Source organism: Mustelus asterias, chromosome 24, assembly GCF_964213995.1.
Source record: "Mustelus asterias chromosome 24, sMusAst1.hap1.1, whole genome shotgun sequence".
NCBI lineage: Eukaryota > Metazoa > Chordata > Chondrichthyes > Carcharhiniformes > Triakidae > Mustelus > Mustelus asterias.
This window is the reverse complement of record NC_135824.1, coordinates 8,138,905-8,268,401: the sequence shown is the minus strand read 5'-3', so window position 1 is coordinate 8,268,401 and position 129,497 is coordinate 8,138,905. Positions and strand designations below refer to the sequence as shown.

At 45.4% G+C, this 129,497-nt stretch overlaps 2 protein-coding genes across 4 annotated transcripts in view; one reads left to right on the top strand and one right to left on the bottom strand.

Moving 5' to 3' along the window:
- Positions 1-13,083: 13,083 nt before the first annotated feature.
- anp32a (acidic (leucine-rich) nuclear phosphoprotein 32 family, member A) lies at positions 13,084-62,494 on the top strand. Of its 2 annotated transcripts, XM_078241252.1 has the most exons (7): positions 13,085-13,273; positions 41,955-42,104; positions 44,584-44,706; positions 47,131-47,329; positions 52,632-52,771; positions 57,338-57,404; positions 61,392-62,494. In XM_078241252.1, the coding sequence occupies exons 1-7, from the start codon at positions 13,220-13,222 to the stop codon at positions 61,448-61,450; spliced, it is 792 nt and encodes a 263-aa protein (XP_078097378.1). In that variant the 5' UTR covers positions 13,085-13,219; the 3' UTR covers positions 61,451-62,494. The 2 variants fall into 2 exon arrangements, 1 of the variants encoding a protein (XP_078097378.1); XR_013500759.1 differs by lacking the exon at positions 52,632-52,771 and having other exon boundaries at positions 13,084-13,273.
- A 66,793-nt stretch (positions 62,495-129,287) lies between these two features.
- The window catches only part of coro2ba (coronin, actin binding protein, 2Ba), a 166,336-nt gene continuing 166,126 nt past the window's right edge, over positions 129,288-129,497 (bottom strand). For both annotated transcript variants that reach the window (XM_078241250.1, XM_078241249.1), the window contains one exon: positions 129,288-129,497. This exon is cut by the window's right edge and continues 1,014 nt beyond it. The gene's annotated coding sequence lies outside the window, so the exon portion shown is untranslated.

Here is a 129,497-nt window from a genome sequence, read left to right as displayed (position 1 = left end):
CCCCCCCCCCTCCCACCCCCTTCCCCCCCCCTCCCCCCCCCTCCCACCCCCTTCCCCCCCCCCTCCCACCCCCCTTCCCCCCCCCCTCCCCCCCCCCCTTCCCCCCCCTTCCCCCCCCCCTCCCCCCCTTCCCCCCCCCCTCCCCCCCTTCCCCCCCCCCTCCCTCCCCCCCTTCCCCCCCCCTCCCTCCCCCCCCCCTCCCTCCCCCCCCCTCCCCCCCCCTCCCCCCCCCTCCCCCCCCCCCTCCCCCCCCCCTCCCTCCCCCCCCCTCCCCCCCCCTCCCCCCCCCCCCCCCCTTCTTGAACCGCGTCCAACGCCAGCATCTCCACTTCTTGAACCACAGCAGTCTCTGATGTACCCATAGTGCTGTTAGGTATGGAGTTCCATGATTTTGACCCAGCGACAGTGATACAGGTTATTCATAGAAGCATAGAATCCCTACAGTGCAGGAGGAGGCCATTCGGCCCATCAAGCCTGCATCGACAACAATCCCACCCAGGCCCTATCCCCATAACCCCATGTATTTACCCTGCTTGTCCTCCTGACACTAAGGGGCAATTGAGCATTGCCAATCCACCTAACCTGCACATCTCTGGACTAGGGGAGGAAACCGGAGCACCCAGAAGAAACCCACACAGACACGGGGAGAACGTGCAAACTCCACACCGACAGTGACCTAAGCCGGGAATTGAACCCGGGTCCCTGGCATTGTGAGGCAGCAGTGCTAACCACTCTGTCACCATGCCACCGTATTGCTGAATAAGTGCTGCTTGATGGCACTGTTGATGACCCCATCCATCGCTTTACTGATGATTGAGAGTAGACTGATAGGGCAGTAATTAGTTGGGATGGATTTGTCCTGTTTCTTTTGTACAGAAGGTACCTGGGCAATGTTCCACATTGTTGGGTAGGTGTCAGTGTTGCAGTTATATTGGAACAGCTTGGCTAGGGGCGCGGCAAGTTTTGGAGCACAGATCTTCATTACTATTGCTGGAATATTGTCAGGGCCCATAGCCTTTGCAGTATCTAGTGCCTTCAGTCATTTCTTGATACCTCATGGACTGAATCGAATTGGCTGAAGACTGACATCTGTGATGCTGGATATCTTCAGAGGAAACCGAGTTGGATCATCCACTTAGCACTTCTGGCTGAAGATTGTTGTGAACTCTTCAGCCTTATCTTTTGGTAATACAATCCTTCTAATATCTCTCTCCTTTAGATTAATATTTTATTTGTTTCTCTTATTTCCTTCGTTCTGTTTCAAAGTCTGATGATTTTGTGCCTTTAAAAAGTGTAATTTGGTCATGTTTCTTGTAAAGGATTTTTGTTTAGAAATCAGTTCTATTTACCTGGTGACACTTTGTCTACAACTGGCAGCCCACATGATGGGCATGCAGAAGCATAATTCATCCTAATTTTTTGGAGTGTTCGTTTTAACCTGGGCTAATGCAGTTTTGTTATTTTAGTGTTTTTTCCCTGGGGTTTTCAGAGCCAGGTTTGATCAGGTTAGTTGATAGGAAAATCATGTGATTGGGTGGAGTTAGACGTACACAGAGAAATAGGAACCAGTTGTAGTTTTGAATCTTTACAGTGCAAGAGCTCTGTCTGTCTTTCTCTGGAACCTGCCAGAAAATAGGTCTCTTCTTCGGAAGCTCTGCTGTTTGAAGATAGATCCTTCTCTAGCGGCTGGAAGTCAAAAGACAGGTGTCTTTCTGTATCTCTGTCCAGAGGTGTTAAAATGCTTGAAGCCTAGCATCCCATGTAAGCCTGTGTGTTTTTGATAACTGATTCTGAAGAGGGGTTTATGTCTATGGGGATATTGCTTAAATTGGAACTATAGAGATAGCTAGCAATTAAAAATTATACCTTGCCATGTTTGAGTTTTGAATTGGTAAAGTTATGTTAATTATTTTGTTATATTTCAACTGTGTGGTTAAATAAAGTTTGTTTTAATAAAAGCTTCCTAGTGGGTCAATAGAACCACGCCTGGAGTGAAACACCTTGTGCATTAATGCCAAAATCAAAAAGAAAAGTTAGGGTCTACGCTAACTTCTTCATATACATAGGAGTTTCTGATCCGGTCCCTATCAAGGTACACTGGAAAGAAGAGATGCAGCCACGCAAATCACATCTACTGTCATGACAACAGGAAATTGTGATTAAGTGAGATCTACATATAACTTCACCAGCTAACTAAAGAAATATTCAACTGTTTAAAGAGGATCTGTTAAAAAAAACAAGAAAAGATACTGATCAAAGATGGCTACCACAAGTCACTTGATGCCTGGTATTGTAAGTTGACCACCATTCTGGAAAGTTTCTATATGGATGGCACTGCAGATCTGCCCTGACCTGTTGAGTGTAGTTTTATATCTGACAGTGTCAAGGTCCACTTCAAAAAGGGATTCTTGAAAGGAAACCAATAAAAATGCAAAGTCCTGAACTTAAATCAACAGTGAAGACAATGGGAGTTGCCAGGTACACCCAACAGACATCAAAACCCCCGTTCGAGGATGAAATAACTCCATGCCTTGTTGGATTCTACAATCTTGAAATGTGTCAAAACTTTCTGAGCTGAAAGATTGAAAATGTGAATATGTGTTCGACAACAATGATGGCAAGACATGTTAATTAAATTCCTTTTGTGAAATATATGGACAAGAGGTTTAAGAACTGGCTTTGCCAAGCCAGAAGGAAAGGGAAGTCATCAAAGTCATCTGAAAGAACTGTTGAAAGTAGAAGGGAGGAATTTCTCTCTCTCTCTCTCTCTCTGCAGCTAAGATTGACTAAGATGACACCATCTACCAGGTACACGGTACCTACTCTTGCAACTCGGCCAACGTTGTCTACCTGATACGCTGCAAGAAAGGATGTCCCGAGGCATGGTACATTGGGGAAACCATGCAGACGCTACGACAACGGATGAATGAACACCGCTCGACAATCACCAGGCAAGACTGTTCTCTTCCTGTGGGGGAGCACTTCAGCAGTCACGGGCATTCAGCCTTGGATCTTCAGGTAAGTGTTCTCCAAGGCGGCCTTCACGACACACGACAGCGCAGAGTCGCTGAGCAGAAACTGATAGCCAAGTTCCGCACACATGAGGACGGCCTAAACCGGGATGTTGGATTTATGTCACATTATCAGTAACCCCCACAGCTTGCCTCCTGGACTTGCAGAATTTCACTAGCTGTTCTGTCTGGAGACAATACACATCTCTTTAACCTGTGTTGAATGCTCCCTCCACCCACATTGTCTGTACATTTAAGACCTGGCTGGCTGTAGAGATTTGCATTCTAATCAGTATTCTGTAATTTGATTTCTGTGTCTGTTTGCACTGTTTGAGAACAGATATCCACTCCATCTGACGAAGGAGCAGTGCTCCGAAAGCTTATGGTATTTGCTACCAAATAAACCTGTTGGACTTTAACCTGGTGTTGTGAGACTTCTTACTGTGCTTACCCCAGTCCAACGCCGGCATCTCCACATCATGGCTAAGATTGACTCCAGCAAAGTGCAGTTAAGTTCAAGTTTATTTTTTCGTCACAAGTAGGCTTACATTCACACTGTAATGAAGTTATTGTGAAAATCTTCTAGTCGCCACACTCCGGCGTCTGTTCGGGTACACTGAGGGAGAATTTAGCATGGCCAATCCATCTAACCAGCACGTCTTTCGGACTGTGGGAGGAAACCGGAGCACCCGGAGGAAACCCACGCAGACACGGAGAGAATGTGCAAACTCCGCACAGACAGTGACTTGAGGCCGGAACTGAACCCAGGTCCCTGGTGCTGTGAGGCAGCAGTGCTAACCACTGTGCCACACTCTTTTGCCTGAACTTCAGTTCAGATGCCTGAACTTCAATGCAACTCTAAGATTTAAAAGGAAACCAGCTGACTTCAAACATCCACAACGTTCAACAATCTATGCCTCAAGGACAAGCAAAGGACTAAATCGTATATTCTTTTAACTTTTATTTGGACTCTTAACTTTTCTTACTTCTGCTATCTGTGTGTGTGTTTCATCATATCTTTGATTTTTTTTCTCAGGTTTAATACCTAATAAACTTGCTCTTTCTCTGACTCAAGGTAACCGGGTTTATTTAGCTCTTTGTTTAACAAAAACCTTCGGATTGATAAAGGAGTCTTTAATTTTTTTAAAACCTTGGTTGTGACCAACCAAGGAGGCTGGAGAAAGGGGAGCCAGTTCGCTCTCTGTCACTCAGTCACAACACTATCTATTGTGAAGCCTTGTGTAATGCATGCATTTTCTTTCCATAAATTCTACTTACTAATGTCATGATTTTGGTCATGAATTGCCATTGTAAATGCTATGTCAACATTTCCTGTTACATTTTGCAGTCAACGAATGTCACTTGAATATCTGGCTACTAGGTGCCTCTGAGGAAGGGTGTCCTTGCTATAGAGGGAGTACAGAGAAGGTTTACCAGGCTGATTCCTGGGATGACAGGCCTGTCATATGAGGAAAGACTAAATCAGTTAGTATTATCTTCATTGGAGTTTAGAAGAATGAGAGAGGATCTCATAGAAACTTACAAAATTCTAACAGGATTAGACAGGGTAGATTTCAGAAAGAATGTTCCCAATGGTGGGAGAGTCCAGAACTAGGGGTCATAGTTTGAGGATAAGGGGAATTTCACAGTAACTTCATTGCAGTGTTAATGTAAGCCTTACTTGTGACTAATAAATAAAAAGCTTAAAAAGAAACTAAACCTTTTAGGACTGGGTGAGGAGAGATTTCTTCACCCAGTGAGTGGTGAATGTGTGGAAGTCACTACAGCAGAAAGTAGATGAGGCCAAAACGTTATGCGATTTCAGGAAGAAATTAGATTTAGCTCTTGGGGCTAAAGGGATCAAGGGATCAGGATATTGAATTTGATGATCAGCCATGATCATAATGAATGGCAGAGCAGGCTTGAAGGGCTAAATGGCCTGCTCCTGCTTCCAGTTTCTATCTTTCTCAGTTTCTATTCACAGAACTTCTGAAGTCTGCCATCCAACTCTGCCATCATCCTGAATATATAAGAACACATTTTATGTTGATCAATTTGCCACGGGCATTTCACCAACTACAAAATAAATAAGATGTGCAAAATTGGAAATCCAGATTTGGCCAGTTGCATTTCTGATTAATAAATAAAACATAACTAATGGATAGCATGATTGGGTTTGTGATCTCAATACTCATATTTATGTTGTGCATGTTTAATGTTTTTTCCTTTGGTAAAATGCTAACACACAAGGTAGACGTGCAAGTTTTAAAAAATTCATTTGTGGGACGTGGGTGTTGCTGGCTGGCCAGAATTTATTGACCGTCCCTAATTGCCCTTGTTCAGAGGGCAGTTGAGATTCAACCACACGGCACTGGAGTCACGTGTAGGCCAGACCAGGGTAAGGATGACAGATTTCCTTCCCTAAAGGACATTAGTGAACCAGACGGGTTTTTCCGACAATCATAGAACATAGAACATAGAACAGTACAGCACAGAACAGGCCCTTCGGCCCACGATGTTGTGCCGAGCTTTATCTGAAACCAAGATCAAGCTATCCCACTCCCTATCATCCTGGTGTGCTCCATGTGCCTATCCAATAACCGCTTAAATGTTTCTAAAGTGTCTGACTCCACTATCACTGCAGGCAGTCCATTCCACACCCCAACCACTCTCTGCGTAAAGAACCTACCTCTGATATCCGTCCTGTATCTCCCACCACGAACCCTATAGTTATGCCCCCTTGTAATAGCTCCATCCACCCGAGGAAATAGTCTTTGAACGTTCACTCTATCTATCCCCTTCATCATTTTATACACCTCTATCAAGTCTCCCCTCAGCCGCCTCCGCTCCAGAGAGAATAGCCCTAGCTCCCTCAACCTTTCCTCATATGACCTACCCTCCAAACCAGGCAGCATCCTGGTAAATCTCCTCTGCACTCCTTCCAGCGCTTCCACATCCTTCCTATAGTGAGGTGACCAGAACTGCACACAATATTCCAAATGTGGTCTCACCAAGGTCCTGTACAGTTGCAGCATAACCCCACGGCTCTTAAACTCCAACCCCCTGTTAATAAAGGCTAACACACTACAGGCCTTCTTCACAGCTCTATCCACTTGAGTGGCAACCTTTAGAGATCTGTGGATATGGACCCCAAGATCTCTCTGTTCCTCCACAGTCTTCAGAACCCTACCTTTGACCCTGTAATCCACATTTAAATTTGTCCTACCAAAATGAATCACCTCACATTTATCAGGGTTAAACTCCATTTGCCATTTTTCAGCCCAGCTTTGCATCCTATCTATGTCTCTTTGCAGCCTACAACAGCCCTCCACCTCATCCACTACTCCACCAATCTTGGTGTCATCAGCAAATTTACTGATCCACCCTTCAGCCCCCTCCTCTAAGTCATTAATAAAAATCACAAAGAGCAGAGGACCAAGCACTGATCCCTGCGGCACACCGCTAGCAACCTGCCTCCAATCCGAAAATTTTCCATCGACCACCACCCTCTGTCTTCGGTCAGACAGCCAGTTGCCTATCCAATCGGCCAACTTTCCCTCTATCCCACACCTCCTCACTTTCATCATAAGCCGACCATGGGGGACCTTATCAAACGCCTTACTAAAATCCATGTATATGACATCAACTGCCCTACCTTCATCAACACACTTAGTTACCTCCTCAAAAAATTCTATCAAATTTGTGAGGCACGACTTGCCCTTCACGAATCCGTGCTGACTATCTCGGATTAATCCGCATCTTTCTAAATGGTCGTAAATCCCATCCCTAAGGACCCTTTCCATCAATTTACCAACCACCGAAGTAAGACTAACCGGTCTATAATTACCAGGGTCATTTCTATTCCCTTTCTTAAACAGAGGAACAACATTCGCCATTCTCCAGTCCTCTGGCACCATCCCCGTGGACAGCGAGGACCCAAAGATCAACGCCAAAGGCTCTGCAATCTCATCCCTTGCCTCCCAAAGAATCCTAGGATACATTTCATCAGGCCCAGGGGACTTATCGACCTTCAGTTTATTCAAAACTGCCAAGACATCCTCCCTCCGAACATCTATTTCCTCCAGCCTATTAGCCTGTAACACCTTCTCTTCCTCAAAAACATGGCCCCTCTCCTTGGTGAACACTGAAGAAAAGTATTCATTCATCACCTCGCCTATCTCTACTGACTCCATACACAAGTTCCCACTACTGTCCTTGACCGGCCCTAACCTCACCCTGGTCATTCTTTTATTCCTCACATAAGAGTAAAAAGCCTTGGGGTTTTCCTTGATCCGACCCGCCAAGGACTTCTCATGTCCCCTCCTAGCTCTCCTAAGCCCCTTTTTCAGCTCATTCCTTGCTAACTTGAAATGGTTTCATGGTCATCAGTAGATTCTTAATTCCAGATTTTTCTTTTATTGAATTCAAATTCCACCATCGGCCGTGGTGGGATTCGAACCCAGGTCCCCAGAACATTAACTGAGTTTCTGGATTAATAGTCTAGCAATAATCCAACTAGGCCATCGCCTCCCCGCGTTTCTGAGTATTGCAAATTCCTTACTTCCTTGGTTCTTGAATGGTTTTAGATGTTTCTTAAGTAAATATACACATCAGCGTTACATCTACCTGTATTGTGGGTCACTTTCTACTAAATTTAAAGCAAGAGGCTAAAATGATAACCACATTTGACTTGTTAGCAATCACTTCAGGACAACACTGTGCTATATGACAGCTAGGAATACCTTGCTCAGGGGAGGCAGTGGCGTAGTGGTATTTGTCATGGGATTAGTAATCCAGAGACCCAGCATAATGCTTAGTGAACTCAGGTTTGAATCCCACCATGACAGGTGGTGACATTTGAATATAAATCTGGAATTAAAGTCTACTGATAACCATTGCCGATTGTCATAAAAACCCATCTGGTTCACTAGCATCCTTTAGACAAGAAAATCTGTAGTACTTACCTGGTCTGGCCCAGATGTGACTTGAGATCCACAGCAATGTGGTTGATTCTTAAGTGCCCTCAGGGATGGATAATAAATGTTAGCCCACATCCCATGAACGAATAAAAGATTTTTCCTTAGCCAAAGAGTGATGGAACTAACGTGGCACCATAAACAGTGCAGTGGCTGAAGCTGGCTAGCTTAGTACAAACTAGAAATCAGCAGCACGGTGGCACGGTGGTTAGCACTGCTGCCTCACAGTGCCAGGGACCTGGGTTCGATTCTGACCTCAGGTCATTGTCTGTGCGGAGTTCGCACATTCTCCCTGTGTCTGCGTGGGTTTCCTCCGGGTGCTCCGGTATCCCCCCACAGTCCAAAGATGTGCGTGTTAGGTGGATTGGCCGTGCTAAATTGACCCTGAGTGTCAGGGGGACTAGCTAAGGTAGATGTATGGGGAGAGGGCCTGGGTGGGATTGTGGTTGGTGCAGACTCGATGGGCCAAGTGGCTTCCTTCTGCACTGTAGGATGCTATGACTCTATGAAACCTGATACCTTCTGTCTTGAATTTTTCAGTGTCACTTACCAAAAAAACCATCAGGAGAACTTACTAATTATGTATCATTACTATAGCAATTGATTTCTGCCTTTACAGAAATATGGATGGAATCAAGAAATGTTATTTGTAATTTATCATAGAATCTCTACAGAGCAGAAGGAGGTCATTTGGCACATTGAGCCTGCACTGACTGCAATCCCACCCAGGCCCTACCCCCGTAATCCCACATATTTATCCTGCTAATCCCCTTGGCATTAAGGGTCAATTTATCATAGCCAATCTGCTTAACCTTCACATCTTTGGAGTGTGGGAGGAAACCGGAGCACCCGGAGAAAACCCACGCAGTCACGGGGAGAATGTGCAAACTCCACACAGACAGTCACCGGAGGCCGGGATCGAGCCCGGGTCCCAGTGCTAACCACTGTGCCACCCCAATATAATCTGATAAAGAGGCATTATTTAATCATCATTCCCTGTTTCACTAGTTCTTTACTTATACTTTAGACCCCTCTACAGTTATTTGCAACACATTTGTGTCTCATGCGAAACATGTGAAAAGTGACAGAAAGAAAAATACCTACTAATCCATCCAGCCTTTGCACTTCATGCAATGTAGGTTCACCCACAGTGCTGTATGGGGAGGGAGTTTTAAGATTTTGACCTGGTGACAGTGAAGGAACGGCAATATATTTCCAAGTCAGGATGTTGTGTGGCCTGGAGGGGAACTTTCAGGTTTTGGTGTTCCGATATCTTCTGCCCTTGTTCTTCTAGGTGGTAGAGGTCACGGGGTTTGGGGACTTTTCAGCCCAGGCCATTGACATAAATGACAATCATTAGTGGGTCTACCACTGAGTTGCCCTCTCAGCACTCTCCCCCACCTCCAACCTACCTCCACCTTTTTCCGAAAGATACAAAAGTCTGAGGTTACGTACCATCCGACTCAAGAACAACTTCTTCCCTGCTGCCATCAGACTTTTGAATGGACCTATCTTATATTAAATTGATCTTTCTCTACATCCTAGCCATAACTGTAACACTGCATTCTGCACTCTCTCCTTTTCTTCTCTATGAATGGTATGTTTTGTCTGTATAGTGCGCAAGAAACAATACTTTTCACTGTGACGATGTGACAATAATAAATCAAATCAAATCCTCTTGTGATCTAATATAAAAGCAAAATACCGCAGATGCTGGAGTCTGAAACAAAAACAGATAATGCTGGAATGTAGGTCTGACAGCATCTAAAGTTTATTTATTAGTGTCACAAATCGGCTTACATTAACACTGCAACTAAGTTACTGTGAAAATCCCCTAGATCTCTGGCGCCTGTTTGGGTACACTGAGGGAGAATTTAGCATGGCCAATTCACCTAATCAGCATGTCTTTCGGACTGTGTGAGGAAACCGGAGCACCCGGAGGAAACCCACGCAGACATGGGGAGAATGTGCAGACTCTGTCGCACGCACTGGCAGTGACCCAAGCCGGGAATCGAATGCGGGTCCCTGGCGATGTGAGGCAGCAGTGCCAACCACTGTGCTGCCCTGACAGGATGGCGTGGTGGCACAGTGGTTAGCACTGCTGCCTCACAGCGCCGGGGAACTGGGTTCGATTCCCAGCTTGGGTGATTGTCTGTGTGGAGTTTGCACATTCTCCCTGTGTCTGTGTTTCCTCCGGGTGCTCCGGTTTCCTCCCACAGTCCAAAGATGTGTGGGTTAGATGGATTGGCCATGCTAAATTTTCCCTTAGTGTCAGGAGGACTAGCTGGGTAAATGTATGGGGATAGGGCCTGGGTGGGATTGTGGTCGGTGCAGACTCGATGGGTTGAATGGCCTCCTTCTGTACTGTAGGATTCTAGGATTCTATGACTCAGAACAGTGGTTGTATTCTCGTGTTCTCAAAGCTTTGAAGGAGATTACCAATTACAGAGCCAAGAAATTGGGACTTGTTTGGTTATGCCGTAAGAGTTTTACAGCGCAAGAGGCCCTTCGGCCCATCCTGTCTGTGCCAACCATCAAGCACCTGTCTATTGTAATCCCATTTTCCAGTAATTAGTCCATGGCCTTGAATGACGTGTATTAAAAACAAATCCCGTTTTTCAACTTAAATGAGCAATTCTTGACTGCTGTGTCTTTTGGGGAACCAATTTTTGTTTAGAGGTTGCATGTTAAAAATTGGTTTCCTTTATCCCTTGTTTGGAAAGCCTTACTTTTACATTTTCCTTTATTCAGCTGAGATAAATGGCGAGAAGCATTCATATTACTTGAATTTTTGAATTAGTTATGTTACCTGCGCTTCTCCAAGACGTGAAGATTTATGGCGTACAACAACCTAAAGCGTCTCTTTAACACATTAATCAATGTGCAGATTCATCCCCAACGCGGGGTGGGTGTGAGATTTCCAACATATTTTAAGCATCGTTATTTTATATATAATGTATTTAAAAAAATGTGATTTGAATTGGAATCAACCAGAAAATAAACTCCTGTGGCGCAAAATAATGCTGGGTTAATATAGTTTGCAACAAGGTGGATTTTCTACAAATCATGCAATGTTATTCTTTTGAATGTGGATTAAAATTTATACAAATGGGAAGATGTGCAGCTCTGCAAAAGGGAGCTGGTGGGAGCGGTTAATGGTTGGCTGGGATGGGGAGAGAGAGCAATACGAATGCACAGCATTGTACAGACAGGTTTAAAGAATAGCTTAAACCCCATCATTTGCGCACACGATGCACGCAGTCGCTGACAAAACAAGTCAGAGAGAGAGAAAAAAATCCTTCGGTCGAGTGGGGCCCGCCTGGTGACACACCCCAGCAGCCGAAAAAAACATACACACCGAGGTGATCCGCGCTAAAGGAATTTAAACCAAAAATTCGCTGCAACCAAAAAAAGGGGGCATTTGTTTTAGAAATAGAGGGTGGGTGGATTCGCTGCAAATTCCAGCTGCAAAGCTCGACAAGAGGACGCTGTTATTTGCAAATCCTAATGATTGCATGGGGGCGAGAAAAAAAAACCCAAATGCACGTTTGCAAAGACGGCCATGTCGCGTTGCAGCAGAGAAAAACTGTTGCGTAGTTGCTGCTTCTGCGTTTGTTGGCCGTGCCTCTCGCCGGAGCTCGGCACAGAGCGCCCGTGGGCAGTGGGTAAAAGCACTCGCTGCATTTCATCGTTTGCATCGAAAGTGGAAAGGTTTGGCGTTGCGGATTTTGCAATTTTTGATGTTTTATATATAATGTGTGTGTATCTATTGCGAGGAAGATGGCGCCCGGGCGCGCACGTGACCCCCGGGCGATGTATCTCTTTTTTTGTTACATTTGCTGTCGCCGGATTCCAAGCGGTGGCTGCGCGCCGGCACGCCCAGCCCGCTCTCTGTGATTGGCTGGCAGCCGCTGTCGATCAAAGCCGGGCGGTCACCTGGTTGGTCAATCGGGTGTCAATCAGGTCGGGGCGGCCGCCTGATTAGCCGGCGCGTGTGTCAGTCAGCCACCCGTCTCTCCCATTGGCCCATCCGCCTGTCACTCACCCCGGGTACCTGCCCCAGTGGAGTTGTTGCTAATTTTCCCCCTTTACTCTCTCTCCCTCTGTGGACTTGTTAGTTAAAAATTGCGCGTGGCGCACATTAAAATTTATAGCATTTTCATTTGCTCCTGTGCATATGTACAAAAAGTTTGCAAAAGAAAAAAAAAACGCATTTTGATCATTTTGAAATTTGCACTTTAAAAAAAACAAGTTACTTATTTCTCACAATGATTGGGACAATAAGGTAATTAAATTTTTTGCATGCTAAATGAAGAAGGACGTTGACTTGTGTGCCTCATGACATGACAATGCCCTACCATTTTGTTGTGTACAGTAAGCTACTGTTGCTTGGGTGCTTGTGCTGCTGTTATTTCGATGACTTGCATTAATGTAAAATTGATGTCGATTTGATTCGAGGGCTGAATTAGTTTTTGCCAGTTTAAAAAAATTATAAATAATAAACAACGCCAAGTGTTGGGTGTTGTATTTCTTCCCTTTTTTTAAAAAAACGGATCCAGATAAAAATGTTCAGGATTTTATTACTATGAAGCTTATTTTTTGGGGAAACAGTAGGTGTTTGCTGTCAGCTTTTCTTTAAAATGTTCATTCAATCCCGTGTGTTTCTCAATTTAATCTACAATGCAAAACTAAACTTTCACAGTGAGGAACTTATCTGGTTATAAGTTGCAACACCCCCAGTATTTATGAGCTTTACTGTTGATTTTTTAAAATTGGCCTGGGTATCGCTTTTTAAAAAATGCAAATTTAGTGGAATGAAACCCCCCCTTTTTAAAAAAAATGTTGTACCTAATATTAAAATACGCCATTTGCCACCATGTCTGTGTTCGGGGCTGCAAAGGGACCATTATTTCCAAATGCATTGAAAAATCCTTTAACTGCAACCCAACTTAACAGCTCCCAGCTCCCGCCCCGACCCCCTTCTCACTGTCTGGTTATTGGAGAGGGCTCTGAGCTGGGAGGATGGTGTTGGCGAGCCGGCTTGCCCATCAATGGAGCCTTGTCCCCGCCCTTGCCTGGAGTTAGTTATCAAGTTGGGTTGGCTGGGCGGTGTAGTGGCGTTAGCTTGTATTACAAGCAGAGATCTCTCCTCTCCCCCTGTGTGAAACAGCAATTTAGTGACCACAGTGAGCGTTTGTCTTCATACTGTATAAACCAGCCTTGGTGGCAACGATGGATATGAGGAAAAGAATTCACTTAGAGCTACGAAATAGGACGCCTTCAGATGTAAGATATATATATTTTAAAAAACTTCTGGACTTTATTTAAATCTCTTTTTTTGCTTAAGGAGGGGAAAAATAGTTGATGTGTGTTTGGTTGGTTTTGGGGGGGGGGGGGGGGTCCTGAATGTTTATAAATTGTGCAGTTCCCCATACCTGCTTTCCCAGGAATCTGGTGTAAAATATTTTCTCCCTGTTTAAGTGCCTGTAATTGTTGATTTTTTAAAAGAAATGGTATCATCAAGCTCTGTAACCTCAGTTGGATTTTAAATGCACCAAGAGTTTTTTTTGCGAGAGAGTCTCTCTGAAACTGATTGCTTAAACATTGCTGGGGCAAACTTTTAAACATTTTATTTTTAAAAGTGGAACGTTTTGAAGTTGGTAAAACGTGTGCACAGAACTTAAAAGTCATTAAAGATACGAGATATTCCAAGCGGTGATCAGGGGAGAATGGGGGAGCCATATTTGCAACTTCACAGTCATGAACGCGCCCATTCTCGAATATTTTTCTAAATTACTAAGTACTCCAATAATGAACGAGGAATTCGAGGTTAACAGGACGAAGTGACTGAGGTCAACCCCTATAGTTATTTTTTTGACCTCCTCCCAGAGGCTTTTGAAGCTTCCAATTCTTTTTAACTTTGTGTGTGGTTGGGGGGGGGGGGGGGGGGAGATAAAATCTTTTAGAATAAACCAGAGACCTTGTGGGACAAAAATAGTTGCTGTTTGACATGAATCCCTGCATTAGGCGCGCATGAGAGCCGAGTGTGGATCATTTTGGGAGAGTGTAAATATGTTTAAAATGCACTGGAGACGCAGATTTTAAGGGGGGGGGGGGCGGAAGGTTGCAGATTTCGCCCTCCTCCCGATAGATTATAAACTCGAGTAGCCTCGACTGGGACAAAACTTGTTTTTTTTTTTAAATCGCGTACTTTTAAAAGAAAATTGAGATCTTGGGTTTTTTTTTGAACTCGCTGTTTTTAAATCTCCAAAGAGAGGGGAGAGTGGGGCATTTAAATTGGCGGTCGTGTTTCGAAGTGTTACAATTTCCATGGGGATGGCTGAAATATGATTGCATTTTTTTTTTAAAGACAAAACAAGAAGAAAATAGACCGATTCCTAAAATATCTGCTGGTGGCGGAGAGCCCAGCAGGTTTTACAATAGGAGGGATGGGTGGGGGGTTGTGAGTTAGCTCAGTTGATGATTTTGTAAGGTACAGTATCACCCCCCCCCCCCAAAAAAAGGGAGAGGGGGAGGGCGGGTTTGAATTGAGCTTGCAGCTTAAGCGGTGTTTCATTTTGTTGTTGATATTGAGGAGATTTAAAGCACAGACCTTGTGTGTGTGGTTGGAGGGGGGAGAGGGAAGGGACGGAGAGAAGTGCAAGTGTTAATTTAACAAGGGAGGGGAGGGGAGGAAAAAAGGGGAAGAAAAGGAAAAATCTGCCTCGGTCCGGGCGACACACTTGCCTTTCGGAAATTTGGGGCTAACTTTGGAACTTTGTACCGCGCTGGCAGGATCTGAACCAGCAGAAGTGGGACGGGCGCCATTTTACTAAGGGCTTGGGAAATAGCAATGAAGAATATATATTTTTTAAAAGTGCCGCGGCTCTTTGAAGGGCTTTCTCTCCTTTTTTTAAATTTATGAAAAGAGGAGGAGGGGGGAAGCGGCAGTGTGCAGAGGAGCCCTGCAAAGGGGTGGGGGAGCTGGGGAAAAGGTAACAGGAAAAAGAGAGAGAGGGAAAACAACACAGGGAGGGAAAAAAAAATGCAAGGACGAAAATACAGTAAGGTTACGTCATTGGGGAAATCGAGCCTTTTTATTTCCCCACCTCCAGATGATTCTTGGGTGTTGGGAGAGAATGGGCATCAACTCTTTTGTTTTTTCACCCCAGGAGTTATTTTATTTTTAAAAAAATAATAATGGGGGTGGGGGTGGAATTGTACTGCAAAGCTCTGGTTGATTTTGAGAGCAGAGGGAGCTGGAGGTGAGGCGGGTTTTACGGGGGGAGAAATGTATTTATTGATGGCCAAATCATTGCCAGCAGCAGCCCAGGTAAAGTTGCCCCCCCCCCCCCCGTGTTGCCATTTGGCAATGTAGCGAGTGTGTGGAATGCGATGTAACAAATTCCCTGTCCCAACGTTCCAATTTGGAACTCTGCAACTTCGCAGCGGCAACATTCAGCGTTCCATCAGGAGCAGCCGGCCAAGCAAGGTCACCGCTCCTTCCTTCCCTCCCTCAACTGCTGGGGAAAGGGGGGGAAAAGTCCTCGGCTCATTCTTATCACCACCAACCGATTGTGCCTTCTCTATTCCAACCAGACATATGTGGATTCGTTCTCTGATTTTTTTAAAAAAAATACTCAATCCTCCCCACAAGATTTTTTTTTGGGTCTCTCACTGCAATGTGAATATCTCTGCAAATCAGTCCTGTTTTGCTAACCATGCCTGTCTGATGGGTTGTGCTTTTCATGTTTCGGTGGCGGTGTTTGGGGCGGGCGGTTTGAGCCCAGGGAGAAGGGGCTGAGGCTCCCAACACGTGAGGCATGATCACACAAAGGGCACTGTGCAATGTCTCCTCCTGAGTTTGTGTGGCATGTGTCTTTGGAGTTCCAAGTTTTAATCCCAGGTTACCACAGAGCAATTATCCATTAGTGCTGTAATTTAGTGGTGATGTTCTGATGCCATTGTGCCTGTCTTTTTAAAAAAGACACATTTAAATTAAGTACAGCCTTCAATTTGACACTCTGCAGGGTTGTACAACTCCACTCTTGTCTAAATTAGTGTTTGTAAACTTAGCATTTTATTGTATTGTTTCCGTTGCTGGTCTGACTTGGGTGCACTTTGCTTGTTAATGTGAGTTTTGCATTCAGTTGGTTTGTGGTGGCTTAATTGTTGGTGATTTTGTCCTGGGTCATTCAGTCTGGCCGCGGGTGGTGAGACTCGGTACAGCCACATCAGTGCGAATAACTGTCGCTGATGGATGCTGTGGGGAATGTGAAGAATCCATTTTCTAATGTTGGATTTAGGGGGCAAGCAGAAGAGAATGCTGGATTGGGGTGGCGCGGTGGTACAGTGGTTAGCACTGCTGCCTCTCAGCTCCAGGGACCTGGGTTCAATTCCTGGCTTTGGGTTACGCTGTGTGGAGTTTGCACGTTCTCCCCGTGTCTGCGTGGGTTTTCTCTGGGTGCTCTGGTTTTCTCCCACATTCCAAAGATATGCGGGTTAGGTGCATTGGCCATGCTAAATTGCCCCTCAGTGTCCCGGATGTGTAGACTAGAGGGATTAGTGGGGTAAATATGTGGGGTTACAGGGATTGGTCCTGGGGTGGGATTGTTGTTGGTGCAGACTCGATGGGCCGAATGGCCACCTCCCGCATTGTAGAGTTTCTATGATTTCCGTGGCACGCCCAGCCAATCCGTCAACATCTCGAGAGAAAAGACAAGTTTCAGGAGGTTTTGCTGTGGGTGTAAGAGTTGAAAGGCGAGTGAACTTGCCAATGACTGGAATGGTGGAAGTAACTCCAATCGATGGTGATCAAATATACCGCTCCATATTGATTTGGAAATTGTTTTGCTTTTGGCACCCTTGCCTTTGACCACGGATTTTTAAAAAACAAGATTAATCATAGAATCCCTACAGTGCAGGAGGCCATTCAGCCCATCGAGCCTGTACCAACAACAATCTCACCCAGGCCCTATCCCCTGTAACCCTAGCTCCCCCCCCCGACACTAAGAGCAATTTAGCATGGCCAATCCACTTAACCTGCACATGTCTGGATTGTGGGAGGAAACCCACACACACTGGGAGAACGTGCAAACTCCACACAGTGGCAATGTAAGTTTTTATTAATTTTGAGTGCACTGTACTCAGCAAGTTTGCTATAAGCAGTTAAAGGGTTAAAACTTTATCTCTCTCTACTTTTTGCCCAATGGGTGGAGTTTTTAACTTCTTGAGGGAAATGGGCATCAGTGGGGTTGATGATGAGTTTCTGAGCTGTGGGACAACACTCGATGGTGTGTTCAGACTCGGAGACCTGACAGATAATCGTCTATGCCATCCAAGCATTATTTACACATTTTGCTTCCAGCTGAGTGTTTTGTTGACAATGAGGCTCGGTGGCTTGGTTGCAATATTGGACCTGAAATGACCCAGGTGTTGCTATATTCAGTGCATGGCAGGCTGAGTTCTTAGACAGGTATGTGGGTAGGTTCTCATAGAATCCCTACAGTACAGAAGAGTCTGCACCGACTCTGTATTTTACCCACCCAGGTCCTCTCCCCGGCCCTATCCCTGTAATCCCACCATGGCAAATCCCATCTAACTTTTAAGTTTAGTGTCACAAGTAGGCTTACATTAACATTGCAATGAAGTTACTGTGAAAATCCCCTAGTCATCACACTCCGCCGGTGTCTGTTCAGATAGACTGAGGGAGAATTTAGCAGGGCCAATCCACCTAATGTGCCCATTTTTGCAGTGTGGGAGGAAACTGGATTACTTGGAGGAAACCCATGCAGACATGGGAGAATGCGCGAACCCGAACAGGCACTGGAGTGTGGCGACTAGGGGATTGTCACGGTAACTCCATTGTAGTGTCAATGTAAGCCTACTTGTGACACTAAACTCAAAGTTAGATGAGATTAGACATGGTAAATGTGTGGGATTACATAAAGGGCTGGGGAGAGGACCTGGGTGGGTAAGGTACAGAGTTGGTGCAGACTAGGTGGGCCAAATGGCCTCTTCTGCACTGTAGCGATTCTGAGAACCTACCCACATGCCTGTCCTAAGAAATCAATCTGCAATGCATTGAATGTAGCAACACCTGGGTCACCCAAGGCTGGAATTACAAATTTTAATTCTTGCAAAAGCTTTTGGGAATATTTCTGTTTGGGATTGCGGGGGTGGGGTGGGGGGGGGTGTATCAAGCCATTGGGCCCATTGAAGCTTGCCCCTCAGCACAGCCCCTTAAACCATGGCTGTTTGTCTTCATTGCACTGTCTAATAGACCATTTGTATGTAATATATTCATTGGTTATAGTCTGCCCAGTGTATTGTGTGTGGTGTTGACTTGCGCTGCGTGATTGTTTGCGTCTGGATGTTTAGACTGGTGTAAAATAAAACTTGGCGCGATTGGGTCTGGTAGAATTTTGAGATGTGCGCATCGTGACTGGTTCCCTAGATGAAGGATTTGTCTATACACGCACCGTCCCACTTGGAGCAGTGCAGGGGGGTGACGATACTGATAACAGTGCACTTCTGATGGGGTTTTTCTTTAGCCCAGCTGGGCAGTAAAGTAGTTGGATGTTTTAGCTGAAGAGGTCATGTTGTATTGTAGTCTGTTCAGAGTAGGAAACATGACTGGACTGCAATCTGTGTATTAATGAAATGAGGTAATGTAGCAGAATATTTGGATGGTTTGACAATGCTGGGGAATGGGACATTTTCCACTTTGGGCACCAGTTGTTAACATCCATTGCAATCAGGTTTGGCACGTGAGACTGACTACAAGTAAAACTTTCTTCACTTTCTCAACCATCTGCCCTAAACCCCAACTCCAAGACTGCTCCCGATACACCAGTGCGTCATTGCCAGTTTCCACACCACACTGCAGATTTAATGATTTGTGTGTGTCTGGGCAAGTGTTGGAGGACACACCGTAGTATAGAATTTACAGCCATTCGGCCCATCTCTATGTTGATTTTGCTTTTGCACAGACCGCCTGCCATCTCACTTCACCTAACCCCGTTGGCAAAGGGTCATCTGGACTCGAAACGTCAGCTTTTTTTTTTTCTCCCCTTACAGATGCTGCCAGACCTGCTGAGATTTTCCAGCAATTTTCTCCTTTTGCTTCCCGTTGGCACTTCCTTCTGCTCATTTCTCCCTCAGCCACCGGGTGTCTGGCATTTCCTTAAGCTCATTAATGCGATTCATTGCAATGACTCAGTTTGGTAGCAAGTGATGTATGCGACGCTGTGTGAAATCAAATTTTGGCAACACTGCTCGGAAGTGGGCTGTGTCACTGTGTTAAAGGTGCTATGTGCAGGTGCAAGTTGTTGTTGTAATGTGAGCCCGATGACCTTAATTTGAACTCCCATCAGCGCATAGGGACAGTGTGTTCTTGAATTCATAAGTTACCTGTTTTTTGATTTGGTGGCAAAGACCATTCTGCTGGCCTGCAAACTGACGTTGTCGTCGACAACATGGTTCTGATGCTAAACCACTCAGAATTGTTCAATAATTTACATTTTTAAAACAAAATCAAAGGATAACGTCATAATTGTGAAACAGCTTCTATGCTTGTGTTCCGCCAGGAATGCAGCATTGTCAGTTTCCAGAACCTGTTGTCAGCATTGCACAACAACAACAACTTGCATTTACATAGCGATTTTAATATCAAAGCAACATCCCAAGGTGTCTCATGGGAATGTTTTCATAATGAGATATAATGCTGCAAAAGGAAATATTAGGTCAGATTGGAGGCGGCTTCGTCAGAGTGGTAGGTTTTAAGGAGTGTCTTCAAGGAGGAAAGTGAAGTCGAGAGGTTTAAGGAGGGAAGCGTAGAATCCCTACAGTACAGCAGGAGGCCATTCGGCCCATCGAGCCTGCAACGATAACAATCCCACCCAGGCCCTATCCTCAACCCTGATAGTCCCCCTGACACTAAGTGGCAATTTAGCGTGGCCAAATATTCAACACTCCTGCCCCCCACCTCTCTCTGGGGAAAAAGTTCCAAAATCTCGAGACGCTTTTGAGAGAGAGAAATTTCTTCCTCCTCGTCTTCGAACCCGCACATCTTTGGAGTCTGGGAGGAAACCAGAGCACCTGGCGGAAACCCACGCAGACATGGGGGGAAATGTGCAAACTCCACATAGACAGTGACCCAAGCTGGGAATTGAACCGGGGTCTCTGGCGCTGTGAGGCAGCAGCGCGAACCACTGCCACCCAGAATTCCAGAGCTTGGGGCCCGGACAGCTGAAGGTACAGCCAGCAATGGTGGAGCAGTTCAAATAAGAGGACGCCCAAGGGATAGGCCTTGAAATGAGTGCAGAGGAGGGTTGTGGGGGGGGGTGGAGGAGATTAGAAATGGAGGAGGGGAGGACATGGGGAGACTTGAAAACAAGGATGTTACTGTTAATTCAAGACATTGCTTGTGTGGGTGATAATGTAGGTCAGTGAGCACAGCGGCAGGGGGAGCGGGGAATGAGCAATCTTCATGTCAGGCATAGCATGGTGAAGATGAGAAATAGTGCTGCCTATAGTCTTGTAACATTAGCACGATGTTTCATTTTTACCGCAGACTGGGTTAGTAATAAGCAAGTTTGAAAATTTTCATTGACTCACCGAGATCTCAAAAGGAACATTGGAATTTGCAGGTCTTCACTGAGTCTTGAGCACTGTCTTTGCGTATAGACATATAAGTAAAGAGTAGGACATTTGGTCCCGTGAGCCCGCTCTGCCAGTCATTTAATATCATAGCTGATCTGATTGTGGCCTCAACTCCATGTTCCATCTACCTCAGTAGCCGTTGACTCCCTTGTTAGTCAAGAATCTATCTCTGCCTTTAGAAACATTCAACGACCCTGGCCCCGCGCCTCTCCGGGAAAGAGTTCCGAAGACTCGAGACCCTTTTGAGAGAAAAAGTTTCTTCCTCTTCATCTTAAATGGGAGACCCTTTTATTGGGAATTGAAATACTTTTTTATTATTCATTCGTGGGACATGGGCATCGCTGGGTTGGCCAGCATTTATTGTCCATCCCTAGTTGCATGAGGGCAGTTGAGAGTCAACCACATTGCTGTGGCTCTGGAGTCACATGTAGACTAGACCAGACCAGGTAAGGATGGCAGACTTCCTTCCCTGAAGGACATTAGTGAAGGAGATGGGTCTTTCCGACAATCGACAATGGTTTCATGGTCATCAGTAGATTCTTAATTCCAGATATTTTTTATTGAATTCAAATTTCATCATCTGCTGTGGCCGGATTCGAACCCAGGTCTCCAGAACATGAGCTGAGTTTCTGGATTAATGATCCAGCAATGATATCGCTAGGTCATAGCTTCCCCTGTTTCCCTCCCATGCTGAACAATGTACAGTTCGTCAGAAGGTAGTGAAGAGAGAATTTTATTGTAGGCTTATTGTATGGACTCTTGGTTTTCTTGACGACCCTTGGGTAGAAACTGGTTGTAATCTCCCGACTTTATAGTTGAATTGCCCTTCAATTAATTAATTGATTTATGTCCTGAATCTGCTCTTGTTCAGAGTCATTCACTTGTGGCCAGACTGTTAGCTTGTATGTTTATTGGCAACTCGCACATAATGGGGTATGATTCCTTGCAACATTATGCTGGGCATAGTGGAATTTTGACCTGGGTATGTTTCTGTTTGGAACCTGATCAAATAATCCAGGGATTACAATGATAACTGTACTGTGGAAATGTGATGAGGTGAAGCTTGGGATATTGGCTTCACTGTCTGTGATCAATAGAATCCCTACAGTGCAGAAGGAGGCCATTTGGCCCATCAAGTCTGCACTGATCACAATCCCAACCATTTACCCTGCTAATCTCCACACACACTAGGGGCCAATCAACTTAACCCACACAACTTTGGACAGTGGGAGGAAACCGGAACACCCAGAGGAAACCCACGAAGACACTGGGAGAGTGACCTGAGGCCAGAATTGGACCCGGGTTCCTCGAGCTGTGAGGCAGCAGTGCTAACCACTGGGCCACCGTGCCGCCCTCCACTTGATTTTTAAATTCTGGTCCTTGTTTTCAGATCCCTCCATGACCTCGCTTTTCCCCATCTCTAATCTCATCCAACACCACAACCCTCCCATATCTGTGATCCTCTCTCATTCTGATCCTGTCCACATTCTCCACAATTGCTGCCTGTGCCAACAGTTGTCTAGGCCCTAAACTCTGGAATACCCTTCCCACACCCTTCCATCTCTCTTTCTGTACCTCTTTCCTCCTCTTAAGACATGGCTTGAAACCTAGCTCTCTGGCTGAGCTTCGGTCATTGACCTGATAGGCCCTTATGTGGTCGGTGCCATACTTTGTTTTATAATGCTCCTGTGAAGTGCCTTGGGACATTTCATTCTTTTTGCAAGTGCTATACAAATGCAAATAGTTGTTAGAAAGAAATTGTGAACAGTTGCCTCATGAAATCATAGAAACCCTACAGTGCAGAAGGAGGCCATTCGGCCCATCGAGTCTGCACCGACCACAATCCCACCCAGGCCCTACCCCCACATATTTACCCACTAATCCCTCTAACCTACGCATCCCAGGACTCTAAGGGGCAATTTTTTTAACCTGGCCAATCAACCTAACCCGCACATCTTTGGACTGTGGGAGGAAACCGGAGCACCCGGAGGAAACCCACGCAGACACGAGGAGAATGTGCAAACTCCACACAGACAGTGACCCGAGCCGGGAATCGAACCCGGGACCCTGGAGCTGTGAAGCAGCAGTGCTAACCACTGCGCTACCGTGCCGCCCTTAGTTAGTACTCGGGCAATAGATGGCAAGTGCAAGATGGGTTGAATGGCCTTCGGTGTTTTCTACCAATCTGGGGTGAAGATTGTCTTGCATGGTTAAGAATGTGGAAATAGGTGCGTGGGCTTTTTGGTATTTGCTTTGATGCCTTGATTTAAAAAAAAATGCAGAATTAATCCAAAAACAAATCTTAAGAATTAACTTGAGGCTCCGGTATCAGGACTGCAAGACACTTGCTCAAGGGAGGTTTTGCTCCTGATCATTTTAGCTTGTTGCAGTTTGAGGAGGATTTGTTAAGTGATTTTCAGTTGTACTGTCATGTATGAAAAAGTCGAGAGGTGGATTTTTCCACATTTGTGCCTGAGGAGTGGGGATGAAAGACTTGTTCATACAGTTGAAGGCATGATTATGATCTTCAGGTTTAACCAAGTAGATTTAAGTGGAGAATGTAAGTTTTGGGCTGAATGTAGATTCTCTAATTTTTAATGGGTTTTTTTAAAGCAGTTTAAGAAGGACTTTTAGAACCGAGGTGAGGAGGAATTTCTTCAGCCAGAGGGGTGGTGAATCTGTGGAATTCATTGACACACAAGGCTGTGGAGGCCAGGTCATTGAGTGTACTTAAGACAGAGATAGGTTCTTGATTGGTAAAGGAATCAAAGGTTATGGGGAAAAGGTGGGAGGATGGGGTTGAGAAACCTATCAGCGATGATTGAATGGTGGAGCAGACTCCATGGGCCGAATGGCCTAATTCTGCTCCTATATTTTATGGTCTTGTGGACTTGGGGTGGTTGAGAGTGGCGTTTATTGCTACGTTTTACTTTTCACATCCAGGGAGATTCTGGAGTTACTTTCTCTCCTCCTCCCCCCGTGACTATAATGGGCCTTCTTGCAGAGTAGAATGGACTGTTTTCAGTTGACTTTCTATGGACATGGGCTCGGCTTTGAGAGTGTTGCAAAGGTGTAGGGGCAAATGTTCAGGCTCCGCCACATTACTGGGATAGAATAATAGAACATCTTCCTGTAGTTTGAATCTAATTGAAGCTGAAATGCTGAGAAGTGATGCTCCTCCCAATACCAACGCAACGAGTTTAGACTCGTCATTCGTATATTTTTATTTAACTTTGTTTTTTGCCGAGCAGGGCAGCCCAGTTGACTACTGACCAAACCCAAGGTTGCAGATAAAATCTAAAAATGTTCAAAGCAGTGGAAATTTTTATTATTCATTTCATGGGCCATGGGCGTCGCTGGCTGGCCAGCATTTATTGATCTGTCGTGACGGCCTCAACCGGGATCTTGGATTCATGTCACACTATCTGTAACCCCCACGACTTGCCTGGGCTTGCAAAATCTCACTAACTGTCCTGGCTGGAGACAATACACATCTCTTTAACCTGTGCTTAACTCTCTCTCCACTCACATTGTCTGTACCTTTAAGACTTGATTACCTGTAAAGACTCGCATTCCAGCCATTATTTTGTAAATTGAGTTTGTGTCTTTATATGCCCTGTTTGTGAACACAAGTCCTCACTCGCCTGATGCAGGAGCAGCGCTCTGAAAGCTAGTGGCTTTTGCTACCAAATAAACCTGTTGGACTTTAACCTGGTGTTGTGAGACTTCTTACAGCATTTATTGCCCATTCCTAATTGCCCGAGGACAGTTGAGAGTCAACCACATTGCTGTGGCTCTGGAGTCGCATGTTGGCCAGATGAGATAAGGACGGCAGATTTCCTTCCCTAAAGGATATTGGTGAACCCAGATGAGTTTTTCCGACAATAGTTTCATCAGTAGATTCTTAATTTTTAAAATTGAATTCAAATTCCACCAACTGTCGTGGCGGGATTTGAACCCGGGTTCCCGGAACATTAGCTGAGTTTCTGGATTAATAGTCTGGTGATAATACTACTAGGCCATCGCCTCCCCGACAAAATATTAGTAAGTGAGCTGGACTTGCCATGGATGTGACAAATTGCCATTCGCTGTCACGGTAGATAATTGGCATTCAGGATAATGAATAGAAAACCCATTGTTTTAATGGCTGTTGATATTGGGTGTAGGTCAGAGAAGGTAGTTTAAATGGTTCATGTTCTGCTTCAAGAACAGCATGCAATTATATTGGACCTTTTAACCCAATAAAATATCCCAGGGCATGTCACAGGAGTGCTATCAAGCAGAAAGTTGACACTGAGATCCACAAACACAATGGTGATGGGTGGATAGGATGTTCCTGTGTGTTTAAGATTGGGTAGAATGTCAAGTGAGAAAAATGCTTTGCATTTTTTGCGGAGCAGGGATGTTGCTTTGGCCTTTTGCTGGGACCTTTGTGTTCCAGGTGTCGCCATCTATCCACTAATTGGTAGTTGAGTTTAAAAAACCCCCGTTGCATGGGGATTTGACAGAGTGCTCTGCATGGAGCCAGGGTTTCAATCTGGATCAAATGGATCTGTTGAAAATCTCAGGAGGCTAAGGAAATTTGGCATGTCCACTGCGACTGACTCCAATTTTTACAGATGCACCATAGAAAGTATCCTTTCCAGATGTATCACAACTTGGTATGGCTCCTGCTCCGACCAAGACCGCAAGAAACTACAAAGGGTCGTGAACATAGCCCAGTCCATCACGCAAACCAGCCTCCCATCCATTGACTCCGTCTACACTTCCCGCTGCCTTGGCAAAGCAGCCAGCATAATCAAGGACCCCATGCACCCCGGACATTCTCTCTTCCACCTTCTGTCGGGAAAAAGATACAACAGTCTGAGGTCATGTACCAACTGACTTGAACAACTTCCTCCCTGCTGCCATCAGACTTTTGAATGGACTTGCCATATATTAATCTTTCTCTGCACTCTAGCTGTGACTGTAACACTACGTTCTGAACCCTCTCCTTCTACCCTAGACTCTATGAATGGTATGTTTTGTCTGTATAGCGTGCAAGAATCAATACTTTTCACTGTATCCTGATATATGTGACAATAATAAATCAAATCAAATTCAAGAGTCCTTTTTCTAAATATTTGGGGAGTCTTGGACATGTGCCACAGCCCAGGGACATAGCAGGAAGTTGGGTTGGGGAGTCTGAAATTACATGGCAGATGTTTAAGGTGAGAAGGGAGAGATACAAAAGGGTCCAGAGGGGCAATTGTTTCACGGACAGGGTGGTGAGTGTCTGGATCAAGCTGCCAGAGGTGGTAGTAGAGGCGGGTACAATTTTGTCTTTTAAAAAGCATTTAGACGGTTACATGGGTAAGATGGGTATAGAGGGATATGGGCAAAACGCAGGCAATTGAGACTAGCTTAGTGGCTAAAACGAAAAGGGCGGCATGGACAGGTTGGACCGAAGGGCCTGTTTCCATGCTGTCAACCTCAATGGCTCTATTGTAGAGAACCTGGTGAGAAAATGGCCTCTGGAATATTTGGCTTCAATAAAGCTGGTGTTCTGATCATTTATTTACTATGCTGAACTCCACAAGTCTTCACCCCTACGTTGCTGCCTCCTCCCTGGTCGGAAGGCTTCAGGCAGGGATCTTGTTCTCCGAATGTAAAGTTGCCAAACACTGCACTGTTTTATTTCACTCGTGATTCAAAATGATTTAGGATTTCACTTCTTTGATACGTTCCATGTGTAGTTGTCGGAACAGGGAGTTCTGGAGATTGTGGAAGAAGTGGTGCTTGTGGCTTGGAGCTAATGAACAGCTTCCTGCATCACCGTATTGGAAATACAGGCTTTGCAAAACTGTAGTCTGACAAAACCATGAAAATATGAACATTTTAGACCATAAGACATAGGAGCAGAATTAGGCCACTCGGCCCATCGAGTCTGCTCCACCATTCAATCATGGCTGATATTTTCCTCATCCCCCTTCTCCTGCTTTTTTCCCCATAACCCCTGATCCCCTTATTAATCAAGAACATATCTATCTCGGTCTTAAAGACATTCAATGACCTGGCCTCCACAGCCTTCTGCGGCCACTCTGTGGCTGAAGAAATTCCTCCTCATCTCTGTTTTAAAGGATTGTCCCTTTAGTCTGAGGTTGTACCCACTGGTTCTAGCTTTTTCCTACTAGTGGACACATTCTCTCCACGTCCACTCTATCCAGGCCTCGCAATATCCTGTAAGTTTCAATAAGATCCCCCCTCATCCTTCTACACTCCCAACGAGTACAGACCCAGAGTCCTCAAGCGCTCTTCATACGACAAGCTCTTCGTTCCAGGGATCATTCTTGTGAACCTCCTCTGGACTCTTTCCAAAGCCAGCGCATCCTTGCTTAGATACTGGGACCCAAAACTGCTCACAGTACTCCAAATGGGGTCTGACCAGAGCCTTATACAGCCTCAGAAGTTTTCCCAGTCGCTCAATCATTTTGAATATGAAACCGATTCCTCCGTCAGTCAAATTCAAGGAACTGAATTAAAATCTGCAACCTGTAAATGTGGCAGAAAAGATTGAACGCCACATTTGGGTATTGGCTTGGAGATTTTAAAAGTTTCACCCAAGCGTGGACTGTTGTCAATTTGTTTTGTAAAGTCATTTGTTTATCCGGTCTGCGCTGACTAGTGCAGTCTTGGAACCAGTAGAATTGCTTTTGTAGTTAACTGTTGAATTCTCTGTACACTCCCCTCTATTCAAATACATTGCATTGGCAGATAAATTAATCCAGGCCATCAAGGTTTTTTCTCATGCTAATGTTTTGTGCCTCTTGAGTTTTTTAGTGGCTTTTTTGACAACTGAACCTTGGTCGATTAGCTCAGGTGGCTTATCAGGTCCGAAACTCGGTCCTCCCAGCAAATTACACGGAATTTAGCAGAAATAGGCCATTTGTCCCAACTGGTCTGTGCTAGTGTTAGAGCCTCCTCCAAACCCTATCCTGTGTCAACACATGCAGTGAAATCTTTATTATCTTGCATGCACAGCGACTGGGTGGTGCTGGTTAATGGAGAGTTATTTACTGATGGAATATAGCATTATTGTTGTAGCGTGCACTAATCTGCAAGTACTCTGGAAATAACATTATTCTTTTCACTTTTAATCTTCAGTACATTAAAACATATTATGCAGTATACAGGTACGGGTCCCAAAAACTTGGTAATTTCTTCGATTGGTAACCTTAACATTCATAATAGGGGAGCATCAAGTGTTTGACTCGACCAGAGGGAGTGTTTGACTCACAGAATCATAGAATTAACAGTGCAGAAGGAGGCCATTTGGCCCATTGAATCTGCACCGACCACAATCCCGCCCTATCCCCATAACCACATGCGTTTACACTAGCTAATCCCCCGATACTAAGGAACAGTTTAACATGCCCAATCCACCGAACCTGCACATCTTTGGGCTGTGGGAGGAAACCGGAGCACCTGGAGGAAACTCGCGCAGACACGGAGAGAATGTGCAAACTCCACACAGACAGTGACCCAAGCCAGGAATTGAACCTGGCGCTGTGAGGCAGCAGTGCTAACCACTGTGCCACCACGCCGCCCTCGGCAGAGAGTTGGATAACACACGGCTTACTGTGCGGCGAAGCAGGTAGATCCTAAACTTGCTTCCTGGGTTGGCTGGCTTTGCCAGGGATTAGCTCTGGGTTTGGGAGGAGGAAACCATGCTGACCACGGTCTCTGGTGTGAAAGTGTTTGTGTGTAGGTGATCGGTGTTGAGACAGGATTGCTGCGGTCTTTGACGCAGTGCTTGAGCAGCTGTGGTATCCACACTAGCTTTCAAGATCTCCCAGCGAGTGAAGCAGTGCTTCCTTGAGTGAGGCAGGAGGGTGCTTGGCATCATCCCCTGCGGGGGAAGAATTCGAGAAGCTGAATGAAATGCCCGGTGTTTTTGATTTGAGGGTTGTTGGGGTTTTTGTTTCAGACTGGAAGCACGATTTCGTTGATCAATCAAGTACGGTTCATGTGTGAACTTCTATTGTCCTTTCTCATGTTAGATTTTTGGTGCCCATATTGAACACTTCAATGATGTGTGGAAACTGGTGATTACATTGTTCATAATTTTACAGTACAATTCACAGCAGTGATGTGGTGTAGAATTGTTAACACACTTTTTCCAAACTTGAATCCCAGCCTTTCATGCTCTGGAAGGGTTCCTATCTGGGAGGTTTGCAGTGTGGGTTTGTAGACCTGAAAGGATGGCTCCAAAAACAGGAAATGCTGGAAAATCTGACAGCATCTGTGGAGAGAGAATAGAGCCAACGGTTTGAGTCCGGTTCATCCTGACTTGACATTGGCTCTATCCCAGGTGGCACAGTGGTTAGCACTGCTGCCTCACAGCGCAGGGACCCGGGTTCACTTCTGGCCTTGGGTCACTGTGTGTGTGGTGTGTGTAGTCTGCACGTTCTCCCTGTGTCTGCGTGGGTTCCCTCCGGGTGCTCTGGTTTCCTCCCACAGTCCAAAGATCATAGAATCCCTACAGTGCAGAAGGAGGCCATTTGGCCCATCGAGCCTGCACCGACAACAATCCCATCCAGGCCCTATTCCCGTAACCCCACATATTTGCCTAACTATTCCCCTGACACTTGGGTCAACTTAGGATGGCCAATCCAACTAACCCACACATCTTCGGACTGTGGGAGGAAACCGGAGCACCCGGAGGCTGGAATTGAATCTGAGTCCCTGGTGCTGTGAGGCAGCAGTGCTCACCACTGTATCACCGTGCAGATGTGCGGGTTAGGTTGATTGATGATGCTAAATTGACTCTAGTGTCAAGGAGATTAGCAGGCTAAATATGTGGGGTTATGGGAATGGGGCCTGGGTGGGATTGTGGTCAATGCAGACTCAATGGGCTGAATGGCCTCCTCCTGCACTGTAGGGATTCTGAGATGCTATCAGATCTGCTGAGATTTTCCAGTGTTTTCTGTTTTCGTTTCAGATTCCAGCATCTGCGGTATTTTGCTTTGATAAAAGGATGGGTTTGTGGGAAGGGGAAAGGTGATTGGTTTAAGGTTAGTGGTAGCCTCTTGAGTTCAATGGTTATGAGCACACAATCGGGTTTGGCATTGCCGGTGCTGCACTGTCAGAATATACAATGTGAAAGAGTCTCCTTTCCTGTCTCGGTCCCACCATACTGTCTGGAGAAGAGGTGGGTAGTTCCACCCAGTCTTGATCAATATCGATCCCTCAACCAACACCTAAAAATAGGTTACTGGGTCATTGCTGTTTGTGGGAGCTTGCTGTGCACCAAATGGCTGCTGCCATTCCTCCATTACAACAGTGACTAATCTCTGAAGTACTTCATTGGCTGTAAAAGCACTTTGGGGAGCCCTGAGGTAGTGAAAGTTAGTAAGAGTTTTAACAACAGGTTAAAGTCCAACAGGTTTATTTGGTAGCAAATGCCATTAGCTTTCGGAGCGCTGCTCCTTCGTCAGGTGAGATATCCACTCCATCTGACAAAGGAGCAGCGCTCCGAAAGCTAATGGCATTTGCTACCAAATAAACCTGTTGGACTTTAACCTGGTGTTGTTAAAACTCTTGCTGTGTTTACCCCAGTCCAACGCCGGCATCTCCACACGTAGTGAAAGGTTGCAAAGGTTTTCATTTTCCTCTCCGTTTGAGTAGGAGACTAAAGCTCACTCCTGAAGGAAGATGGGGAACTTTATCCCGCACCTGGTCAAAGATGTGATTGCCGTGGGAGTGCTCAATTTGTGAAGAACTGCAGTGAAGTCAAGTGTTCCCAATGACAGTCTGTCAACCTGGAAAGCAATTCCAGGCTTGAGAGTACTTGAGCCATCTGTAAATTCCAGTTGCTGTGATCTGGAGCGGGTTCCCGAGGGTTTTGGATCCCACTGAACACAGACGTAATGGAATTTTCCACTGCCTGCAGGATTCCACGCAAAGACATTGTCTCGCCGCCTTCTAGAAGATTTAGGTCAATGGCTCCAAACTTGCAGTTTCAGTTGATAATTCTGTACACTGGCCACAAGATTTGCTGGTGTGGAAAATTCACTTTGGGACTGTGGTAGGACAGAAAGAGCTTTTATTGCGCTGAATATTTTAGTACATGGAGCCTTGGAGGCCACGTGTCAGCACGAATCAATACTTGCTCTTTATTTGTGCGTCTTATGCTCATACTGAACAGATAGATAGTGGTGTTCTTTATATTTGTGTTTAGGAGTAAAGATAAGGTGTCTTGCTGCAGTTCTACAGGGCCTTGGTGAGGCCACACCTCGAGTATTGTGCGCAGTTTTGGTCTCCTAGTCTGAGGAAGGACATTCTTGTTATTGAGGGAGTCCAGCGAAGGTTCACCAGACTGATTCCTGGAATGGCAGGACTGACATATGAAGAGAGACTGGATCGACTGGGCTTGTACTCACTGGAATTTAGAAGAATGAGAAGGGATCTCAAAGAAACATATAAAATCCTGATGGGACTGGACAGGCTAGATGAGTGAAGAATGTTCCCGATGTTGGGGAAATGCATAACTAGGGGTCCGAGTCTAAGAATAAGGGGTAAGCCATTCAGGACTAAGATGAGGAAGAACTTCACTCGGTGAGTTGTGAACCTGTGGAATTCTCTACCACAGAAAGCTGTTGGGGCCAGTTCATTAGATATGTTCAAGAGGGAGCTGAACGTGGTCCTTGTGGCTCAAGGGATCAAGGGGTATGGAGAGAAAGCGGGAGTGAGATACTGAAAGTGCATGATCAGCCGTGATCATATAGAATGGTGGTGCAGGCTCGAAGGGCTGAATGGCCTCCTCCTGTACCTATTTTCTATGTTTCTAATTAGGATTTATCCACCAATGAGCTATCTGAACAGCCCTTTTCAAATTCCCAGGCCTGACTAATAAGAAAAATGAGATGCAAATGATCAAACAATAGGCCATGTGAGGTGGTATCAGAAGGGCTAGGTATTAAGGAGCCTCTTTTTTTTAACTCTATCCTTAAAGTTACAAAGCCAGTGCTCCGGACAAACCCAAACCCATTCCTTGTTTGCTCCAAATTCAAAATCCAACTGAATCCAATTCAGATCCCCGCAAGAGAGGCAAACAAGATAAGACACCTTGGGCTTGATCTGACGCTTGATCTTAGCCAAAAGGTTGAGAAGCCTCCTTAAGGGAGAGAGAGTTAGAGGTTTATGGAGGGAGTTGTGGAATTCAGGACCCAGGTAGGGACTGAGCCGTTAGCGGTGGAATGGTTCAAATCATCAGCGATGCGTAGAGGCCAAAAATTGAGGAATATAAAAGTTTTGGTTGTAGAGCCCAGAAAGGTGCAGAGGTTAAATACATAATGAGAAATTTTAAAATTGAGAGGCTATCAGACCCTGTCGCCACTTAGGCTGGGTTCTAACTCCTCATCCTCTATATCTGACCTGAAAGTGGATGATTTGAGATACCGGCTCATAAAAATGATAAAAGTTGTGCTAACATTTCTCCTGGATCTGCATTAAAATCGGGCAGAAATTATACAAGATTTGTTTGAAGAGGGCCACCCCAATGGTGCAGTTTGCAACATGAAGTCATGTCAACCTCGGGATAGATGAGGCTGGAATGAAGGTGTTGCATTAGTTACTGCTTCTGCACTAGAACTCAAGGGTTGGGAGGCGGGGCATTGAATGAGGCTTGGCTTGTGATGCCATCCACAGTTGAATACCCATCCAGCTCTCTCAGAATACTCTGAAGATAATTAGTAACTAGTGGTGTGGCCCTGGGCTATTAGGAACCCTGCAAGAATGTACCATGATAAGGATAGAATCCCTACAGTGCAGAAGGAGGCCATTAGGCCCATCGAGTCTGCAGCGACCACAATCCCACCCAGGTCCTATTCCCATAACCCCACATATTTACCTTGCTAATCCCCTGACACTAGGGTCAATCTGCCGTGGCCTATCAACTTGACCTGCACATCCTTGGACTGTGGGAGGAAACCCACGCAGACACGGGGAGAATGTGCAAGCTGCACACAGACGGTGACCCGAGGCCGGAATTGAACCTGGGCCCCTGGCACTGTGAGGTAGCAATGCTAACTACTATGCCACCGTGCTGCCCCAATGTCTGCAAGAGGTGGGTGGGGAGAGAGAATCTGGCAAAGATTGTGGTGCAAAAGCTTGGGGACAAAACCCAGTGCGACCTCAGGCGGATTGCGGATCGAGAATGGTGTAGACACTGTCCTTTGCCTCTTCTGCTGGCTGATACTAATGTTCACTGTCCTACTGATGATCTGAGCCAAAGCTACGATCGGCTATGTGGGTGACAAATTCTGCAAGGTATTGAACTCCCAGAAACAAGTGGTTATCCTGCTCGGGAGAAAATACCTGTGTACACCAACTTGAAATTATTAACAACAGAGTCAGTGATATATAGCATGGAAACCTCCCTGATGGTTTTGTGCAACTCCCTGAATTTGTGTGAATTGTTCCGGCTTTCTCCTTTCCAAAGGTGATGGTGGTTCTTGCTGAAGCCTGGTTCTGTGGGAATCATAGAATCCCTACGGTGCAGAAGACGGTCATTTGACTCATCGAGTCTGCACCGACCACAATCCCTCCCAGGCCATATCCCCATAACCCCACGTATTTACCCTTCTAATCCCCTGACACCAGGGTCAATTTAGCATAGCCAATCCACCTAACCCGCACATCTTTGGACTGTGAGAAGAAACCGGAGCACCCGGAGGAAACCCACGCAGACACGGGGAGAACGTGTAAACTCCACACAGACAGTCACCCGGGTCCCTGGCGCTGTGAGGCAGCAATGCCACCGTTCCCGGCTTTCTCCTTTCCAAAGGTGATGGTGGTTCTTGCTGAGATCTGGTTCTGTGACCTTCCCTTCCGATGGAAGGGAAACTTGTAAAGTCTGCTTTGTATCGACATCTCTTTCACTGTAGCCTCTTTCCGATAGACCGTTCCTTGAGGGAAACCGGCCAATTTTCCCAAAACTGGCTGTCGAGGCAAGTGCCTCAATTACAAAGGGGTGTTTGTGTGCATTGCTGATCATTTCATGTATTTCATCACACATTGGACTGTGACATGTTTCTATGTACAGATTGCAAATAGGAATGATTAAACAGCTACATTACACCCCTTGACTTTAATATGAACCTTTAGCTGTTGAACAATTTTATAACGGGTGTTTTGAATATTGGTTATATTATGCCAGGTAAATATCTAATTCATTTCATGTCCTGTTGAGTTTTTTTCTCTCTCTATTCCTACACCTAGTGGAGCGCAATGCAGACTTTGCGAGGTTCTTCCTGGTCACTAATCTGTTGCCAGGGGCTTATGGCATGAGGGGTGCTACTCCGCATGAAATGAGGCTGACTAGGAGTCTCTTCCACTCTCTCTGCCAGCCGTTGGCGTGTTTGGAAGGATTTTCAGGTTGACAATCAACCTGTTTGATTGTGTTATGAACGCAGTTTCCTTGGCCATCCAAGTCCTGGGGTGGGACCTGAACTTGGAGGTTCTGACTCAGAGGCAGGGATGCTTGCCCACTGCGTCACGAGACCTCCTCACTGTTCTGTGTGAGGAGGTCTTGTGGTGCAGAGGTTAGCACCCCTGCCTCTGAGTCAGAACCTCCAAGTTCAGGTCCCACCCCAGGACTTGATGGCCAAGGAAAGTGCGTTCATAACACAGTCAAACAGGTTGACTCTTGACCTATTTATAGCCTTTAGCAACCAACAATTTGGTGCCCCTTATGCCCATGTTTAGCCCCTTTGACTGTTCACCATGGCTAATCCGCCTAGTTTACACATTTAAAAAAATTTCTTTATCAATTAGTCACACAAGTAAGGCTTACATTAACACTGCATTGAAGTTACTGTGAAATTCCCCTAGTCGCCAAGTCTGGCGCCTGTTCGGGTCAATGTACCTAACCATTTGGACACCAAGGGGCAATTTAGCATGGCCAGTTCACCTAATGTCTGCATGTCTGGAGTGTAGGAGGAAATCGGAGCACCCGGAGGAAACCCACACACAAACTGGGAGAACGTGCAAACTCCACACACACACTGACCCAAGGCCGGAATCAAACCTGGGTCCCTGGTGCTGTGAGGCGGCAGTGCTAACCACTGTACCACCGTGCCGTCCTCTAAGCACAAACTGGGGGTGTGGTCTTTTTTTTTGCTTCAAGTGATCTGCCGGGGGAGGGAGTGGAAGCAGATGCGATAGTGACTTTTAAGGGGCGTTTTGCCAAATACATAAATAGGATGGGAATAAAGGGAAATGGTCCTCGGAAGGGGAGGGGGTTTTAGTCAGACGGTGCAGGCTTGGAGGGCCGAAGGGCCTGTTCCTGTGTTGTAATGTTCTTTGGTTAATGGCAGTGTGTTCCATCTGCAGCGTCGAATTCTGTTGCTGCTGATCCAGTCGGAATAGTAGGAATTTTTAACCAGGGTGGGGTGATGGCAATTGGAGGATTGTTGGCAGTTTAACCTTGGTCAGATCATGGCTTTCAGTCTGGTGAAAAAAGACTGTTTGAAGGACTTGCATTGAGGAGGATCTCTGGGATCAACCTGAGTAAAACATCTGCTGTAAGGCATGCAGCACAATGCACGGGAGGTGGACTTCTGGCTGAGTGTGTTTTTATTTTAAAAAGCTAAGCCACGCCACAGCTCAGCAGGCTGCCCTGTGCGATAGTTCCACAATCCTTCAACATTAACTAGATCTGTTCAGGATCAACTAGTGTTACTCTGGGTTTAAATCCTACTCTGTGGCCTGTTCACACATTTGTCTCTTTGCACTCTGGTGTTGGTTTTGAAGCATGATTGAGTTGGGGTTATTGGGAAAGCGGGGATGAGAAGGTAACTTCAGCTGTGATTCTAAAGGCAGGAGGTGCCTTTGCAGTTTGGGGATTCTTGTTGTGGCCCTAAGGCTCCATAATTAGTTCATTCCTATGTAACCTTGAGCTTCGAGCATTGCTTGTAAGCTGCAGTGTGAGTGAAGTGAAGTATACCAAATATGTTTTTGTTCATTCCATTCCAAGCAATTACATTTGACGTTACAGCTCTCACGCAAGGCAGCTTGCTGAATGTTGAGTAGAATGGGTCTATGTTCCCTGGAGTTGAGGAGAATGATATGTGGCCTTGTTGGAAGGTGTAGAATTTTGAAGCTGCTGTAGCTGAAGAGCCTAGAGTCAGGGATCATAGGCTCAGGCTAATGGGCTGACCCCGGCCTTAGGATTGAAGAAATTTCTTCACCGAGAGTCGTGAATCTTTGTCGTGGTTGCGCAGTTTTTGGGAATGTTCAAAACCCGAGGTTGGGATTGCTTCTGGAAAGGGATTTTGAGGATCAGGTGGGAAGGAGCAGTTTATGGAGAAGCTCAGCTTATTGAATGATGGAGCGGTCTGAGGAAGTGTTTGCTGTGTTCTTATCCTCTAAAGGCAGGAATGCCAAGGGCACGTTCATTTTATAATACATTCAGGAGGAGTTCCATGGTCCCTGAGTTCAAGGTTGCTACTTCATAACTTTCCATAAAATTGACTGGTGCTTGTGTCAACGTGTTCTCTCTCGATCACCACTTCCCACATCATATTCTGCTGGATTGTCCTCGAGGAAAGATAACATTTTAGTTTTGCTCCTTTACCAGTATTTGTGCCTCAATTGGTTCGTGTGTATTTCTGACCTGAAATCCAGCTGTTTGATTTTAGACTTGAGATAATCTTCAGGGCTGGCTTGCCCTGGTATCTGGCTTCAGGATCTTTGGCATTTTGTTTTGAACCTCAATCGCTATCATGATTGTCCAGTATTGTATGATTTCTAGTTCTTCGAGGCTTTTATAAAACACAACTTCCAGGTATCAGCCGGACCTCTGGATAGCACTGTCTCCTCGGGAGTCGGAAGATTGCGGGGTCAAGTTCCACTAACATCTGGCACTCCAGTGCAGTACAGAAGAAGTGCCTCACTGTTGAAGGTGCTGTCTTTTTGGATGAGCTTTTAAGCCAAGGTCCAGTTTTGCCCCCTCGGATAGATGTGCAAGGTCCCAGGGCACTATTCCATGGAGCAAAGAGTTATTTCTGCTGTCCTAGCCAATCCTTGAGCAGCATCAATTATACTCTCCGATTATCTGATCATTATCACCTTGCTGCCTTTGGGGGAAGCTTGCAAATTGGCAGCTGTTTTCTACACTAAATTTCTGGCTGTAAAATGCTTTGAGCCATGGAGAGATGATGAGTAGTTTTCTTTTCCTCGATCGTTTCAGGACCATTTCTATTGAGCTTGTCCTATTACAAAGAGTTCTCGAGCTCCACTTTATTTTCCTAGGAGGGTATGGCTTCAACTACCAAATCCAAAAGAGAATTGTGTAAGAGAATTGGGAAAAGGATTGTCCAGATAATAGCTACCAGTGCTGGTTACAAAGTTGGGGATTTTGCCGATAATGTCTCAAGAATTCAGTAATAAAAGTGATTCCTGCTCCTATTTGTAGAATACTCACGTGCGCTCATATTGAAACATCCAAATATGCTGACTTGATGCCCAAGTGCCTGTTATACAGCAAAGCGCCAAAACTATGGTCAAGGAACTGCCTTGTCGATATTCAGCCAAAAAAAGATCTTTTTGGAGAGTATGTTAAATGTTTCCTGTCTTATGATGTCCTCAGTGTTTGGTACACTCCTGGTAGGAACTTTCTACATCCCTTTATTGATATTAATGCCAGCCTCATCGAATGGCCCAGTGAGATTGGACCTTTTTGCTGGTTTTGGGTTTGGCTACCTTGGACAGCAATTTGTGTTTAGCTCCTTAACAGGTTAGAGAACTAGGATCAGTTCATTTCATCTGGTTCACTAATGTCCTTTAGGGAAGGAAATCTGCCGTCCTTACCTGGTCTGGTCTACATGTGACTCCAGAGCCACAGCAATGTGGTTGACTCTCAACTGCCTTTGGGCAACTAGGGACGGGCAATAAATGCTGGCCCAGCCAGTGACACCCATGTCCCACAAATTAATTTAAAAAGAATTCTTTGCATGAGCTCGGTTGCCTTTCCCAAGTATCCCCTCAATGCAATTTGTGACTGAATCCCATGTGATGTTCCACTACCAAACCCATTGGGGAACCGCCCAGTAAAAGAGCCTTTGTTTACAGAAGACAGCCAAGAATTGGAATGATTACAGCAAACGCCATTTTACTTGAGGAAATTTGGCAAAGGTAAAAATTCTTCAGCTTACCGGAATTAAGAAATAAGTTATTTGTACTGTTTTAAGCTTTTCCTCTGAATTGTGGCCATCCGTGCAGGTCCCACCCAGAGATCTCCCAAGGGAAGTTTGGCAGCGTTTCTCCAGGTCCCGATAGAACTAAGTTGGATTCTAGAGCAATAAATGCTGGCCATGCCAGTATATCCCAAGACCAAAGAAAAGACAACACATCATGTCAGTGTCTCTTCAACTATGCAACCTTGACTATTGATCCTTGGCCTGACATTTTGAAATACTGTAGTTTCAGGAGTATATTTGTTGATGAATTGCACTTTGGAGTACTGTACTTCAAATGGAAATAAAACAGTTCAGATGTTCTGGACATTTGCCTTTTTTTGTGAGGTTCAGATCTCGCTGTTCAGGGAGGGCACCTACCTTTGCCTTTATTCTTCCATGGGATGTGGGTGTTGTTGGCTGGGCCAGCAATTGTTGTCCATCTCTAATTGCCCGTGAACTGAGTGGTTTGTCAGAGGGCAATTAAGAGTCAACCACATTGCTGTGGGGTCACATGTAGGCCAGACCAGGTAAGGATGGCAGATTTTCTTCCCTATAGGGGAGCCAGGTGGATTTTCACAATCAATGATAGTTTCATGGCACCATTATTGAGCGTGACTTTCAATTCCAGGTTTATTTATTGAATTTAAGTTCCATGGTGGGATTTGAATCAGTGTCCCCAGAGCTTTAGGTTAGGCATCTGAATTACTAGTCCAGTGACATTACCACTATGCCATTTATCCATCGATAGGGAAGACTTTCACTAGGTGCCCTCCCTGAACAGCGAGATCTGAACCTCACAAAAAAAGGCAAATGTCCAGAACATCTGAACTGTTTTATTTCCATTTGAAGTACAGTACTCCAAAGTGCAATTCATCAACAAATATACTCCTGAAACTACAGTATTTCAAAATGTCAGGCTAAGGATCAATAGTCAAGGTTGCATAGTTGAAGAGACACTGACATGATGTGTTGTCTTTTCTTTGGTTTTGGGATATACTGGCATGGCCAGCATTTATTGCTCTAGAATCCAACTTAGTTCTATCGGCACGGTAGCACAGTGGTTAGCACTGCTGCTTCACAGCTCCAGGGTCCTGGGTTCGATTCCCGGCTCGGGTCACTGTCTGTGTGGAGTTTGCACATTCTCCTCGTGTCTGCGTGGGTTTCCTCCGGGTGCTCCGGTTTCCTCCCACAGTCCAAAGATGTGCGGGTTAGGTTGATTGGCCAGGTTAAAAATTGTCCCTGAGATGCGTAGGTTAGTGGGATTAGCAGGTAAAATATGTGGGGGTAGGGCCTGGGTGGGATTGCGGTCGGTGCAGACTCGATGGGCCGAATGGCCTCCTTCTGCACTGTAAGGTTTCTATGATTCTATGATCTTGTAGAGCCCTTGTGGTGTGGAGAGAGGCCATTCGGCCAACCTTGTGTTGGCTTCTCTAATTGCAGTGCTTGCTCCTCTTTCTTGTCACTAACACTTAGAATCGTAGAACTCCTACAGCGCAGAAGGCCATTCAGCCCATCGAGCCTGCACCAACAACAATCCCACCCAGACTCTACCCCCGTAACCCCATGCATTTACCCTGCTGATCCTCCCATCCTGGGGACACTCATCCTGCAATTTAGCATAGCCAATCAACCTAACCCACACAACTTTGGAGTTTCTGCAATGAATAAGGTGCGCGCACATGGAAGACCCATGGGCTAAGACGAGAGTCACCTGGCTTTGTATATAGCACAGGAACAAGTTTCTAGGAGGGAGAGTTTTATATTGAATATAATCAAAGAGTTGATGCTAAATGGGATCTGCATCAGAAATTGGCACAGTTTCTCTCCCCTCCCTCCCTGACTCAACACTTTTAGAAGCTGAAGGAAGTTTTTTTGAAGGAAGAATTGTCTTGTGGACCTTCTTGATGCTGAGTATTCCAGCCCCCAGGTGGGATCTGGTGAGAGGATTTGAGATCCGGAGCTCCGAGGTGTGATACCACAACTGAGGGCCTGTCGGAAGGACCAATCTGATATCTTCGTGGCTTTCAGGCCCATTGAATGTGAAGAGCTTTTTACAAAAATCTTTGCAACCAGTTAGACCCTGATATTGCAGCAATCCTATTTTAATCGGGATACGGGGAATCAGTGATATCCCTTTCCCTTGATTGACTAGAGTTCATCGAAGATTGGTTCAACTTATTTCATTAGTGGCACTGTTAGCTACCATCCACCACGTTTGAAGGGCAAATAATGCTTCAAGTTTCTGTGTGTATAAATTTACAAGTCCTGCTTTCTCTGCGGTGGTTTCTTCTTCCGTTGAGGGAAGTTAGCAAATTGTTACCGAATGCATTTCTGGGCAGGAGCAACCAACTTCTACAGATGCACCACAGAAAGCATTCTTTCTGGTTATATCGCAGCTTGGTGTGGCTCCTGCTCTGCCTAAGACCGTAAGAAACTACAAACAGTCGTGAATGCAACCCAATCCATCACTCAGACCAGCCTCCCATCCGTCAACTCTATCAACACTTCCCGCTGCCTCAGAAAAGCAGCCAGCATAATTAAGGACCCCACGCACCCCAGACATTCTCTCTTCCACTTTCTTCCGTCAGGAAAAAGATACAAAAGTCTGAGGTCACATACCAACCGACTCAAGAACAGCTTCTTCCCTGCTGCTGTCAGACTTTTGAATGGACTTACCTTGCATTAAGTTGATCTTTCTCTACACCCTAGCTATGACTGTAACACTACATTCTGCACTCTTCTTTCCTTTTCTATGAACAGTATGCTTTGTATAGCGTGCAAGAAACAATATTTTTCACTATATACTAATATAGTAATACATGTGACAATTCAAATCTGTATGCAGCTTGGTCTGTATGGAATCCCTAAAGTGCAGAAAGAGACCATTTGGCCCATTGAGTCTGCACTCAGTCTCGTGGATAGGACCCGCTGAACTCTATTGTAGGACAGCTACCCGTGCCAGCTTGCTGCTGTTCTCTACATGCATGCAGGCTGTTCAAAGGCAGAGTATTGACTACTCAACTAGCATGTACATGCAAAACTCCTCTAACGTAATTAGACATGGTAGTCACTTGATGTTACAGGGTATTGCTGAGAAAATACATCTTGTCGAAGCTTTTCATCTTGCACTGGTTCTGTGATCAGGCAGCACTCGCTGAACTGTCTCGAATTGTGGTAACCAAGTTAAGATTATCATTTGGGGTTCACCGGGTGCCTCTTGCTTAAAAACTACATGTATTGATCTACAAGGACCAGACCTCGGAAGGCAAAAGGAACATGCCCAGGCATTGTGCCTTTCCCGTGATTTTAAACAGAAGATTCTGTGGGGGACAACTAAAAAATGTAAGGATTGGGAAAGGAAATTCAGCTAATTGAAGTAGTTATTTTTCTGTACTGTGACTTGACCCTGCTATATTTAGGCTGGTGTCACTAGTACAATACTGTAACTCAAATTCCAATTCTCTTCCTGCACCTAGTGGTGCACCAAGGCAGACTTGGTTTGTAATTCTCAGAACCAGCCTGTCGTTGGAGGTTTATAGCTTGAGGGGCAGCCCCTCCACATCAAACACGGCTGACCAGGAGTCTCTGCCACTCTTGCAGCCTTTGGAAGGATTTGCAGGTTGACACTCAACCTGTTCGACCGTTACGAACACGCCCTTCCTTGGCCATCGAGTCCTGGGGTGGGACTCGATCCCGGAGCTTTTGGCTCAGATGCAGGGACAGTAACCCACTGCGCCACAAGACCTCCCCTGTAACTCAAAGCCAGTTTCAAACTAGTCTCTTCCTCCCCTCCATAGTTAGCTGTTGGTTGAACAAATCATTTTAAAATGATTACTGGAATATCCAAGAACATTAGGCCCTAGAGTGCCAGGCCAAGCAAAGGCCAGCTAAAGCATCTCAAACTCTGACTTGCTAGCGTGTGTTTGAGGAGGCAAAAGACCAGTTTCCACCCCCCCCGCATGTTTGAAAACGGCTGCCTTGTACTGAGGCCTCCTGTGCTGTGTTATGTGAGCATCAGTGAACGATCCAAAAACCTGTTCTCCCAGAGTATTTGTGTTGAGTTTGTTTTGCATCTGTCTTTCTAGGTGAAAGAACTCGTTCTCGACAACTGTCGCTCAAATGAAGGCAAAATCGAGGGCCTCTCAGATGAGTTTGAAGAATTGGAATTCCTTAGCACGATCAACGTAGGCTTATTGTCAGTCGCGAACCTACCAAAGTTAAGCAAGCTAAAGAAGGTAAGTGTAAGCTTGCTGGCTGCTTTTGACGGCATCGCCAGGTGAAGTAGCTGCTTGATTCTGGGGTGAAATAATGTCGGGGGAATTTGACTGAAATCTGAGGCAAGAGCTGACCATTTGACTTGTCAGTGCGCCCGACACGTACACAGGAAGCTTCTTGGGCAGTTGCCCAGTGCATATCCCTGTATTTGGGGTGGCACAGTGGTTAGCACTGCTGCCTCATAGTGCCAGGGAACCAGGTTCGATTCCTGGCTTGGGTCACTGTCTGTGTGGAGTCTGCACATTCTTCCCGTGTCTGCGTGGGTTTCCTCCGGGTGCTCCGGTTTCCTCCCAAACTCCAAAGATGTGTGCGGGTTAGGTTGATTGGCCACGCTAAATTGCCCCTTAGTGTCCTGGGATGCGTAGGTTAGAGTGATTAGCAGGGTAAATATGTGAAGTTACGGGGAAAGGGCCTGGGTGGGATTGTTGTCGGTGCAGGCTCGATGGGCCGAATGACCTCTTTCTGCACTGTAGGGATTCTATGATGTGGTTGATGCTGAGAGATTGTTTTTCCTTGTGGGAGAGTTTAGGACCAGAGGGCATAATCTCAAGAGTAAGGGGTTGCCCATTTAAGACGAGGTGAGGAGGAATCCCTTCTGAGGGTAGTGAATCTGGAATTGTTTATCACAGAGGTTTGTAGAAGTTTGGTCGTTAAGTATGTTAAAGGCTGTGAGCGACTGATTTTTTTTTAATCAGTAAGGGAATCGAGGGTGGTGGGGATAAGACGGGAAAGAAGTTGAAAATTATCAGAGCATTCATGATCCCATTGAATGGTGAAGCAGACTTGATGGGCCGAATGGTGGTCATCTTCTGTTCCTACGTCTTGTGTACAGATTTGTTGATGAAGGTAGCACTTGTTTATTTGACATTTTAACAATGCTGGTTCTTCACTTAATTTTGAGCTCTGCTTTCTCTCACTGTAAGGCTAAAAGGCATCTGGCATTCCAAGGATGATATTGGATTGAGTCTAATGGTCACAGAACCTCAATAATTGTGTTTGTAACTTCTTTATAACAGCTTCTATCTGTTGGTGTAACGTTCCACCACACCCCCCACCCCCTCCAAATGTTTTCCTAATTATCTTGTATCGAAGAAGAACTTGCCAAGTTGTTCTATCTGATTTCTTTCCTGTTCGTGACTGATGGCATAAACTTGATAATCTTCCTCGAGCGCTCTTAGTGTGGAACTTGTCTCCAGTGGTGATGGATTAAAACTTTGGTATTTACTCCAGAAAAGCTTGGCAGAGAAATACCTGATCTCCTGCGGCGATCCCAGTTTGTCAGAGAGGAGGGGGGTCGGTTGGGTGGGGGTCCATGTTTGAATATAAATGCGTTTGAGGCAGTTCAGAGAAGGTTCACGACTGATTCCTGGGGTGGAGGTGTTACCTTGCAGGGAAAGGTAGGACAGGCTGGGCCTGTGTCCAAGGAAGCTGAGAAGATTGAGCAGTGATCTTATTGAAGCGTATAAGATACTGAGGGGACTTGACAAGGTGACTTTCCCCTTGGTGGAGAGACTAGAACCAGGGCACACAGTTTAAAAATAAGTGATTTCCCTTTTGAGACAGAGGTCAGAAGGAGTATTTTCTCTGAGGGTTGTGAATCTTTCCTGGAGAGTAACGGAAGTAGGTTCATTGAATATTTTTAAGGCAGAGGTAGATGGATTCTTGACTAATGAGGGAGTCGAAGCTTATTGGGAATAGGTAGCATATGGAGTTAAGGCCACAATGAGAGTAGCAATCTTACTGAATATAGGTGCAGGTTTGAGGGGCCGAATGGCCTACTCCTCATTCATATGTTTGGATACATACACACGGACTGTAAATGGAATGGGTTTGATGTACTGTCGCTTTTCTTACGGTAGCCATGATGTGGAGATACCGGCGTTGGACTGGGGTAAGCACAATAAGAAGTCTCACAACACCAGGTTCAAGTCGAACAGGTTTATTTGGCAGCACTAGCTTTCGGAGCCTCAAGCTCCTTCTTCAAGCGCACTCACCTGAAGAAGGAGCTGGAGGCTCCGAAAGCTAGTGTGGCCAAATAAACCTGTTGGACTTGAACCTGGTTGTTGTGAGACTTGTTACTGTGCTTTTCTTCCTCCCGGGGGTCAGCACGGTGGCAGTGGTTAGCACTGCTATCTCGCAGCGCTAGGGGTCTGGGTTCGATTCCCAGCCTGGGTCACTGTCTGTGTGGAGTCTGCATGTTCTCCCCATGTCTGCGTGGGTTTGCTCCGGTTTCCTCCCACAGTCTGAAAGACGTGCTGGTTAGGTGCATTGACCCGTGACGACTAGGGGAATTTCACAGTAACTTCATTGCAGTGTTAATGTAAGCCTCACTTGTGACTAATAAATAAACTTTTTTTAAAAAAAGGTTATTTAAAAACCATACTGATTTCTAGTTCACATCCATGCTAACGCTGTAATGCTTAATGTATTTACATACAGCTCGAACTAAGTGATAACAGAATCTCAGGGGGACTAGAAGTGTTGGCAGAAAAATGTCCGAACCTCACGCATCTCAACCTCAGCGGCAACAAAATCAAAGACCTCAGCACAATAGAACCTCTGGTGAGTCCCTTGTGCGCGAAGTCTCGAGTCATGGTTAACCTCTGAAATGATAAAACTATAAATAATGGTGTGCAGAAGAATCTTAAACCCTCACGCTTCGATAAATTTCCGCTTCCATCATCTGCTAAATTCTGGATATTTCTCTCTGATTTATCATTTACCTGGTGGGATTTTTTATTTTAAACTATATTGATTTTGTAGAAAAAAGCAATAGTTCAAAACTGTTAAGACTGTTTAATGAAGATGAAATCTTAGAAAAAATTGAGTAACCGACTCTTAGAATGTGTACCATTGGGAGTAGGTCACAAAGGTACTGGTTGGATGCAATTCCTCCAAAATTAATGGGAACGTTTTGGGATCTTTATAATTCATTATAGTTATTAACCTCGCGTTGCTTCCAAAGCCTACTCCTGCTCCCGTGTTAATTCAGTTCCCCCGGCAAAGTTGGCTTTCAGTGAACCTATTTAAAGTCCTTATTGTCCATATTGTTAAGGAGCAGATCAGAAACTTCAGGGTATTTTGTGCAGTTAGCCTGGACCCTAACTTTTACGTTTGATTTTTGACATTAAAGCGAGCATAAGATGTTTCACTCTGGGTATGATTCATGTGACCCACGAGGAAGCTTTTATCAAAATAAACATTAATTAAGAACACAGAATATAACAAAAGGAATTAGGATAACTTTTACCAATTAAAATACTTAAGCATGACAAAATGTAATTCTTAACAGCTAGCTATCTCTATTATTCCAATTTAGCAGTACCCCCTTAGACATAAATCCCTTCTTTAGAACCAGTAAACACAGAACACCTGATATGCTGATGTGATGCCAGATTTCTAGCCTTTTGACACAATTGGATAGCGATCCAGATAGACACCTGAATTCTAATTCTCATGCAGCAACTTAACCTCCACCCCCAAAGTGCAGAATCTTAGATTTATTTCCTAGCAGATTCCCCTCTCTCAAGATACCAAAAAGCAGACTGCCTTCTCTGTGAAAGCATAGCCGCACCCTATCATATGACCTTACCTGTCAATCAACCCCTACTCTGCAATATCCCAGGGGAAAACACAAAACAACAGAACTCTGCATTAGTTCGGATTAAAACAAACATGGTAGCAATTAAGATCAATTATGCTGCTGCAGTAACAGCACAGTGCTGCTGGATCCAGACAAAATGGCTCCAAGTGCATAGAACAGATCCTGCACAAGAAACATGACTAAAAAACATTTAAAGGCACAGTATCATCACAATATTCCTGGAGCCTGGTATCTTTGGTGACTCTAGTGTACAGCTCAGAGATGAGTCAATGGAGGGAATGACCCAGCACGAGATGGGGAGACTGCGGTGTAGTAGGGACGTCATGGATTAATAACCCGGAAACCCAGAGTAGTGCTCTGAGGAGATGGGTTCAAATCCCACCATGGCAGCTGGTAGAATTTAAATTTAATTAATACATCTGTAATATAAAGCTAGTCTCAGTAATGGTGACCACAAAGCCATCATCGATTGTTGTTTTAAAAGAAATCCCATCTGTTTCACTGATGTCCTTTAGGGAAGGAAATCTGCTGTCCTTACCTGGTCTGGCCTATACATGACTCCAGACCCACAGCAATGTGGTTGGCTCTTAACTACCCTCTGAAATGGTTGAGCGAGTAACTCAGTTCAAGGGGGCAATAATGGATGGGCAACAAATGCTGGAGCCCGAATCCCATGAATGAGTAAAGAAAATGAAAACTTAATTTTTGGAATCATAGAACAGAAGTAGGACGTTTGGCCAACTTGCTCTGGTACTGGCTCTTTGAAAAGGATATTTAATTGACCTCGGAGACGTGTAGGTTTTTCCTTTTTAAATTACGGGGAGGCGATGGCCTAGTGGTATTATCGTTAGACTATTAATCCGGAAACTCAGTTAATGTTCTGGGGACCCCGGGCTTAAATCCCACCACGGCAGATGGTGGAATTTGAATTCAATAAAAAACATCTGGAATTCGATTGTCGTAAAAACCCATCTGGTTCACCAATGTCCTTTAGGGAAGGAAATCTGCCGTCCTTACCTGGTCTGGCCTACATGTGACCCCAGAGCCACAACAATGTGGTTGACTCCCAACTGGCCTGTGAAGAAGGGCAACCAGAAATGGGCAACAAATGCTGGCCCAGCCAGCGATGCCCAGGGTCCCATGGATGGGGGAAAAAACTGTATCCTATTCTTTTTTTGTAGTTTTCTTTATTTGTATGGGATTGTGTGATGTAAGCAGTTGGAAAAAAATCTTCATGGGATTCATCTAAAGTAACAAAGTTCGGTGATTGATGGTAGACTAAATGATTGGAGAATTTGAACTGTCGCTTTTCCCTCATTCTGAACCAAATTCAAACCTGACTCTTTCTTGTGTTTCCTTTTGTCTCCCGCCTTTATTCACAGAAAAAGTTGGATAGCCTGCGGAGTTTAGACCTTTTTAATTGCGAGGTAACAAACCTAAACGATTACAGAGAAAATGTTTTCAAGTTTCTCCCACAACTGACGTACCTAGATGGATACGACCGTGAAGACAAAGAAGCGCCGGACTCGGACACTGAAGCATTCGTAGAGGGGCTAGATGATGATGAAGAAGAGGAAGATGGTACTTTTATAAGATTTCTGTGATTAAACCGCTCCCTCCCTCATTAACTTCTGTTGCTGTGAAAATGTGCCCCAGTGTTCTCCTGATCTGCATTGGCACCATTCACTTCCCATTAGGGCCAGGCAGAAAGGACAGCACCAGAAGATGAGCAGGTTTCCTCTGGGTGGTCCGATTCTTTCCTCCCTCCACCACCCTCCCCCTTCCGATTCTCTCTCTCTCTCTCTCTCTTTCTCTTCTCCCCCCCCCCTCCTCCCAGCCCAAGCCCAAAGATGTGCAGCTTAGGTGGATTGGCAATGTTAAATTGCCCCTTCGTGTCCCAAGGCTTGCAAGTTAGTGGGATTAGCGGGATAAATACATGGGGTTATGGAGATGGGGCCTGGGTGGGATGCGCTTTTCGAGAGCCGGTGTGGACTCGATGGGCCGATTGGCCTTGTCTTGCACTGTAGGGATTCTGAGTTCAATGATTCTATGAGTTAATACCCTGGGGGTGCAGTAGAGAAATCTGATCCAGTAATGTTATATTATTGAAAACCGGCACTCGTTCCTAGCCTGTAAAGTAGTTTGAGGCTTTACTTCAACAGTTGGGGGTTTAATGCTGGTGGGTAAATGCCCCAGTTAATTTGCTTGCCTATTGTAAAAGTCATTAGATTTACAAGGATGTTGCCAGGACTCAAGGGACTGAGTTATAGGGAGAGATTGGACAGGCTAAGATTTTTTTTCTTTGGCACATAGGAGACTGAGCGGTGATCTAATGGAGTTGTAGAAGATCATGAGGGGGCATGGAGAGGTTGAAAGCACTGTCTTTTTCCCAGGGTTGGGGAATCGAGAACTAGAGGGCATAGGTTTAAGTTAAGAGGGGAACGAATTAATGGGAACCTGAGGAGCAGCTTTTTTACAGAGGGTGGTACGTGTGTGGAATGAGCTGCCCGAGGAAGTGGTTGAGGCAGGGACATTGTCAACGTTCAAAAAGCATTTGGACAGATACATGGATAGGAAAGGTTTAGAGGGATATGGGCCAAATGCAGGCAAATTGGGTTGGCTTAGATGGGCTTTTTGGTCGGCATGGACTAGTTGGGGCCGAAGGGCCTGTCTCCGTGCCGTAGATTCCGTGATTAGATGGGTTAGTGACCCCAATGTGTAGCTGTATTAACCATTGTGCCATCAGACAAAATTAAACCCCTTCATATTTTAGGAGTACACTGGTTGAAAGTTTCCTAATCAATAGGGAAATCTCCCCTTTAAAAAATGTTCAGGAATTGAAGAGGCAGAATTGTGCGGAACAGGTGTTAATTTTTTTAAATCTGTGTGACATCTCCGACATTACCAATAAATCTCATTATCCTTATGCAGCTGTTATATTTGTATAAATTATATTCCCCCGCCTCCTCAGTAGCTATAACAGATCTAATCTTACAAATGAAAGGGAGCTAAACTCCAAATGCTCCAAAACTCTAATAATAAAGCTATCTGGCTGTACATTGGTCTCCAGAGGAAAGATTGGGTATATAAAGCTGACTTTTCGAAGATTGCTGGACAGGCTGTGTTTCCTCCAGCAATTTTTACTTTTGGTTTTATTGTGGAATCAACACCAAACCTACAAAGTTTTTGTGAAATAAATGTAATCGGGTTGCAGAAGCAGAATAATTCGCTTGCTAAGAACAGGTATTCTCACACTTGGTGAACTTTTGTTCAGCGGTTAGTATTTCTTGACCATTTTGACCACATCTTCTGACCATTTTGGTCCCAATATTGGGGAGGCGATGGCCTAGTGGTATTATCGCTGGATATTAATCCAGAAACTCGGCTAATGTTCTGTGGACCAGGGTTCGAATCCCGCCACGGCAGATGGTGGAATTGGAATTCAATAAAAAGTACCTGGAATTGGGAATCTACTGATGACCATGAAACTGTTGTCGATTGTCGGGAAAACCCATCTGGGTCACTAATGTCCTTTTAGGGAAGGGAATCTGCCATCCTTACCTGGTCTGACCTACATGTGACTCCAGAGCCACAGCAATGTGGTTGACTCTCAACTGCCCTCAGGCAACTAGGGATGGGCAATAAATGCTGGCCAGCCAGCGACTCCTATATCCCACGAATAAATAAATAGTAATTTTAGGAGCATTGTCTTGCCCGAACGGTGGAAGTGTTAAATTGCACACATTCCTCTGCTGGTTCCTTAACTACTTTTGTGTTAATGCCTGGGAGGGGGGAGGTTAACCAACGTTCCAACCACATGCAAACCAGAGGGATCTTCCTGTCAGCTAAAAGGTTTCTCCAGTTGCAGTTCAAGTCAACTGGAAAATTTTAACCTTGAACAATTTGATAAAAATTGTGGTTGTTTTTCTGGGTTATTATGAAGTCAAATCGCTAACCAGCTACAATATTGTCAAAGCCTAGATTAGCTCTCCAGATGTGTGGTGTTCACAGTGTGCTGATGAGACCGGCATTCCTCCTGGTTGTTCATTGGTCACATTATCATTAGCGCCTCTCTCTGCTCATTTTGGATTCCCTTTCTGTTCAGCAAAAGTGGAAGCAAAGTCGGGCAGTATTTCTCCCCTTGAACCCTAACCCCCACCATTGTATACCCGAAAACACAAACTTGCCTCTGAAATGCAATGTTGGGTTCTCATCTCTGGGCCAGTGCAGTGTCTCGGAGGAACCCTGTACGTGCCAGACTGCCTCAGTTGAGGGTTATTCCCTGGGGTGACCTATTCGGAGAAGATGGGCTACAGGCTGTCCCGTACTCCCATTAAGGGGGGGAAGGTCTGAATGTGCTTATTTCTTCACTCTCCATCCCCTCAAGGCCTAGGAATGCACGAGGACAGCCCTTTATTCGTATTTGCTTAATTTGGGATGTGGTCATCATTGGCAAGGCCAGCATTTATTACCCATCCCTAATTGCCCTGGAGAAGGTGGTGATTAGCCATCTAATGTCGAGGGACAGGTAGTATTGAGGAATCCGAGGGGCTGCAGCAGGACTTGGAAAGGTTAGGAGAGTAGGCAAAGAAGTGACAGAGGGAATACAATGTGGGAAAGTGTGAGTTTATGAACTTTGGAAGGAGGAATGGAGGCATAGACTATTTTCTAAATGGGAAAATGCTTAGGAAATCAGAAACACAAAGGGACTTGGGAGTCATTGTTCAAGATTCTCTTAAGGTTAACGTGAAGGTTCAGTCGGCAGTTCGGAAGGCAAATGTAATGTTAGCATTCATGTCGAGAGGGCTAGAATACAAGAGCAGGGATGTACTTCTGAGGCTGTATAAGGCTCTGGTCAGACCTCATTTGGAGTATTGTGAACCGTTTTGGTCTCCATATCTAAGGAAGGATGTGCTGACCTTGGAAAGGGTCCAGAGGAGGTTCACAAGAATGATCCCTGGAATGACGAGCTTGTCGTATCAGGAACGATTGAGTACTCTGGGTCTGTACTGGTTGGAGTTTAGAAGGATGAGGGGGGGATCTTATTGAAACTTACAGGATAATGCGAGGCCTGGATAGAGTGGACGTGGAGAGGATGTTTCCACTGGTAGGAAAAGCTAGAACCAGAGGGCACAACCTCAGGCTAAAGGGACAATCCTTTAGAACAGAGATGAGGAGGAATTTCTTCAGCCAGGGAGTGGTGAATCTGTGGAACTCTTTGCCGCAGAAGGCTGTGGAGGCCGGGTCATTGAGTGTCTTTAAGACAGAGATAGGTTCTTGATTAATAAGGGGATGAGGAGTCATGAGGAAAAGACAGGAGAATGGGGATGAGAAAAATATCAGCCATGATTGGATGGCGGAACAGACTCGATGGGCCGAGTGGCCTAATTCTGCTCCATCGTCTTATGGTCTAATGCTGTTGGGACAGTTCCAGAATTTGAACCCAGGGACAGTGAAGAAACAGTGATTAGAGTTCCAAGTCAGGATGATGTGTGATCTCGAGGGGCATTTGCAGAAGCTTGTGTTCCCTCCCATCTGCTGCCCTTGTTCTTTTAGGCGGTAGAGGTCACAGGTTTTGGAGGTGCTGTCAGGAGGCTCGATGAGTTGCTGATTTGTAAATGGGGCTGACTTGGTGTTGAGTTGTGCAAGAGCAGCAACCTTGGACCTGATGTGTATTTGTATAAACTCCACTATCTCCAGTCAATACCATTTTACGCTGGTTGTGGCAACTAATGTCATAGAAACTATAGAATCCCTACAGTGTAGGAGGAGGCAATTCGGCCCATCGAGTCTGCACCAACAACAATCCCACCCCGGGCCCTATCCCCACAACCCCACACATTTACCCCGCTAATCCCTCTAACCTATACATACCGGAACACTAGGGCAATTTAGCAGAGCCAATCAACCTAACGCACACTTCTTTATAAAAGCAAATTACTGCGGACGCTGGAATCTGAAACCAAAGGAGAAAATGCTGGAAAATCTCAGCAGGTCTGGCAGTATCAGTGAGGAGAGAAAAGAGCTGGCGTTTGACCCTTGGGGTCATCTGGCTTCGAAACGTCAGCTCTTTTCTCTCCTCACTGATGCTGCCAGACCTGCTGAGATTTTCCAGCAATTTCTCTTTTGGCCGCGCATCTTTGGAGTGTGGGAGGTAACCGGAGCACCCGGAGGAAACCCACGCAGACACGGGGAGAACGTGCAAACTCCACACAGACAGTGACCCGAGCTGGGAATTGAACCCAGGTCCCTGGAGCTGTGAGGCAGCAGTGCGAACCACCGTGCCACCATACCGCCCACTTGAGGGAAATAATCTACAACTGTATTCTTGAACAAACACAGCCCTTGAATATTTGTTTCAGTGGCTGTGTAACTGAAACTTAGTTGGTGGGATGTTTATAGCTGTATCTGACGTGTGGGTGGTGTCAAATTGGATGTCTTCCAGTTGTGTTGTGTTCTGTTTTCTTCTTCCATCTTCCTTAAATGAGGTTTACATCGCGTAGGGAAGGAGACTGAGAAATCGTATTGTCGCCTGTTCCGAGTGATGTGTTTGTGGGCAGGTTGTGTTTAAAATCTGCCTCCTGTGTGGACTTGTTTAGCCACTTGTTAGATCATTATCAATAATTCATTCTGACATAGAGTGCGGGGAAGCAGCTGTTTGACCCAGTTTTTAAGAATACACCACACAATCCCCAATTCTCTCAACATCGCATTAGTGACAGATTAGACCATGTACGTGCATTTTAAGTTGCCCACATTCTGAAGAGATTTGGGTGGCATTGTTATAAACCCCCATTGTGGATTTAATGTACGATTTGGAAATCATTGGCTTCCTTTCATGTTTTGCATTGATTTTAATTAGTTTCTTGTTTGAAATGTACAGAAGTTGACGAAGAGGAGGAATATGATGCAGTTCAGTGTGAAGAGGATGAAGATGAAGAAGGGGAGGAGGAGGAGGAGGATGAGGATGAAGAGGAGGAAGATGGGGAAGAGGAGGAAGAAGCTCTAAGCGTAGAGGACGAGGTAATGATTCAGTGCAGTAAAGCCCCTACAAAGCGCAGCACATCAGTGACTGCCATTTGAAACAGTATCCCATTGGTGGTGCTGAAGTCCTTTGGGACATTGTGATAAGGTGCTATATAAATACATTGCCTTCCTCCTTCAGTTTGAAAATAGGTTATCTTAATTTTCCTGTTGAGCTGCAGTTTTGGCAAATTTAATTGGATCGAATTGGCTCCTGGCCAGCCATAGTGGGTGGCACGGTGGCACAGCGGTTAGCACGGCTGCCTCACAGCGCCAGGGACCTGGGTTCGATTCCGGCCTTGGATCACTGTCTGTCTGTGTGGAGTTAGTACGTTCTCCTCCTGTCTGCGTGGGTTTCCTCCGAGTGCTCCGGTTTCCTCACACATTCCAAAGATGTGCAGGTTAGGTGGGTTGGCCATGCTAAATTGTCCCTTGGTGTTCCAAGATGTGTAGGTTAGGTGGATTAGCCGTGCTCCATGTGTAGGGTTATGGGGATAGGGCGGAGGTGAGAGCTTGGGTAAAGATACTCTGTCAGAGAGTCGGTACAGACTCGATGGGCCAAATGGCCTCCTCTGGCACTGTAGGGATTCTATGAAAGCATGGCATCTCATCATCCTCCATAATTGAGGCAGGGCCTTCTCCCCAGTGGGTTCAGCAGTGTCCCTGCCATTGTCAGTTTTCAGTGTGGTGCTGAGGGAGTGCTGCATTGTCCGATGAAACTTTAAACAGAAACCCCATATGCCCCTTAGGTGAATGTTAAAAGATTCCACGGCACTGTCCCAAAGAGCAGGGATGTTCATCCCAATAGCTATCCCTTGATTTTCAAGACTAGTTATAATCTCGTTGCTGTTTGTGAGAGCTTGCTGTATGCAAATTGGCTGCCTATTCACTAACAATGACTAAGCATCATAGATGTGATGTGCTTAGGGGATTGTGTAACTTGCGCAAATGCAAGTTCTCTTTTCCATCTGCAGACATTGAACAATTAGGTGGGTCTACCTGGGTCATCCTGCTGCGTTGGGTGGCACAGTGGTTTGCACTGCTGCCTCACAGTGCCAGGGACCCAGGTTTAATTCTGTCGTCAAGTCACTGTCTGTGTGGAGTTTGCACATTCTCCCCGTGTCTGCGTGGGTTTCCTCCGGGTGCTCCGGTTTCCTCCCACACTCCAAAGACGTGCGGGCTAGGTTGATTGTCCATGCTCAATTGACCCTAGTGTCAGGGGGATTAGCAGGGTAAATGTATGGGGTTAAGGGAATAGAGCCTGGGTGGGATTGTGGTCAGTACAGACTCGATGGGCCGAATGGCGGCCTCCTGCACTGTAGGGATTCTATGAATACCGAGCAGCTGGTCGGAAACGGGCTTCTGTCCACTGGTTCTCAGCATCTCGTGAGTGTAAAATAAACTCAAAGTAACAGCACCTTTTTGACATTGTCACATGTCACAAGCCAAAAATCTGGACCACTGGAAAAGCTGCAATGCTGCCTTGATAAGTGACATTCTGCTCTTAATGTTCTGAATTGTACAATTCATTCTCAGAGTTTCATTTTAAATAGTGTGTACACCAAGCCAGGAAGCTTTAATCATTGTGTTCTCACCACTCCATCGGCACTTCCCTTCAGCTGTCACACTAACTTGCTCTCAAACTCCTCTCATCATCGGCTTCTCTCTCCCGCCGCCCCAACAAACACAAACCCCATAAGTTGTCCTTTCTCAACATTCCCTTCCCCTTCTCTTTTCTCTCTGTTTATATGCACACACACAATCACACACCTCGCTACTTTTCCCTGATCTTCTGAAGTAACTCGCGAGAGATTCACTCGGTCCCAGCTGCTACCTAAATATACTTAGTTGCTGAATCCCCCCCCCTTCTGAAAGTCTGGGAGAATCTCCAAATAATTTAGTCTCACTCAGTCATCCTGTGATCGTAACCGCACCAAAAGGATGCTCGAAGTGTAGTTTAAATGGGTGTGTCTTTATCAGACTGCCAACAAGGAATCATCTCTAAATATCCTGACAATCTGAATAACCAGTCCAAATATGTACAGGTTAGGCTGATTGGCCATGCTAAATTAGTGTCACAGGATATGTGTTTTAGGGGGATTAGCAGAGTAAATGCATGGGGTTATGGGGATAGGGCCCAGGTAAGATGCTGTGTCAGAGAGTTGGTGCATATTGCAATGGGCCGAATGGTCTCCTTCTGCACTGTAGATATTCGATGATTGCAGAGATGCTGAAGGGCCTTTTCTGCACTCTGATTCTATATGGTTTAGTATTTTTGGTTGTACATTTAAATAGAGCATCGTGGTGGGAGCGGGTGTTAGGGTTAGTTCACTAGATGCTGGTCTTTCACCCTTGGGACCAGTCTGCAACCCGTGTGAATAGGGAACAGGCTTCTGCCCACTGGTTCTGAGTATCCCATGTAGAATTAACTTGAGAACAACTTGGCATTTACGTAGCACCTTTTTAACATATGTTCACAAGCATAATCAAACAGAATTTGAAAGCGAGCCATACAAGACAATACTAGGGCAAAAGAGAAAACGCTGGGGAATCTCAGTGGGCCTGGCAGCATCTGTAAGAAGAGAAAAGAGCTGATGTTTTGAGTCCAGGTGACCCTTTGTCAAAGCAATACTAGGGCAGTTGACCAAGAGCTTGGTGAAAGAGGTAGAAGCGTCTTGCAGAGGAGCGAACAAGACATAGAGGTTCAGTCGAGGAGTTCTAGAGCTTGGACGGTTGAAGACACGGTTGCCATTAATGAGGATGTTAAAATAGTGGAATGTGCAGCGAGGCCAGATTCGGAGGAGCATGACTATTATGACTGGGAGAGCACGTTCATTTGATTAAAACAGCAGGGGTTAAGATTGTAGAGTTTCCAGCAGATTACAGCATTGGATTTCTTGGAACCAGTTGGAGGAAAAATGAGAAATTCTCCTCCGGAGTGGGTTGAATCCAGGTTGGCTTTGTGTTGCGTTTGCACTGGTTGTAAAATTGTGTGTAGCGAGAGCTTACTGGTTGGTAAAGACTTTAGCATTCCATAAGCTGTTTGTTTACTGTGCTGCCGCTGTAAGGGACCAAGTGGTTCCAGCCTTGTTGGAAATAGACTGGAATCTCGAGGGGGTGGAAAGTGTTCCCTGTAGTGGGTAAATACGACTCTTGTTTGGTTTGAACGTTGAGATGAAGGAACAATGGTTCAATAAATTAGCCCCCTGGGCAAAAAAAAATCTGCATTTGTGGCGTCCCCTCAAGTCTCTGGAGTATGGTGGCACAGTGGTTAACACTGCTGCCTCACAGCGCCAGGGACCCAGGTTCAGTTCCCGGCTTGGGTCACTGTGTGGAATTTGCACATTCTCTCCCCGTGTCTGCGTGGGTTTCCTCCGAGTGCTCCGGTTTCCTCCCACAGTCCAAAGATGTGCAGGTTTGGTGGATTGGCCATGCTAAATTGCCCCTTCGTGTCAGGGGAACTAGCTAGGGTAAATATATGGGTTATGAGGATAGGGCCTGGATGTGATTGTGGTCGGTGCAGACTTGAATGGCCTCCTTCTGCACTGTAGGGATTCTATGAATTTGAAAGTTTTGGATATTGAATTGCCATCAGAAACACTCGCTCCTCTGGGACAAATGGTAGCCATTTTGTACTCAGCAAGGCTTCACTCTGGGAGAAGTTAGTGCTTGCGGCACGGTAGCACAGTGGTTAGCACTGCTGCTTCACAGCTCCAGGTCCCTGGGTTCGAATCCCTGTGTCTGCGTGGGTTTCCTCCGGGTGCTCCGGTTTCCTCCCACAGTCCAAAGATGTGCGGGCTAGGTTGATTGGCCATTCTGAATTGCCCCTTTAGTGTCCCGAGATGCATAGGTTAGAGGGTGGATATGTGGATAGGGCCTGGGTGGGATTGTGGTTGGTACAGACTCGATGGGCCGAATGGCCTCTTTCTGCACTGTAGGATTCTATGATTCTTGCGCTAGGATCCTTTTGTACCCACCTAAACTGCCGGCTTATGGGGCTGTGTGTTTCAGTTAAATCTCGTCCAAAGGGATGGCACCCTAGGAAATGCAACATACCTTCAGTCTCGGTCGTGGTGGCCATGCCTTCAGATGCCAAGGCCCTAAACTCTGGAACTCCCTCCCTAAACATCTCTATCTCTTGCTTCTGTCTTTAAAGAAGAACAAAAAGAAAGTGCAGCACACCCTCCAAACCCGTGCCGATCATGATACCCTAACTAAACTTTTAAAAAAAACCTTCTGCCCTTACTCAGTCCGTATCCCTCTATTCCCTCCCTACTCATGTACCCATCCAGATTGCGAAGGTGCTCCCATAACCTATGTTTTTAATCATCTTGTTTGAATACCATGTTCTGCGACTCTCTTGTATTTCATTTGAGAATGCTCCTGTGAAGTGCCTTGGTATGTTTTGCTGTGCTAAGTGCGGGCGCTATGTAAATGCCGTGAAGCCCAGCAATGGGACTTGATCACAAAGACTTGAGGCTGGTGCCGATTTCAGGTCAAGGCAAACGGTGTGTTTATTGTATGATGTTGCTCCTTGGTAATGGAGGGCTGTCTTGGTGTTTACAGGAAGATGAGGAAGAGGAGTTCAATGATGGCGAGCTAGATGAAGAGGAGGAAGAGGATGAACAATCAGGTGAGTATCGGGGCTCCTGGACTGTGCTGCTTTTGATTGATTGGGTGTTGTCTGGCCGATGAGGCTTTGAGATTGGTCAGTGTATTCTATTACTGGATATTTAGATTTTTAATGCATTGACCAAATAAACAAGATTAGCAATCCTACCTTGCGTTTCCAAAGTAGATTGTTGAAATCACTATTGCCTCATTTATGGAGGGATTTTGAGGGGTATAATTGAGCTAGCTGTGAAGTCTGTTATATGAAATCTGGCTTCAAAACTGGATCATGTTTTATGGTTTCACCCTGAGATCCTCAAACCTTGGGTAGATTATTTCTTTCACCATAATTCTTCCTCTGGGACACATCTTAATGCCCTGGATTCATTGACCTCAATATTGGCTAAACGTGGTGCTCTCTCTCTCTCTCTCCCTCTGTCTTGTGAATGGGGTCACCGTCTCTTATTAATTTGTGGGCATCGCTGGCTGGCCAGCATTTATTGCCCATCCCTAATTGCCCTTGAGGGCAATTGAGAGTCAACCACATTGCTGTGGCTCTGGAGTCACATGTAGGCCAGACCAGGTAAGGACGGCAGATTTCCTTCCTGAAAGGACATTAGTGAACCAGATGGGTTTTTTCGACGACAGTGGTTTCATGCAAACCAGCCTCCCATCCATTGACTCTGTCTGCACTTCCCGTTGCCTCGGGAAAGCATAATTCAGGACCCCACGCACCCCAGACATTCTTCCACTTTCTTCCGTCAGGAAAAAGATGCAAAAATCTGAGGACACGTACAAACCGACTCGAGAACAGCTTCTTCCCAGCTGTTGCCAGACTTTTGAATGGACCTACCTTGCATTAAGTTGATCTTTCTCTACACCCTAGCTATGACTGTAACACTACATTCCACACTCTCTCGTTTCCTTCTCTATAAATGGTATGCTTTGTCTGTATAGTGCGCAAGAAGCAATACCTTTCACTGTATACCAATACATGTGACAATAATAAATCAGATTAGATCCCCAGAACGTTAGCTGAGTTTCTGGATTAATAGTCCACCGATAATACCACAAGGCCATCACCTCCCCAAGTGAGAGGGATGCGTGATCCTCTTTTCCTCAGTTCGGTGAGTAGCTCGGTCAGGGGCTGCCGCCTCCTCGTGCTTGTCCTTTAATAGTTTAAAACAAAATCAGTCAGGAGATCTAACTTCGGTTTAATTAAAATGGAGAAAATGCTGGAAGTAAATAAAAGCAGGGTATGCAGAGCAGGGCAGTCAACATTGGGAAGAAATGTTGTTCTCTCAATCACAAGAACATGCTGCCTGAAGTCCTGTTTGGTGTCGTAGGTTTGGACTCCCTTGAACATAGAAGATGTAGTGATGATCCAATTGATGGGTGGCTCGGTGGCACAGTGGTTAGCACCGCTGCCTTTCAGCGCCAGGGACCCGGGTTCGATTCCCGAATTGGGTCACTATCTGTGTGGAGTTTGCGCATTCTCGCCGCGTCTGCGTGGGTTTCCTCCCACAGTCCAAAGATGTGCGAGTTAGGTGGATTGGCCATGCTAAATTGCCCCTTGGTGTCAGGGGGATTAGCAGGGTAAATGCATGGGGTTATGGGGATAGGGCCTGGGTGGGACTGTGGTCGGTACAGACTCGATGGGTCGAATGGTGCCTTCTGCACTGTAAGATTCTATGAAGATGATCAAAGAAGTTGATGGGAATAATTTCTGTCTCTATCCTGCAGAGGGTGGGGGGGGGGGGCGTGTTTAGAATAAAGCATCAAACCCCTAAAATCGTTAAGCCATTCAGGAATAGCTGGAATCATTTCTTCACCAAGGGTAATGGTAGTTTGGAACTCTCTCTTCCAAAGAGCTGTTAAAGATTTGGAATCATTTGAAGTTAAGTAAATGGGGTTTTATTTTTGTTCTTGTTGGGCATGCTTGTTAAGGTTATGGAACCAAGTTGGGTCGATAGTGTTGCGATGCAGATCAAATGTGAATCGCAGGGTGGGTTCAAAGAACTGAATGGCCTTTTAAAAAAAATATTCATTCGTGCAACATGGGCGTCGCTGGCTGGCCAGCATTTATTGCCCATCCCCCTAGTTGCCCGAGGGCAGTTGAGAGTCAACCACATTGCTGTGGTTCTGGAATCACATGTAGGCCAGGTCAGGTAAGGACGGCAGATTTCCGTCCCTAAATAACGTTAGTGAACCAGATGGATTTTTTCTGACAATCGACAATGGTTTCATGGTCATCAGTAGACTCTTAAATTCCAGATTTTTGTATTGAACTCACCTGGTGGGATTCAAACCCTGGTCCCCAGAACATTAGCTGAGTTTTTGGGTTAATAGTCTAGCAATAATACCACCTCTGTCTAAGATGTTTTTTCGGAGAGTCGGTGCAGACTCGATGGGCTGAATGGCCTCCTGTGCTGTAGGGATTGTATGGATTTTAATAGAATCAAAATGCTGGTAATGTACAGTGATTCACTTCAGAAACGGCAAGTTGGTTTCTTTGGGTGAGCACCTTCTTGTCAAGACTGGTGCTCTTGTTTTGTTCTGAAATATTGGGGAATATTTGGGCCGTGCAGTTGGGCGCTGGTAGGGATTATATTGCTGCTGAGGTGTCAGCGATGATGGTGGCAGGATTGGAAACAAATAACCAGTGAAAAGTTTCAAATATCGAGAGATTCTTGATCAAGAACTTGTAACTCTATGAGGTGTCTTGAATCCGAGCTGGACAGAGAAAATAATGGCCAAGATGTGATGTGGGAGAGATTTTTTAGAAATCAGTTGACTTGTGGAATAGAAATCTTTGCAGTCTGATCTGTAATAGCTAAATGATCAGTTGGATCAGCACTAAAACTATGGTAGTGTGATACATAGCTGTAATACAAATATTGGATTTCAACTCTCTCCTGGCGCCCATGTCCTTTCTAGTCTGTAAGATATCTGATACCATCGAGGAGGAGAGATGCAGACATGTATTTCCTCCTCCTCCTGCTTCTATGCTTTGCCCTCATAATCTCATTATGCAGAAGAATAAATATACCGCGTAGTGTTGAATGGGCATGTTTTCAAACAGTTGAGGGCATGATCCTAATGCAGAATTCTCTTTCCTTGGCAAAGTCCATAAAATTGACTTGGGTAAAAGCAAAATGCTAGAAAATCTCAGCAGGTCGGACTGCGTCTGTGGGGAGAGAATAGAGTAAGAGTTTTAACAACAGGTTGAAGTCCAACAGGTTTATTTGGTAGCAAATGCCATTAGCTTTCGGAGCGCTGCTCTTTCGTCAGATGGAGTAGAGCCAACGTTTTGAGTCTGGATGACCCTCCATCTCTATTCTCTCTCCACAGGTGCTGCCAGATCTGCTGACTTTCCCAAAATTGACTTGGGCATTGGGTGGAAAATGCCTGGTGAATAGACAGTTTTGCTTTCGTATCCGGGGTGACTGTTCTTGGCCGATGTTTCATCGGTACAAAAGATCACCCCAGTTTCTTCCCTCGGCAAACCCAAACCTTTAGTTTTGTCTATTTTTTTTTTGGTTAGTCGACAGTTTCAGTAAATCCTTTTTTTAATACAAATGTACAATTCCTTTGATGACTTCTGTCACGACCGTACTTATCAAAAGGTCACGTGTTTAACCTCTGACTGAGTACCTGTTACTCCAGTCCATTTGAGATGGTCAGGAATGTAATTTGTTTGGTCACAGTGCTTCTGAGTTACAGATGGGGAAAGAAATGCACCCAAAGTTCCCATTTATTACTGTTTATTTCCACATAATGTCCGAAGATGTGAGTTTGGGATGAGTGGAGGGAGCAGAATTAGTTGTCACCTAGAGATGGGTTGGACCGGAATGTCCAGTAAAAGTTGTTCTTGACCCTGACATAATATCTTTTTTTTTTTCTTTCTTTCCCCCCACCCCCCCCTTTCTTCTCCCTCTCCCTCTTTCCCCCCCCCCCTCCCCCTTTTCTCTCCCCCTCTCTTTTTACCCCCCACACCCTTTCAAAATAGTGGTGAAAGGACAGAAGAGGAAACGGGATGCTGAAGATGAAGGCGAGGAAGATGATTAAATAAATTTGAGATGTTAACCTACTGTGTTTGTTTTTACCTGTTTTCTCTCCCTCCCCGGCCCAATGTTGCTGTGGGAATGATGAATCGGTAGGAACCTCCCATTACTGCTGCTATGGGATGTTCAGTTTTGTTGGGGGTTGTTTGTTTTTTTTGGGGCTGTTGTTGTGGATTAGGGTGAGTTATAAAGTGGGTGGGTCAGGCCCGCAACGGAGTAAGATCATCTATTTTTAAATGGTAGGTGGACGGGTAGGGGGGCAACCATTACAAATCACAGACCAGATCATTTCCACAGCAACATGTACTAAATAGCATATTCTAAAGAAAACACACACACGCGAGGGTGTGCTTGTATTGTGCAGAAAATGGCTGCCAGTTTTGGAAAGTGAAGCTGTTTTTTTTTATTATTCCCCTTTTCCCCAAACCCCTCCCTCCAAAAAAAATCTTTTGTAGGTGTGAGTAACGTTTTCTGTAAATAGTGACCAAAACTCACTCCCCCCCCTGGCCCAGTTCATACCCTTGACTTCTGAAAGTGGCACCCATTTGAATAATAGTCCTAATCGATGATTGGTAGTTGTAATAAAAAGAACTATTAAGTTTCAACTCTTGTTTCCCAGCACCCGTGTACTACCTTTTGGTCTGTAAGATATAATCGGAATACCATACAAGGAGAAGAAATACCTGCATTTATTTCCTCCTTCTGCTGTACACTTTTGAATTTTTTTACAAGCCTCATTATGCAGAAAAATAAATATAGCATGTAGTGTTGAATGGGCATGTTTTAAACATTCGAGGGCAACATACTAATGCAGAATTGTATTTTCTTATCTTGGTGAAGTCAGTAAAATTGACTTGGGGGTGGGAAAAAAAAATATATGCCCAGTGAGTGTACAGAGTTTTACTTTCATATCTGGGGTGACTGTATTCCTAGTCAATATTTCATCTGTACAAAAGATCACTGCAGTTTTTTCTCAGCAAAGCCAAACCTTTAGTTTTGTGTCTGTTTTTTGTCATTCGGCAGTTTCAATAAATCCTTTTTTTTTTAATATACAATTTCTGTGTTTTCTTAAAAGAGTCAACAGTCTGGGATGCGCTACCCGCAAGGGTTGATGAAGCGGATTCAAAGGGTAAATTTACAGAAGGGAATGGGATCGATGCTCAGAATGGAGAACATTGCCGGGGGGAGGGGGGTGCGATTGTGCTGGGCCACAAGCAATTGAAACAACTAAAACAGGTGGACAACAGGCCAAATGGTATCCCTCTGTGTGCTTTGTGATACTGCGCCAGTGACCTTTTTGGAAATTGGGGTACAGCGCAGTCCGAGGATAATATTACAGAACTTGAGCTAGCTTTCAGTCCCAAACTCATCATCCAGAAACCCTGGTGGTCTTCGTGCGACCCATCCCCAGCACCCAATTCCCCCACAGTTTATTTATTTGTGTCACAAGTAGGCTTACGTTAACACTGCAGTGAAGTTACTGTGAAAACCCCCAAGTCGCCACACTCCGGCGCCTGTTCGGGTACACTGAGGGAGAATTTAGCATAGCCAATACACCTAACCAGCGCATCTTTCGGACGAAACTGGAACACCCGGAGGAAACCCACACAGACACGGGGAGAATGTGCAGACTCTGCATGGGCATTGACCCAAGCCAAGAATCGAACCCGGGTCCCTGGCGCTGTGAGGCAGCAGTGCTAACCACTGCGCCACCGTGCTCTATCTACAATTACAACTTTGACATAAAGGTGCTCAATACTCTTGAACGATTGATACAACTGAGTGGCTTGCCAGACCATTTCAGAGGGCAAGTGAGAGTCAACCACGTTGCTTGGCTTTGGAGTCACATGTAAGCCAGACCAGGTAAGGATGGCAGATTTCCTTCCCAAAAGGGCATGAGTGAATCATCGTTGGCTCTATTCTCTTCAGATGCTGTCAGACATGCTGAGATTTTCCAAAATTGACTTGGGGTTGGGGAGGGGGGAAATGCCTGGAGAATGTACAGAGTTTTACAGCAAATTGGGAACCATTAACCCTATCACAATATAAAAGCAGCAATGTACTGATGATCTGTGCAATCCTCAATAACAATGCCAAAAATGCAAGTGATCAGCAATGGGAGTGGCAATTCGAACTTTGGTGGGGCCATTTGCGTTTGTGCTCAGAGTTTTGCAAATCAAACTAATTATCTACCTCTGGCAAGTGAACTGAAGATTTCATCGAGAAATTTGAGACCAGGAAGTGAAGCTCGCACAAGTTTGAGGGAGCTAGGTCTTCCATAGCTGAACTTGTAGACCAGTTAGAGGGTTTTAGGAGTTCCCTGAATTTTGTTTTCCTCATTTGTGGGACATGAGCGTCGCTGGCTAGGCCAGCATTTATTGCCCATCCCTAGTTATCTTTGAGAAGGCGGTGGTGAGCTGCTGCCTTGAATGGTTGACACAACTGAGTGACTTGCCAGACCATTTCAGAGGGCCGGTGAGAGTGAACCACATTGCTGTGGCTTTGGAGTCGCATGTAAGCCAGACCAGGTAAGGATGGCAGATTTCCTTCCCTAAAGGGCATTAGTAAATCAACGTTGACTTGGGGTGGGGCGGGGTGCGATGGAGATGTCTGGTGAATGTACAGAGTTTTCCAACAAATTGGGAGCCATTAACCCTATCACAATATAAAAGCAGCTTTGGACAAGCTGAGAGTGGCTAAGAAGGCGTATGGTGTACTGGCCTTCATCAATCGAGGAATTGAGTTTAGGAGTCGTGAGATAATGTTGCAGCTATGTAGGACCCTGGTCAGACTCCACCTGGTGTACTGTGCTCCGTTCTGGTCACCTCATTACAGGAAGGATGTGGAAGCCATAGAAAGGGTGCAGAGGAGATTTACAAGGATGTTGCCTGGGTTGAGGAGCATGCCTTATGAGGATAGGTTGAGTGAGCTCGGCCTTTTCTCCTTGGAGAGGCGAAGGATGAGGGGGTGACCTGATAGAGGTGTATAAGATGTTGAGAGGTATTGATCGAGTGGACAGTCAGGGCTGAAATGGTTGCCACAAGAGGACACAGGTTTAAGGTGCTGGGGAGTAGGTACAGAGGAGATGTCAGGGGTAAGTTTTCCACTCGGAGGGTGGTGGGTGCGTGGAATGGGCTGCCAGCAACGGCGGTGGAGGCGGATTCGATAGGGTCTTTTAAGAGACTTTTAGATAAGTACATGGAACATAGTAAGATAGAGGGTTATAGGTAAGCCTAGTAATCGCTAAGGTAGGGACATGTTCGGCACAACTTTGTCGGCTGAAGGGCCTGTATTGTGCTGAAGTTTTTCTATGTTTCTATTGAATAAGTTGTGTATCTGAAACTTAAACTCTCACTGTGTTAATCGGTAAACTTGTATCTGTTTCTTTGCATTTATTTTCTACGCTGCTTCCAACTAAATCATCTTGGTTTTGAATTCTGTATGTGTGGTTATTCCTCTCCCAACAGATGTCATGTTATTTAAGATGGGGTGGGGAATGTATATGTTGTGATGCACTTGGTTTTATTGGCTGGAGTAATAAACCAAATGTGTCTTTCCATTTACAAACAGGTGGCCATTTTCAAAGGTTTTGAAGTTCTCACTGCTTTTGCTTCTTTTGCAAATTACTTTAAAACTGTGCCCTCCTGTCATTAGCATGTTGCTCTGTGGTTCTCTGAATGCCAGTAGCTTGTCCAAATAACTTGTCCATGTTGGTCTTTGGGCAGCACGGTGGCACAGTGGTTAGCACTGCTGCCTCTCAGCTCCAAGGACCTGGGTTCGATTCCCGGTTCAGGTCACTGTCTGTGTGGAGTTTGCACATTCTCCCCGTGTCTGCGTGGGTTTCCTCTGGGTGCTCCGGTTTCCTCCCACAGTCCACAGATGTGTGGGTTAGCTTGATAGGCCATGCTAAATTGCCCCTTAGTGTCCTTAGATGCTTAGGTTGGAGGAAGTAGCAGGGTAAATATGTAGTGTTACAGGGATAGGGCCTGGGTGGGATTGTTGTCAGTGCAGACTCGATGGACCTAATGGCCTCCTGCACTGTAGAATTATCATAGAATTCCTATGTTTGAACCTCAGGCAGAGGACCAACCGGATTGTTCTTCGAAAGAGCCAGTGCAGACTTGGAAGAATGGCCTCCTGTGCATTTCTATTCTATGGTAGGTTAGGCAATTGATGGGGGTATGGCAGGAGAAGTCTGTTCACATGTGTTTCTGACTGGTGATGAGTGGAATTATTTGTGTACACCACTTCCAGCATAAATTCTCAGCCTTGATATACCCTACCGTTATTCAGATTAGGAGCAGAGTGGAGTATTCTCCCACCTTGGTGTGCTTTAGAACAATGCAATGATGTGATTGTAATGGATTCAGTTGGGAATTTATTTCTGTTACACTTCTCTCGGGCAGGACTTCATGCAAGCAATTTCCTGATGGTGATTCACTAATCTCAGGCGTGTTTCCTTGGGACGGAATTGGAGCCGAGCACACTGCGCCGTCCTTCCAATGCAAAATCTCGCCTTGCAGAAAAGTTCTTATCATTTGTATCTGAAGTCATGCTATTTCCATTTATAAAATCCTCATTGAATCTCTAACTTAAGAGTGGAAACCTTTAAGGTTTCTTTTCAAACACCAAACATTCACCTGTCTGACTTTTGTGCTTAGCAACTATATCCTGTTACAAATACAAAGTTTAGAAGATGGTTGTGTTTTGGGACTGTCTCTCTGCAAGGTGAAATGAATGGGGTATGTGGCCTAGTCTGAATTGTCTGACAAGAAGCGGGGGGGGAGGAGGCAAAAGCAGATTATGTTACGGGAGTGAACAGCAAGATATTTGTGGACAAGGGCATCCGTGATAACTGGGGGTAGATAGTTAATCTCCAAGTCTCAGGGAGGTGTTAGAAATGTGTTTTATTCATGATTATACTGTTGATTTAATTCCAAGATGGAATGTGGTTAGCACTGCTGCCTCACAGCGTCAGGGAGCCAGAACTCCAGCCTTGGGTGGCTAGACATTCCGTGTCTATGTGGGTTTCCTCCGGGTGCTCTGGTTTCTGCCCACAGTCCAACCATGTGCAGGTTAGGTGGATTGGCCATGATCAACATGTGGGGTTACGGGGACAAGGGGGTGATTGGGCCTAAGTAAAGTGCTCTTTCAGAGGGTCAGTTTGCCAAATAGATGCTTTCTGCACTGTAGGGATCTTATAAAGGTACGTTAAAATTGGGGATTAGAATGGAGAAGCTCCCAACAATTGGGAGCTTCTACCTCACCTTCGGGAGAGATGGAGCAGTGATGTCACTGGACTGGTGACATCCCAGAGACAGACTTTTGTTCTGGGTTGTTGGGGACCAGATCAGAAACTCCAAGGTATATTATGGAGTTAGTCTAGATCTCCACTTTTTTGATTTTGGTATTAGGGTGAACATGAGGTGTTTCGCTCCAGGTATATTCGATTGACCCACTAGGAAGCTTCTATTTAGATCAACTTTATTTTTAACACAGGTTAAAAAAAAACAAAGAATTAGCATAATTTTTACCAATTGGAAATACTTAAACATGACCAGGTATACTTAACTATCACTATGGTTCCAATTATAAACAGTATCCCCACAGATATAAAACCCTTCTTCAGAACCAGTTAGCACCAAATACATCTGGATGCTAGATTTCCAGCCTTTTATCACCTCTGAACAGACTCTGAGGCAGATGTCTGTCTTTTGACTCTCATACAACATCCTCCAGAGATCCACCCCCAAACAGCAGAATCTGAGAAAGTGACTTGCTTTTTATGAAACGCAATCTCCAAATCCAGAGAGAAAGAGACACAGAGAAGGCAACTTCTCTCTAAAGGTCCCAAGCAGTAAATAGAGTTTGTGTTCTCTGTGCAAGCTCCACCCAGAGTTTTCTGTCAATCAACCTAATCAAGTCTCCCCTGCAAAATCCCAGGGGGTAAAACACTAAAAACAGAACAGCATCAGTCCAGATTAAAACTATATTCTAACAATTGGGAGCTATTATGGTGCTGTATGCAAAGATGCATCATGTTTCAAAACCTCTAGTTTCACACTATTAGTACTCTATATATGTATACACGTTTCATTAAATCTAAGCATCCAAATATAACAATAGCATATTTAGTATCGTGTAATAGTCCATTCCAGTCATAGAATCATAGAAACCCTACAGTGCAGAAAGAGGCCTTTTGGCCCATCGAGTCTGCACCGACCATAATCCCACCCAGGCCCTACCCATATCCCTACATATTTACCCACTAATCCACGCATCTCAGGACACTAAGGGGCAATTTTAGCATAGCCAATCAACCTAACCCGCACATCTTTGGACTATGGGAGGAAACCGGAGCACCGCCACGCAGACATGAGGAGAATGTGCAAACTCCACACAGACAGTGACCCAAGCCGGGAATCGAACCCAGGTCCCTGGAGCTGTGAAGCAGCAGTGCTAACCACTGTGCCACCGTGCCGCCCAGTCCTTCCACCATTGAACATTCCTCCTTTCATCAAATTTGTGATGAAGCATTGGCTGTCACATTCCCTCTTCTTTCTCGACACGCTGCCATTGTTCAGCTGCTTCTTTCCTTTTTAAAATCTCCTTCAGTCCTTAATTCTGCTTTGATTCCAAGTATGAGCTCAATTTTGTCACTGAGTATAAATTAGTTGTGGTAATGTCCTCGGAGAGCTGGGCAGAATCAGGAGGGTTAGACTTTACATGAAATGTAAACTGGCACAAACTACTTTGAATGCTTTTTAATTTCCTTCGCTGAGTCCAAACAGTTCATTCGATTTTCAGCATTTTGAAATGTCAAAACAAAATAATCTCTGAGAAGATTGCTCTATCACAGACTTTGTCAAAGAGAAACTTTGTGTGTTGTCTCAACTCCACACACGTGTTGTCAGGACCATTCAGAAAGGTGACGTCACTGTCGCTTTATTAACTGATTTTAGTTCCCCTGTCAGGCAGCCCACCTCCGCTGTTTGCTCTGGAGCTTCACCATCACTTTCTGCGCACTCTTTGGCAGAAACGCACAGCAGATTGTCTTCCTTGGTGTCAGCACCCGCTGTAGCCATGCTTCCAGAGATTACCGTAACAGTTACGCTGCTGCAAAAACCACCGTAATTTACTCAAACATCAGCTGTGAACAGTGGTTTCACTGGACATCCATGTCTGTGCAAACTGTACAGATTCATTAGTCCAACAGTTCATTTTGAATGATGGTACAGTTTCAGCAAACGGTCTCACTTTACATCGTTGTCCTTTTGTCTGCAGTAGTAAAATAATTCTGCTCCCCCATCTTCATTTTGAGATCACAAGTGATTGTTGATTCATTTACATTTTCCTTTGTATGGATGATGAGCTGTTTGTGATAGTCCTGTAATTTATGTTCCGGTAATTTCAACAACTCCAGATTCCAATTCAGTCAACATTTTTGTATCTGTCTCCGCACCTGCTCACTTTCTCCATTCACATCATTGTCCAGTAACTGGTTCTCCTGTGCCTTTGAGACTTTTGGCTGCTGCATCTCTAACTGAGTAAACATGAGCTTCTCCTGAACCTGTGCCAACTCGAGAGGATTAAGTCTATATGGATATTGCTAATTTTGAACAGCATTTTCCACGTCTACCTCATTCACAATTATTTTACTGCTTCCCAGCTTATTCCCACATATCTCTCCATGAACTCTCAAGTCATTTTGATTTTCCTCCAGAAGGTAATTTATCCCAATTTCTGATAACTTCCTCATTATCCAATTTAATTTGAGGAATGCCAAATTCAGAATCATCTGCATTCGGTTCTTTGCTCTGAGTTGTAACCACTGACCGATCCTCCTTCTGCTTTCCTTCCCTATCAAAATACTGCTTGAACATATTGACATGACACACACACAGTTTTCCTTCTATCTGGCATTCTTATCAAATAATTCACCTCCCTCAATTTCCTTTCGACTTGATAAGGCACACTAAACTTTGCTTTTCAAAGTTCACCTACCGTTGGGAGAAATACTTTATCCCCACTAGCAAAACTGTGAACTTTTGATTTCTTATCTGCTTCCTGTTTCATCACATACTGTGCCACTTTTAAACGATGTCCAGCCAACTCACCTGCTCTGTTTAACCTCTCCCTAAAATTTGACACACAGTCCAATAATGCAGTCTCAGAATGCTCGCTCACTCACTTTCTCTTTGATCAATTTAATTGGTTCTCTTACCCCATGACCAAAAATCAATTTAAATGGACTGAATTTAGTTGACTCATTCAGTGCATCCCTAATTGCAAAGAGTACAAATGGAATTCCTTTATCCCAATCCTCTGGATAATCTTGACTATAGGCCCTCGACATAAAGTAAAGTTTATTTATTAGTCACAAGTAAGGCTGACATTAACGCTGCAGTGAAGTTACTGTGAAATTCCCCTAGTCGCCACAGTCTGGCGCCTGTTCGGGTCAATGCACCTAACCACTTATTTCAGAATGTGGGAGGAAACTGAAGCACCCGGAGGAAACCCATGCAGACATGGGGAGAACGTGCAAACTTCACACAGAGAGTGACCCAAGCCGGGAATTGAACCCAGATCCCTGGCGCTGTGAAGCAGCTGTGCTAACCACTGTGCCATTGTGCACGGTAAAGACATAAAGACATGGTCTTTAAAGTTTGATCTCTCCATTCTAATGCTCCCTGCGATTCTGGATGGTATGCTGTTGATTTAAATTGTTTTACTCCTATGGTATCCATAACCTCCCTGAATAACTTTGCTCCACTTCCTCAGTAAGACATCATTTTTAAGGTAATAACATTTGAGTATTGGCTCAGATTCTTCTGTGTGTGCTTTCTGATACAACTGCTTTATCTCTACATCTTTCTGTTGTAATTATGCTCACTTTCCTGAACTAACAATATCCACTTCATCCTCCACCTGTTCTTGATCTTTCTCAACCATCCAATCAAAAATGGTTTCTGCTAATTGAACTTCAACTTCTTTATCTTTCCTCTCTGATTTCTCCTCCTGACTTTAACCTGTGACTTTGTGACCTTGTTACTACACAATCAGGAAGAATCCCAGGACATGCGCCCCTCAACAACTCCGTTGTTTGATCTTTCCACTGGCTTTTCAACCACAGTAGACACCACTCCCACCTGTGATCCAGTTGTATCGTTACCCAAGGTAAATTGTATTCCCAGACAAGAATATTTCTATATTACTCCTACCCACCACTTTTCACCAGAGTCTCCAACCTCACCTTATAAAATGGAGGACTACTCTTCTCACCACGAATTCCACATATTACCACCTTTTTCTGGCAGAACTCCTTCCAGACTACACAACTCCTCATCTCTCACGGTCAAAGATTGACTTGCTCTTGTATCTCTTAAAATTTTAAGTTCTTTACCACCTCCTCCAGATACACGTGGGTAAACTTTACCCACAAAGTAAATTCTTTAAAGAGATCATAGAAATCACAGAAACCCTACAGTACAGAAAGAGGCCATTCGGCCCATCGAGTCTGCACCGACCACAATCCCACCCAGGCCCTACTCCCATATCCCCACATATTTACCTACTAATCCCTCTAACCTACGCATCTCAGGACACTAAGGGCAATTTTTAGCATAGCCAATCAACCTAACCTGCACATCTTTGGACTGTGGGAGGAAACTGGAGCACCCGGAGGAAACCCACACAGACACAAAGTCTGGCACTTCCTCATCAACCAACCCCTGACCAAATTGTACATTCTTTTGCACCTCGTTAGCTTCAACTGTGGTTTCCTTTATCACTTTAACAAACCCCTCCGGCTTTTCTTAAACCACCAACACCGCGACTTTGTGTGCCCGACTTCACTACAATGAAAACATCTGAGGTTTTTTATTTCTCTTCCGCCCACATGGGTTTCCTTGTTAAACAGAAGTAAACCATCTTTACTGTCTCCAACAAGACCTGAGGATGTCTCTCTCCTGCTGAAATTGATGTCAAAAACCAAGTCTGATTCCTGAACCAGTGCAAAACCACCTGCCCTTTTTGCTGCTATGCTTGGAGTTTTGCACTTCTAACATTTTAAATTCAAATTGTCTTTCCCGTTACTGAGTTTCTAATTCTGTTTTTCCCATTCCTCCCTCTCTCCTGCTTTTTGTTCTCCCAGTGCTATTCTTTTTCTTTTGTAATTCAAGCAATTTGACTTCTCTTGTTTGTTGCAATTCAAACGGTTTCCATTCTCTTGCTCTTTGTTCTGCTAGAATTGTCACTTTTTTGCTGTTGCTACTCTCTCTCTCTTTGCTTGATCCTAATTCAAGCAGTTTCATTTCTAATTGAATTTTAGCCATTTCCAATGATTCCGACTGTGTTTCCGGCAATTTCCAATGCTGAGTTATCACTGCAATTATCTCCACTTTCCTTGCCCCTTCAGGTAATGACAACTGCAGACCAATTCCAAAAGTTGCGTTACCATTTTTTGTAAATCACCTGGCATGACTTCTTCAAAACCCAGGAAAACTTAAGCGACTTATTCCACAAGGCACTGCCTATTTAAACCAAGTAAGAAGTTTAACAACACCAGGTTAAAGTCCAACAGGTTTATTTGGTAGCAAAAGCTACACAAGCCTGATATTTAAACCAACACATGGAAATAGAACACACATACTCACCCCTCACTGTCTCAGAGTCCAATAATCCTAAACCAAGCAATAGATTTTAATCCTGCAAGGGCCTGGAATTTGTTCGGGACCAGATTAGAAACTCCCAGGCATGTTAGAGGGTTCAATACGAAGTCTCTCAACACCAGGTTAAAGTCCAACAGGTTTATTTGGTATCACGAGCTTTCGGAGCGCTGCCCCTTCATCAGGTGAGTGAAGGAGCAGTGCTCTGGAATCTCGTGCAATCAAATAAATCTGTTGGACTTTAACCTGGTGTTGTGAGACTTCTTATTGTGCCCATCCCAGTCCAAGACCGGCATCTTCACATCATGTTAAAGAGTTAGCCTAGACCCCAACTTTTATTGATTTTTAGCATTAAGGTGAGCATAAAATGTTTCACTCCAGGTATGATTCAATTGACTCACTAAAAAACTTCTTTTAAAACAAACTTTACTTTTACCAACACGGTTAACATGTAACAAAAATAATTAGCATAACTTTTATCAATTAAAATAGTTAAACATTACAAAATATAATTCTTAAAAGCTATCTATCTCTATAGTCCCAATTTAAGCAATATCCCCAGCAACCTAAATCCTACTACAGAACAAATTAGCACCAAAAACTGAGATGCTCACATGGATGCTAGATTTCCAGCCTTTTAACCCCTCTGGACCAATGTAGAAAGACACCCACCTTTTGATTCCCATACAATAGTCTCCACAGAATGATCTTCCTTCAAGCAGCAGAACTTCAGAGAAAGAGATCTATTTTCTGGTAGATCCCAATCTCCAGCGAGAGAAAGAGACGACAGAGCTCGTCTTTCTCTCTCTACAGCTCCCACACAGCAACTGAGCTGGGTTTTGCGCTCTCAGCCTAGCCCTACCCAGTCACATGACCTTACTTGTCAATCAACCTAATCAAGCCCCCGCTCTGAAAACCCCCAGAGGACCAAAGTGAAATAACAATGCTGCATTAGCCCAGATTTAACCAAGCACCCATTATGTTGCTGCAGCAACAGCATAGGCTGCCGGCTGCTACAATCCTGCACATGAAACATGACACAAATAGATTTCTTGCAGGCACTGTATCATAAAGTGGGATTCAAATCAAACAGAGCGGCCATGATGCTACTGGATGGATGGCAGAGCAAGCTAAAGGGTCTGAATAACCTGCTTCTGTTTCATATGTTCATTCAAGAATGTCCAAGCTGTCAATGGTTTATCATCTCCTGTGAGATCTCTCATGACTGAAGAGTCCAATGTAAGATCAACAGGGACGTACACAGGATTGGCAGTTCATGTTATTGGTGCTTGGGTGGGTTGGGGTGGGACTTCTGCAGCTGTACCAGATTTGCCCTTCCTCTAGGCATGTGGCACATTTTTGATTCTTGAAGCAGGCTGAACTGAATGTCAGCGTTTGGTTCTATGTGGCCCAGTTGGCTGAAGTGTTTGCTCCAAAGAGGTGGTCTGCAGTGCAGGGGTTAGGATGTGCTTCTATCGTTTGTATGGAGCAACTTGATGTCGACCTTGAACGGTTCCTGTTTTGTATTTGTACTTGTTCCTATTGGCTCATTGTGGAGCCCTGCTGTAGTAATGTAAGCAAATGGAAGTGATGTTATAAAAGGTAGTGTGGGAAACAGAGAGCCATGGAAGAGAGCACACATCACAAAGACTCCATTCATTTTTAACCCAGTGCTTCCTAGGGTCACGTCTCCAAACACACAACAAAAACTGGCAAGAGAACTATGGATGGGTGCTTGCTGAGCCACTGCAAGTTTTAAAGTTTATTTATTAGTGTCGCAAGTAGGCTTATATTAACACTGCAATGAAGTTACTGTGAAAATCCCCGAGTCACCACACTCTGGTGCCTGTTCGTGTACACTGAGGGAGAATTTAGAATGGCCAATGCACCTAACCAGCACATAGTTACATAGACATAGACTCCCTACAGTGCAGAAGGAGGCCATTTGGCCCATCGAGTCTGCACCGACCACAATCCCACACATGCCCTATTCCCATAACCCCACGTATTTACCTTGCTAATCCCCTGAGAGTAGGATCAATTTAGCTTGGCCAATCCACCTAACCCACATATCTTTGGACTGTGGGAGGAAACATACGCAGACACGGGGAGAACGTGCAAACGTCACACAGAGTGACCCGAGACCGGAATTGAACCCGGGTCCCTGGTGCCGTGAGGCAGCAGTGCTAACCACCGTGCCACCAAGGAAACATTGGAAAAAGAAAACATTTCACAAGTTGCGGAGAACTAATGGGCTAGTGTGGCCAGGAGTAAAAGATACTCTGCAAACCAATTGTAGAATTGGTTGTAAGCAAAAGATAGGCTGATGCCTTGTGTATAGGGAAAATTGAGGTAGATGCTGGAAGTTTCACTGCAAAGTGTGCATATGGGAACCTGGCATTAGTAAAAAATGCTGGGAGTTTTCAGCATTGTTGAAGCTTTTGATGAAAATGTGGAGAGACTAACCTCTTGTACTGAGCATTTTAACTATGTTGTGCAAAATAGCTGAAGACATTATGGTGCCCACTTTCCTTAGCGCGATGGGGAAAAAACCTTTAATTTCTTCCACAGTCTGGTGTAACTCGATACACCACATTTAAAATTGTGGAAATTTTGAAAGCACATTTTTCACACAAACCCTTGGTGGTTGCAGAGCACTTTAGATTCCATTAGAAACGCCAAGAAGTGGGGGAGTCAATTTGTGGCAGTGCTTAAAAGACTTGCAGAATATTGAGAGTTTGGAGACATGCTTAATGACACAATTGGTGACGGATTTGTTTGCGGTCCACGCAGTAAAGCAACACAGAAATGTCTGTTAACTGAGAGTAATCTCAGCGGGAAGGCAACGCCAAACACAAGAGCTTTCCATAAAGGACAAGGAGTTTTGGCTCAGGACTATTCCACCGGGGAGAAATGAGTTCCTGCCACTGTCCTTGAGCAGTCTGGATCTGTCTCTTACACTGTCCAGACCAGAGGTGACAGTATCTGGAGGAGCCATGCAGATCATTAATTGGCTGGCAAAGATAGATCCAGTAAGAGTGGAGCCAATTGGAAATTTAGCTTCAGACTTACCAAGTCGGGACTTTCCTACAACCCCGACACCACCAGACATAATTGAGGAAGTCAGTATCTCACCCACTGTTCAGACCCGAGGACAATCTCTAGTTCCTAACTCAACACCATTTAAACCAACCACTGATGACATCAATGTGAAGACAAGAACGTCAGAGGTTCCCACCAATGCGATAAAGAAAACGCTAGAGGTTCGCCATCAACCATTCCAAGAGTGACGACCTGCAGACTACCCTAATTATGAATTGTCATTGACTATTGTTTGTGTTGAATTGCCTTGGGAATGTTTAAATTAAAGGGAGAGGAAATGTTATGTATTTGTTCCTATTGGCTCATTGTGGAGCCCTGCTGTAGTAACATATGCAAACGGAAGTGGTGCCATAAGATGTAGAGCAAGAAACAGAAGACTTGTAAAGATTTGATTACCTGTGAAGACTTTCCAACCATTATCTTGCAATTGAGTCTGTCTATATGCCCTGTTTGTGAACCCAACCCTCCACTCACCTGATGAGGGAGCAGCGCTCCCAAAGTTTGATACCAAATAAACCTGTTGGACTTTAACCTGGTGTTGTGAGACTTCTTACAGAGAGAGAAGCAGCAGCTATGGAAAAGATAACACATCACAGATAAAGTCCAAAGATGTGCGGGTTACGTTGATTGGCCATGCTAAAATTGCCCCTTAGTGTCCTGGGATGCATAGATTAGAGGGATTAGTGGGTAAAATATGTAGGGATATGGGGGTAGGGCCTGGGTGGGATTGTGGTCGGTGCAGACTCGATGGGCCAAATGGCCTCTTTCTGTACTGTAGGGTTTCTATGATTTCTATGAAAGATTTCTTTCATTCTTAACGCAGTGCTTCTAATTATCAAGTCTTCAATTACATAACAGTTCCCCAGAGAAGGTCTGCTTGGGGAATCAGCAATCATCGATATGCAAGAACTGCCCATCTGAGTTGGATTTTCTGGATGGTGATCTCCTTGTTGTTGAGCCCAGCATGATGGACGATCTCATTATTTGTGATCTTATCCATCATTGAATTCTCATGATGGACCCCAGGCATCTATGATGGGAAGAATCCAGATGTCTGACATGGGGCCTTTAGCAGACCCAGGATTCTGCACTGTACAGCAGGGTGGTGAGGACAGCGGTCGGGTAGAGTTTGATTTTGTACTTAATCTTAACCAGCTTTATGGGTAAAGGGATGAGTTGAGAGTTTTAGTGAATCTGAGAGATTGAGTTGGTGAATGATGATAAAAGTGGTAATCTGGGGGGACAAAGTAGCCTATAGCAAGTTCCAATCCTAGCAATCACCTTCCCCATTTGCTCCCCCGAAGCTGTGGCTGAGATGGGAGAGACAGAGGGTGAAATCCAGTTCTTATGGACTGTAAATACCTCCCAACCACTCGTAAGAATTCAGTACAGCTAAAGAGCACAAAGTTCATTTTGAGTTGTATAGCTGGTGCTAAAATAACATTGGCATTGGAAGACTATATATTTGAATGTAATTTATTCCTGTTATCTGTCACTTATCATTTTGGCACGTTACCTATTGTAAACACGAATTTTCACAATTGTACCTGAGTAGTTTTAGTGCCAGATTAGATTTAGTATCATCTTGTAAAACCCTAAAACTAGTGTAAAATGTATGAAGGCTCCACAAGCTGAACAGCACACCCTCCTGGACAATTCATGAATAGCATAAACACAGTGGTTGCAAGAACAGGTCAGAGGCTGGGAATACTGTGGTGAGTAACTCACACCTCCTGACTCCCCAAAGCCTGTCCACTATCTACAAGGCACAAGTCAGGAGCATAATGGAATACTCCCCACTTGCCTGGAATGTGGCCGTTCCAATCACACTCAAGGCGCTTGATGTCATCCAGGGCAAAGCAGCTTGCTTGATTGGCACCACGTCCACAAACATCCACTCCTTCCACCACCGACGCTCAGTAGCAGCGGTGTGTACTATCTACAAAATGCACTGCAGAAATTCACCAAAGATCCTTAGACAGCACCTTCCAAACCCACGACCACTTCCATTTAGAAGAACAAGGGCAGCAGATACACGGGAACACCACCACCTGCAAGTTCGCCTCCAAGCCACTCACCATCCTGAATTGGAAATATATCGCCGTTCCTTCGCAGTCGCTGAGTCAAAATCCTGGGATTCCCTCCCTAACGGCATTTTGGGTCAACCCACAGCACGTGGACTGCAGCGATTCAAGAAGGCAGCTCACCACCACCTTCTCAAGGGCAACTAGGAATGGGCAATAAATGCTGGCCAGCCAGCGACGCCCATGTCCCATGAAGGAACAAAAAAAACAAATGAGAAGTCTGTAAAAGAAAGACTTACTTATTTTCACTTTTCACAGTTTGTGTGTCTATTGAGTTGTCTTTTGTGAATTTTAATGCCTTTATTCACATTTTGTTACTTGAGGGATTCGGCCGCTCCCAAAAATCTGGGCTTGGACTTCTGAGCTGAATTTGGATTGTGTGCTCTGAGTGGATGCCTCGTCTCCCAGGCTGCACCAGTATTGTTCAGCCATCTCAATGAGGTGGAAGCTCTTTAGCTCTGAGCCGTTTTTAGATAATTTTGAAAACCAGAAGACAAATTTCAAAAGTATTTCCTAAGTTAAAATTTACCTGAAAATTGGGATTGTTGATTTGATATTGTATTGAATCATTTGTATCGTATTGGATAAAGGGGAACCGGTGGATGTACTGTATTTAGGTTTGCAGAAGGTATTTGGTAAGGTGCCACATCAAAGGTTATTGCAGAAAATAAAAGTTTATGGTGTAGGGGGTAACATGAATGAAAGATTGGCTAACCAACTGGAAACAGAGTAGACATAAATCATAGAATCCCCACAGTGCAGAAGGAGGCCATTCGGCCCATCAAGTCTGCGCCAACCACAATCCCACCCAAGCCCTATTCCCATAACCCCGCATATTTTACCCTGCTAACCCCCTGACACTCAGGTGGCCAATCAACCTAACCTGTACATCTTTGGGCTGTGGGAGGAAACCGGAGCACCCGGAGGAAATGCACGCAGACACAGGGAGAAGGTGCAAACTCCACACAAACAGTGACCCGAGGCAGGAATTGAACCCGGGTCCCTGGCACTGTGAGGCAGAAGTGCTAACCACTGTGCCACCGTGTTGCCCTATGTGTCTTTTTCTGGTTGGTGGGATGTGACGAGTGGTTTGCCATGGGGATCGGTGCTGGGACCTCAACTTTTTACAATTGGTATAAATAGCTTGGATGAAGGGACAGGTATGGTAGCTAAATTTGCTGAAGACACAAAGATAGGTAGGGAAGTAAGGCACGAGGAGACTACAGAGGACATAGATAGGTTAAACCAATGGGCAAAGGTCTGGCAAATGGAGTATAATATGGGAAAATGTGAATCTGTCCATTTTGGCAGGAAGAAAGAAAAGAAGCATATTATCTAAATGGTGAGAGATTGCAAAGCTCTGAGGTGCAGAGGGATCTGGGTGTCCTACTGCATGATTCACAAAAGGTTAGTATGCAGGTACAACCAGTAATTAGGAAAGGTAGTAGAATGTTATCTTTTAGTGTGAGGGGGAATAAATATAAAAGTAGGGTGGTTGCACCTCAGCAGACACTGGTGAGACCACATCTGCAATATTCGGTACAGTATTGCTCTCATTGAAGAAATGATGTAAATATATTAGAATCAGTTCACAAATGTTTACTAAACCAATACCAGGAATGGGCGTATTGTCTTTATGAGGATAGATTGGGCAGCTAGGTTTGTTACTGCTGGAGTTTAGAAGAGTAAGAGGCGACTTGATTGAAACGTACAATATCCTGAGGGGCCTTGAGAGGATGTTTCCTCTTGTGGGAGAATCTAGAACTAGAGGTCACTGTTTTAAAATAAGGGATTGCCTACTCAGGACAGAGATGAGAAGATGTTTTTTCTCTTAGAGGGTAGCGAGTCTTTAGAGTACTCTTCCTCAAAAGGCAGTGGAAGCAGAGTCTTTGAATGTTTTCAAGGCAGAGCTAGACAGATTCTTGATGAACAAGGGGGTGAAAGGTTATTTGAGATAGGTAAGGGATTGCAGTCAGATCAGCCGTGATCTTATTGAATAGTGGAGGAAACTCCAAGGGTCAAGGGGTCTCCTCCTGTTGCTAACTCACATGTTCATACTTAGATTTGATTTATTATTGTCACATGTACTGGGATGCAGTGAAAAATATTGTTTCTTGCGCGCTATACAGACAAACATACCATTCATAGAGTACATAGTCTGAGATCACATACCAACCATCTCAAAAACAGTTCCTTCCCTGCTGCCATCAGACCTTTGAATGAACCTACCTCGCATTAAGTTGATATTTCTCTACACCCTAGCTATGACTGTAACATTACAATCTGCACTCTCTCCTCTCCTTCTCTATGAACGGTATGCTTTGTCCATTCAAAAGTGTTTGTAGCTTTCATTCTGTTTTCTAAACTTTATTAAAAGAGGGATTGAAAGTGCATCTTTCTTTGACGAATATTATTTAAATTTCCAAAAGAAATGCAAGTTGGATTTGGAAGTCAACCAATATTGTTGAGAAAAGGTTAATTCTAATTGAATACCCAGTGAGAGAGAGATTCAAATTGCTGATGTGGTAGATAGAAAAGGAAAGGGGTTTTTGTCATTGGAATTTGATTTAAATAAAGGTTGCATTCCAGAAGCAGATAAAAGTCTTTGGGAAACAGGGTGGGAGAGTGGGATAGAAACTGGTTGAATGTGATAGCTTCTCAGAATCTACCCTTGAAGCTAAAATGATGAATACTGGAGTAAGGGGGAAGGATACTGTGCTCCCATGGGTCGTTCAAAAGGAATGAGTATTGTGAGGAAAGGGAGTGTGATAGGTTTAAGGGTGTGGGAGGAAGCAGCAATGTTTGCATTGGGAGTGAAGCCTCTTGAGGGCCACATTTACCGTCCATTCCAAACACAACCCCATGGCCATTGTTTACTCAACTTTCTGCCATGTCACGTATCCTCCTGCTCAGAGACAGAAGCAGGAATAGTTCAGGAGATCAGTGTACATAGGAACATAGGAATTAGGAGCAGAAGTCGGCAAATTCAGCCCTTCGAGCCTGCTCCGCCATTCAATCAGATCATGGCTGATCTCTCCCTGGTCTCAAATCCACCTCCCCACCTGTTCCCCATAACCCCTTATCCTTTTTTATAATTAAAAGTAGCAGATTATGAACAACAAAAAGCTATCTGAAATAGATAAGAAAGTGATTATATCTTCTGACTCAACGTTACAGGAGATTAGCTGTTTATGTGCTTTATTGCAAACTGCTATCTAAACATCTCCTATGGAGGCGCTCATGTTAAGATGTCCCATGTTTGCCTGTTGCTTTTCCTTGTTGTGAAGATGCCGGTGTTGGACTAGGGTAAGCACCATAAGAAGTCTAACAACACCAGGTTAAAGTCCAACAGGTTCATTTGGCAGCACTAGCTTTCGGAGCCTCAAGCTCCTTCTTCAGGTGAGTGAAGAACACCTGAAGAAGGAGCTTGAGGCTCCAAAAGCTGGTGCTGCCAAATAAACCTGTTGGACTTTAACCTGGTGTTGTGAGAATTCTTACTGTGCTTTTCCTTGTGACAGTAGATGGTGCTCTAATGGGGCTTTCTCTCTCTCCCAGAGAGCCTTGGTGACCATAAACCTCCATCTTAATCTGCCTCAATTTTATTTGATGTGAGGTAAATCTTTTGCTTAGTTGTGCTGCTCCTGCACCCCCCCCCCCTCCCCAGCCAAAATAGGCATGACATACTGGAGATCGTGGAATTTGATGCACAAATTACATTCGGGGCAAATCAAGTTTCTGAGATCTTTAGCGCTGGTTTAACATGCATTATGTTAGAAGTTGACCCCAGCCACAAAACCATCATGCCTGTGCTGACTCTTCAGCAGAGCGGTCGTATTTAATCGCCACACCTTCTACCTACTGCCTCTAATTTCTGTAAAGTCCTCATCCTCAAATACTTGTTCAACGCCTTTATAAAATTAGTTATGGAAACAGCTTCTCCTATCTTTCCAGATGGAATGTTCCAAATCCCAACAGCTCCGAGTGGGGAAGGAAATTCTTCCACCTCTCTCTAGCTCAGTTAGCAATGATTTTAACTTTATGGCCTCACTTGCTGGAGGGAATAGCTTTTCTCTATCAACTCCATCAAAACCTCTCGTCATCTTAAATCTCTGTTAGGTCATCTCTTAACCTCCTGTGGCCCAAGGAGAACGGCCCTAATTTTCTTCAAGTTCTCCTCATATTAAGATGTCCCGCATACATTCCAGCCATTTATTTGTTGTGATTTGGTTTGGTGTATATCTTTTTATAGCTAGAAATGGAGTCATGCCAAATTGCTCTGTGGCATGAGGGGGTTTTCCCACTGTGTTGTGTTCTCTGGGATCATGAGACCAGACTGTTCCTAGTCAGCTCCCAGACTGCTGACTGGAGAGGCTGCTTGGGTAATGGATGGGGATTATTTACAGTAACATTTTCCCCACCACCTCACGCCACAAAAATGTGACCTACCTAAAGGAACTAGACAGAAGCAAAGCCAAGAGAAAGTATGAGAGAAAGAAACAGCAAAGAGCCCATCCTCATAGATTTATTGTGTACAACACTGTGTAGTTGAGCTGCTAATAAAGTAAGTTTTTTCACTTTTCACTGTATGTTAATACATGTGACAATAATAAATCAAATCAAAGTTTAACTTTTTATTAGTGTCACAAGTAGGCTTACATTAATACTGCGATGAAGTTACTGTGAAAACCCCCTAGTCGTCACACTCCGGTACCTGTTCGGGTACACTGAGGGAGAATTTAGCATAGCCAATGCACCCTAACCAGCACGTCTTTCAGACTGTGGGAGGAAACCAGAGCACCCGGAGGAAACCCATGCAGACAGAGGGAGAACGAACAGATTCTGCACAGATAGTGAAACAAACCAGGAATCGAAGCCAGGTCCCCGGCATTGTGAGGCAGCAGTGCTAACCACTGTGCCGTCGTTGCCGTATTAGTCAATCAGTCTAGATAAGCCGAACCCAGATCATTAATTCAAATAGGGCCAGGAGGATGAGACGAACTTGATTGTGAAAGAAAAGAATAAACAACATTAGATCAGAGAGCAAGCCATCTGCTGGGGTGACTGGAGGCAAAGAATTTGGGGAGAATTCGTGCAGTTGGAAGGTAGGTTGGTGAGAGTCAGAAAATTAATTTGAATTGTCCCTTAAGGTGCAGAATCTGGGTGTAATGTACTTTCAGGGACTTTGTGAGTGAACAACAAGGGATTTCTTTACAAAGTTCTACAAGAGCAGCAACATGGCGAAAGCTAGTTCCGGAATGCCTCCTGCCTAAGGGAACACCTCCCCGGGGTGATTCCCCACTCTGAACCCCGATTGGTCACTCAGGCCAGGTGACCCTTACTCAGCTGTGTTGCCCTTAAAGGAACAAATACCCTCACTGGGGTACAGACTCTGGTGGTACAAGAGCAGTCTCGCAGTCCAAGTGACAAGTGTGATAATGTCATGTGAAGTATGATAATATGAGATTCACATAATGAATGTCTGCATGGTCTTTTGTAGATGCTCGATTTAATCACCCTACATTAGCCGCCAGGCCTTGATTGCTGAGACTTGAAGCTTTATAATTCCCTCCTTAAACCTCTCCATCTCTCTCCATCTCTCTCCATCTCTCTCTATCTCTCTCTATCTCTCTCTATCCACAGTTTATCTATCACGCAGAGAGTGGTTGGGGTGTGGAATGGACTGCCTGCAGTGATAGTGGAGTCAGACACTTTAGGAACATTTAAGCGGTTATTGGATAGGCACATGGAGCACACCAGGATGATAGGGAGTGGGATAGCTTGATCTTGGTTTCAGATAAAGCTCGGCACAACATCGTGGGCTGAAGGGCCTGTTCTGTGCTGTACTGTTCTATGTTCTATGTTCTATCTCTCTCTATCTCTCTCGTTCCCTCTACATCTCTCATTATTTCTATCTCTATCTCTCTCCTTCTCTCCATCTCTCGCGTTCTCTCCTTCCCCTTAAAACCTACCTCTTTATATAGAGGCTATAATGTAATGAAACCTCCTGACATGCCCAGCATCACGGATGTCAGTCTTCAGCCAATTTTATTCACTCCACATGATACCATGAAACAGCTGAGGGCACTGGATACTGCAAAGACCCTGGGCCCTGACAATATTCCGGAAATAGTACTGAAGACTTGTGCTCCAGAACTAGCCGTGCCCCTAGTCACACTATTCCAGTATAGCTACAACACTGGCTGGCAACTACCCAGCATCTACCCACTGCCAATGTGGACAATTGCCCAGACATGTCCCTTCCACAAAAAGCAGGGCACATCCAACTCAGGTAATTTCCGCCACATCAGTCTACTCTCCGCAAAGCGATAGAAGAGATCTTTGACAGTCATATCCAGTGGCGCTTACTTAGCAACCTGCTCACTGGCAATCAGTGTGGGTCCCACCAGGACCACTCAGCTCCTTACCTCGTTACAGCCTTTGTTCAAACACGGACAAAGAGCTAAACTGCAGAGCTGAGGTGAGTGACTGCCTTTGACATCAAGACAATATTTGACTGAGTTTGGCATCAAAGGAATCCGAGCAAAACTGGAGTCAATGAGGACCAGAAGAAAACTATCCTCTGGGTGGAGTCATACCTGACACAAAGGAAGATAGTTGTGGTTGTTGGAGGTCAACCATAATCCAGGACATTGCAGCAGGAGTTCCTCAGGGTGGTGTCCTCGGCCCAACCATCTTCAGCAGCATCATCAATGAGCTTGGATAAAAGCAAATTACTGTGGATGCTGCAGTCTGAAACCAAAAGGGAAAATGCTGGAAAATCTCAGCGGGTCTGGCAATTCTGTAAGGAGAGAAAAGAGCTGACGTTTCGAGCCCAGGTGACTCTTTGACAAAGCTTTGACAAAAGGTCTTCTGGACTCGAAAAGTCAGCTCTTTTCTCTCCCCACAGGCGCTGTCAGACCTGCTGAGATTTTCCAGCATTTTCTCTTTTGGTATCATCAATGAGCTTACTTCCATCATAAGGCCAGGAGTGGGGATGTTCGCTGATGATTGCACAATGTTCAGCACCATTCGCAACTCCAACAGGTACTGAAGCAGTCCAAGTTCTTGGCCATAGGCAGGAAGATTTTGACAACATTCAGGTTTGGGCTGACAAGTGACAAGTTACAATCGTGCCACATAAGTGCCAGGCAACGACAATCTCCAACAAGGAAGAATCTAACTATCCCTCCCTGACATTCAATGGCATTCCCATCGCTGAATCCCCACATTGAACACTCTGGAAGTTACCACTGACCAGAAACTGAACTGGACAAGCCATATAAATGTTATGGCTATAAGGTCAGATGCTGGGAATTCTGTAGTGACTGACTGCCCAAGGCCTGCCCATCATCTACAAGGCACAGGTCAGAAGTATGATGGAATACTCTCCACTTGCCTGGATGAGTGCAGCTGTAGCAACACTCACGAAACTCGACACCATCTAGGGCAAAGCAACAAGCTATGATCAGCACCGCACCCAGAACATTTACTCCATCCACCACTGACGCACAGTGGCAGCAGTGCGTTCCATTTACAAGTTTCACTGCAGCAACTTACCAGGGCTCCTTTACCACCAAGGAGGACAAGAATACCAGATGCAAGGGAACACCATCACTTGCAAGTTCCCCTCCAAGCCACTCACCATCCTGACTTGCAAATACATCACTCTTCCTTCAATGTCACTCCATCACAATCCCTCCCTAACAGCACTGTGGGTGTATGTACTGGACTGCAGCTCAATGCCACTTTCTCAAGGGCAGTTAAGGATGGACAATAAATGCTGCTAAGCCAGCAGCACCCACATCCCATTAAAGAATTTTTTAAAAAAAGCTTTTGATCATCTGCCCGAATATTCACTCACGTGGCTTAGTGTCAAGTTTTGTTTAATAATGCTCCTATACTCTCAAAGCCACTGTAAAAATTGATATTTTGTTGAACAGTAACTGGGTTAGGCAAAAAGATTTTTTTAATGGTTTCAGAATGTTGTACACTTAGTACATGGTGGCACGATGGCACAGTGGTTAGCACTGCTGCCTCACAGCGTCAGGAACCCTGGTTCGATTCCTGCCATGGGGTCTGCACGTTCTCCCCGTGTCTGTGTGGGTTTCCTCTGGGTGCTCTGGTTTTCTTCCACAGTCCGAAAGGCATGCTGGTTAGGTGCATTGGCCATGCTAAATTCTCCCTCAGTGTACCCGAACAGGTGCCAGAGTGTGGCGACTAGGAAATTTTCACTTCATTGCATTGTTGATGTAAGCCTACTTGTGACACCGATAAATAAACGTTTTAAAAAAGTGATATGATATAGAATAGTGGCAAGTATAGGCCAAGCGTCTTATTCCTGTTTTAAGTTCCCCTTCACCGACCTTTGCCGCTCTTTGACCTGCACTGTGGTTCAGTCAGCTTGGAAACCGCGTCCACCAATTGTCACCAGAGGAGATATTGTCCATTTGATTTCCACTTTGTCCAGCCTGCTCATTTATAGAACCATAGAATCCGACCGCAATCACACCCAGCCACTATCCCCGTAACCCCACGTATTTTTTCTGGTTGTATCACAGCTTGGTATGGCTCCTGCTCTGTCCAAGACCGCAAGAAATGACAAAAGATCGTGAATGTAGCCCAATCCACCACGCAAACCAGCCTCCCATCCATTGATTCTGTCTACACTTCCTGCTACCTCGGCAAAGCAGCCAGCATAATCAAGGACCCCACACACCCCGGACATTCTCTCTTCCACCTTCTTCCATCGGGAAAAAGATACAAAAGTCTGAGGTCACGTACCAACCGACTCAAGAGCAGCTTCTTCCCTGCTGCTGTCAGACCTGGCATTACCTTGCGTTAAGTTGATCTTTCTCTACACCCTAGCTATGACTGTAACACTACATTCTGCACTCTCTCGTTTCCTTCTCTATGAATGGTATGCTTTGTCTGTATAGCGCGCAAGAAACAATACTTTTCACTGTATGTTAATACATGTGACAATAATAAATCAAATCAAATCAAATCAAATATTCACCCTGCTAGTCCCCCTGACACTAAGGGCAATTCAGCATAGCCAATCAACCTAACCCGCACATCTTTGGACTGTGTGGGGATGGTTCCTGCATTCACCCAGCAGAGGGTGCAGGCAGCTGAGCCTCTCCTTTCGAGGACATTGCTCTCTGAGCAGAGGACAACTGTCACCTTTCACTCTATATCACAATGTCGGAAAGTCCCCTTACAGACATGGCACACTACGACCAGTAAACCCGATTGAAGCTTTTCTCGATTGAAATAACTTTCTACAGAACGGAGCGCACAGATCCTGATCGGAAGCAGCATTTGAGTTTAAAGTTTATTTCTTAGTGTCACAAGTAGGCTTACATTAACACTGCAATGAAGTTACTGTGAAAATCCCCTAGCTGTCACACTCCGGCTCCTGTTCGGGTACACTGAGGGAGAATTTAGCACGGCCAATGAACCTAACCAGCACACCTTTCGGACTGTGGGAGGAAACCGGAGCACCCGGAGGGAACCCACGCAGACACTGGAAGAACATGCAGACTCCGCACAGACAATGATTCAAGTTGGGAATTGAACGCGGGTTCCTGGCACTGTGAGGCAACTGTGCTACCCACTCTGCCAATTTACTGACATTTCCAAAATGTTGTGATAACCAGGATGATCCCAATTATTTATCTTTCTCCCCCACTGAGATGCTGATTTGTCCTAGAGGGTGGCACGGTGGCACAGTGGTTAGCACTGCTGCCTCACAGCGCCAGGGACCCGGGTTCAATTCTAGATTGGGTGACTGTGTGGAGTTCTCCCCGTGTCTGCATGGGTTTCCTCCGGGTGCTCTGGTTTCCTCCCACACTCCAAAGATGTGCAGGTTAGGTGGTTAGATGCACAGGGTTATGGGGCTAGGGTAGAGTGGGCCTGGATAAGTTGTTGTTTTGGAGAGTTGATGCAGATTCAATGGGCCGAATGGCCTCCTTCTGCACTGCAGGGATTCTATAGGATTCTATGGGATCTGTGTTTCACTGGCTAGGCCAGCATTTATTGCCCATCCCTAATTACCATTGAAAAAGTGGTGGTGAGCTCCCTTCTTGAACTGCTGCAGTCCATGTGATGTAGGTACACCCACACTGCAATTGTTTTCCAAGTCAGGATGGTGAGTGGCTTGGAGGCGAATTGCAGGTGGTGGTGTTCCCTTGTGTCTGCTGTCCTTGTGCTTCTAGATGGTAGTAATCATAGGTTTAGCAGATGCTAAGGAGCCTCGGTGTGTTCCTGCAGTATATCTGATCGATGGTGCACACGGCTGCCATTGTATGTTGGTGTTGGAGGGATTGAATGCTTGTGGAAGGGATGCCAATCAAGGGATCTGCCTTTTCCTGGATGGTGTCAAGCCTCTTGAGTGTTGTTGGGGCTGCACCCATCCAAGCAAGTGGGGAGTATTCCATCACACTCCTGACTTGTGCCTTGTAGATGGTAGACAGGTTTTGCGGGGGGTCAGGAGGTAAGTTAGTCACCGCAGGATTCCTAGCCTCTTAACTGCTTTTGTAGCCTCAGTATTTATATAGTTAGTCCAGTTCAATTTCTGGTCAATGGTAACCCCCAGGTTGTTGAGAGTGGGGGATTCAGAAATGGTAACTCCATTGAATGTCATGGGGAGCTGATTGGATTCTCTCTTGTTGGAGATGGTCATTGCCTGACATTAGTGTGGGGCAAATGTTACACGCCACATATCAGCCCAAGGCAGGATATTGTCCAGGACTTGTTGCATTAGAATAGGGACTGTTTCTTTTCAATCTTACATCTTATCGCCTGAGGTTATTGTGGTGTAAATAACAGTCAGCTCTGCTAGCCTTGCCTTATATTGACAGCAATATCTGGGCCATTATTATGTTTCCATGACTACCTCTTCCTGACATTTTAATATGAGAGAGAACTTTTGGCTTTCCAGCTTTTAACACATTAGCTTAATCTAATGAGTTATTTTTCTTAAGAGTTATGAAGGCAAAACAGAAAGATATAAATATTACCCTGGCCCTTCCAGTAAACAGAAGTGAGTGGCCAGCGTAGACACATCTCTAAGACATCCTCTCTGAACCATGATGTTCTGATGTGGAACATTGTCACTGGGGAAATCCAGCACTGAATCTCAGCAAGACAAATACAGAAAACCAGCCTTGCTCTAGACACCGACAGCAGGCATCATATCAACATAGCAAGCCAAGATTGTATGGAAACATAATTCTAACCACACAAATCAAAGCAACTTTACACAACAATCTGCTTTAACACATTGCAGCTTCAGTGATCTGACCTCAGGTTTCAATTCAGATTGAAGAGAGATACCAAAAAAGGGAAAATGTGCGGGACGAGCCAGAAAGAACAGGAGCTGAAACGAATTGGAAATCACTGAAACTGGAGGTTACCATTAACCGAAACTTAACCGGACCAGCAGTATAAATATTGCACCTACAAGATCACCTCCTTACTCCCCGAAGTCTGTCCACCATTTGCAAGGCACAAGTCAGGAGTAAGAAATCTCACAACATCAGGTGATGAAGGAGCAGCGCTCCGAAAGATTGTGATTCCAAATAAACCTGTTAGACTTTAACCTGGTGTTGTGAGACTTCTTACTGTGTCTACCCTAGTCCAACGCCGGCATCTCCACAAGTCGGAGTGTGATGGAATTTTCTCCATTTGCCTGGATGAGTGCAGCTCCCAAAACACTCGAAGATCGACACAATCCATAATCAACCAGCTAGTTGGTTGGACACCCCATCCACCATCTTAAACATCAATCAACCACCAAGGTACAGTGATAACCGTGTGTACCATCTACAAGATGTCCTGCAGGAACTCAGCAAGGATCTTTTGACAACACCTTCCAAATCCACTACCTTTATGACCTAGAAGGACAGGGGCAGCAGATGCATGGGAATACCGCCAGCTGCAAGTTCCCCTCCAAGTCACTCACCCTCCTGACTTGGAAATACATGGCCATTCCTTCACTGTCATTGGGTTAAAATCCTGGAACTCCCTTTGTATCAGCAATGTGGGAGTGTGAATACCAGATGGACTGCAGTGTTTCCAGCAGACAGCTCACCACCACCACCTCAAGGGCAATTAGAGATCAACAACAATTTTTTGGTGACACCCACATAGAAACATTGAAACTAGAGGCAGGAGTAGGCCATTCAGCCCTTCGAGCCTGCTCCAGAATTCATTATGATCATGGCTGATCATCGAATTCAATCTCCTAGTCCCCTTTCCCCCCCCTTGATCCCTTTTTTTTTTCTTTTTTTTATTCCAATTTAATCAAATCAAGTCCAATTCAGAGTCTCAACAAGTTGAGACATTTCCGATCCAAACTGACAAGACTCCACTCCTGATCTTCTCCACTCCTGATCTTGAGCCTGATCTACATGAGCCAAGTTGATTGGAGTAGGTGCAGGTCCTCCTCCTCCAAGGCTTGATCTCATTTGCATCTTAGCCAAAAGGCCGAGATGCCGCTTTTAAAAATTGCTTCAAATGAAGCTTAAATGTAACCTAATGACCTCAACCAAGCGCAGCATCCTATTCATACTACACTTGATCTGAGCCAAAAGGCCCATATCCCTTGATCCCTTTAGGCCCAAGAGCTATATCTAATTTCTTCTTGAAATAACACAACATTTTGGCCTCAACTATATTCTGTGGTAGCGAATTCCACACATTTACCACACTCTGGGTGAATAAATTTCTCCTCACCTCAGGAGTTATCCTCAAACTCTGAAGTTAAAGTTTAAAGTTTATTTACTAGTCACAAGTAAAACTTACATTAACACTGCAATGAAGTTACTGTGAAATTCCCCACAGTTCGGCACCTGTTCGGGTCAATGCACCTAACCAGCAAGTCTTTCAGAATGTGGGAGGAAACCCACGCAGACACGGGGAGAACGTGCAAATTCCACACAGGCAGTGACCTAAGCCGGGAATTGAACCCAGGTCCCTGGCGCTGTGAAGCAGCAGTACTAATCACTGTGCTACCGTGCCGCCCATGACTCCTAGTTCTGGACTCCCCCACCATCGGGAACATTCTTTCTGAATCTACCCTGTCTAACCTTGTTAGAATTTTATAAGTTTCTATGAGATCCCCTCTCACTCTTCTAAACTCCAGTGAATATAATCCGCATCTCATGAGAGATTTAAACAGAAAATCTTTCAGAGAGCTGGCAGCAGAAAAGTGGGACTGTTCTGATGAAAGGTCATTGAGCTGAAAAGTTAACTGTTTCTCTCCACAGATACTGCCTGACCTGCTGAGTATTTCCAGCATTTCTGAACCTCCTTGAGTAATGTGTAACTCTGTGCGTCTTGGAGGCTGGCTGGATAAGATCAGAGATGGTGATGCCAGACCATCTTTAGTATCTGAAATTAGAGAGTCCTGCTCTCATTATAATGTAAATGGGACATGGACCTTCCTGGAAAGCAACTTGGCGAACCATCCTCTCACATACCAAACACGTAAAAAACAGGTTAGACCATTATTCATCTCACTGGTCTTTGTAAGACCTTCTTGCTCATTAACTGACTGCTCAACCTGTCGATATATCAGCGACTACTCTCCAAAGTACTTAATTGTATCTGAGGTATTTTGACACATTTCTTACAGGAGCAATAATAAGGCTCTAATTAACTGTCAACCTTTCTTTAACTATTGATAAAGTTGCACAAATGAGTCATAATTGAATCCTTTTAAATATCACCTCACAGGTTGTATCATTCAAAGAAAATCTAATCCAAAACCAGCAAGGTAAAATCCCACAACACGGTGACTGGTGAGGCTGCCCTTTCAGTTCTGGGATTTGGGCTTAACTCTGACCCAGAAGGTCTCCAATGTTCAAGTCTTGCCAGTCAACATTCACTCCCCAGTCCTGCACCAAAGTGATGTCCGGTTGGTGGAGATACAGAGGACCTGAATCATCACTACAGTCGTGCCAGGCCATAGGAAGAAAAGGAAGAAAGCAATAGAAAGAAGGAATTCCATTACTGTAGCATCTCCCGGGATGTTCCAAATATGCTTTTTAGCCATGGAGGCACTTTTCTGACGTGTAGTTGTTGTGACATAGGAAACTCAGCAACCAATATGCACACAGCAAGCTCCCACAAACAGCAAAGCAATAATGACCAGAAATAGACATTGATCAGGATACAGGGAGCACTCTCTTTTTTCCTTCAGAACACTGCCCAGGGGATCTGTTTTATTCACCTAAGAAAGTAGATGAAGGCCTTGATTTAAGGCAATGATGGACAACCAAGGCTAGTAAGTGGGCCGCATGAGTGGCCCTCCTTCATCTCAGTGGGCCACAAGATTGAAATTGGGCTTGTTCACTAACCATGACCCCATGAATAAGATTAAATACATTTAATACACGCCAAATATTTCACCCCTTCTATAGCAAGAACATCCTTCCTCAGATAAGGACACCAAAACTACAGACAATACTTCAGGTGCGGCCTCACCAATGCCCTATACAATTGCAGCAAATCATTCCTATCCCGACACTCAAATGCTCTTGCTATGAAGGCTAACATACCATTTGCTTTCTTTACTGCCTGCTGTACCTGCACGCTACCTGCGAACTTACTTTCAGCAACTGATGCACAAGGACACCAAGGTTTTGCTGAGTATCCATCTCTCTTAATTTGCACCCATTCAAATAATAATAATCTGCTTTCCTATTATTGCTACCAAAGTGGATAACCTCACATTTGTCCACATTATACTGCATCGGCTATGTGTATGCCCATACACACTCAGCCTGTCCAAATCATGCTGAAGCATCTCTGCATCCTTCTCATAGCCCACCCTCCCCCACAACTTTGTATCATTTGCAAATTTGGAGATAATACATTTAGTTTCCTCATCCAAATCATTAATAAATAATGTGAATCATTGGGGTCCTAGCACTGATCCCTGAGTTATCCCGGTAGTCACTGGCTGCCCATCGAAAAATAACCCATTTATTCCAACTCTTTGTTTTCTGTCTGCTAACTGGCTTTCTATCCATCTCAAGACACTACCTGTAATCTCATGCGCTTTAACTTTACATAGTAATCTGCTAAATGAGACCTTTTCTAAAGCCTTTTGAAAGTCAAAATAAACTGCATTCACTGGTTCTCCTTGGTCAACTCTACTAGTTACATTCTCAAAGAATTCCAATAGATTTCTCAAGCTTGATTTCCCCTTTGTAAGTCCATGCTGACTTTGTCTGACTATGCCATTGCTTTTTAAATACTGTGCTATGAAATCCTTGATAATGGACTCCGCTACTGATGTTAAGCTCACTGGTCTATAGTTGCCTGTTTTCACTCTATCTCCCTTTTTGAATAGCGGGCTTACATTAGCTACCCTCCAATCTGTAGGATCTAGTCCAGAGTCCAAAGGATTTTGGACGATGACCACCAATGGATCTGGAGATATATCCGCCTTCGGTCCCATTAAGATCCTTAAAACCATTTCTCCACTAATACTGATTTTCTTCAGCTCCTCAGTGAAACTTGTGTTTCTCAGAACTTCCAGTACTTTATTGATGTATTTTTATGAAGGCAGAAGCAATTTATTCCTTTATTCTCCATTATGAATTTCCCCATTTCTGACCTATCTTCATTTTTGACAATCTTTTTCTCTTTACATACCTATAGCAACTTTCACAGTCAGTTTTTATGTTGCCCAATAGGTAACTTTCATACTCTATTTTCCCCTTCTTAATCAATCCATTGGTCCTCCTTTGCTGAACTTTAAACTGCTCCCATTCCTCAGGTCTATTGCTTTTTCTTGCCAACTTGTATGCTTCTTCTTTGAATCTAATACTATCTCTAATTTACTTTATAAGCCATGGTTTGGTCATGGATCCCTTTAAACTCTTGCGCCAAATAGGAATAAATAACTTTTGGAGTTCACCTATTTGTTCCTTGAATGCCTGCCATTGCCTGTCCACTGTCCTTCCTTTCAATAATGTTTCCTAGTCCATCCGCACGAACCTCGCTTCACTTGCCCTTGCTTTGTGTGCACATCATTTCAGTCATAACAGTAGGAAAAAAATGCAGATGGTAATCAGTGGAATGTGGCATTCCTGTACTTTGCATATGCAAAACAGTTCTTTAATATTATGGGGAGAAGCTAAGGTCACCCTGAGTGTGGTTTGGAGAACACTTTCTAATAAAAGAACACAAAATTTGTAAAGTGTTGATTGCTGTTGGGTTACATTTGGTAAGTTTGAACTGGGCACATTGTACATTCTGCCCTCATTGCCAAGGGGATACATCGAATCCCTAATGATTACCTTCAGTTTTATTTATTAGTCACAAGTAAGGCTTACATTAACACTGCAATGAAATTACTGTGAAAATCCCCGAGTCGCCACACTCTGGCGCCTGTTCGGGTACACTGAGGTAGAATTTAGCATGGTCAATGCACCTAACCTTTGCATGTCTTTCAGACTGTGGGAGGCAACTGGAACACCTGGAGGAAACCCACGCAGACACGGGGAGAGCGTGCAGACTCTGCACAGACAGTGACCCAAGCTAGGAATCGAACCCAGGTCCCTGGCAGCTGTGAGGCAGCAGTGCTAACCACTGTGCCACCGTGCCGCCATCATGTCTTTGCTGCTTCAAGAGTAGCATTCACGTTTCTGCCTAAGTTTCCCTTCACTATCTTCCTGTGAACTTTGGGACAATGCGGAGGGTCTCCGCCACTTTGCCCACTTGTTCTTTCTTTAAACCTGAGCCTGCACAGTCACTGTTCAGTGGGTGCAGCTGTGACAAGTGTATGACTGAATCCGATTCCTTTCTCACCCAACATTGACACACATTGCATGTCCTTCTCCGTGAGGGCTCACGGACACTGATAGGGATCGTTAAACTCCCTGAATGTCCAATACACACTCCTGGTGACAAAGCAAAAGTGAAAACTTGGCAGCCAATGTGGGTGACCCAATTAAAAAGAAAGACTTGCATTTAAATAGCGTTTTTCATGAACAACAGACGTCTTGGAGCACCTCACAGCTAATTAAGTGCTTTTTGAAGTATAGTAACTGTTATAATGTAGAAAACGTGGCAGCCAATATGCACCCAGCAGTGTGAGAATGGTCGGATAAGCTGTTTTTGTGATGTTGGTTAAGGGGTAAACATTGGCCAGGATACTCCTCTGCTCTTCACAGAGTTGTTGCAGTGCTGGAGGAAGCCATTTGGCCCATCATGTCTTCACCGGCTCTCCAAATGAGCATTATGACTTAGGGCCATTCCCCTGCCTTTTCCCCATATCCCTGCACGTTATTTCTATTCAAATAATCACCTAATGCCCTTTTGAATGCTTCGATTGAACCTGCCTCCACCACATTTCTAGGCAGTGCATTCCAGATCCAAACCACTCTCTGTGTGACTCACATCACATTTGTTTCTTTTGCAAAACAGTTTAAAGCTGTGCCCCTCTTATTCTTGATCCTTTTATGAGCGGAACTCTGTCCAGCCCCCTCATGATTTTGAACATCTCTATCAAATCTCCTCTGAGCCTTCTTCTCTCCAAGGAGAACAATCCCAACCTCTCCAATCTGTCCTCATGACTGAAGTTTTTCATCCCTGAACCATTTTTGTAAATCTCTTCTGCACTCTCTCCAATGGATTCACATCCTTCCTATAGTGTGGCACCCAGAATTGTACACAACACCTCCTCTGAGGTCTAATTAGTGTCTTGTATAATAAGTTCAGCATAACCTCCTTGCTTTTATACTCTGTTTCCCTGTTAATCAAGTCCAGCATACTATATGCTTTATTAACTGCTCTCTCCATCAGTCCTGCAACCTTCGATAATCTGTGCACATGTGCACCCAGGTCCCTCTGCAACTTCGTGCTATTCCTACCAAAATAGAACATAGAACATAGAACAGTACAGTACAGAACAGGCCCTTCGGCCCATGATGTTGTGCCGAGCTTTATCTGAAACCAAGATCAAGCTATCCCACTCCCTATCATCCTGGTGTGCTCCATGTGCCTATCCAATAACCGCTTAAATGTTCCTGAAGTGTCTGACTCCACTATCACTGCAGGCAGTCCATTCCACACCCCAACCACTCTCTGAGTAAAGAACCTACCTTGGACATCCTTCCTATATCTCCCACCATGAACCCTATAGTTATTCCCCCTTGTAATAGCTCCATCCAGCCGAGGAAATAGTCTTTGAACGTTCACTCTATCTATCCCTTTCATCATTTTATAAACTCTATTAAGTCTCCCCTCAGCCTCCTCCGCTCCAGAGAGAACAGCCCGAGCTCCCTCAACCTTTCCTCATAAGACCTACCCTCCAAACCAGGCAGCATCCTGGTAAATCTCCTTTGCACTCCTTCCAGCGCTTCCATATCCTTCTTATAGTGAGGTGACCAGAACTGCACACAATATTCCAAATGTGGTCTCACCAAGGTCCTGTACAGTTGCAGCATAACCCCATGGCTCTTAAACTCCAACCAACTCACACTTTCCCGCATTGAACTTTATCTGCTACCTATCTGCCCACTCCACCAAGTTGTCCTTTTGAAGTTTTACACTGTCCTCTTCACAGTTTACAATACTTCCTAGTTTTGTATCAACCGCAAACTTTGAAATTGTTCCCTGCACACCCAGATCAATAATATATATAGCAAGGGTCCCAACACTGATTCCTGGGGAACTCCACTACAAACCTTCCTCCAGCCCAAAAAGATCCGTTGACTGTTACTCTCTGTCCCCAATTATTTAACCAACTTTGTATCCACGGCGCTACTGTCCCTTTCATTTCATGAGTTACAATGTTTCTAACAAGTCTGTTGTATGGCACTGTTTTGAATGCCTTCTGAAAGTCCATGTACACCACATCCACAGCATTACCCTCACCGACCCTTTCAGTTACCTCCTCAAAAAACTCCAGCAAGTTTAGTAAGCAAGAAATCCATGCCCTTCTTCAAAATGGTGCCAGGGACTCTTTCTCATCCAGTTGAGGAGGCGGCTGGGGCATTGGTTTAATGTCTTCAAAGACGTCTCTGACAGTGCTGGATGTTTAGGAGTTCTTATTCATCTCTTGAACTGAAGTCAGTTTCAACAGTTTGTGTGTGGAGCTCGGCAGTTTAGTAGGATTTGTGGTAAGCTTAAAACATTGACTGAACTGGTCGGTGCAACATCGTGGGCCGAAGGGCCTGTTCTGCGCTGTAATGTTCTATGTTCTATGTTCTATGAACTGACTACACTGTGAAATAAATGGTTTAAAGAACATTAGCAGTTCTGTAAACAAATCCATGGATGATTTGTCCCTCGGTTATAAATATATAATGTCATCATATAATTTGCCTGACTGGTGGAACGAACGGTTTTTTTTCTCTGTCACCTATGTAAAATATTTGGGGCTTCTCAACCCAATTATGTCAATAAAACATTGTTCTATCATTTATGCATGGTAACCTGGTGACAGAAAACTATGCTTGACACCGGTAATCTAATCCCACAAAGCTTGTAAAACAAATCCTGACACATTATTCTTAAAATAGCTTGTCTACTTTTGCTTAAATGGAATAATCTACTAATTAGGTATGACTTGACGGCACAGTGGCACTGTGGTTAGCACTGCTGCCTCACAGCGTCAAGGACCCAGGTTCGATTCCCGGCTTGGGTCACTGTGCGGAGTCTGCACTTTCTCCTCGTGTCAGCGTGGGTTTCCTCCGGGTGCTCTGGTTTCCTCCCACAGTCTGAAAGACGTGCTGGTTAGATGCATTGGCCATGCTAAATTCTCCCTCAGTGTATCCGAACAGGCACTGGAGTGTGGCGACTAAGGGATTTTCACAGTAACTTCATTGCAGTGTTAATGTAAGCCTACCTGTGACACTAATAGATAAACTTTAAAAAAGGAATGGAGAGGAATATTAGCGAGGATTTCCAGCTCCTAATCACATCCTTCCCCACCCCTCCACCAGCCCACACACCATAAAGTGTAATTTTGAACCATGTGAAGATAAGAAATCGGAGCAGTGGCCATTCAGCCCCTTGATTCTGTTCTGTCATTCAGTACTATCACGGATAATTTCCCTCTAATCCACTTTCCCGCCTGCTTCCTTGATTTACAAGAGACCAAAAATATGTATCTGAGCCTGAGATATATTCCACAATGGCGCCAGAGTGGAGTGTGGCGACAAGGGGATTTTCACAGTAATTTACATTGCAGTGTTAATGTAAGCCTACTTCTGACAATAATAAATAAACTATGACTTGCTTTCTATATTGGTTGCCTATACCCAGTTGGAGGGTGTAAATAATGAACGTTCTCCTCCCTTCCTTTGCCCAGCAGAGACATCTAGGTGACATTCAAGTAGATTTTCCTGCAAGTTGAAATATTTGGGCAATAGAATCACTCTCGTACTCAAGGCCCTGAACTCTCCATCACTCAACCCGTCCTGCCTCAGTCTGTACTGTTCTCATTAAGGAACGATTGCAGACATAGCCTGAAAAGGAGTTGGTGTTTTGGAGTTACATATCTATTTAGAGATGGGTGGCACGGTGGCACAGTGGTTGGCACTGCTGCCTCAATGTGCCAGGGACCCGGCCTTGGGTCAATGCCTGTGTGGGAATCTGCACGTTCTTCCCGTGTCTGCGTAGGTTTCCTCCGGATGCTCCGGTTTCCTCCCACAATCCAAAGATGTGTGGGTCAGGTTGATTGGCCATGATAAATTGACCCTAGTGTCAGCAAGGTAAATATATGAGGTTGCGGGAATAGGGCCTGGGTGGGATTGTGGTTGGTGCAGACCCGATGGGCCAAATGGCCTCCTTCTGCACAGCAGCGATTCTATGATTCTATGGGATTCTATAGACAAAACTAGGCCCATCTAAGCCTAGCACATTCTTCTTTTAGATTCTTGGTCATGTGAATCTCTTACATCACTGTTATTTGTTGAGTGTATTCAGGAGGAATTTCTCATTCAGTACGTGGATGGCCTGACTAGAGAGGGGGTAAAACTTGACCTCCTCTTGGGAAGTAAGGAAGGGCAGGTGACAGAAGTGTTAGTGAGGGATCACTTTGAGACCAGTGACCATAATTCTATTAGTTTTAAGATAGCTATGGAGAACGATAGGTCTGGCCCAAAAATTTAAATTCTAAATTGGGGCAAGGCCAATTTTGATGGTATCAGGCAGAAACGTTCAACAGTTAATTGGGGGAGTCTGTGGGAAGGCAAAGGGAAATCTGGTAAGTGGGAGGCTTTCAAAAGTGTGTTAACCAGGGTTCAGGGTAAACACCTGAGGTGGCAGAAGTAGGGAACCCTGGATGACTCAGGATATTGAGGCCCTGGTGAAGAAAAGAAAGAGGCACATGACATGAATAGGCAGCTGGGATCAAGTGAATCCCTTGAAGAGTATAGGGGGTGTAGGAGTAGAGTTAAGAGAGAAATCAGGAGGGCAAAAAGGGGACATGAGATTGTTTTGGCAGATAAGGCAAAGGAGAATCCAAAGAGCTTCTACAAATACATAAAGGGCAAAAGAGTAACAAGGGCCTCTTAAGGATCAACAAGGTCATCTATGTGCAGATCCACAAGAGATGGGTGAGATCCTAAATGAATATTTCTCATCAGTATTTACTGTTGAAAAAAGCATGGATGTTAGGGAACTTGGGGAACTAAATAGTGATGTCTTGAGGAGTGTACATGTTACAGAGAAAGAGGTGCTGGAAATCTTAAAGCGCATCAAGGTAGATAAATCCTCGGGACCTGATGAAGTGTATCCCAGGACATTGTGGGAGGCTAGGGAGGAAATTGTGGGTCCCCTAGCCGAGATATTTGAATCATCGATAGTCACGGGTGAGGTGCCTGAAGATTGGAGAGTGGCAAATGTTGTGCCTTTGTTTAAAAAGGGCTGCAGGGAAAAGCCTGGGAACTACAGGCCAGTGAGCCTCACATCTGTGGTGGATAAGTTGTTGGAAGGTATTTTGAGAGACAGGATCTACAGGCATTTAGAGACGCAAGTACTGATTAGGGACAGTCAGTATGGCTTTGTGAATGGAAAATCAAGGCTCACAAATTTGATTGAGTTTTTTGAAGGGGTAACCAAGAAGGTAGATGAGGGCAGTGCAGTTGATGTTGTCTACATGGACTTTAGCAAGGCCTTTGACAAAGTACCGCATGGTAGGTTGTTGCGTAAGGTTAAATCTCACGGGATCCAGGGTGAGGTATCTAAATGGATACAAAATTGGCTTCTTGACAGAAGCCAGAGGGTGGTTGTAGAGGGTTGTTTTTCAAACTGGAGGCCTGTGACCAGCAGTGTGCCTCAGGGATCAGTACTGGGTCCATTGTTATTTGTCATTTATATTAATGATTTGGATAAGAATATAGGAGACATGGTTAGTAAGTTTGCAGATGACACCAAGATTGGTGGCATAGTGGACAGTGAAGAAAGTTATCTCCGACTGCAACCGGATCTTAATCAATTGGGCCAGTGGGCTGACGAATGGCAAATGGAGTTTAATTTAGATAAATGTGAGGTGATACATTTTGGTATATTGAACCAGGGCAGGACTTACTCAGTTAATGGTAGGGCGTTGGGGAGAGTTACAGAACAAAGAGATCTAGGGGTACATGTTCATAGCTCCTTGAAAGTGGAATGACAGGTGGATAGAGTGGTGAAGAAGGCATTCGGCATGCTTGGTTTTATCGGTCAGAACATTGAAGACAGGAGTTGGGACGTCTTGTTGAAGTTGTACAAGACATTGGTCAGGCCACACTTGGAATACTGTGTACAGTTCTGGTCCTATTATGGAAAGGATATTATTAAACTAGAAAGGGTGCAGAAAAGATTTACTAGAATACTACCGGGACTTGATGGTTTGAGTTATAAGGAGAGGCTGGATAGACTGGGACTTTTTTCTCTGGAGCGTAGGAAGCTGAGGGGTGATCTCATAGAGGTCTATAAAATAATGAGGGGCACAGATCAGCTAGATAGTCAATATCTTTTCCCCAAAGCCGGGGAATCTAAAACTAGAGGGCATAGGTTTAAGGTGAGAGGGGAGAGATACAAAAGTGTCCAGAGGGACAATAGCTTCACACAGAGGGTGGAGAGTGTCTGGGACAAGCTGCCAGAGGTAGTAGTAGAGGCGGGTACAATTTTGTCTTTTAAAAAGCATTTAGACAGTTACATGGGTACGATGGGTATAGAGGGATATGGGCCAAATAAGGGCAATTGGGATTAGCTTAGGGGTTTAAAAAAATGAGCGGCATGGGCAAGTCGGGCCTGTTTCCATGCCATTAACCTCTATGACTCTACCCCAGTCCCACACATTAACCTTTCAGCTCTGAACCCCCTCATACCACATTTCTTTCTCCACAGCTGCTGCCAGATGTGGCGAGTATTTCCTGTATTTTCTCTGTTTATTTCGGTTTTCCGCCGTCTGCAGCATTTTGCTTTTGTGAAAGAAGTTTGAACTCTGCCCCCTAGCTGCTGAGAGCTGCCTCAAACTAACACTGGTGGAAAGGAAAGAATAAACGTGCCAAAATACACCAGTCTTCTTTATTCTGTGGATTATTTTTTGAGGCACATCTTACGTGGAGGTGTGGATCTGGTGATGTGCGACAGTCAAGAGGATGTAAACTTTGTGAATTGATTGCTCTACTCAACTCGTTTCAGATGCCTGCCACAGTGAAACCATGATCGCCTGGCAGGGGGGCTTTTCTCAGCATTTTGGTCTAAGACCAAGCGTCAGGTCCAGCCCAGGATGGGGTGCAATGCCTTACCTTGTCAGCTTGGATTTTGTTTGTCTTTCTTGCGGGGACCAGGAATTGGATTCAATGTGAATTTGAATTGCTTTTTGGAGCAAACAAGGAGATGGATTAAGTGTTCTCCCAGTCCACTCAGCTTTGTAACTTTAAGAATGAAGTAAAATTTTTTAAAAAGTAGAAGAATATTAGAACATTTTGTTGCATTGGAATGATTTGATTCATATTAATAATTTAAGAATATAGGATTGGGCAATTGCATGGCACAATAGGTTAGAAGAATACTTTTTGATTTGATTTATTATTGTCACATGTATTAGTATACAGTGAAAAGTATTGTTTCTTGCACACTATACAGATAAAGCATACCGTTCATCGAGAAGGAAATGAGAGAGTGCAGAATGTAGTGTTCCAGTCATAGCTAGGGTGCAGAGAAAGATCAACTTAATGCAAGTTAAGTCCATTCAAAAGTCTGACAGCAGCAGGGAAGAAGCTGTTCTTGAGTCGGATGGTACGTGACCTCAGACTTTTGTATCTTTTTCCCGACGGAAGAAGGTGGGAGAGAGAATGTCCGGGGTGCGTGGAATCCTTAATTATGCTGGCTGCTTTGCCGAGGCAGCGGGAAGTGTAGACAGAGTCAATGGATGGGAGGCTGGTTAGCGTGATGGATTGGGCTACATTCACAACCTTTTGTAGTTCCTTGCTGTCTTGGGTAGAGCAGGAGCCACACCAAGCTGTGGTACAACCAGAAAGAATGCTTTCTATGGTGCATCTGTAAAAGTTGGTGAAAGTCGTGGCTGATATGCCAGATTTTGAACAGCAAGATCTCGGACTGGGGATGTGATTGGTGTACTTATACACGTCTTCAATTAATAATTTGACCAGTCAACCCCATTCTGGTTTTAGCCCAAACTGGTTAGAATTCATCAGTGCTAACAGAAACATTAAGGGGGGAACTCTCTCGTCCCGCCCGTCACGGGAATCGTAGTGGGCGGAGGGCGGACCACGCAACGCTCCATTGATTTCGGGCGGGATTCTCCGGTTTTGGGGCGAGCCCGGCCGGAGAATCCCAAAGTCCGCTCTTAATTATCGGCTAAGGCCTGGAGTTTCTCGGTTTTCATCCAGATGTCATGGGAGCCAAAGTAGATGATCCTGGAATTTAAAATGTGAATGAATTACAGCCAGTTAGGTTTGAATTTCCATGATGTTTCCCACTGGTTCAATGTCAATTTGCCCAAAGCATTCCCCCCCCGACAAGATGTTTGGGACGTTGAGTTTCTGTCTTAAAATCTTAGAATCCCTACAAGTACAGAAGGAGGCCATTCGGCCCATCGAGCCTGCACCGACAACAATTCCACCCAGGCCCTAACCCCATGTATTTACCCAGCTCATCCCCCTGACACTAAGGGGCAATATAGCATGGCCAATCCACCTAACCCGCACACCTTTGGACTGTTGGAGGAAACCGGAGCACCCGGAGGAAACCCGCGCAGACACGGGGAGAATGCGCAAACTCCACACAGACAATGACCCAAGCTGGGAATCGAACCCGGGTGAGGCAGCAGTGCTAACCACTGTGACACCATGCCGCACCCTGTCCTCACGATGCTTTCAGAAGTAAAAATTCAGAATGAGTATTCAGAATAATTTTGGAAATAACAGACGACAGTGTCCACTTGGTGGCCCTCACCTCTGAACAGGAAGGCTGTATGTTGTAGGTTCAAGTTTCAGTGTGGCATTTGAAGGCATAACCTTCAGTGGCCTACTGAGGGAGTTCCGTATCAGCAGAAGTGAGACCCTGTAAAGGATATACGTGGTATCATTCAAAATTATCTTGGCCAACTTTCCTCTCTCAGTTGGAACTGGACCACATTTAGTTTGACGCAAGCAAGGACTGATGGATTGTTCAAGAATTTCTAATAGTCTTCCGCAGTTTATAAATAAGATGATGCCAAGGTGTGAGCGGAGGCAAACACGTTTTGTTAGCAGCTTTCAAGCTGATCTGGACAAATTGCATATAAGGACTAAAACAACAGATGGCATTGAGCGTGGAAAATGTTGAGTAATCACATTAGGAAAGGAAAACTGGAGCATGTTACATGATGAAGGAAGGGTAACAGTCTTATGTGGAATGAATAAAGATTTTTTTGGTGTGATTAGTCAGCATCTGTGGAGACATCCAGTCAATTCAACGCTGCTACCAGCAAGACCAATTGAGTAATGGGATACATCTCAAAGGGATTGAATTGAAAGAGGTAGCTTTAATCTGTAGGATGTGCACTTTCGGGCACTCATAGAAAGCGTATTGGAACCTTGAGAAAGGAATAGTATAGATTCTCTTTAAGATACCAGGAATGAGATGAAGAATAAGTATCGTAAAAAATGAAATTGGAGCTGCATTCACTGGAGCTGTGGAGGTTAAAGAGATCAAATAGAATAGAATGTTCCCCAGTTTAATTTAAAATTTAAAGTTTATTTATTAGTGTCACAAGTAGGCTTACATTAACACTGCAATGAAGTTACTGTGAAAATCCCCTAGTCGCCACACTCCGGCGCCTGTTTGGGTACACTGAGGGAGAATTTAGCATGGCCAATCCACCTAACCAGCACGTCTTTCGGACCGTGGGAGGAAACCGGAGCACCTGGAGGAAACCCACGCAGACACGAGGAGAACGTGCAGACTCCACACAGACAATGACCCAAGCCAGGAATCAATTGGCGCTGTGAGGTTGTTGGTGTTGTGAGACTTCTTGCTGTGAGGCAGCAGTGCTAACCACTGTGCCACCGTGCCACCCCATTTGGAATGTAGACAGTAAAATGTAATTTCTATTGGTTGGTGAATCAGCCGTAAGGAGTTGTAAATTATATGGATAGATAGGTAACATTTTTGAAAAGCAATTCTTTTGTACAGAATCCGAGGTAACTGTCTCAGTGAACAGAGTTGGTTATATCTCATCCTGTACAGAGCAAAGTGATTGGGATGTGGTAGGGAGAGGATTAGCCTGAATCTCTGAGGTTGAGTCACTGGTAACTATGATTATTTTGGGGAGGATTTTCCCAGTTTATCCTGGAGGTTACCACAGGTTCTTTTCCCGGTTTCATGCCTCCCATAGGGTTCAACAGGTTTATTTGGGATCCAAAGGAGCAGCGCTCCGAAAGCTCATGATTGCAAAGAAACATGTTGGACTTTAACCTGGTGTTGTGAGACTTCTTACTGTGCCCACACCGGTCCAACGCCAGCATCTCCACATCATAGCTCCCATAGAGTTAACACTGGCGGCAGACGGCAGTGTACCAGCTCCTGTTGCAACGAACAGCCGTTCAAGACGCTCCTACTTCTCTCATCATCCTTTCCCCGGGGGCCATTTTGAGACTGCGTTAGCCGTCAGTGTAAATGGCCACATGGGCCAAAGATCTTGCGGGAATTGGGAAATGAAATTTTCCCCAGTGAGGCCTCGTTTCCTGATTTTTCATGTTCCTCGTCTGTGTTTGGAGCAAGGTTCCTGCCCAGAAAGGGTGGGAAACTTATTTAAATACATTTTAATGAATCTGTATATCATTAAAAGGCACATGATCCACCCTCGCTGAATATTCATACCTTGGCGACCTGGTTCACAACAGCTTTATGAAGACCGGAAACAGTTGAAGGAATGCTGCCAGGGGCGCCAAGGTATGTATAGCCGTGGTTGGAGAGAGGCACTGCCCCCCCCGGTGCAGGTTGGCACTGCCATTGCCAACCTGTTCTGAGGGCAAGGCCAGTGTGATCCCTTTGGGTAACTCAATTGGGAGGGGGGGATCGTTCCTATTATATATGGTGGGGGCAGGAGAGTGCCAAGGCCTTTGAAGGGCTGAGTCTTGGAAGTGACAGGAAGAGTGGGCAGTGGGGGTGTTGGGGGGGGGGGGGGGGGGGGGGAGACGACCTGGCATTGAGGAGGGAGGCACCGGCAATGCTTCTGTGGTGCGTTTTGGTTTTTGGCCCGATAATTGTGCCTGGGGCGGAAGCTCCCTATACCTTTGTATTGGGGGGGTGAGTGGGGGTGAAGTAGGTCCATTCAAAAGCCTGATGGCAGCAGGGAAGAAGCCGTTGGTACGTGACCTCAGACTTTTGTATCTTTTTCCTGATGAAAGAAGGTGGAAGAGAGAATGTCAGGGGTGCGTGGGGCCCTTAATTATGCTGGCTGCTTTGCCGAGGCAACGGGAAGTGTAGACAGAGTCAATGGATGGGAGGCTGGTTTGCGTGATGGATGAGAGGCTGGTTAACTGTTTGGGTCTGGATTATTGCCAACAAAGAATCAGGTGGGTATCCCCGTATCTCAAAGTGGAGACACTGAATGAATCGCAGGAAAGTGCAAACCACAAATGGACTTGTCTCTTCTTGCACAGCTGATCCTATAGGAATGTAGAGACTTAGTGGCATGTGCCTCTTAACAGTTCATTGAACAGGGCTGCTCATCTCAGACCTGCCCTGGTTGAACAAAATCATTTTGGACTTTATCATAGAATCCCTACAGTGCAGGAGATGCCATTCGGCCCATCGAATCTGCACCCACTCTCAGACAGAGTATCTTACCCAGGCCCTATCCCCGTAACCCCACATATTTCCCATAGCTAATCCATCTAACCTACACACCTTGGGGCACTAAGGGGCAATTTAGCATTCCCAATCCACCTAACCTGCACATCTTTGGAGTGTGGGAGGAAACCGGAGCACCCGGAGGAAACCAAAACAGACACGGGGAGAACGTGCAAACTCCACACAGACAGTGACCCGAGTCCCTGGTGCTGTGAGGCAGCAGTGCTGACCACTGTGCCACCGTATCACCGATTCACACACGTCAGGAGTTGTGACTTTCTTTAAAGTGCTTTTGTTTTAGTTGGATTGTGAGTGCATTAAAGTGAAGGCAGTTTGTTGCTTCATTAGTGAGTGCTCAGCAGACTGGGACTCTTGAACCAACATCACGAACAATCGGTCTTATTGCTGATGGGGCAGGTTGTTGAGAGAGAGGGAGTTTGTGTAGCTGGGGCGGTGTCTCCAGTAACAAGTTTTTAAAATATATTGATTTCTTTTTCTTTTGATTGGAGTTTGTTTTGGTATTTTTCTTCTCAAAAAATTCAAGTATGGGGTAAATTTTCTGGTCCTGCTCGCCGCAGGAATTATCACAAGTGGGACGAAAGGACTATTCAAATGCCTCGTGAGAATTTACAGTCTCTGAGTTAGTGCAACCAGAAAATCCCACCCAAGTGTTCGATGCCAATCATATAGCACAGAAGGTGACTATTCAGCCCATCATGCCTGTACCAGCCCCTCAGGAGAGCTTGCTAATTAGTTCCACCGCTCCTGCTGCTATCCTCAAAGCCCTGCCAATGCTTTCCTTCTTCCAAACGTTAATCAAATTTCCTTTCCAATGTTACTGTTGAATCTGCTTCCATCATCTCTTCGGGCAGCGCATACCAATACCAACTGACTGTGTAAATAAAACATTCGCCATCTCTTGCCTCTGGCTCTTGTGTCAACCATGTCACAGATCAAGCGTCCCTCAGTTCATAAACTTACCAAGACTCCATTTCCTTGGGAATAAACTATCTTGTCCTTCTGTTTATCCAATCTATTTTAACTCCTGAAAGTTCCTATTCCAGTTCTCCTGGTTGAACCAGGGAAAAATCAGTCAGGGTCTCAGAGGATAGACAAGCCCTCAATTTACCATCAAAGAATGGCACCTCCGACAGTGCGAGCCTCCTTCAGTACCGCATTAAAGAGTGTCATCTTTGATTCTGTGCTTAAGTCCCAGGAGTGGTTAGCGCTGCTGCCTCACAGCGCCAGGGACCAGGGTTCAATTCCAGCCTTGAGTGATTCTCTGTGTGGAGTTTGCACATTCTCCCTGTGTCTGTGCTGGGATTCCTCCAGGAGTTCTGGGGATAGGGCCTGGGTGGGATTGTTGTCGGTGCAGGCTCGGTGGGCCAAATGTCCTCCTTTTGCACTGTAGGGATTCTGTGAACTTCCTGACTCTGAGGAGTAAGTGCTCCCCAATCTAGTCAGAGCTGACGCCACTGAGTCATTGCCTTGTAACTCTCTGTCCTGTGAATAAAAATAGATTTTCATGGTATATTTTCCAATGGTCAGCACCTATAATAAACGGGTTGAATCACTAATAGGTTTTAAAACCTGAGTCCCCGGTGACATGGTGGCACACACTTGGGGAATGTGCAGACTCTACACAGACAGTGACCCAAGCCGGGAATCGAACCCGGGTCCCTGGTGCTGTGAGGCAGCCGTGCTAACCATGTGCCACCATGCTGCCCCAATGGACATGGGAGCCCCTCACCAGCGATCTCTGCCACCCTGAACCTCCCTAACAGAAGCCCCCCACCCACAGTGCCCCCTGGCACTGTTAAGGTAGTGCTCGGCAACAGGGATTATGTCAAAGGGAAATCCCACCGGGGTAATTGCCGTTTCGGGACTCCAGTTGGATTCTCTGCCCCCACCAGCTGTCCCACCCTCTGAAAGCCAGGGTGGGAAAACCCCCAAGGATGGGATGTCAAGCAACAGAGGGAGGGAGGTGGGTGGGATCACTGCTTGTGGTTGTTCTTTCTTTCCATTGAAGGTACTTTACCCGAGATTAACAAGAAATGGATTCATGTTTCAGTTATTAGAGTTCTGTATGTTCAGTTTGCATTTAAATCTCTGGACAAACCACAGAAGCCTGCAGGGAGCTGTCTAGTTCAACGATTCTTGTTATATCCAGTTTCACTCAGCGCTCCTTCTTCATTCTTTCAGTGTGATTGCAACATAATTCAACGAAAGTGGGAGAGGTTGTTATATTAGAATGAAGGGCGCCCTTCAAGGAAACTAATCGAATGGTTACTCAAGAACAGACAGAACAATAATTAGACCAATAAATAACATAAATTGACTAGTGTGTATAAAATAGGAAATTTAGAACAGCCTTCAAATTAAATCACTTGATTAACTCAGTGATGATGTTCAGCATTCATATACATGACTAACGAGCGAGGATTTATACAAGTAATGAGCTACAGTGCTGAGTGTTCCCACAGCTGCTTCATAGAATCATTCATTAATACTTTGCAGCACCGAGAGTGAGATCAGGAGGAGGGAGTGAGGGCGAGGAAAGTGGGATCGGGAGAAAGGGAGAAATAAGTAGAAGGATAGAGACAGGGAGGGCTGGGGGAAAGACAGAGAGAGGTGGATTAGAAAGAAAGGGAAGAGGGGAAAAGGGAAAAGACAGAGGCCGGAATCTTACCACCGTCCAGGCCGGTGGGATTTTCCCATCCCGCTGCACTGGATGGAGATTTGGCTGGCTGCGGCCTCGCTGCAGTGGGAGCGGGGTGTGAGCGGCCGATAAGATCGTGCCCATATGGACTGATGGAAATGTAAGACAAGGAAATGTGCGCAATGCCATCCAGACTGTCCCCTGAGGAAACATCTGTGCAATGGACAGGCAGTGGGCGTGAGCAGAAGAAAGGAAAATGAGGCAAACTTGGGTTGACAAATGTTAGGAAGAGATGATATAATGGGCCCTATTTTACCATTTTGATTCCAAGTGCTGGGCGGACTTGAAACTGGGGATGTTTCAGATCCGACTTTTAGACCTGTTCTCAGGCCCCCCCATACGCACTCTGCCTGAAAAAAATAGCAGCAAGTCTGAATCGCACTGCAGAAGCCTGTGGGCGGGGCTTAACGTACCCGAAATCCTGCAGCTCCGAATGGTGCCTCCAACTGCGCATGCGCAGAAAAAAAGATAGAATGTGCCTCCCCTCCCGGGCTGGATACTACCTCCCCCTGGCCCCCACAGACATTACCCCACCCCCACAACATTACTGACCTCCTTATCCCCCCCACCCCCTCCGCCACCCTGACCGATCGCGGGCCCCTCCCCCCTCCTTCAACCCCTTTCCCTCCACTGATCTCAGGCAGAGTGGCAGCGGACCCGCCTTCCTCCTCCCATCTCGAGCAGGGAGCCGTCGGACGCTTGGCACTTAGCTCCTCACTAACTGGAGTGCCCGAATCGGACTTACATGGAGCATGCCTGTTTCACGCCGATTCCGGACGGGCGAACGCGGTGGTAAAGGGGGAAGTGCCGGTAAAGTTGGGCGTGCAGCCCATTAAGTCGATTTAAATGCATGTGATCGTGGCCATTTTCGGGCCTTGGTAAAGGTGGAACCAGCGCGGAGGCGGGTGCGGATCGCGCTACTCGCCTCACGCCCGACTTTATCATGTTTTCGTGCCCGAAAACGGGCGCAACGCGATAGTAAAGCCGGGCCCAGTGACTCTAATACTTTATTAATACGGAGCATCATAAGCAAGGTTTGAAAGAATCAATGATGTTGCATTCAGTGTGGGTGGTTTGTCGGAGACCTCGTCCAGTTTGGTTTCACATGAGCCACTGTTGGGCTGCACGGTGGCACAATGGTTGGCACTGCTGCCTCACAGTGCCAGGGACCCGGGTTCGATTCCTCGTACAGTTTTGTTTCTCATGAGCCACTGTTGGGCAGCATGGTGGTACAGTGGTTAGCACTGACCTAGGTTCAATTCCAGCCTTGAGTGACTGTCTTTGTGGAGTTTGCGTGTTCTCCCCATATTTGCGTGGGTTTCCTCCGGGTGCTCCGGTTCCTTCCACAGTCCAAAGATGTGCTGGTTAGGCGGATTGGCCATGGTAAATGTGTGGGGTTATGGGGATAGGGCAGGGGATTGGGCTTGGATAGGGTGCTCTTTCACAGGTTGGTGCAGACTTGATGGGCCAAATGGCCTCTTCTGTACTGTAGGGATTCTATGATTCTATGTTGACGCTACATTGGAGCTAAAAATTGTGCAATTCTTATATCAGAGTAATGACCTGAGAGTGTTTGAGGCCTGACAGTTAGTTTCTGCCACATGGTTAGCAGATCGGACCCCAGATGCAACCTCTCTCTATTTACCTCAATGCCAGGGTCAATTCAGTGCACAGAATGTGAGTCTAATGGTGGTCTACAACAACATGAAGCTTCTCTCCAATTGGCCAGTGTATCATTAAAGAGATAGCTTGAGTTTAAGCAGTTCATAAAATCTCGGGGAGTTACAGAATTCTTTGCTTGTTCTGTATGTGTGACTGTGTGAAATTCGAGTTTATCCAATTCATAATCCGGTGGGAAGAATCCATGGGGCCAGGAAGGGATTGTTTAGGAGAAACTCCTGTGGGTTAGTGTCATTGGATTGGATTCCAAATGCCTCTTCCTATCGTTCAGTCAACAGTCCTTGTGAGCTTTGCAGAGTAACTTTGGCATTTCCTCTGATAAAATGTCTCAAGATAAAGTTGCCCACTGATTGACTCTGAAACGCAGTGACTTATGTCGGTCATCGGAGCCAGTGATTGTACAAATTGTGCTTTCTTTATCTCTTGGGGATTGTGAGGTTGAATCCTGAGATTGTGAAAGACTGTCTGAGATACTTGTGTTTAAACCTACTCCGCTATATCCATAAGTCCGCAGTTGCAGCGATTCATTCAACACAAACGTGGTTAGGTGCACTCACATTTACACATGGCACTCTCCCACGCACAGTGGGATAGACTGTGGCCCCAATTCACCAATATCGTACACTGCTGCCAGCGAGAACAGAGAATTCTGATCTCTGAAAGCGGAAGGGGCTGTTAGTCGGGTGGAGAAAAAAGCACATGGGACACTTACCTTTATCAATCGAGGCATAGATTACAAAAGCAGGGAAGTCATGTTGGAGTCGTATAGGAATTCGATGAGGCCACAGCTGGAGCACTGTGTGCAGTCTTGGTCGCCACATTATAGGAAAGATGTGATTGCACTGGAGGGGGTGAAGAGGAGATTCACCAGGATGCTGCCTGGGATGGAACATTTAAGTTATGAAGAGAGGTTGGGTAGGCTTGGATTGTTTTTGTTGGAACAGAGAAGACTGAGGGGCGACCTGATCAAGGTGTACAAGGTTATGAGGGGTAGGATAGGGTGGATAGGGAGCAGCTGTTCCCCTTAGTTGAAGGGTCAGTCATGAGGGGACATAGGGTTCAAGGTGAGGGGGTGGGAGATTTAGGGGGGGATGTGAAGAAAATCTTTTTTACCCAGAGGGTGGTGATGGTGTGGAATGTGTTGCCTGGGAGGGTGGTGGAGGCGGGTTGCCTCACATCCTTTAAAAAGTACCTGGATGAGCACTTGGCATGCCATAACATTCAGGGCTATGGGCCAAGTGCTGGTAAATGGAATTAGGTGGGAGCTTAGGTGTTCCTAATGTGTTGGTTGTAAGTTTTAGGGCAAATCCTCCATGATTAAAGAACCCAGGGATAAGGAAAATAGCCGACTGGCTGTCAGGAACCTTTACAGCCACATGAATATGCAAGAGGCTGGGAATAACGAGAAGGTCGAGACAGGGATAATCTAATCAACAGGAAACAAAGGAGAAACCATGGCCAGCAGACAAGGAGTAAATAGCCCAGCAGCAAGACAATGAGAACAGAGATCATTCCATCCACAGACAACATCAATGACTCAGCTCGCTGATGGGATTCCAATCAGGATGACTCAGAGAACATTGAAAAGACATTAAAATATCAGTTAAGGGCGGTCCCAACAGTTCCGGCCCTTTTTGTTCCAGTCAATCGAAACTATCAATGATCAGAAACTGTTTTGTGTGAGAGAATCACTGGTTCAGGTTTTAAAAAGGGACAAGCAAGCTCTGGTCTCTCTCTCTTTTCTCTTCGGACCAGCTTGGCAGCTCTCTCCACTCTCTTCTCCTGTTCCTGGCTGCCTCTCGTTCGTCTCCAGCACGCAGCCCGAAGTCCACTGAGCAATTTAAACTAGGATTGTGAGTATCCTCTGGTAATTTGCAAAGTTCCCGAGATCATCATAGTGGATGAGGCTTTGGGGAAAGGGGGGGGGGGGCTTTTGCATGCACCTTTCATAGTTTAAGACACTGGTAAACTTGTGTAAAGTAAGCATTCCCGTTGTGCCCGTTTTAGTATTCCTTCCATAGCTATAGTCTTATAGAGCATAAGGCATTGTGTGTTGTTTTCTTGGTCTTTGGTGATCTTGACCTTGATGTTTTAACAAATATATATATATCTTTGACTTTCATTGGAGTCCGTTTTGATCTTTTCAATTTCTCACCAACGATCTTTGACCAAGTCACAATATTAAATATCCCTTACCATAATTCCGGAGTCTAGAACTGAGGGTACTCTGGGCGCTTCGAAACCGCCCACTCAGGAAAGGCTGCCAGGTAGTGGATAGGCAGCAGTTTCCTTTTCTCTCTCTTGGGAGCGCTACTCTAATGAAGTAGACGCAAGGTGGCCGTTGTTCCATCGGCGAGAGAGAGAATCACTCGGGCATTGGTGGGGTTTGGGTAACGGAGAACCAAACTAAAATAAGCCCAGTGGAGTTAAAAAGAGGGATCCTGCTACGTGGTGCAGACTCACAGAGTCATAAAGGTCTACAGCATGGAAGCAGGCCCTTCGGCCCAACTTGTCCATTCCGCCCTTTTTTTTAAACCCCTAAGCTAGTCAATGGGCTGAAGGACATCTTCTGCACTGTATGATTCTATAAATTGGCACTCAGCCAAATCTTTATTCACTGCAGTGGGACTGGAGAATCCCAGCCGTGGGTGAGGTTGGAGAATTCTAGCTGGTATCTCTGTGCAATGCTGATAGTGAGTTGGTATCTTTCTCCATCTTCATTTCTATTGCATTCTGCAGGTGGTGGAACTTTAGCCGAGGGATTGGTTCATCTCGTGGACATGGGGGTGTGGCGACTGATCCCTGGTCTAGAACAAGTCGACCCGATTTCCTTTTACTTCATATTCTTCTGCATTTCCTTGTGTGAAGGTGTTGTATATTTATTAAACATTCTGGAAGCGTTGAGCAACTGGCTTCTGTCAATTGTCTTCATTTGCTTATTTGAACAAAGTATATGGATTAGTGATCTCACAAATAGATAGGATGTGAGGATCTCCAAATAGTTTAAAATAATTACCAACCTGTCCACTCTTTCACACCTGGAGATAGAAGGGCCACCTATATTCTGTTTCAAATCTGTAAACCCTTAGAGATTAGCCGAAACCAAGGAGATTGAAAAATTGGAGCTTCTAATTTGTTTGCTGAATGTTTTAAATACTTAAGTATCAATCATTGGGTCAATTTAACAAATCAGTGTTCCGGCATTATTTTCCATCCATTAACTATGCAAATCAGTTGACACACTAAATCTCATGACTTTGCACAGTGCTTTGAGGCAGCAGTGCTGCACGGCACGGTGGCACAATGGTTAGCACTGGCGCCTCACAGCGCCAGGGACCCAGGTTCAATTCTAGCCTTGGGTCATTGTCTGTGTGGAGTTTGCACATTTTCCTCGTGATGTGTGGGTTTCCTCTGGGTGCTCTGGTTTCCTCCCACAGTCCAAAGATGTGCAGGTTAGGTTGATTGACCATGCTAAATTGACCCTAATGTCAAGGGATTAGCAGGATAAATATGTGGGGTTACAGGAATTGGGATTGTGGTCGGTGCAGACTCGATGGCCTCCTTCTGCACTGTAGAGATTCTATGAGTCCTGCCCATACAGAATGGGGACATTAGGCACCCTTAGTCATGGCCTACTCAAGTAGCCCTACCAGGCAGTGACCCATTTCATTGCTATTCTTTTCCCAGCTGTTCCAATTATATTTTGCTACGTGCGACTGTTTATTTTGTTAGACAGCCCATCCTTTCTGCATTTCAAGATTATTTCCTTCTGTTTAAAGCTCCTTTCATTACTCCTAATGTTTCTGACATTTCTGCCACTTAGTGGGATGGATATTGACTTTGAGCAATGGGTGATAGTGAGTTTGTAACCCGTTTTACATCTCTTAACGATCATGATTTCCATTGACAGTTAAGAACTGTGGCCTACCATTAATCACGTGGTAACATCATGGAGATTTTCCATACGCCTTGGATACAGTAGGAGTTTCTCTTACCAATGTTCCCACCGGGGCTCTGGAGGCTTCGGATCCAAATTCCAATTTGGGATTTATAGCCAGAGCCAACTTGTTTGGAGTGATGTTCATCCCGAGATAAACCCATTTCATAGAATCCCTACAGTGCAGAAGGAGGCCATTTGGCCCATCGAGTCTGCACCAACCACAATTCCACCCAGGTCCTATTCCCGTAAATGCACATATTTACCCTGTTAATCCCCTGACACTAGGATCAATTTAGCATGGCCAATCCACCTAACCCGCACATCTTTGGAGTGTGGGAGGAAACTGGAGTAACCGGTGGAAACCCACGCAGACAGTGACCCGAGGTCGGAATTGAACCCAGGTCCCTGGCGCTGTGAGACAGCAGTGCTAACCACTGTGCCACCCATAATGCTTCCTCAGTTCTCTGACCTCTTTGGTATGAAAGATCCAGCATTACTGCTGACTAGAAGCTATCTAACTGCTCATGTGCACTTAGATCTAGATCATGGGTAGGATTTTCCAGCCGCTCTTGCCCCAAGACCGGAGAGTCCTGCCCGAGGTCAACAGACCTTTGCACAATCAGCTGACCTTTCTGTCCCTCCCGCTACAATTCCCGTGGTGGGTGGGATGGGGAAAATTCCACCCCAGGTACTTTCTTGATTGTGGGCCAGTTGAGAAGGACAAGTTATAAACTCAATGATCACATTAGTTCCTGAACAGCAATGTGGTTGATTCTCAACTGCCCTCTGAACAAGGCCAACTAGGAACAGGCAATAAATGCTGGCCAGCCAGTGACGGCCATGCCCCACGAATTGATAAAAAAAAGTTATCATGGTTTCCCCCATGAGTGATTATGAACAATCGGCATGGAATAATTCTGAAACTTCGCATCAAGCACTTGACATCACAAAAAGGTGGCTAACTTTAGGCACATTTATGGGAGTGCACAGCAGCAGCCAGTTGTCAGTTCTGTACCATCAGACAGTCCTGTACAAGTGTCAATGATGTACAACAATGGGAATTTTGATCTTAACATTCATCTGAACAGCTAGACGCTGCTAAAAGATCCCATTCATTGGAAGAACAAATAGGTCTCCTGTGTTAATGATATGTTTGTTTTACTGTTAAGATACACAGATGAAGGATATTGTTCAATTAAATACTTCAAGCACTTGTAAAGAGAGACTACCCCTTTAAGCGGTTATCAATTTAATTTGGGTTTTTTTCTCCCTGGTTAATTGGGTTAAATTAAAAGAGTGTAAGAAGACTGTTGGGATACTGGGGGGCAGATATATGTAATGCTGCATTCTGTGAATAAACCAACTATCAAGAAAAGTATTTACATCTAATTTCATATTTCACCATCTGGCGTGGGAACCATTTATTATTCTGGTCCCCGGGCCAACATTCCTCCCTCAACAAACACTAACCAACTGTTTGTGGAGTTGTGTCTGCAAAATGGACACGCCCAGCTGCCTACATGATAGCCATTGTACTTCATGGTACGTGAAGCGCTTTGAGATGCTCTGAAGAGATGCAATATAGGGCCGGATGTTCTATACGATCCACCACGTGTTTCGGGGTGGCAGAGGTGGCCCACCATTGGCTGGTCTTCTGGTCCTGCCATCGTCAACAGGCTTTCCTGTTGAATGTATCCCTTTTGCCACTGGTAAACCCACGGCAGGGGTGCACTGTCGACGGGACTGGAATATCCCGCTGGTGTGAAAATTCCGCCTATGCTGTTATATATAACTGCAAGAATTTTTTTTTGTTCTTTGAAGAATCTTAAGTAATCAGAATGTTAAGAACTGAGAAAACAACATTTTATTATTGTTATTGAATGCAGTTCATGTGATTTTTAGAAAGGCAAAATCACAGTGACCGGGATTTTATTAGTTGAAGACGTGGGTATTCACATTACACAATGATGGCGGAAGGAAACATTATACATAGGCAAAAAATAAAATATACATACATATCACAGGGTCTTTAACTAGCATCTAATTAGAACAGTTCACATGAAGGGGTGTTGAACTCATTGGCCCACCATATGGGAAGGCATCAACATTATCTAACCTGCCCACCCCACTAAGTCCGATCAATTAGTATTGTCTCTGTTACCTCCATTGGCTACTTTACATCCTGGCATCTCACCATGTTCGATCCCCTCAGTATCTATCCTCTCACTGAAAGGGTTCTTTTGCTCATGTTCCCTTACCAGGATCACTCTGGGGTTGAGATGTTACTGCGACTTTCCTGCAAAGTCTTCACTGCTATGCGAATGTCACTGTTCCCCAAGCAAATGTTTGCCCCATCAATAATCTTAACAGCACGCCCTTGCTGCACGGCACACAGATTAAAATAAGTAAATTTCTCCCCAATCTCCCACCAGTGAGGATATAGAAACAAACAGGCTTCCATAACCGAGGCAAAATGAGATGACAGAGTAAGTTGCCAATGGATCAATGAGATTACATCACCTTCAGCTCGATAAGGGCCACGGTTGCTCTGAAAGCAAGTTAGATGTGAATCTTTTTACATTAGCAGATTATCTCTACATGCTTTTAAATGTTGCAAAAGACAGATGAACGACAGTGTGTGTGTGTGTAATACAATGTGGTAATAGAATGCTGGAGTGGCGGTTTCACAGTATGTCTTGTGGTCTCCCAGGATTCCTCTCCTGGAGGGTTTAAACTTTGGCCTCAGTCTTAAGGACACGTCCTGAATCAGCTCCAACTGAGCCAGAAATCTTTAGTGCAACAGTGTTTGCTGATTCAGTTTTTAAAAAATAGTGCTACTAAAATAGTGCTGGGATGGCACGGTGGCGCAGTGGTTAGCACTGCTGCCTCACAGCGCCAGGGATGACCTGGGTTCGATTCCTGACTTGGGTCACTGTCTGTGCATGTTCTCCCTGTTTCTGTGTGGATCTCCTCTGGGTGCTCCGGCTTCCTCCCACAGTCCCAAAGATGTGTTGGTTAGGCCCATTGGCCATGCTAAATTCTCCCTCAGCGTACCCAAACAGGCGCTGGAGTGTGGCCACTAGGGGATTTTCACAGTAACTTTGCTGCAGTGTTAATGTAAGCCTATTTGTGACACTAATAAATGAACTTTTAAACTCTTAGTTGGTCACATTGACAGTCACAAATAAGTCTTAGCGTTAGAGGATGGTGCAATAACTAGATCAGGGTTACTTCAATCCCCATTCTGTCTTCATTTTCGTACCTCCATTGTGACTTCCTATGTCTACACTTATACTGGGAACCACCTCTGAAAAGCTGTCCACTGGTGGCAGGGAATAATTGCTCTATGACAGGTTTACCGTCACCATTCTGAGTATAAACGGAGATATAGAAATTTAGATATAGTTGCAGATGCAAGATTTACATCTCATACAGATATGATAAGTTCTATTAGGTAAATGGTTGGGGGACTTCTCCAAGTCTAATTCAAGGAAATGCTGGAATTACTCACAGGTCTGGCAGCATCTGTGGAGAGCGAGAGAGTTTAAATTTCAAGGTGTTGACCTTTTAACAGAACCATTCAGATATTGCTGCTATTTTCTGCTTTTATTTCTAATTTCCAGCATTTTGCTTTTGAGTGTCATTAACATATTGTGCATGAAGACTTAATGAAACTAGAAAAATGATTTAAATTTCATTACCGTGTCAGTACCTATTTTAAATAAAATTGTGATGTCAAACTGCTCTGTGGATGTGCGCGCTTTGCGATGTTGGACAGGAGCCACCCGGGACAACTAATGCCCAACTCCAGATCTGTGTCAGCTTAACCGGCAGTTTAAGGGTGCAATCCCCCTGTTATCCAATATTCCTGCTGCTGATCACTATCATGTGTGTGTGTGCGAATGATTCTTTCATTTGGACAAGATGAAGTTTTAGCAGCATTTTCACCATGCGGCACTCACAAATCTACTGCATCTTCATCTTGACTAATTCTTTAACTCAGACGCACACACTCACAGACGCACACTTGTTCACGGATTCACATACACGCACAGATGCACACATTGAATCTTCATAGGATCCCTACAGTGCAGAAGGAGGCGATTCGGCCCATCGAGTCAACACCGACAACGATCCCACTCAAGCCCTATCCCCGTAACTCCACATATTTACCCTGCTAACCCACCTGACGCTAAGGGGAAATTTAGCATAGGCAATCAGCCTAATCCGCACATCTTTGGACTGTGGGAGGAAACTGGAGATGTCAAACTGCTCTGTGGAGGAAACCCACGCAGACTCGGGGGGAACGTGCAAACTCCGCACAGACAGTGGACCAAGCCAGGAATTGAACCCGGGTCCCTGGCGCTGTGAGGCAGCAGTGCTAACCACTAAACCACTTGCTTGCAGATTCACAGACACTCATACCCACAAATGCACATACTTATTGTTGCATACACTCACAGATGCACACGCACAGATGCACATACTTGCAGATACACAAGCATTCACAGATGTGTACATGTTCGTAGACTCACAGACGCTTGCAGATACTCACAGATGTATACACATTTACACACGCACATGCCCGCAGATGCACACACTCAGCTACACACGCACTCTCAGATACGCACACACTCGCAGGCGCATATACGCTTCCAGACACATACAGCCACAGATACATGCACACTTCAGATGCACACAAACCCCCCCACTCATTCCACATGCACACGTGTATGTGTACACACATTTACAAACACACACATAAGAACATAAGAACTAGGAGCAGGAGTAGGCCATTCAGCCCCTCGAGCCTGCTCCGCCATTCAATAAGATCATGGCTGATCTCACCTTGGCTTCAACTCCACTTTCCTGCCCGTTCTCCATAACCCTTTAACACATTACTCATTAAAAATCTGTCTATCTCCTTCTTAAATTTACTCAATGTCCAAGCCTGCTGGCCTACATCCTAAGGTCTTAAAGGAAGTGGCGGCAGAGATAATGGGTGGGATTTTCTGGCCGCGCTCACCCCCAAAACCGGAACATCCCGCCCGAGGTCAAAGGACCTTTGCATGGTCTGCACCTCCCATGCCCCCACCCCACCCCAACCCCCACACCCGCTGCAATTCCCGCGGCAGGCGAGAGGGGAAAATTCTGGTGAATGGATCCATTGGTTATAATATTCCAAAATTCTCTGGATGCGGGAAAGGTTCCAGTGGATTGGGAAAATGCGAATATAACGCCCTTATTCAAAAAGGGAAGGAGGCAGAAAGTAGGAAACTATAGACCAGTTAGTTTAACATCTGTTGTTGGGAAATTGCTGGAATCCATTAATGAGGAAGTAAGAAGAGGACATTTGGAAAGTCAAAACGCAATCCATCAAAGTCAGCATGGTTTTATGAAGGCTAAAACGTGCTTGACAGCAGAGTTACTCTCTGGCTGGTTTCATACATTCATAGAAACTAGAACTAGACGCTTGGACAGTGTGACAAGGAACAAGGGGGTCATACTGAAAAGGGTTGAAATTTGCAGGGGTTTCCCGGGAGACTGTCCGTATTTGCAAGGTGTGGTGAACCACTGTTACTACATGTATGTGCCTGGACACACCCATGCTGCACCTGGCCCGAGACTCCTCCCTTTCCACCTGAGACCCCTCCCTTTCCACCCAGAGTGGGGTATAAAGGTGATGGTCCCTCCTCCTTGCCTCAGTTCAGACCAGGTCAGCTACAAGGGTGTGCTCCTGTTCTCTGTGAATAAAAGCCTATTAGTTTTCCCTCACTCTCAGAAGTCTCCGCGTCGTAATTGATAGTGCATCACAAGGGTTTTCATTTAGCACAAAAAAGCTTGAAAAACACTTCTTTAGAACAGTGGCTTTTCCGGGCTCAAGGCTGACAGGTGGTCACCCAATCCATGGTCAAAGTGAACCTGGAAAAGTCCTGGCTTCTCATCGTCTTTTGCAATCCTCACCTCTCCTTTGGCTGAATCTGCACAGAGAAACACAGCAGTGTGTGCTCCATCCTGCTTCTTAACTGTTCTAATCCCTCAGAACATTCAAAAGCCTCCTCTGACAATCTGTACCGTCCTACTCCAATCACCTCTGGGACGGCACGGTGGCACAGTGGTTAGCACTGCTGCCTCACAGCGCCAGGGATCCGGGTTCGATTCCTGGCTTGGGTCACTGTCTGTGTGGAGTTTGCACATTCTCCCCGTGTCTGCGTGGGTTTCCTCCGGGTGCTCCGGTTTCCTCCCACAGTCCAAACAAGTGCGGGTTAGGTTGATTGGCCATGCTAAATTGACCCTTAGTGTCGGGGGGATTAGCAGGTTAAATATGTGGGGTTGCGGGTATAGCCTGGGTGGGATTGTGGTCGGTGCAGACTCGATGGACTGAATGGCTTCCTTCTGCGCTGTAGAGATTCTACGATTCTCCCCCTTCCCCCCTTCCTTCTCCCTGGATGGTGGGGTGCCTTCCAAACAGGTTTGACCCTTTCCTTGCAAGCTGCTCTAAGAACTTACTTGTGCATGAGGCAGGCAGTGTGGACTGCTCGACCATGGAAGCTGAACTCTCACTTGATGGTCATGTCCATGTACACGGACTAAAAGAAGCCACACCATGGTGAGCAGCGATACACTGGCTAACTCCCTCCCTGGTGTAGCAACTGCTGAGAGGTATCGGAAAGTGCAGCCCACCCAAGGCACAACCGGCACTGACTGACAATGGAACACAGGAGGTTACCTGGCCTGTGCAACTCTGGAAAATGCCTAATTTAGGAGTAAAATTTACTGGAACAACTCGAATGCAAGATACGCTGCGGCCCAGTCAGTTCAAACTGGTAAACTGCCTCTGCTATTGGACATGTTTAGCTGACATATACAAACATCTTTCATATACAAGATGGCTGACATGGAGAATCATAGAATCCCTACAGTGCAGAAGGAGGCCATTCGGCCCATCGAGCCTGCATTGACAACAGTAACACCCAGGCCCTATCCTGTAACCCCACCTATTTACCCTGCTAATCACCCTGAAAGTAAGGGGCAATTTAGCACGGCCAATCAACCAAACCCACACATCTTTGGGACTGTGGGACGAAACTGGAGCACCCGGAGGAAACCCACGCAGACACGGGGAGAATGTGCAAACTCCACACAGACAGGGACCCAAGCTGGGAATCGAACCAGGGTTCCTGACGCTGTGAGGCAGCAATGCTAACCACTGCGCCACCGTGCCACACATGGGAAATGCGATGTGTTAACTTCAAGGTTTAATCAAAGATTGTAACAAGTGGAAGAGGGAAGTGTTCATCCCACAAACAAAGAGAGTCGATGATAGTCGACAAAGTGAAAAAAACCTGCAACAAATTCTAAAAACCCAGATAAAATACAACCTCAGTAACTTTATCACATTTACCCAATCACAGGACAGAGGAGACATTCGAACGAACAAAGCCCATCGCTTCGGTAAGTTTGAATTTTAACACAATTTGGGGAACGGGAAAAGGAAACATTTTAGGAACTCATTGAAATGCAACAGTTTCAGTGCATGAATCATAGAATCCCTACAGAGCGCAAGGAGGCCATTCAGCCCATCAAGTCTGTACCGACCACAATCCCGCCAAGGCCCTATTCCGGTAACCCCACATATTTACACCACTAATCCCTCAAACACACTTTTCCCGGGACACTAAGGGGCAATTTAGCATGGCCAATCCACCTAACCCGCACATCTTTGGACTGTGGGAGGAAACCCACGCAGACACGGGGAGAATGTGCAGACTCCGCACAGACAGTGACCCAAGCCGGGAATCGAACCCAGGTCTTCGGAGCTATGATAAAACCAGTTGAGAGTCAACCACATTGCTGTGGCTCCGGAATCACTCGTAGGCCAGACCCAGGTAAGAACGGCAGATTTCCTTCCAGATGGGTTTTTACAACAATTGACAATGGTTTCATGGTCATCAGTAGATTCTTAATTCCTGTTAATGTCACACGGCCTCAAGGACAATTGCAGGTTAAAAGGAACAGCAACTGAAAGTTGCTGAAAGACTGCTTGAGACTGCGTAAGTGTTTCCGTGAGGTTTTCAGAGTGGCTGCGTTTAATGGAGGTGAGGTAAAATTCTTACTAACTCACATGCATGCTCACGCTCACACACATGCACACTCTCACACACACACATGCACACACATACGCTCACACACACGCACACTCTCTCACACACACACACACATACGCTCACACACACACGCTCACACACACACCCTCGCACACACACACATGTTCACACATGCACCCACACGCTCACACACTCGTGCTCACACACACACAATGTGCTCACACATACACATGCTCACACACACTCTTGTCCACCCATACTTGTGCATTCTCTCTCACGATTCACTGACACGTTTTGCCAAAGGTTACGGGACGATGCGCTGGAATGAAGTTTCAGGCTCTCTTCTTCACTCATTCGCGTGGATCCCAGTCACTCCCCAATTACAGCCCAGATTCAAGCCAGCTGGGTCCAAATTAATTCCTGCCCCACAACTTTTGCCCACATCCACACTACTGCCCTTGTCCAAACTATTGCCTGTATCTTTAAATGCCGGCCATGCCCCAGCACTGCCCACATCCCATGTACTGCCTACAGCCCTATTACCCTCCACTCCCAATTGCCCCAATAGCTGCCGGGCAAACTCTGCACAGACAGATAATCCAACCAGAATCCTTCCTGGACTTACTGAGTCAGTTTAGTACTGACCAGGGTAGATTCAGTTTATATATTTCTCCTCACCTTTTTGCGAAAAAGGAAAATCAAGACTAAAGGCAATAAATTAATTACAGCAGGCACGCTAGAAGGCAGCCACAGGTCTCTGAGAAGTCCTCCGCTGTCTACAGACCTGGAAAAGGTCTGGTTTTGGGCAGTCTGGTTGTGTTGGTGGTGATATTGGAATATTGACCCAGGGTTCAAATCCTTCATTGTAAAGAACCTTCCCATGTCCCAGAGAGTCTGAGAAAGTATGTATGCATATCGATCACCTTCTGAGTTAGGTGTGTGTGCCTATGGTGGCACGGTGGCACAGTGATTAGCACTACTGCTCATGGCGCCAGGAACCCAGGTTTGATTCCCGGCTTGGGTCACTGTGCGAAATCTGCACATTCTCCCCATGTCTGCGTGGGTTTCCTCCGGGTGCTCCGGTTTTCCTCCCACAGTCCGAAAGACATGCTGGTTAGGTGTATTGGCCATGCTAAATTCTCCCTCAGTGTACCCGAACAGGCGCCGGAATGTGGCGACAAGGGGATTTTCACAGTAACTTCATTGCAATGTTAATGTAAGCCTACTTGTGACACTAATAAATAAACTTCAATGTTACATCTTGTGGTGCAACACTCGACTCATTGAGGAGTTGTGCCCATTCTCGTGTTGTTCCTGACCACACAGCCTTTGTGCCACTTGGCGGAGAATTGTCCACGGTGACACTGCCCCTTTAAGCACTTCCTGCATTCAATGCTCTGATAATTGCTGCTTTGCTTGAGGCAATTTTTATTCCATTTACCCCAGCGACAGACAATGATGTTCCATTTATTCAGCTGGCGAAGTATCTGCATAATGCCACGTTTTGGTGCTGCCAAGAATGGCTTCCAGTGGCCAGTCAAACCTGGCACTCCTGTGTCTTGGACCTACCAGGAGCTACTCGGAGGATAGCCATCGATGAACTATACAGGCAATGTGCAGTCCATACTCTGGAATTTGTATAAAACATACTCTGGAATTTGTGAATGCCAAAGTTAGTCTGCTGAGGAAAATGTTTATATCCGCTATTATTTATGAGGATGTCCAAGGCAGCGATGGTTTTAAATCATTTTATCATCTCTGCGGTGCACGGTAACAGTGGCACCAGTTTGTTTGATGTGCAGTTTTTCTAATGTTGTTTTGAAGATGAAACGGGTCCCACTGGATAGAAACCAAATGGGATTTGTTCATCTCTATCTCACAGAGTCTGAGGGTGCAGCTTGTCAGAGACAGGAGCCCAGACTAATTGGGGATTACCTTACAGTCTAGAAATTAACATGAAAGGGACACACCCTCTGATGCGATTGGGTATTTCTGGAGGAGCTGAAATGGTAAAAGTGAAATCAGCTCCAAACTGGATGAAGGACTGGGGAAGGAGAGGGTCAGAAGGGGTGAAGTGGGGGGGCGGGGGGTGGGGAAGGAGCGGGTCAGGAGAGGCGAAGTGGGGGGGGGCGGGGGGTGGGGAAGGAGCGGGTCAGGAGGGGCAAAGTGGGGGGGGGGTGGAGAAGGAGCGGGTCAGGAGGGGCGAAGTGGGGGGGGGGGGGTGGAGAAGGAGCGGGTCAGGAGGGGCGAAGTGGGGGGGGGTGGGGAAGGATCGGGTCAGGAGGGGCGAAGTGGGGGGGGGGGTGGGGATCGGGTCAGGAGGGGCGAAGCGGGGGGCGGTAGGGGGACCTCGGAGTTGGGACTGAGCACTTCTACAGCTCTATGTTGAGAAATTGTTGACTCAATCCCAGAAATAGCAAAGAAAAGACTAACTGAGCCATCAAGCCAGTACCTTCTGTCCTGTTGAACCTTCCATAACTCACCAACCTCCTGATGGAAGGTTCAGCAAAGCTTTGCTCCCCATTCCCGAAGAATATCCATCAAGAATCCCTATCCAGCCACATATCCGCCATTTTACACACTTAATCCTCAGCACAACCATGACCTCAGGGACATAAGGACTGTCACCGTCTTCAAGACAAATTTAATCATCCCTACCTGAGCTTATCTTGATAGTTCTCAGATCCGTTTAGCGGGGCGTGAACCAGCACCAAACTGAATGCCTTAGCTGGGCATCCATTCCCAATGAGGAACTTTCTGTCAATGCCCCTCCTGTGACAGCGTCTTGCCTGAGTGGAGTTCATCGCAGAGACTTGGATGCACGCCTGAATCCCGATGCGTGCTCCCCTCTGGGTGAGTCTCCCTGCGAGGTCCACCAATCCTTAAAATAATGACCCATTCTGCGGGTTTGGGAAACAAATTTATTTTGATCTTGGAAGATTGTGGGGTCAAACCTCACTCCAGCAATACCACAGTTGGGCTGATACCAATGAGGGCAATGCCCCACTGATGGAAGTGCCACCTTGTCAGACGGTAAACAAAAAGGTTGCCAATTCTGGTCGGGACATTCATGATGAGACCCTCCTGGCTCCAACCATCCCACCCGGTCAAACAGACCTTTTACTTCCCATCTCCAATATATTTACAACAAACAAGTTTAATGAAAATGAAAACACACATAATTTTTAAAATGCTTTTCCCTGATAAATGTTTTTTATAGCAGTGTGAGGAGATTAATCTTTCATTCCTGAAGATTCCACCACAGGGATTTGCTTATCCTACACTGAACCGGAGACCCTATTTATCTGTATGGATAGGAAAGATCCCATGCCAATATTTAAAGCAAGATGTTCCTGGCCAACATCGCCCCCTGCAGCCAACACCACAAAACATCATCATCATCCACTCATTCACCTCCCTTACTGTTTGAGGGATCTTGCTGTGTGAGACTGCATTTGCCTTCAGTGACTTAGAATCATAGAATCCTACAATGCAGAAGGGGGCCATTTGGCCCATCGAGTCTGCACCGATCACAATCCCACATAGGCCCTATCCCCATAACCCCATGCATTTACCCTAGCTAGTCCCCCTCTACTAAGGGGCAATTTAGCACAGCCAATCCATCTAATCTGCATATCTTTGGACACTAAGGGGCAATTTAGCATGGCCAATCCACCTAACCTGTACATCCTTGGAGTGTGGGAGGAAACCGGAGCACCCTGAGGAAACCCACGCAGACATGGGGAGAATGTGCAAACTCCGCACAGACAGTGACCCAAGCCGGGAATTGAACCCGGGTCCCTGGCATTGTAAGGCAGCAATGCTAACCACTGTGCCACTGTGCTGCCCAGCTTTTCATTCTCGGGATCATTCCCGTGAACCTCCTCTGGACCCCTCTCCTGTTCCTCTGTTCCAGCCCGCACCTCGATTCGATCTCCCCTTCACCGTCTGTGGTCAGGGAGGTGCCTTGTCTGTGCAGCTGGAGAACACAGTAAGAAGTTTAACAACACCAGGTTAAAGTCCAACAGGTTTATTTGGTAGCAAAAGCAAATTTGGTAGCAAAAGTGTGGCTTTTGCTACCAAATAAACCTGTTGGACTTTAACCTGGTGTTGTTAAACTTCTTACTGTGTTTACCCCAGTCCAACGCCGGCATCTCCACATCACAGCTGGAGAATGGCAGCGAACTCTTACTTCACACCAACAATGCCATTAATTGGATGTGAGAAACTGTGGGGACTCCATGAGGGTACAACACACCTCCATGAGGTGTGAATGCAATTGATCTCTCAGTGACCTTCTCTCAGTGCCTTTGACATCACAGGGGAAAAAAAATGATGGGAGTCGAGGAGTGGGAACCGGCAGCACAGGTATGGAAATGAAACATTCTTAAAATTACCTTTCGTTTCTCTTCACTCTACAACCTTGACTGACTTTGCCACAAAAGGTGCGAATGAGACCCACTTAACAGGCAGACTTATCAAAGATACTGTACACTGTTGGAAGCCAATATGATGGATTATTTATTAGACTCATTCTGCTAGTCGCATTTGAGGCTGTTATGCCAAAGGCATTAATGTGTGTCTGTACCTTGATCCTGTTAAATATGTTAATGTGTGTTAAGTGCAGAGTTGTTAGTCTAATCCTATCCCTGGTAGGTAACCAGAGAAGCTGTAATGTTGGCAGTCGCAGGCTGTTCAGTGTTTTGAGGTGCTCAATAGGGTTTAGCAGGCTTGGTGATTACTGCACAAGCTGCAAAGAAATAGGATTTAGCCACCGATTCAATTCAAATATCCTTGTGTGATTGATGCCCTGCTGATTGTTCAAGTTAGCTGCTGGATTGGCAGCTTGCAGTTGGAAAGGCTTTGGGGCAGCTCCTCACATTGGGCGATTCTAATGAGTTGCAACATTTTTCAACTCCCCCGCGTTTTATTTGCATTGACTTCAATCACTCTTTTGACGATGCCAAGGTTTACCCCCCACACAGTATGAGCGGTCTTTACAAAGAACAAGGAAAGGTACAGCACAGGAACAGGCCCTTCGGCCCTCCGAGCCCGTGTCAATCACGATGCCATAAGATATAGGAGCAGAATTAGGCCACTCGGCCCATCGCGTCTGCTCTGCCATTCAATCAAAGCTGATATGCTTCTCATCCCCATTCTCCTGCCTTCTCCCCGTAACCCTTGATTGCCTGATTGATCAAGAATCCAAGTACCTCTGTCTTAAAGACACTCAATGACCTGGCCTCCACAGCCCTCTGTGGCAATGAGTTCCACAGATTCACCACCCTCTGACTAAAGAAATTCCTCCTCATCTCAGCTTTACCCTAACTAAACCAAACAAAAAACCTTCTGCCCTTACTCAGTCCATATCCCTCTATTCCCTCCCTATTCTTGTACCCATCCAGATTCCTCTTAAATGTTGCTCATACCTGCTTCCACCACCTCCTCTGGCAGCGCGTTCCAGAGACCCACCACTCTCTGTGTGAAAAACTTCCCCCGCACATCTCCCTTAAACTATCCTTCTCTCACCTTGAACCTTTGTTCCAGAATTTCTCCGGAGGAATTGGGGTTATATATCGGCAGAAATCCAGCCAGTGGCTTCGCCAGCCTGAGACTGTCTGGGATCATGAAGATATTCAAAGGAATTGTGATAAAGTTTCACTGTGTAAGGTGTTTTACAAAACAATTTTATGTCAAGGAGTGCGCAGAAGCGGCTTGGGTTTTTTTGCATTTTCCAAAGCAGGATATATCTTGTGAATGTCGCTGAAAAGAGCAACATGCTGCAGACGTTTTGCATCTTGCACTCATCAGGACAAACACAAGAGTGCCAAATTTCAAATGATCACAATTTACACTACAGGAGAAAAGGCTGCTGCTTGGTTGTCAAGTTGACTCTGATTGGCTGAGGCACTGCCATGGAGAAAGCAATGGGGATGGGGGGGAAGGGGCGAGGGAGGGGGGGGACTTGCATCTTGTGCCTTTTCTTTAAATTATCCACGTCCAAACTATTTCCTGCTCCACAATTTCTGCCGCATCCACACTAATGCCTCTGTCCAAACTATTGCCTGTATCTTTAAACGCTGGCTGTGCTCCAGCTCCACCCATATGTTAAATATTGTCCTTAGCCCAATTATTGTCCACTCCCAACTATTTCTTGTTCTTAGTTATCCGGGGAGAAAGGAAAGAAAGGATATTTTCTGCCTCAGGGAAGTGGAATTTGAATGGCCAATGATCAACATTCAAACTTCAGCACATTTTCCCAAGCTTTGCAGTTTTTTGCCTTTGCTATGTAATTGACATCATTCTTGTGAAAGGGGTCAAAGTTCACCAAGTTCAGCTCTGTGTAGATCCCATCACTCCACCTCAGCAATGTGCCTCCAACACCAATCTCAAAGCACATCCCTCAACGAACAACCTTAAAGAAAGAGCATTACTTCCAGCGTCCAGAATTTCCAAGGCCTGTCTGAATGGCATTGGCAATTAGTGTCAAAACAGGGCCAATACTGAGCGCAATACTAAATAGGAACTGGAGCAAGGCAGCCCAAACTCAGCTCAGTGTAGGACACTTACAACCGACAGAGGAAATGATAATCCATTAGACCTTTGAGGTGAAAGATTAGTCTCCAGTTGCCCCAACTCATATTTCTACTCAAATCTTTGTGTATGTAAGCAAACATAGAAACATAAAAGATAGGAATAGGAGGAGGCCATTCGGCCCTTCGAGCCTGCTACCCTATTCATCATGACCATGGCTGATCATCCAACTCAATAGCTTAATCTTGCTTTCTCCCCATAACCTGTGATCCCATTCGCCCCAAGTGCTATAGAAACATTGAAAGCTGCTTGATTTAGGGAAATTGACCCTTGCCCTTGCAATGGTATCACATTTGCCAGAACAAGTGTTCTTTCCCTCGAATACACAAGACAGACAGACTTCTGGGTGGGTCTAGGCTACATTTCAGGCAGAACCTACCTCCCAGTGGTGGATTTCAGCATAACAGCCGATGTGTCACCATCACTGAAGATCAACCTCACCGCTCAAAGCGAGATGGCAGTGCCCTCTTTAAAGGGAACTCAAGGCTTTACCAAAAAACCTTTGAACAAATGCTGTCACGAAAGATCCTCGTTGCGAGTCCCAACATGGCAGTCGGTATTCACCGAGGTTAAAGATTGGGTGGGATGGGACCTTCCATGAGCTCAGTGTGTTATCGCTGTGTACGCAGGGACTGGAATCACTTTGCCGTCCAGTGTCTACATTCCAAATTCCCAGCTCGGGTGTGGCATACCCAACCCGTTGGCACCACGGGTCAAGAACGTCCTCAGAGAAACATTTTACTGCATCAGGTTGGACGTTCCCACTTCCCACATGAGACAACCTTAAAGCCGTTAGGATCCCAATTTATGGACAGTTTTCTGTTGCAGATTCACCGCAGA

Excerpts from the sequence above, each read along its gene's own strand:
- anp32a (XM_078241252.1), top strand. The coding sequence starts at position 13,220 with ATGGATATGAGGAAAAGAATTCACTTAGAGCTACGAAATAGGACGCCT. Across the intron at positions 13,274-41,954 it reads GAAATAGGACGCCTTCAGAT|GTGAAAGAACTCGTTCTCGA; the intron begins GTAAGATATATA and ends CTGTCTTTCTAG. Across the intron at positions 47,330-52,631 it reads TGATGAAGAAGAGGAAGATG|AAGTTGACGAAGAGGAGGAA; the intron begins GTACTTTTATAA and ends TGAAATGTACAG.